This window comes from Chanos chanos, chromosome 2 (genome assembly GCF_902362185.1).
Source record: "Chanos chanos chromosome 2, fChaCha1.1, whole genome shotgun sequence".
NCBI lineage: Eukaryota > Metazoa > Chordata > Actinopteri > Gonorynchiformes > Chanidae > Chanos > Chanos chanos.
Window position 1 is genome coordinate 13,255,061 of NC_044496.1, and position 144,179 is coordinate 13,399,239.

Sequence of the window (144,179 nt, forward strand, 5' to 3'; positions counted from 1 at the left end):
TCATATGATCACTTTTAATCATCAGGCATAACAAGAGAAAACAGAAAAAGTCAGGCCTGACTGGGTATTTGATATCAACAAATGAGTCAATATACAAAGGGTTCATGAACTGTTATTTTATATCGTTTATCAAAAACAAATACAAATTCTTACTCAGTTGATATTTTTTATTCAAGAATACATAATTTAAAAGGTCATGCAAATACAATTTTATTGCTCTTTTGAGAAATGCAAGAGTGAAATTGAAATATATCTGCATGTTTTGTTTGCACACCCTTTGCTGAAGTTTTGTTTTAATTTTTGTGATATCCTATATTTCATTCATATGGTAATACATATGCTCCATATACAAAATGTGAGTTGTTTTGGTGTTTTACTGTTGGATACTGACTCAATTAAAATTGCTCTTCATATATTATTGTCATTACTCCCAGTGTTTTAACTATAAAAAATGTATAAAAAAATATATATTATCCATTGGTTTGTAACAACGACAGAAGAGCCTAGTGAAGCCATTCAATGCCAAACTATTCTCCTTAGTGCTGAAGAATTATCACTGCACCAAATTGGAACGACATTGAAAGTTTCTAAACAGGCCCACTGGAGAGGTTTCCACAAACCAAGTAACTTTCACTCAAAGCAAAACCACACAAAGTGACCTAAAGTGACACAGTCTGGTCCAGAATATCAGCTAACATACTGCTGAGACACAGCAGCATCTACGTCACAGACTCAAAGCTAGCTGAACTAAGAATGCCCTGAGAGCGTGTGCCAGTTGCTCCTAATTAGCATAGGTAAATGCTCCGCCAAATCCCACACAAGGACACAAGACTGCAGGGCCGTGTGCACGTACAGAAATCTATGGAAGCCCATGTCAGGCACACTTAAGAAAAAAACAACAACAAAAAAAAATTGCTTAACTGCGACTTTATTTCATAGAATTCCGACTTGTTACTCTCACAATTCTGACTTTATTTCTCATAATAAAGTTCCCGTAAGTTCTTTTCTAACAACCAACAAGCAGCTAGAGCCATCACTTCTGCTCCTGCTTTAATGGTTCAATGCAACGCGCGTACAATAGCGGACAGGAGCGAAGGCTGCGTAAAACTGACTGATTCTCACACTCCTGCTTTACAACCTGTCTGATTTCAGATGGGATAACCCATAAGTAGTGTATGTAAGACTACTGCTCACTTATCACAGTCTCCATCAACTGTTATATTCTCATATTTTTCCTTTTTGTTCATTGTACGAAAATATGAATAAATATGCACTACATTCTGGAGTGTTACATGAAGTGTTAATCTAGTGTTTATTTATTTTAAAAGACCATAATGCTTTGTAAAATACTGAAAATGATTATTAAACAACAGCTGTAGAACTGAAGAAAACGCAATAAACATTTTGCACAAACAAATGTGCGTAAATGTGCTCTTGGGTGTGCGTAGATTCTGTTCTTACTTAAGAACAAATCCCAAATGAGAAAACATTGGTGATTGTCAGAAAACTGCATAAGTTGGTTTTAAGAATGAATTTCTTCTTAAGAAAGGTTGGTGAATGAGGCCCAATGATCCTAAATGTGTCAAATCTGTGTCCAGCCTGTTTAAAGTCAAGGATGAGCAAGGAGTCCTGATTTGCATGGCTTTTGCTGTTCAGTCACAAGACCTTAATCCCACCGAACATTTCATAAGGGAAAAGGCAAAATATACTTTGGCATCACAGGACAGTCCCTTGAATGCTGTAAAGGTTGGGTATTCTCAAGTTTTGGGAGAAAAAGAAATAGAAAAAAAACGTAGAATCAATGCTAAAAAGTCCAAGCTGTGACTGAGGCAAACTACATATTCAGACATTTAGGTATGTATCATAGAACATTCCAAATTTTCAGAGGCTTTCAATTTAAGAAGTTTGACTCATTTGATAAGAAGTTTACTTGTCTATTTCATCTTGTTTTATGTTTTTTCCCCAGATTTTGTTGCAGTTATTTGGAGAACTATAATAGTAATTGTGATTTGTTTTTACCATGTGTATAAACTCAGTGTGACATGCTGGGATATGACAACTAAAAGAAGCAATATTCTGTCACATATCAAACCTTTTATATATTTATCAAATTTATTTAATTGCTGCAGATGATGGAGATGTGAGAGAGAGAGTGAAACCTTAAACAGAATGACTTCTCTGATGAAGGCTACCATGTCACTAATGACACTGGTAAGACAACCTGGAACTAATTTTGTACCACATCTGCTTTGTTGACTGAAGCAACTGACATGGACCTTCAATCTCAAGCTAACAAAACTTGTATGAAAAAAAAGAACTTGGTATAGCTGAAGTTGTGGTGCACAGAAACATAGAGAAACCTACACCTCCCACAGTCAAGCACGACTCACATGGACTTAGAGGATCTAGACAAGATCAAAATAACTGTAAAACGACAGAAGCAAAGCGGTAACATCTCTTTATCTAACCCATATCACAGTGTTCCAATAAATGCACTGTTTTGGTCTCTATCCATGGATCCATATTCTCTCAGCAGAGCAAAAACTCTGGACATGAACATTGAACCGAAGCCTTCAGGCAACGCGGGCCCCTGAGATGCTAGAGACAGTCAGAGCTCTGTGGTTTATGTTTCTGACAGAGGCTGGCAGCTTCCCTGTGTTCCTATAGCCTGCTTGGAGTCTGCCCAAAAATACCTACAACTGATATTGAGCTCTGCTTGTTGAAGATGAGCTGCCTGTTGAACTGTCTGATGAAAATTAAATGGTTGCAAAACCTCACATATTGTATAACCACAGCGGAATCCTGTACATTTTTTAGATATCACAAATGCACATCCATATCATTTAACATTGACTGTTACTATTAACATTCATTCTTTGTCTGTTTCATTATTTTTTTTATCTCAGTGTTGACCAATTGCTTTTCTTACATCAATGAAAATTCAAAGCCTGCAGGCCATGATGTAATTACACGCAGAGAAAATGGGAAGAAAAAGAGTAATTCAGTGTAGTTATAGGGAGCAGCTTGTCTCCTCGTCTGGAGCACGATGTTCACCTTGGCCCAGGAGGTTCACTCTGTACTGTGATTCAGTTCCTTTCATCCTTTTATTGGGTCAGATGAATATTTCACTGCATGCATGTACAGCATGAGGCTGAGTGGCATATTTATATCTCTCATTATCCTCTCATTCTGCCATTGGCTGAGCTTAAATTCTGGCACCCTGACCGTTCTCACAGGCTTAGGTAATATGCATTGCCAGGACGTACGAATGTCGTAATATCAGTTTATGCGTTAAACTTCTACAGAAAATGAGATTAGGCTGTCCAGATGACTAACAAACACAGCTTTTAAACATGCATTCCCTTTTTGTCGCTGTGAGAAGCTTAATCCATATTTACACATGGATTAGAATTGAGCAGTGACGATAATGATGACGATGTTTAACTTGGCAAAAAGATGTCTGTTAGATCTTCTTGCACCATCCCTTCCTAGTGCAGTGACAAACCCTACAGCAGATTAACATTGCTAAATCACTGGCTGTCAGAGTGGAGCCCAGAAAACAGTGTCAGATTTGTTAACATTTGGAAAAAAATTTCTGGCAAAATCCTGCTAATCCCAGACGTTTGAACGTAGATTGGATTCAATCCCCCCCCCCCCCCCCGCCAGAAGGATGCTGTTCACCTATCAAGAAATCTGACCTAAAGCCTAATAGACCAAATCTCAGACTAAACAAAGTCAAGTTCAGACAGTAGATAAACTGGTTAAACCAGCTGTCTGCTGGCTTCATTGAGTTGTCAGCTGGATTTCACGCTATTAAGACTGTCTGTTTACTTTCCCATAAAAGCATCCTAAATAAAGAGTCTCTCAGAAAATGTGCTAAATGTATCACAGAAGACAAAAAATGTAAATTAGCTTATTAATTATGTCAGTCTTAGTGCCTTTTGCCTGACAAGACAAATTTCTTGCTGGCTACTACAATAACTGAACTCCCATATGAATCACTGAGGGGGAGGTGCAGCTGCCATTTACAAATTTAGCCTCAGTATTGCTCAAAAGCCAGGATACAAGTTTTACTCACTTAAAGTGTTTGTTTTTAATGCAGCTGACTTAGCTGTTTATATAAAGCCCCCTCAGTTATGTTCTTACACTTCTGTTTATAGGTAGTTTGCACAGCTGTTGTCTAACCTGGTTGTCATTGTGGTTAGTGTGGCTGCTAGTACAAAGGGATTCAAATCTGTTCTGATTTCTATATTTTTTACATATTGCAATATTAATCATTGCTAAATATTTCTCTGCTCTGTGCACTGTAAAACTGCTTTATCAAAGTCTATTGTAATATTCCATATACAAATAAAATTGTGATGAATTGACAAGAAGGATGACGATGATTTCAGGGTGATGACCATAAAGGTAGCGATGATGCAGACATGAATTATGTATTGCATTTTTATGAAGCTAAAGTTTGAAGATATTCCAAAAACAGTATTAAATCACACGCTAGTGTCAAAAGAAATGTTTACCCTTTAGACACACAAATGCTCTCACACATTCTAACATGCACAGCAAGCATGTCTTATTGCACATGTGTGCTGTTACAAAATAATGAATCTCCTGTGCAGAGACTGCAAGGAAGTTGTGGGTCAAACCCCTGGGGCATGTACCAGTAATCATCTCCTAGATTTGTTTGCATAATTCTGTCTTTCTGACAGCCTCAGAACATATGAGCTCAGTGTCCTTGACATCCAAAGGGATCCGTCATACTCTTCTGGTCGCTGGGTGAACTGAGGCCAATCTGCTGCATCCATGGTAGGGTGGGGAATTCCATCACGGACTGGATGAGATTCTGGATGCATGTGCAGATTCCTCGGTTTATCAGAATGAGACAGGCTTAACAAAACGCTTCAAAGGACTTGCAGTATTCAAAGTTCAGGTATATAAAACACATTGATATCACAATTCCACACATCAAACAAGGGAAAACTAAGAGTATTTATACAGAACAGAAAAGGACTAGATTAACAAACTTAGGTGCAACTAATGATCAGGAACCAGGGAATCAGGGTGTGACAAAACCACTCTCGCAAATCATCTCACCCCTTTCCACTCTTCCCAATTTCAGATGATTTCACCAGCGCGACACATGGAAAACACAGGAGATTTACAATATACATTTGATTATCTTTTCTATAACGACACAAATCAGAGGGATCAAAGTCACAACTAAAACACAGTAGTAAAATGCAAAAACATTTAAGGGTGCATTACATGGCAATCATATGGACATTAAGACGTGCACTCGGTGGTCCAAGACTGTTTAAATTCAAAGAAAATGAGTGTGGCATGTAAATGTATGTGTTCAAAGGGCAAGGCTCATGTTTCATTCATGACTAAATGAGCTGTGAGTTGATGTGTTCTCTCTTGTCTCTCCTGCCCAGAGAACTCCTTTGACAATAAAATGTCTCATCCTCTGTTCTGCTCAGAATTGCAGTCCTCCAGTCAGCTATTCAAAAGTAGACACCAAGTCATTATGTGGTTGTATTAAAACACAGCTCATTCTGATTCCTTTCATTTTTCTGCTTGTTGCATAAGCTTCATATTAAAGGCAGAAATACCAATGTGAACATTGAGTTCATCATACCTTTTGAGAGAAAGCAAATTGAAATGTTGTGTGGATGTGTCTGTGTATTATTGCATTGTTTGGCTGGTCCACAGTTATATAAAAATGACAATGTTGTCAACACTTTGTCAGTTTGGCTATTTTTCAGCTACAGTCCCTTTTCATAATGAGCTCTCAGCTCTCAAAAAAATGTTCAAATTTTAATAGTGCACATCACCAGTAGCTTCCTGCTGTGTTTTTATTCAATTATTCACTTTTGAAAGCAATTCATTCTCCTTCTCAGTTGTGTGTCCTTTTATCAATATAGTGCAAGTAGGTGGGACTACAGGAACAGAGTGGTAAGAGCATAGTGTGTCAGATAAGGAGCAGTCAGAGCTTAGCTTCTGTTGTCTTACAGTGATGTCTAGACTCTCTAACTCAGTCTTGGTTGACTTAGTTTCTGCTGCAGACATACACGTCTTTTATGACACTGTTTCTACCTAAATTCTACCTGGTCGTTTCTTCAAGTTTAATCATATCAGATATGCTTTATACATATCTCGATACTCTGTCTGATACTTCCATTCAGATCTTTCCAGGGTGGAGGTTGTAAACTAATACCTATTCAGCATCAATGAGAGGAATCAGGTGTGAGGCTTTCTCAGGACTCAGTGAGTCATTGAATCCACATGAACACTGCAGAGAGAAATGATTAGACATGAGTTCATGAAGCATTGAGAACCTCATGCGAAAAACACTGCTGAAATCATCACAAACAATACATTATATGAATACGTGAATGGTGCACCCCGTGAAACTGCTGAAGAAAGTTTTCTGATCTCATGAAATGTTTGTTTTAACTGCATGTCTTCTTATATTTATGCTGCGTGACAGGAATTCACTTCTTCTTTCAGTACTGGACCAAAACCAATAAGCGAGGTGCTCGTTTTTATGTTATGTAATATCTTAAAATGGTCTTCATTTATCTACACTCAGAGAAGACCAGTGTATTCAATCAGTGAGCTACCATCACATCCCCTCCCCCTCTGCCATCCCAGTATGCTCTTCCTACAAAATAGCACGGCAGAGCTGGCTCTGGTTCCCCAGCAACAGACTTACAGAATGAACACCGACACACATTAAGGATAATAACAATAATGAGACAGGCAAGAGAGGAAACAATGGAAATATGACAATGTTTCAGGCGTAGTCTATATTTTCGTAAATGTGCATTTTCAGTCTATACTATTCTTTGCAATGGCTGTTCCTTAGTTATTGAGAGGTGTTCCTAGGGATGAACAGAATGAAAAACTGGAGGAGTGATAATCAAGGATATGTATTGCTGAATATGGGTCAGTGCTATTAAGAGCCACACAGTTTTGGCAAACAAACATTTTTTTTTATTCCCTCAGTAACTGTAAAGAAATGTATAGGTTTTCTTAATCTGCATGTGTATCCCATATTTAAAGCTTTTCTCCTCAGAGTAATATCCCAAATCATATTTTTCAGGGGTACCACACTAACGTGTGCTTACTTTAAACCTCATCTGATAAAAGCTTAGAGATGATTGAATAATAGTTTGCCCCGCTCAGTCTCTTCTTTCTGATTTATTAAGATTTTGTGTTTTTATAATATTCATTTTTCAGAGGGTGCTCCATAACAGTTATTAATCCTCAAATAAATATATAATGGTGTGCCTCACGGAATATGAGCTTTTTCATCAGAATTCAAGAGATACTTGACGGGGAATGTATTTCACCTTGCAACTAATCAAACAGGGACATTACACAAACACACTGATGAGTGATGATGCTGCTGTGGATGTTGACCCCCTCTTTTAACATACTATTCAATTCATCCTGGCCTTAACAAGCCTCTGACTAGATTTTAATGAGCCCCTAAACTCCCATTTCACTCCTGTTCGAGGGGTCCCATTTTGCTCTGAAGTGGCGGACAGGCTCCAACGCAGGAGAGACCTGTTCCAGCTGCTAACCGGGTTTTGCTGACCAATGACCAATGGCCCACAACTTGCTAATGGCTTTTGAATAATTCAATTTCTGCTCTGCCAAACACAGACATCAAGACATTTCTGTCAGGACAAGTTGGTGGGAGGTGGACAGCACTTCTCGAGAACGCACTTGTTTTGTTATATTGTTTTGTATTTTATTGCATTACTACAATCTATTTATTCATTCATGCTTTGGTGTTAAGAAGTACCAAAGATCCTAAGGAAATAGATTCTGATTTGCAGGGAGGGGCCTTGATATTGACTGGCTACTACAAATATGCCCAAGGTCACATAGCAGCTTCAGTACAACATAGCAATTTGAAAGGCGTTCAGTTTAATGTAGTTTTTGCACCAATTCTGATAAACTGTGTCACATCACTTTCTTAAAGAACAAAACCTCAAAGACAAGAGATTTAGTGGCTTTGAATGATGCGCATTCAAGGAATTGTGGTGGATGTGAGTGGCACTGAAGTTCAGGGGTTCCTGCTCCTTTAATTTCCTGTGGTTCTAGCCCCCATGATTTCCCAGAGCTCCACTCTGTCAGGGTTCGACATCAATATGAAGTCCAGCTCATTCAAGGAGAATGGCCAGAGACATCAGAGGAAGAGCCGGGTTTAGGAGATAATGTAGAGGAATCTCACAGCCTGCCAAACAAGTGCTTACCTCTGCGTTCTGTGATATTATAAGACATACTCATATATTGTCAAGCATCAGGCATAGTGGTATGCTACTGGACGGTCAAATTTTATGATGTGGGTTCTTGCCTTGATTATTACAAAATGTCATATCTGTACCTGGAGTACTTATTTTGAAGTATAAGTCAGAGGGTTAAAAGTTTTAATCTCTCAAATCTCAAAATGGGGCTCCTTGTCTTTTTACTCTACACTAATGGGTGTCCTGAGCTCTTACATGAGCTTTGCCACATGATCCCACCAAATTATCTTTATTACTTATGAGATAAAATCATATTTTTTTTTTAAAAAAAGATAAAAGCCAAATTTGCAATGTTTAATTTTAATTCTTTTTCTTTTCCCTCCATTATATTCTTACAGATAAGCTGTGATTTTTTTTTTCCTTGATAAGACCATCTGCTATCAAAACATTTTTTTCACTGCTGTTGTTTTCGATTGGTGTAAACAGCACAGCTTGTTTTTGGGATGTTTCAGTCAGTGTCTTGCACTGCACCTAAGTTGCATTCGTTGTAAATTATGCTAGTTTTATCTGGTAAGTCAAGCAGTCAAACTTGAAGAAAAGGTAAAGATAAATGTATAACCCACAACTACCATAATGGATTTAAATTCATATCCATGAGATCAGGTTTCTGCACAGTAAGCGGCAATGCTTTATAATTCTAGGCTCATTTTGTTCATGTAGAAATGACATATACCAAGGGAGTGTATAGTACACATGTTGGAGCTTGATAAACCATGAGAAACCTGTCTTAAAGTGTACCCCAAATTAAAAAAAATGTAAATGTTAGCAGTATTGTATACAGCTATTGGAAGAGATGAAACAAAGACTATTTTGTATGAAATACATGTTTAATAACATTCAAAATAATGTTTTACTTGTAAAGTCTAAAAATCAATGATTACTGAATGCCATGGTTTTTTGTTTTTTTTTTTAATGACAAAACTTCACATTGTATTTCAGAACAATAAAAGAAAATATATCAGACTGCACCAAAAACAGACTCATGCGCTGTGTCCAAAAAAAACTCGATTTGGCCAATCTCAAGAGCAATATGTGCACCATTAACACTCCATTACAATCAGGTACCTAGACTATGTCAAAAATGTTTACTTTGAACTATTCAACTAAAATTTGGGGAAAATCATAAAAGATGCTCCTGATTAGCCTTTTCTTCTTTTCTTTTCATTCTTTTATCGTTACTCATAAAATAACCATACAGTACGTGACCACTCAACATGCAGTGGAAACAGTTAGTGTCCCCATGCAAAACAGGCTTTTCTGAGACAGCCCACACTAATGTGATGATTAACCAGCCTCCTTATCTGAGATAAACTCATCTGGCTTGTCTACTCTGCATCTTAGGTCTCAACAGATCTTCTTATTTACCTCCTCCAGTCAAGTTAGGATTTGATGGTAACAGACGAGGGGCTATGGAGAAGGTGGTACTTTCAGGGAGTTGCAGGATCCTCCCTGACTCCCCCCTCCTGTGGCCTGGTACTGTAAAAAAATGAAATCAGACAAGGGATCAATAGATGACTTCTGAATCTTTCAGACAAGGGATCAATAGATGACTTCTGAATCTTTCAGCCCTGATTCCATTGTATCAATAGATAAATAAATTGTCTTTCTTAGTGCATAGTGGGTTAATTTCACAAAAATAATTTGTTGCTTTTCCATTCCAGCTCAATGTTTTTGGTTTTTTTTTTGTCCACGCTCAACAATAATTGTCCTCACACTGAACCTCTTTATTTGTTTGTTAGATGAAAACATGGTTGAGACTACTTGAAGTGCATTTCTCTGCTTGAAGAATGTGCTAGACCTTTACATATTTTTCTTAGACAAAATATTGTTTAGAACTTAGAGAGGGGCACACACAGAGTGGGGGAGAGAGAGAGAGAGAGAGAGAGAGAGAGAGAGAGAGAGAGAGAGAGAGAGAGAGAGAGAGAGAATAAGTCTGGCCCCTCAAAACTTTATCTCTACTGTATTTTCACTATGAGTTGTGCAGGAGAAATTGGGCCTATGCAGGCAGTATAAGCTTGACTCAAATGGCCTGGGATGCACTGCTAAATAATATATAAGCTTCCTTACAGTTTAAAACTATATTTTCAAAGCACAATGCCAGTGAGCAGCCCCATAGCAAACATTTCTTTCATCTGTACCCTCTCATACTTTTTTTCCCATCGTTTTCTTGTGATCATTCTCTTATGCCCTCCATGTATCAGGCCGCTATTCAAATATTTCTCTTCTTCCCCCTTTAAAACATGCTCCGACTGCTTTGATCTGGTAAGGCAACATTTTCTAAAGAGTGATATTTTTCCAGAAATACAGAAAAATATTTTACTCAGTGCCCAGTGCTCAGGTCAAATACTGTCCTTCAACTCTACATACTCTGGAACACAGATTTCCTGCGCCTCTAGCCAGTCAGTTTCATTCGATTTTTCAAATGCCTAGGGAAAAACGTATCCATCTACATGGCATGATTCATAAAACACCACTTAATGTCTTGATCTCTAGAATCATTGCAGCACCTGAACTGTCAGTTAAGCTCTTTATCATAATTTTGCCTAGTAAGTTATACTGAAAGCCATTTAGTAGGCACTTCAATAATAGTGGTGTTGATATGTCTGCTCTGCTTTGAAACCGGAAGGTTTTATGGTACTGATTTTATACTGAGGGACAGTCTCAGCAAAGACGAGAGATTGAGTTTAAAAACTCATATTTATAGTGTACCAGTGCACTACTGTGAAACAATGAAAGTAATGCAAATACTGCTTCTAAACCTATGTACTAACTTATCCTGAAATGACAAAGCCAACGAATTAAACCCATGTTGTATTCAAGCTGTTCATTCGTACTGCAGTTTGATCATCAGGTAAAGAAAGGACATTATAAGCAAGAAAGTCATTTACATTAGTTTCAATTTGTAGTAAATGTCAGCTCAAGTCCTTGAAAAGCTCATAGGGATGTAATATTCAGTGTAATAAACTTATTTAGCCATTACAAAAGGGTAATTTTTTTAAGAATGAAGTATTTAAAGAAAAAATATTCAAATATGTAAAGAAATTACAGTCATATCTTACCTCAACAAGAGGGTGCCAGTGAGCAATGGGTTTACGGGGGTAGGTCAGCATCTCATTCCAGTGCTCTCTGCCAAGGCCCTCTGAATCATTACCCACCCGACACACGCCAATCACCTCATTATGACCTACACTATGAGAAGTGCAATCGACGTACAAAATTTTAGTACAAAAGTGACACTGAAACACACATCTGACATGAACATCAGAAGGGAAAACTATGTTTCCCTGGTCATATATACTGCTATTTATCAGTTAACTTAATGCTTGATGAAGATTCATAAACAGAAAGTGGATTTGTGTGGATCAAAATCTCAGCTTTCTATGGGTATACACAAATTTATCTGCCCATGAGGATAATACTGACAAATCAATGTACTAATCATGGAGAGCTGGACATCCATTACAAAGGGAGCACTCTCACCGGTCATAATCCATCACAGCTATCAGGAGGCTAATTTGGTCTATGTTCTCTGGAGGAACATCAAACACGATGGCCTCATTGTAGACTGGGTTCAGGGTGTTCCTCTTAGTAGATGTTTTCCTTTTTTTCAATCTACGGCCATCACACATTAATGAAACCTTCACATATGGATCTGAAAAAGGAAAACAAAGCAGAAGATAAAACGGAAAATGTTTTATACAATGCTATCTTCAAAGCTGCTCTTTTGCATGTAACTTGTATGCAATCAGTTCAGTATCTTTCAGTGCAATAGAGTATGTACCTGAGGCTCCAGTGATGTCCATGGCTTTAAGATTGCGTGCCTTTATCATGGTAATAGTCAGTCGTCCAGCCGTGGGTAGGTAACATAGAGAGAACATAAGGTCTCCCAAATCCACATTATCCTGAGAAATAATTAAAAGAAGATGTGCTGACTTCTCTTTCGTTTATTATAAATGCTCATTCTCATTTAGAATTTCAGATGAAATAAAGCTTTAAAGGACCAGGCTTATTCTCTCTCTCTCTCTCTCTCTCTCTCTCTCTCTCTCTCATTCTTTCTTTGCTAAAACACACACACACACACACACACAGAAACATACATGTACTATCAATGGATAATGAGAGAGGATGACATTCTTGACAGGAAGTCTATAAAACAGTCTCTTTCTCGTGGAAAATTCCAACACTTCACACCCCTTGTCAACTCCCTTGTTGAAAGTAACTGCTAAATTAGCACTTGTTCTGAAAATAACATGCCTGCAAATGTGAGAGCCTCGTTTGTGGCACTAATTTATCTGCATTTCCCAATTAAAGCTTTGTAACAAGCCAGCTCATTGCGCCAATGTCAGCTGACAGTTGCTATATTAAACACATACTAAAAAAGGATTACACTATCCTAATTTTTATTTAATAAAAAAACGTTTCTGAGGAAGGTGAGTTCATTTAAATTAGATTAATAGGTAGAAATAATTTCCCTGCTGTGCTCACATTTGGGTGTCTAGTTATCCAGTGGCTCCCAAATAGATTACACAGTATAATCAGATCATCTTTTTGTCTTTTTATTGTCGGGAAGTAGTAAAGTTTCTCTGAGGAGGCATACAGTTAGTGGTTTGAATTTGAATGTGAACTTTATTTATACTAACTCACACATTGCATGCTATCACCAAGTTCCTCTTAGTTTCCTAGACCGTGTCCTTATACCAGGCCTCCTAAGTGCATTCGGGTATGTGTGCAGAGGTGATAGGGTGGATAAATGCAATGAGATGAGTGTCCTGCACCCTTATGTACCCTAGCGGCTCACACCATATGATCTCACACTGTATTATTTTTTCCAACCTGAAGGAGGAAAAGATCAACTTGGTCTGCATCCTAAGTCCACAGAAGAATGTGCCCCATTCGATTTAGCTGCCAAAGGCTCTCTGCTCCCTCTGTGCTACTTCTTTTTTCTCTCCCTTATGATGCCCCCCCCCCCCCCCCCCAACAATGACAGATCATTTCTTTTGTGAAGAAGAAAGATAACTCATATAAAACATTATTACATATTATTATGCAAGTTTGAGCAGGAGAGCTTCCGATTGCAAATCTCTGAACAAAAGCACTCTCTCCCAATCTCAGATTTTTTTTTTCTTTGCCTACAAGGAGTTTTACATTGTTAAAACAATGAAAATCAATGATTTCTGCTTAAGAGAGTTGAGCCTCAGAATATATTTGCCAAGGCTCTGAGGGCTCACCTACAGTGGATAAAAATAGACCTGCCATCTGTCAGCTCTGGACACTTTGCAGACTTCAATCTTTCTGATACATTATGCTCTGATATATTTTAATATGGTCAAAACAGCTATAGAATTTTGAAATACTGAAAGAGATGACTTCAATTTTCTGTCCTACATGAAGGGGAGCTCACAATGCCAACTGAGAACAGAACAAAGTCCAGGTTAGTCTTTAAAAAGAGCTGACATTATTTCACCATTATTTAGCTTCTGCCTCTTTCAGAAAGAGAATAAAGTTCTGAAAGCTTTTTGTATGCCTTCTGAAAGCAAATCACAAATGACAGCTCTTTTGAGATGCTACATACGTCCCGACTCTTTGCTCTTTGGAAGTAGCCAAGTTGCATACAAATAACTATGCTGAGTGTTTGTTCAGTGACATAGCAAACTCTTTAACAGCAACCTGTGGACCCATTCTCCCAAGCATTAAAAAGATTAAAGAGATAACATCAACACAGCATGCAGAAACAAAGCTGTGTTGTGTTTGTGGTGTTAACCTGCTTTACAGATTATATAGTGTGCTTACATTGTTTAAAAAGCCAATACACTTGTGCTGTGATAGAAGAGATAATATAAATTAGGTTTGGTAGGATATACCATGTACATTGTCGATTCTCCCTGCACGTGATATTTCAGTTCAGTGAGCACCTTATTACTTTGTAATACCTCATTATATGGTAAACATTTCAAATTTAAAACCAATGATATATATAATATATATTAGTTTTTATATATATTTGTGTGTGTGTGTGTGTGTGTGTGTGTGTGTGTGTGTGTATGTATGTATGTATACATTTGAATCATGCTGCACACTTGCTACAGTAAAGCATCTATTGATGATAATGATGTAAGTCATCCTCATGTGGCAGACATGGAGGTGGATGAAGGTCTGAGTTCATTAATGATGTGATTTGATGATGTGATGGATGGCACATTTTTTTCTTCAATTAGCTAAAGGTCAGCTCCAAATCATCAACACTAATGAGATATATGATTCTCATACCCGAGAGCATTATTGTGATGAGTCATATTTTTTCTGTTACATACTTTACTAACTAATTTTTGCTTTGAGTAAATACAGCTTAAAAAGGAACGGGGGAAGCAGTAACTCCAATTCATCCTTTAGTTCAGTGAGAAAAAATAACTTTACTGTATCTTAGTTATACATTGCGAAGTGTTGAGCCTGAGGCTGTTTGACAGCAGGAGGTCTTTTGAGAGTCATTTCACAGCTCTGAACCACATGAGTTCTCTGTTTGTAAATTGTTGTGACAGGTCAGCTAAGATGTATCTCATGAGAGTAATGAGCATCGCTGGACTGAGACAATTGGGGATTGAAAGAGAAAGTCATTCAAATGAATGAAATCTATGCCCACTGTCCTCAGAATAACTGAAATAGACCTTACACTCTGGACAGCCAAGACAAATAAATAAAGTAATAAAAATACTACTACTAATAATAATAATCATCAGTTAATAATTAATTCTTCTTCTTCTTCTTCTTCTTCTTCTTCTTCTTCTTCTTCTTCTTGTGTGCCTCCTTCGCCTAGTGCTTGACATTGGTGAGGCCATTTATGGATAAAAGGAGAGTCCAAGTAGTAAGAACATAAATAGTTATGTACTAGAAGACACGCATGTCTCTCTAAGAAAGATTTTGACCTTGATGCTTTACTTCCAATGCATACAACAATGAAAAAGCTACGGTTCATAAACAACTGAAGGAAAATGAGGAGGTCAGAGAAGTGGTTAAAATGATGTAGAGTAGACAGCTTCCAGAGCACTTCTTTCAGAGCATTGCAATCACAGGTCAGATCTGAGCAACGAGCACTGAATTTGTGTGAATTCCACCTCCTAGAACCACTGACTAACTAGCTACTGAAATGGACTGAATCATGCTTATGATAGCTACACTTGCTTGATCCAGCAGTCTAACCGATCACCGTTCAAAGGGAGGGGGAAAAAAAATCACAAAATGTTATCAAAATGTAAAGTAGCTAAAGCTGTATCTAAGGCTGTGTGTATGACACTTTTGTTTTAAAACACGCACTGTGTTTCAGAATAAGAGCGTGTTTCCTGCCACCCTACAATGCTGGAAGGAGCCTGGTCTCAGATTGAGGTTTTGTTGTATACTTCAGTTACATCACCAAGGTTGAGGTGTGGAAATTAGGAATTTCCTCCGTTTAATTAATTGATGCAACATTAAAGCATCTGCCTCTCTAATTCTCTAGAATTAAAGTACCTGTTTGTGATTAGATTCCCTAAAATATAGCTTAAAAAATTAATAAGTAAAAAAGCAACTGTCCATAATTTTTCACTTCATTCAGCTGTATCCTGCTTTCAACGGCACACATTTCTTCTGAAAGAGTGAGAAGATAAAAAAAAAAAAAGAAATTACAGATGTCTCCTGTGGCCTCATGAGCAAAACAGCAAAGAAACGCCATTCAACAAATTAAAGTCCACAAACCACAGTGTGCTCTGCACACACTAATAAACTGTTTCCCAGTTTCTCTTTCACATGGAACTTCCCAGTGGAATTACAGGAGGTGAGTACCTGAAATGCTGAGGAGTGCTTATTATTTCAAATCATTCCTTTTTTTATTCTTTTTCTTTTGAATGGTTCTCCAATTAAACTGGCTCGGCTATTCACCACTAAAAGCTTTAGGGAGAGCAGCCCACTTATTGGTTTTGGTTAATGCACATTTCCTTCTCTTTTAAATCAAGAGATTGAGGACAAGGATCCTCCATTCAAAAATACTAAACCAACAGGGAGGAGGTGTGAGCTGGGAGAAGGAATTATCCACACTCTCCTACCCTAGCTCTCAGTGTGATCTACCTGACAGGATAGTACCTATCAGCAATGACACATCACCCTCATAGCAAGAAGAATAAGGAAAAACAGCTCAGTATACAGAGCAGAGAGAGAGGGTGTGTGTTTGTGATATCTCTCTTTGTGTGTGCACATATGTGCGTGTTTGTGTCGGGGGGGGGGGGGGGGGGGGGGGGGTAATAGTGAGAATAATAGGGAGAGCGAGAAAGCCACAGATATATAGGAGTATAAAAAACAGGAAATGACAGTGAGAAAGAGAGAAGCAATGAGGTACTGTACATAGCTTGGTTTGCAATGGAGGAACACAGAAGGAAGGAAAGAGATCTGAGTTTGTATGAGAAGCCACTGGACTCACCTACTGTAATTGCCATTGTGACATTTATGTTATTAAATAACTGTAGTTCATGCTAAGCCCTATCATAGTTGCACAATTTTTCACATAAGCACGAGACAAAAAACTACGTCATTATGCTCAACACATTACAGAATGTGAGTACCATCTTCAAAATTACAGTTTCTTGACTTGTTCTCTATTAGATATTTCAAGTTCACTTAGCAAAGACTAAAAAAAAAATTAGCACTGAGACATCATCTAGTCCATTAAGGGACCACTGATCAACAATTTGCTTGAAGCAAAAAAATAATCATTAAATCAAAATATATCAATTGATGCTTTGTATTGTATCTTGGTTTAGTGCGTTGATATTTCGATGGCAAATACTAGTCTGGGCATCAATAATGTTTTGGAAGTTGTAGGACATGCAGTGCTACATGAATGTTTACTCACCGAGGATACGTATTGAATGTCTCTGCAGAGTTTGGCCTCCTTGGGAAAATCCACCAAATCCAGAAAATTGTCCACAACTACCTGTCCAATGATGTCATGGCGGGAGAAGCGGTCAAAGTCATAGATGCTGAAGTGAAGTTTCCGTGTGGGCAACTCTGCATATGCCACGGGAAAGAGGAAGACCTCATCAAACACAGGATTCAGAGTCTTTCGATGTACTTTAGTCTGGTGCTTTGTCTTGCGATCAGGGAGAAGGTAAATCTTGACATAAGGGTCAGAGGTGCCTGAGAAGTCTTTGGCAGGCAAGTCTTCGGCACGGTGAATCTTGACGATGAGCTGCTCTAGATCACAATCGTACTTGAGCACGAAGTGGAGTCGGCCACAGTTGCCTCCTCTACCCCCTCGGCTCTCTTCTCCATCCAGAGAGCGCTGCTTGTACAGCTCTGGTTTCAGCCGTCCCAAACTCATGCCAGTCAAAGAATCCTGTCTCTGAAACTGCGCCACGTTGAAGTCAGGGTTAGACAGGTTCATCTGGCGGCGCATGGAGTTTTGTCTATAAATTTAAAATAAAAAAGACATTAACAAAGCGACTCATTATTTGTGAGAAGAAGAGAATGGAGGAATAAATAGATAGAGGAGGCATGGATGGATGGATGGATGGATGGATGAATGGATAGACTAATAGAGGAATCATACTGAATTCTCTAGAGCAGGATTACCCATTTCCCAGAGGCTCCCAGCACCTCACATTTTAGATCTCTTTTTGCCTCTGATTCAACTCATCAAATAATTATCAAGCCCTTGATTAACTGAATCAGATGTATTAGAGCAGGACAAGCTAAAGTAGTGCTGTGGGCCTCAAGGAGGAGGACTGGGAAACACAGTTATAGAAGACTCTTAATGTAACACTACACTGGGTCAGTATGTTGTATCTTTCTTGGAAATGGGATCAGTCCTGTTTCTTTGATTTAGCAGCTAAGTGAGTAGAAAATCTAAATCTACAATTAAAGAAGCAGTGATGGTGCTGTATATGACATAAGCAACTTATATTAAATCACACTCAGTTTATAGAGATAAAGTATAAAGTCAAGTCCAAAAGTATAGTAAAAGTACTCACCCTATTTCTGTATGTGAGGATGCTGACCAGACGGAAGAAGAAGATGGATCAGTGATCTGCCTCTGCATCCGTGCACTGCCATGGACACAGTTTTCCCCGCTTTTTGATTCAGCCTCAAGTGGGATATCAGGCGAGGTGTGACTGATCTTCATGGATGCCTCTGGAATGGCTACAGGGGGTGGAGAAGAAGGCGGTGGTGGCGATGCTGGTGTAGGGGTCACTACTTTTTCCTTCACCACTGATCCACGAATGGTGTTCCGGCGCTCGAGTGTGGCATCCACTTCCGTGTAGATGGGCTGTGGTTGCAGAGGAGGGGGAGCAGGGAGATTGGACTGCCCATCTTTGACACCGGGAGAAAGCCCACGCTCGCGCCATGGTATCCAGCAAAGCTTCCAGGAGACAAAGAGAGAGACACCAAACAGGGCCAGGCCACAGGCAGTGACAACAAGTGACAGCAGGCTCACAGACACACCTTTGGAAAAGGAAGAGAGAGAGAAATAGACATACATATTTGAAAACTCAGAAAAAATATTGTTTTTCAGGTACCTTCAGCCAAAGAGAGCTGACAAATACAGTGTGATGATATGATATTAAGTCAAATCTATCTATCTATCTATCTATCTATCTATCTATCTATCTATCTATCTATCTATCTATCTATCTATTTAGTGATCTATACAGAGCTATGGTGAATATACATACATTTTCTAATTGTAATGTATAACAATTCCCATTGAACAACCAGGACAGCTTGAGTGAAATGATTCTTATTTATATGACTGTGTATTTTTGTTTTTTGTTTGTTTGTTTGTTTGCTTTTTTGTTTTGTTTTGGTTTTTGTTTTTTTGGCTTATTTGTTTGTTTTGTTGTTATTGTTGTTGATGTGTTTTCGTTTGTTTTTTTTTGCTTTTTTTTGAGATTCTTAAAAGCCATTAAACTCCCATGGGATTACGTTATCCCTATTTTCAAAAGTTGGATATGCACTTACTATGAAAGAACACTGAATTAAAAGACGAAAGAGAACTGACATTCCCTTCCATGCTAGCATATGAATTCTCTGGGGTTTTTTGTCCCTTAAGCAACATGCTAAATTTTAAAGCATGCTTATGAATAATCCAGTCTATTTGCACATGCATTTAGTCCCACTGTCACAGGAGCAAGATTTGGGGAGATGCGTGAAGTCACGATGTGCTGTGCGAATCATCATTCCTCTCACCTTATTTTGTGATGGAAATGGTGGCAATTTCTTCTAAGTTCCTTTTTATCATGACATTGTAAGATGGCTAAAGATATAAAACTGAAGAGTGCAGGTTTTCTGTTTCTAGTCCTGAAATTTTCACTTTCAATGCTTGCTTAGGCAAAATATTCTGATTCTGAAGTTTTAATGTACTCTGTCCTATTTATTGGCCCTATGATTGATTGATTGACTGAATATATTGTTTGTTTTTATGTTGAACTTCAAATAAACATATACATCACTGAAATACTCCAGTAGCAACACCTCCATAGAAACTGTGTCAACCAAAAATGATGAATTTACGGCACAGTTCCTGATAGGAATAAAATTGATTGAATTGAACTAGTACAATTTACTTTGCTATAACAGCTCATAAAGAGGGTGAGGTATGTTAACGAAATATGGTTGAAATTGCGTTAATTTCTCTGAAGTCATGCTGTCAATTCACCACCTGTGAATATGTATAGAGTCAGACAGTCAGTAAACACATTGCTCCACTTGATCGGACATAATGTAGAAAGACATACACCAGTCTATATAAGGCCCAACAGAAGTATAGATCTGGAAAAGGGTATAAAAAATTGCCAGTCCATTGAATATTCCCAGGAGCACAGCGGCCTCCATCATTGTCAAATAGAAGACGTTTAGAATCAACAAGACTCTTCCTAGAGATGACCCCCCAGCCAAATTCTTTGGGCAAGAAAGGACTTGGTCAGGGAGGTGACCAGGAACTCAGTGAACACTCCAATAGAATTTCAGATTTCCTGTGTAGAGATGAGAGAACCTGCTGGAAAGAAAACCATCTCTGCAGCACTCAACCAATCAGGTCTCTGTGGTAGAGTGGCTATATGGAAGCCTCTCCTGAGTGAAAAGGAGAAAGCCTGGCTGGAGTTTGCCAAATGGCATTTAAAGGTTCCAAAGAGTCAGAAATCTACAGCTCAGATGACTTGATGATGATGACTGCCTCAGCAAGCAAAAAGTGGCCATTTTCAGAGCAGTTGCCATTATTAGACACCTTCATAATTCAGATTACAATCTTCATCACAGAACAGGGGCTTTATTTACCAGGCCAATATGTGTGTATGTGTGCATGCATGTGTGTGAAGGGCGTGCCTGTGTGTGCGTGTGTGTGTGTGTGTGTGTGTGTGTTTGTGTGTTTGTGCACGCGTGTGCATGTGTGTATGTGTCTGTATGTGTCTGTGCGTGCTTGTGTGTATACATCTGTATGTGTCTGTCGGTCAGTTTGTTGGTCAGTTGGCCTGACTGTTAAAACAAATCCATTCATCGGTCATTCCAGAAACTCCATTCCAAATACATCCTCTGATTATGTACTTACTCATGTATCTTCCCTTTTTTCTACTTTATTTAATAGAAATCCATAAAAATCGAAAATAGAATCCATAAAAACACTCTGATCCCTGCACCGAAGTATGTCCCAAGACTCCTTTCACTCATTTCAGTCAGTTACACTTCAAAGTGAGTGCAGTATGTATATGCATCACAGATGAAAAATGTTATAGCAGGAAGGATTTTATAGGAGAAAGTCTCATTTAAGATTATTTTGTACCATGCTTTTTTCATGAGATTGCATGAGCACAGACAACAAGACAGAATCATACAGAGAGCAAAAGTTATTTTTTTTATTCTCAATAAATATGTTGTTCTGTTGTGTAGTTTAGTGGAAGTAGAAAAAAAAATCACAACCGATGCAAAATAAAGAAGCTGTAGCTATTTCTGGCTTTTTCAAATCTTCTAGATAATCTTTCTTATAAGTGAGGTGCCATTCTCGATACCTAAGAAATGACTTAAATGGTCCAGTCATTCAAAAGAAACGAGCAGGCAGAGCAAAGGGTTTTTCATGGGTTTTCTTGTTGATGATTTAATTGCACTTTCAGGACCTACAGCAGTTGCGCCTGACACTCCCACTGAGCAGGAGACACTCGTGTCAAAAGTCTCATTATGTGACTCCCCTTTACTTATTCAAATACATACTAGTCCAGCTGTGAGAAACAAACAACCATCAGCCATTAACGTTTCATATATCTGGAGCTCGGCTGGAAGGCATGATTCCAGCAATCTTTAGCGTGCAGGGGGTCTCCTACTGATCATAAAAGAAGAACATCAGAAGTTCTGGAAGCATCAGACAAGGCATATCAGCTGCTAAGATAAAAATGGCATTATTCCAATCTCTTCACTGCTTCTCTTCATTTGTGTTTGGTGTTAATGAGAGGATGAGGGATTCGAGAAACTATAGAAGGTTTTTTTGTTTGTTTGTTTGTTTTTTGCTTTGTCCTTTGACCAGGTCAAAAATTCAGTTGGAGAATGTGTATGGCATATAGAACTCTTTTTTGGGAAGTTGTGAGGGTTACATGTGAGTACACCTGAACTGTATCTATTAATAAGTATGACTGTATTTGTGTATTACTACAGCATGGAGACCTTGTTTTATACAATTTTCTCTTTTTCATTCAAATCTCAGACATCAGCTAGGTCATTCAAAACTAGAGGATGTATATGAACAATTATCCCTTTCATTCAGAGGTTTCAGATTTTACAGTGAATGAAGTACAGGCAAGCACACTGTATAACCAGCCAGTGACCTGAATTTAAAGTGAGTGTTTTAATTTTCCCCAAGGTGGTCATTACAGACTGCTCAGCACAACATATGTTGATGTGTGTGTGTGTGTGTGAGGGAGGGAGAGAGAGAGAAACAGAGAGAGAGAGAGACAGAGAGAGAAACCAATATAGGAGTAAGCAATCTAGGAGACAGAATAACCAGCTTAGGAGAAAACCACAACATAGGCACAGTTACAGCAACAATCTGAATATACTGCTCATACCTTCAAAATTTGTACCTTTAACTGCTTGTACCTTCAAAATTTCCACAGGTTCTGTCAGTGTCTGCACATCTCTGAGATTTCAGTACACTCTTCTCTGCTCCACTGAGCCATAGGCATTACTGTGTTGCGAATTAATGATCCTTTTAAACCCAGCTAGATCCTTTTATTCCTCCACCACTCATTTTGACTCAAAAAGAGAGCATTTGCTTCAGCTACACCCTTTTACCAAAGCCATGCTATTGGACTCCAAGTCTTAACAAAAGTCACCATAAGTTAATTCAATTTACTGATGCTACAAAATATTATGGACTGTCAATACAGAGGGCATGGCACTTCAGCTGTTAATGATGTATATACTAACTGAGATGTCACAAAGGTTGGGAGTGAAGTGGACACAGACCACAGTGGGGAATTTCAGAAATTTTAACATCCCTTGACACCTTTATATTTATCTATTAAAATACTTTATGACTGGGCCAATGGATGATTCAAGAAACACTGACCCAGGTTCTCTTTCTCTCAAGACAAGATATATCAGTGATTCACAGTCACCATTCTCTTGCATTCCACATTCCAGAATGATTTAAACGTCCCTGTTGCATACAAATACCCATGTGGGTGCTCAGTTCTCTCAGTTATTCTAACTGCCAAACCTCCCAAACAGAGCGCAAAGCAGTGTCACAGAAGCAACAGCCTCCTGATTAGCTGGGATCGGCTTCTATGTTAAGTGGAGCAATTTTGTCCACATTGCTCTGGTTACAAAGAGCGAAATATATCGGTTAACTTAATTTCTCCACAATCTTCCCCAGCCATGATTTGGGGATTTCACAGTATGTAAGCAGTGTTCCATGTGTCCTGTGTGTGCAGTCATCCATTCCGGAGTCTCTCTTAAGTAAGTTTCAGCTAAAATGAAGCTTTCCGAGGTTTAATGAAGAAGCCCGCAATATAATGATGCAAAACCCGATAGTAAGTGTGTCACACAGTCCTTCGGGAGGTGAGCGAGAGACCCTCTATGCGTGTGTGAGAAGTTGAGGCGCGTGATCAACCTCACAACCACACTATGTAACATATAGCTACTTCGTTACCGTGCCGATCTACTGATAAGTCGGTGAGACCTGCTTCTTTCTTAACGTGCTCTGTTAATGTCCCAGTTGACAAAAATTTGAAATACAGATTCGTCGAGTGTGCGTTAAGCTAGCTGTTGAAATCCTCTGGCTCATCGATACAGGTTCGTCGTGAGGACCATCGCCTTACGTGTTGTGAGCCGTGCCCAATAACACCTCATTATCGTTTCACAATTTTATGGCAACTCACAATTTTTTAGAGCCACAACATGTCTTTGCACTGCGGTAACAAACCGAGTCCAACCCAAGGCACTGAAAATAGCTCTACACAAAGTAGCAAATTTACAGCTTAGTTCGTTAATTGATGTTTGGGGGTGAGGAAAGGTACTGCATACGGTACGTCTGGGTTCAAAATGCCAATAATAAGCCAATAATAATGAGAACTCTGCAGAAAATTACTCATATATTTATGTTTTAAGTATGGGTACCTAGTACAGTGCTCAAATACAGTCGCTTATGTGTAAAAGCAACAAGTCTGTCATCTCCGAGTACAAGGGGGAAATATTTTTAACAATGTTCCGTTTAGGCGTATTGAACTTTGGTCTGGAAATCTTTTTTTTCCAGTCAAATTGTTATGAACATGTAATCTCTAACACACAGGTGGGGTAGATTACACATAATAAAGTAATACGTTTGCGAAGACATAAGCGTTGCTTACCTGAATCCGAATACCTCGGCCTGGCAAGATCTCGAAAATAGTAAATGAAATCCAAGCAATTCTCGTTCTGCACTTCACCTTTAGAGCACAGATCCGATAGGAGTTCTAGTGCCTTTTGACAAATCTCGTCCTCTCTGTCGCCAGGCATTTCCCACCAGCATCCTTCTGAATGGTGGAGCTCCTCGGTAGCACCACACTACTCCCCCTGTCGCAGTAAAAACCCTGCTCGACCGTTCCTCCGAGCGATGCGAGACGCACAGGGCAAGCTTTAGGCAGTGTTGATGATAAAATCAATCAACATTATGAACTGTTATTTCAGTTATGATCAGAACAGCCTTAAGACAAACCTTCTATGTACTTATATTTTTTGATATTGTATTTTATCGTTGTTTAACAAAGAACCTGACATGATGTGCCACCGGTTGAATCCTCAAACACGCACAACTCCGTGTCTGTGCGCTGTCCACATACAGTAGGGTCCCGAAATGAACGTGCTCGTTCTGAGCCCCAGTGGACGGTCGTAGCTTCGCCTACTTATCCCTCATTACAGGAACATAGATGCTTCCTGTATTTCTCGGTCGAAATGCGCTCTTCCCAACCATGCAATTTACGACAACCGCCTTTCTATCTCACTAAATGTAATTAATTCACTTATTTTAATTTGAACAGATGGAGATAATTCCCCATGTAAACATATTAGTAAACAATCTATCTGACAAATATTCCTTTCAGCGACGAGTAAAAGAACAGACGATATAATATGTATGAACACTTCAAATGATGGAGACCAATTCATGTTTGATCGATATTCAATGAGCCACAGTCTCTCATTTACTAGTGTCAGCTGGTGTTTGCTGCTACAGTTGAGAATTACAATAGATTGTATGAGCTGTTGTCTCATGGTTCCCTCTTTTGAGATAGCCTGGGTGATACATTTTTATAAGTGACAAGGTAGCTGACGTGAGGCAGCTGTTGCTGATAATCGAATGAGAATTCTTTCAGTCTTGCTGTAAGATCAGCAAGATGCTATATGCTGTCTGTTATTCACTGGTTTCTGTGTCTCTGAATCTCATGTGAGGAGGAGCATTAGTGCATTGATAAATTTGGGTGAAACAAAGTAACATTTTAAAGAGTATGTGTGAATATATGAGAAGTGGCAGGGCAGGGTTGCATATTTTTTGGTAAAGCAACTGGCTTACACTAGCACCTACTTTTTTATCAGCTGTTGGGCCAAAGCAACACCACACATCTTTAAACTAGTCAGTTTGATATGTCATTAATTACTGCATTTGGAGAGTGAAAGCTCTTTTTCCTCTCCCTCTCCCTCTCCCTCTTTTCCCACTTGTTCTTAGGCTTGGCCCACTGTGACAATGAAAAGGATGGTTGGCGTGAATAGAAGTAGACAGTCCACGGCCATCTACGATAATGAAGATACATGTACCCTTACTACAGTGCTCCACTGAGGTGCACACCTGCTTCTCACAATTGGTGAATTTAAGCTAATCCTGCTGCCAATGTCAGCTTTATGGAGCAAACAATAAGCTAAAGCGAACAAACAAACAAAAACTATATAAAGAACCTGAAATCAGCTGGTCAGGTGGGCATAAATGAGCCACCACTAAAGATTTTTTTTTTTTCTCCGTGTTTAGGTAACGTTCGTAAATGACGGATCGGCTGCATTGGCCTGCCTCAAGCCCTTTGCTCCTCAGAGTGCATTTCATAAATCACTCAATACACTCTGACCTCAGTTAGCATTTCAGAGGTGTGTACAAAACACCTTCCAGCTTAGAAAGCTATTGTATTAACCACTGTGGATCCAGAGACATCTCATACCTCATAGACCTCCATTAAAAAAAGGTTTTGCCTGCAGTCATGTTTGAATAATGTATGAGACAACTTCATCTATGCTAGATGGCCTGACCATATCACCACTGCACAAAATTATTCTTATCACAACTCACCTAAGTGTGCAATTTAAATATTAAGCAACAAATGATTCTATATATTTGATTGACCATGTGTGGCTCTCATTTACATGTCTGAAAAGGGAGTGAGCCATTCCAAACTACGATAGGTTATGAGTACTAGATTCTCTTATCAAATTCTCCAGGGCATGGTGTTAAAAATGTGTAACGTTATGCATTATAAATATGTGCAATTACAGACTAAAACTGTTTTGTTCACTGATGTCCAGATGAAATGTGTAGGCGTGACCATAATGCCATTATTTCAGAATAATGTTGTTGCCATAAAATGAGAAGTACTTTTATCTAAAATTATTTTGTAAAACAATATGATATAAAACAATTCTGTGGAGCATAACTTTATAATTCTGTAACACATATCCAGTGAAAATATCTTCCTTAGCAGTGGACAACCTTCTCCTCTAAATGCTGACACACACCAGCCACTGATTCCTGTCTCTGGTCAGAGGATCCTGCAAAGCCAAACTGCATCCAGGTTGCTGTGAGGATGTCAGGCAGAACACAGTCACTGTAAGGGCTCTATAATCACTGTACCCACAAGGAGTAGAAAAAGAAAGAAGAAGAGCCTCACATGTCAAAGAAAATTCATAGGTATATATCTTAACTAAAACTCTACATTTAATCCCTATGCACTGACACTGCAGATGTAGGGTGCGTTGTTTAACAAACACCTTACAGCTCTGGGATTTGATATGGTGTAGGTAATGGTTAGCAGTATAATGTATGGATCCTGTGTTTAGAAATGGATGTACATATCATTCTTAATCATATATGCCTAGGCTCAGGAGGAGGTACAGGTGTTTGATCGAATTCATAGGATCGCCAGTTTCACAAACAGGCTTTAATGTGTGTACATCTGTGTTCAACTTCAGTGTCCCAAAACATCTTAAATAATGTATGAGGCAGGATTCAGTGAGTACTCATTGTCAATATGAATTGACACAGGTATTATGCTGGCAACCACCAAACACAGGGAAGTGAAACATGGGCAAATCAGAGATGCACGTTTCTTCCTGTGTATGCCTGTGATCATAAATATGTATGTGGGATATTATATATTATGCGTACACATAGATGTTTGTGTATGTTGTCAGTGTTTCTTTGAATATTACAGACGCATCACACATTGCTTATAAGACTTCCTTCATAGCTTCAAGTCATCTTACTTGGTGTCCATGGCAACTGACAGCCAGAAGCGCCTTTTGGAGCAACTAATTTTTCCATACCCTTACATAAACAACGACTAGCTTGCAGCAGAGAGGCAATGGGCTGAGACCATAGTGTTGGTCTTTTCTCCCATGCTGGGGTTTTAAGGCACAGATTCACAGCAGTATTCCTTAGCATGGTCTAGTTGATTTGTCCAACACTGGCATTGACCCCCATCTCTTAATCAAGCACCCTGCATGTTCTCAAAGATGAAGCTGAGGTGAGGCTGCCAAAAGCCCCTCTCCTCTAAAGGGCATCCTTATGTATTACAGCCTAACACCTAATTTTCATCAGTGTGGAAGGATGGCTACCCCAGAGGGAAGTGAAGTGATCCAAGGACTGGTACTGATTTCCAGCAGACATTCATGCACTCTCTCTCTCTCTCTCTCTCTCTCTCTCTCTCTCTGTCCTTCTCCACCACAATGAGGCTGCTTCCAAGCTTAATGAGGCAGCATACACAAAAAGAATAATAAAAAAATAATAGTCCTGAATGCTGAAAGATCTGCTGCATTGCCATTTGTTTGATTAGCTGGTTTCTGCACTGATAAATGATTTCTGCACTAAGAGGGATTTTTATTTTGTACCAAAGTGCATTGAAGTGGGAAGGAGTATTTTAATGTTTAATGTGAAACCAATAGTAATGACATAAAATGTCAAAAAAAAAAAAATCTCTGAAGTTTGCTTATAACATTTAAACAAGATTCGGTTTATTGTAAGTTTAAGTTCTTTAGTGGATTTCTGTTTTTGTTCTCTAGCTCTGACTCCACATTTCCATAATGAGAGATGAAGAGCACAGCTGATTACCAGAGAGGAGGTACTCATCAGTCTTTGCCTTCAATGTTTTAATTATCAGTGAGGTCAATTCAAAACATGCATCTGAAACCTAGAAACCACTGATGCAACTCATAAATAAAATGACTACAACTGGCTACAGTTTCACGAAACTGAAAGGGACTCTTATTTAACATTAAGTTCAGGTCCAGTGTACCAAAGAAAGCATTAGGAACACCATGTACAGTGTAGATAATAAAGCACAAAAATCTGTATTAATTATGGGGGAAAGGTTTGTATTCACAGTCGTTTGATTTAAGATGTTATGAACATTAGAATGTGGATATGACCGGTCAGAAATCATTCATGAATATAATGTGAAATGTTCTGAGCACATAAAAGCATTTGAGATTCATTATGGTGCTGGAATGCTTGAGCTGTGGAAATGCTTTGTCTGAACGGCTGCTTATGAGTTTTTAAAATGTCGTGTTGTTATTGACCGAAATTGGCTACTTTGTTGTATGAAAAGGAACACTATTTCAGACATTAAGATGTTTATGTTAAAGAGACCAATCTACCCTGAGGAGTGCTTAGAAATTTGTTAAATAAATATAAATACATACATACTTAAGAAAGAAAGAAAGAAAGAAAGAAAGAAAGAAAGAAAGAAAGAAAGAAATTCAGGATCCATAGATGTTACAATGAATATAGTGGTGTTGGTCAGTAAAAAGCTGTATTTGTGTCCTCCTCTCTTTTTTGGGGGCTTTTCTCCCTGTATTTTGCCACGGGCATTTGGTGAAAGAACAGAGGAGCCTACCTTATCTTCAGTGGATCATGGCCAAGCTCAGAGCAGGCTTGCGGGGTAAGATCTTTATTGGCAGACTGCTGGACGGGCTCAGTGCTTCAGCTGTCACAGATCAAGACAGTCCTTATGGGTATATTCCAAGCTCTAAATACTGAAAACAGCTGGTGCATTCATCATCTTTTGTGTCGTAGGTAGGCTAGTGTAGTCTACCCGAGAGTCTAAACACAGGCAAGGTGATTATGAAAGCTCCTGAGAAGAATCATTAATAAATGACTTCATAAACTAATTCATGTTGACATAAATATGATATCTGTATTTTTGTGTAGGGATTTATGAAGGATTTTTCTGTAGCATTTTCAAGGCCTCAAATCAATGACCAGAAACACATTCTGGTCAACAATAAGGCACTGATGTCCTGTAAGAGGGAATGCAAAAACCCCTTTGAGAAAGAAAGCTATGAAGGCTTTTTCCATAAACATTTTCCCATTTCCTATACATGTTCTCCTGAGGGAGTGTCCTTGGAGATCACTTCTGTTTCATACCTATGAATTGCACAGGAGGTTAATGTCTGTGCCTCTGGCTGCCTTTCAACAATGCAGTCTAAATAACCTTTTTTATTTTAGTCATATTCTCATTCTTCAACACAAATTAAGTGTTTATAGGCCAGTCAATAGCAAAGGAAAAGACCGTTGCTATTTTCTTTCATCGTTGAAGATGGTTTCTTTTTCCATCATCAGAACATTGAAGTTTATCACCATAAGAATTGTAAGAGTAGGAGCCTTGTTCAGGAGCCTTGTCACAATTTCTGGACAGTGGGGGTCATAAAACTACTGATAAGTAGGATAAAGCATGCATGGAAGAGTTATTTTACTCCACAAAACAGTATATGCAGAATATATCAAACAATATGAAAGGTTTCCAGACAAAAGCTGTTTTTCTTTATTTTAAGGTAAAAGGTCTTTATTTCTTTGTTTTAATCTGAGTAGACAAGCTACTTCAGTTTGTAACAGGCCGATCACATCAGGTAAAAGAGGGCTGCCCATAAGGTGATGACGGAAATGCCTTTGGGTCTTTACAGAGTCATCTTAGTATTTACGATGATAAATATATAATCTCCTAAATTCGGTTTCTCAGTTTCTTCAGTTAATGTTTCCATAAACTTTTAGAAAAGCACTCTGAGGGAATTCTGAGGGACTGCATGCATTAATTTTTACAGAACTTTATTATTCTGTTTTGGAGAAATTTTTAGATATCATGTGCATAGTTAAAACTGCTCTCTTCTGTCAGTCCAGTGGAGAATCTGTACTCTTTAGATACGATTTTCACTGACTGAAACTGGGTGAAGGCTTCCAGGAAACTCCAGTAACCTCCCCCATTATATTTTTTTGAGTTTTGAATAAAAAAGATAGTTTCTGCAATCCTCTTACTCAAGCTGCTGAAAATAAGCACAGTGTGCTTAAGTAGGACATTTAAGCCATTCAGTTGAAATCGTTTGTTATCTGATTTGAAAGCACAGAGCAGGAAAACAGCCCAGGGACTTGCCATAGCACTACTGTAAATCTGCTAATTAAAATAAAAGGAAGCATAACTTCAGCCTTTAAGGTGATATGGTTCAACCTGATAGTTCCATGCTTTTTGAATGGTACAGTGTATTGTGGTTTCCTTGGGCAAAGTAATTGCAGGAAAAAAGTGTGAATGGGTGCAAAAATAATTATGACACTTTTTTCCCTGTACAAACAGAGGTAAATTAGTTCCATTACACATAATCAGTGATGTATGTCTCCGTCACTCTCGAACCTTTCTCTTATATGCACTCTGACATGTACACAAGCCTACATGCAAACCTTCAGGTGCACTACTCTCTGTATTTACTGCTTCTTTCTGTTGGATTGCTATTCTTTTGTAACATTGTGATTATTCAAAAACAGTGTACATCCCAGAATTATGACTATGGCAAAAATAAAAAAGAATGAAAGCTTTGTGGTCAAACTGATTAAACATCTGATTAAACAGCAATCTACATCCTACTATTCCCAAACAGTTAGAATAGATTTGGACACTAGCTTTTTATGTACATATCTTTTTAAGGCCATTTTAACATCACATTAATGGGCATACGGCTTTGTACGTTAGCATGTGCAATTTCAAGGCAAATGAGATGAAAGACTATGGAGGATTTAATGATAAAACTGTCAATCTTCCATTCTCAAAGATCTAGTAACCCAACCACTGTTTATATCATACTAAATGTGTACAAAGAACTGTACTGAGTTTTCCTTCAAAGCACTCAAGATGTAAGAAATAAGAAATATGTAGCGTTCAAAAATTCAAAATCTCATCAGTTGTGTCTGATGCTGTGCTTGACTTGTACAAATTCATCTCTGTACTGTAGCCCACCAATACTGCCTAAAGCTCTCAGTAGAAGATTGACAGAATGAGAGCTGTTACCCCGGTAGGCAAGGTGTTGCCTCTTGAGTGTAGCGGGCAACAGCACCCGCTAACGTGGCTCAGTAGTCTTCTGGGAGTCCATTCACAGTCTGTCAGCGTGTGATATATCCTTTATTTCACTGTTGCCTTGACTCCTTGTTTCATAGCAACAAAACATGCTGGTATGCCTTTGGCTTTACAGCCCTTTGCTTATGCTCTAAAGACCAAGTGTTAAATGCTTCTGACCGAATATTTTGAGAAGGTCCGGGAAACATTTCTTAGTGCAATTATGTTCAACATGATTTTGTCATGACAAAATATAAAATGTAACATGACAGTGTTAGGGTAGTAGAAAATGTATCTCATTCAGTTTCATGTGAGTAGTGAAGACTTTAGAGTAATTCAGTCTAACACCATGCCACCATAGTGATATAAATAGTTTTTAAAAAACATATATTTAACACTGGACTTTAAAACAATGGCACAATCACCACTGGCCATTACATAACAGTCACTATTGAAGTAGACCATTTTTACAATGATCATGTCCCCACGTGGGTTAGTTCATTTTAAAATTAGGACTGAAAAACAAATGCATTAACAAATGCTGTTTGGGCAACATTGTGAAGCTGTTTTTTTCAGGATCTGTAAACACAGCAGACATCTCTTCAGCGAAGAGTGGCTTGGATTGTAGGGCAGATGGGGAGTAGAGCATTTCAAATTATTTGACGTGAAAAAGGGACTGGCAGTGTTGACTACAATGTACAAAATGGTTTTGTGCGTGCTTTTTTCTGGCTCACTCAATTTTTGCATGAGAAAAGACATTGAGTCTTTGTGAGGTAGGGACAAAGAACGAACTGGTAATCTCAACAAAGCCTTCAGTGAGATGAGGAGTGCTCTGTGACTTAAATGTGGATTATGACAGCACACTAGCCAATTGAGCTTAAATCCTTAAGACCATATTTAAGATATCAGACAGCTGCAGGGGAGTGATTTTTATGCTAGCAATTTAACTGATATTCTTTGATAATGGGAATTCCAGTAAAAACTGGTTGGTTCTAAACATTTACTGTGAGCAAAGGAATGATTTTTCATAGCGTGATCAGTTTAAAAATGAATATTGAAAGGCTGCTCTTTTAAGCCACCAACCCACCCAGGTCAGTACCAATGAGAACCAAAATGTGTAAAAACATCTGGGTTTTTTTGCTTGATGCAGGAAAGGAGCATGATGTGAACACAATATTGACACAGCATACATAAATTTACTTCTCAGAATCATGTAGTGTATATAGTGTATAGTGATCACGCAATCATGTGTACACACACTCAATCAGGTCAGACACAGCATCATAAATACACAGTTAAGTATCTGCTGTGTAGCTCTTAGATATTTGTTTGATTTAGATTAATTAGATTGGCCAGGCTTTGTTTGTAAAAGCTGTAATTTTATATAAAGTTGGGAATTTTGTGATTTAACGGGCGAGCAATTTTGAAAGCAAAGGCGTAGACAAGAAAGGTGTAGCAATACTGACCTCTTAGATTGTAAAGGAATGCCTTATTTGCTCAGCTGGAAGCTTATCAATATTAGCCAGACTTAGAACATAAAAGTAACTTATATGGATACACCAGATGACCAAAAAAAAAAAAAAAAAAAAACCAGCACGGGGGTTGCTGAGGTGGACCCATACAGCTGTCTTTCTGCATGAATCTAAATAAACTTAAATAAAGGAATATGCTTTCTGTTACGATTGTCTTACAATCAGCTTGTCAGTCAGCAGACAACACATAATGCATCTCATGTCAGACAGACATTAAAGTCCACTATAGTTTTTAACACGATGAGCGTATCCTGTTGAATTCTAACCATCTTTTTGTATGAAAACATCTTGAGTGATTGAAATGCGTAGGGTGTCTCTAACCATTTACATGATATAAGGCCATTAAAAGTTGAGAGAATGCATTGGTTATATACAAGAGAAACTATTTAAACTATTTAAACTAATTTACAACAGCAACTATGCTAGATGCACTGAGTACCTTGGGATGTTGACTTGTATGTCTGGGAATACAAAGTTAAACCTCTTGTAAGAAACATGTTTAACTCCATATGTAAGACACTAGTTTCACCATCACCAGAGATACTATGCTTGTTTTATCCCAAACAGTTTGGATCAGCTTGCACACGGCATGCAAGCCTCACTTCAAATGAAAAAAATATTAGCTTATTATTAATGAGTCACACACAAGTAACAAAAACTGTGATTTCAAAATATATATTTTTTTAAATTGGTGACATGTTACACAGACTGATGCTTTTTGTGCCATAAAAGCTTTCGGTTTACAAAGGAGGCAGTTTATAAGGAGAGTGCAACAATTCAATGGACTCTTATTTTTAAGGGGCTGAAATGTTATCCTTAAAAGGTCATTACTACATTTATCATTTTGTTCTACGTGATCATCTGTCCGAGCTCACTGGTTTAATTCAGCTGTATAATTTAACAAACAAGCAAACAAGTAAATAAATAATCAATTAATCAATCCCATTGGCCACAACCATTCCAGATGTTGTGATGTTTTAGTGTATTCATATGCTCAGTCACATATGCAGTCACACACACCACAGAATATATTACTCTAAATAAGGATTGTTATGATTGATTATGACCTGTTTGGTACACTCAGACATTTGAAAAGCAAATACCAAGTCGATGAAAGATGATTATGGTGACCTGACAATCAAGAAAAGTATTGAATAAACTATTATTTTGTTACTAGTGTTTAAACTGAGATGGTGGAATTGATACTGACATCGAACATTTTTACACAATCCCCTAATCTTAGCTGTCAGTTTTGTTTTTTAAAAAAAGAATAGTTTTGCGTTAACATAATTAACTTTTTGATTCAGTATTGCAGGGGAATAAAAGCAGTTTTATTTTCATTGTATAACCGACACTGTTGCATCTTTTTTCAAGCCTAATTCTTCTATAAGGCACAGTGTAAGCACCTATTTATTGTTTATAAATGAACAAAATACAAGTTTTTGGTATGTGATGGTCCAGAGGACACCAGAGATTCGTTACTAAAGAATGTACTCCTCTTTGCACCGTGTTGCTTTTGGTAAGGGCAGGAAGCTAAGGACAGATTACAACAAAGTGCTTGTCTGTGTCTACAATTCACTGAATAATTCATGAAGGGCTCATCACTTATTTAAAAAAAAAAAAAAAGAAGAAGAAAGCTTGCTATTCTTGATATATCTGTTGCAGGAATGTAGCATAATACCTCGTCATGTGGTGAACAGTGAGGAGGAATCACTGTCCCTTCTCTATGCTTGGGTAACACAGGCTAATGGCCGCTGCTGTGTCAGTTTAGCCCCTATCACTGTTCATTTGGTGATATGTGATCAGTAAGTCAGCTTTGAGGATGAGCTTAGAGGTAACTGAATTATGTCTCTCCCTTCTTTCAGCCTGACTCAACTTCAGTACGCCAGTCTCAGTGCGTTACACTGAGAAACACTTTAAGTGGCCACATGGGAGTAGACCATAGAGGTCATCTGTTATTTCTGTGTGTGTATGTGTGTGTGTGTGTGTCTGTGTGTGTTGGTGAAGGAAAGCAAGAAAGAGGAAAAGAGAGTGAATGCATACAATATAGATTCCTCAAACCTGCTTGCATGACAATAGCAATTATTCATGTGCAAAACTTCATAAAATAAAGAAGTTGTAAGTATGGTCAGCATCTGGCATCTGATACGTTTAGCTATAGAACACATCATGCACTATTTGCAGTATGATACTTGTCAGCTGAATCATGCCCACTGGGTGTTCAACAATGTTTGGCTGCCTTTCTTGAGATGCCTGTAGACCTTCTGACAGAGAGAAACTGGGACTTGGACACCAAAAAATAACCTATAGGTAAGAATGCAGGACTTTGAAATCTGTGCCTTTCAACATTATCCTGAAATATAACATACATTGTACCAGTTACCATGGCAACAGAATCACTCAGCTATGCTTCTCATGATTATCATCAATTTTCAAACAGAATTCTCCTTTTGTGGTGCAGACATAATTCCGTGCCACATGAATTTAAAATATGTCTGAAATAACAGAATTTAACAGAATGTTTCAAATCCAACACCAACTAAGTTTTAAACAACGGTTACCAATTCTCCTGTCCAAAGTTGAACATAAAGGTTAGTTCACTCCTTAAAGACTGTTTAGTACCAGTGCAAATATTCAAAGATCTCTAAGCAATGAATAACCAAGGGGATGAGCAAAAGAGCTATGTCTTAGATAGACAAACAGACACAAAGAAAGCTCTCACAAACACTTTCTAGAGAGATATTAGAAGCCATGTACAATTGTGCAAATTGCTAAAAGAACTGAAGAGCTTTTTGGGGTGTAATGGAATAATGTGTGATGTAGGAAAACAAAATTAGACGTTATATTGTTCCCCGTAGAGATAAGATCAAGAAAAACACTCAACTATTTGCAAAGAAAGAAAATAAAGAAAACAATGCTTAAATGTTTAAACAAGGAAAGGTGAGGAAAAACTGCTCTAACCACTACGTTAAATTACAGAGATCCAAATGACAACGGAATAGCAACTAACTCAAACAAATGGTCTGGAACAAAGGGGGAGTACAACTGAAAAATAGGAGGAGATTTGGACATCATTGGTGACCTGCCAGCTGAAGGGAGTGATTGTTCAGGGTGAAAACAATCACCAGTGTTTCTGTACCAAGGATATACTCCTTATCAGTGACTGAAGAAGGTAACAGACGTTGAAGCATCACTAGGTGTATTTACTCACAGAAAAATATCATTTCTATTTTCCACACTTTTCAAAACATAACAGAATACATTTATTGCTAACTGCCCAGAGAATAACAGCATTTTGTTTTGATATGTGCATGTGAGCTAAGGACATGACCCATAGCAAAATTCATGTAATTATCTTTCATATAGCTTTGTGTTCATTTACAGCAGTGTAAGTTGATGTGAGTGTGTGTGTGTGTGTGTGTGTGTGTGTGTGTTCACATTTTTGATGTAACAGCAATGCTTTTACTGTTTGTGGTGAAATCCTGACAATGAGGAAAAATGGTTTAATGGCAATACATATTCATTAAAATGAAACAACAGCATCTGAAGTAAGTGAAATCTGACCAACCTTATACCATATTAATCTACAATATGAAGGAAATTAGAGTATGTAGTTGACCAAGCAGCCAATGGACAGCCATGGTAACTTAAAATACTTCATTGTAACAGTGGATCCAGGCTGGGAGGCAGCACTGTGTTGAGGAGTAGAAAAAGTCACTTAGCTTTGTTAGCTTTGCTAACTGTCTTTGAACAAGAGCAGATATGGAAGGGGTTGCACTGGGTTAGAAGAAGGGTTTTTTTTTCTTTTTCTTTTTTTTTCCCTTAGCGCTGTAAGTGCCTGATCCGCGTGCTTGCCAAAAGTCAACTAACCCTATTCCTATCCTTAACCCTAACCATAAGCGTGCACATTAGCAGAACAGATCGGGTAGCCGGGACAGATTGGTCACTTACAAGCTCCACTGCCGTTAGGTTAAACCACTGAGGGAGAGGGAGAGACTGTACTACAGTTAGTATTTACCTGTATGTATACAGTAGGGATGCACCAATCATTCCTCATGTGTTCAACAGCTGTTTGCTGTGAACATTATGAACATGTTTAATGAGGAAGTGATGTGCAGGTGGTATTTCGCGGGGAAGGGGTCTGAATTATTGATATTAGCGTCACTCAGAGAGTCTCCCAGGGCACACTGGTGCAACTCAGACTCAAAACTAGGTCCACAGTACAACGTACGTCACGCAACTATGGCCTCCTCCAAAGGCCTGATTACAGTTTGCTGTGGGTTACGGTGTAGCTGCATGGTGTACTTTCATCTATTATTTAAAGACATATCCCTGTGTTGTGTAGACATCAAGAAGTAACAATAAAAGTTACACCAACAGTCTTTGGACAATTGCAGTAATGTAATAAGCATATTATGATCATTTCTGACCACCCCTTCTTATTATTTAATTTATCATATAGCAAGGCTAGCGTCCGTGCAGTTTTTAAGAACCGGGCTTATTCTCTCTCCCTCTCTCTCTCCCTCTCTCCCCTACATCTGTTTTCTTTTCTTCTCCTGTGATCAGAGTGTTCATATTTACTGTGTCCTATCACTTCATTGCATTTGAGATTGTCTTGATAAAAATTCCATCTAACACCACTATCAGATGAGACTAATTTAGCTGAACCTTTCATCAACTGTTTTAACTGTGAAACTTACTCATTTACCAGGATGAGGCTTGAAAGAGCAATACAGTCCCAAGAATTTATAGTATACAGAGAAAATGTAATATCTAGAGTTCTCTCCTTGGGGATTTTAGGGTATTTAGCCTAGTTCCTACAGGCATAATAGTATTTGCATCGTCTTGGCACACCATATTTCTCTTATGCTGCATGAATATGAGACAGAAAGTATCTCCCCAAGTAATGTGCAGTGAAATTCCCCTGCTGCACGTTTGCTCCAAATTCATAGAATCAAGCGGTACCCAGTAAACTAGACAAGCAAGTACACTGATTGTGTAGGGACAGAGTGATATGTAAAATGTTGGCTAATCATTCATGAAAATGGAAAAACATATTGACCTTCTTATCTGCTGGTGCAGTTATTTAATTAAAAAAAGGAACAGCGTAGATAATGTGTATGACTGTTTGGATTTTGGATTTTTGTCAGACTTCATACTTCACTTTGTCAGGATATGAAGTGTTTTTGGTGTTGGAATGTCAAGGTTTGAAAGTTTGATTGTGACTGTATCCTTATAGAATCTACCTGAGTGCACTGTCATGACAGCTTTTGTGGACAATTTGTGAGGAAGTGCTCCTTGAATGAAACAGAAGGAACACCACTTAATCTTATAGGTGAAATAAAAAAATTACATTTGGAGGTAAAATGAAACAAAGTAAACATAACTGTAAAAATGTTCATTTCTCTGCAATTAATCCTGCACATATAAGTAATAGAATGAGGCAATATCTCTCAGGTCCTTTTTCTCTAACCCAGACGCCAAAGTTGGTGATAAGTGGATAGAGTGGTGTTAATGTCTAGAGAAGTTTAGTTTGAATGTACACAGACTTCTGTATAAATCATCAGCATGTTGAGATTCAGTCTGGGAATGGCCTACCCAGTTCATTGTTTTTATTAGAAATTTCAAGTCATAGGGAACAGCCTTGCTGTTAAACAACAAAACCTGGCACTGGGAAGTGAAGCTGGACATTCTGCTGTTATGTCAATTACTGCTTGTTCACCGGCTATATTCTGCCTTACTACAATGTTATGTACACATCTACTTTAAACTCAGTCCTACTCTGTTCAGCTGTTAGTTATTGAACTACAGTTAATTTTGTTTGTCTGTGTGATTTTTTTTCTTACATCTTAATTGATATAAATGATAGATTGCACTAAGTGTTTCCTGTTTAACTTAAAAGAACATTACATTTGCTCATTTAAGTTGAGTGATACCAACATTCGTAATGATAACATTACTAATGATCATAGATGTAATAAACATGTTTATTAATCAGCAACATTAATTATAAACCAATACCCCTAAATAATACATCATTCACATCAAAAGGAGACACAATGATATTACTAAACATTTGACAAGAGAAGAAAATCAGATAACAGAGACACTACCCCGTTAAACACCATGTGAGGAATGTGAACTCTAAATGCTATGTGACATTTTTAATAGACAATGTGCAGGTGCACAATGGGTATTATAAATGCTTAATTTCAGATTTGGACATAATTATCTCTCTGCAAGATTTAGGGCAAATTTTACTCTGGAGGTGCTTAAGATGAAGTTCATTGACTCTCAACAAATGCCTCTAATGGGGTTTTGGAAAAGTTTATTGGAGACTTTGGTGACATCATCTGCTACTAACAACACTGAATCAAAAGTGTCAAATGGTAAAGCGCGAACAAAGCACTGCAGTTCACTTCACTGACCTCAGAAAATGAACAGGGCAGAAATGTTAAGTATAGCCAATAGCCTGGTGATTATTACTTAATATACATGAAATGGCACTTTTTGTCATATACTGAAGACATTACGTTAATGTGCACAGCGGAGAGAGCAGATGTATTACTCTTCATACCTCAGTTGAGACCATGGGGACTTGTTAATGTGTTAACCACTCTTTTTTAAATCCTGTTAAATGAACTGGCATCACCCGCAGGACGTGATTTGCCTGAGGGCTCCTCTCCGTTTGACCAACATGCGACCATCTCAGAGCCATAATGCAAAGCAAGGATTGATTCCTCCTCTGCTCCTGTGTGAGATCTCAACTCCATGTTTGGAAAACACTCAGAAACACCAACACAGTTTGAGGAAAGTGGTTGCCACGGAAACACACACCATGGGTGCGAGCCACGGGAAAAAAGCATTTCATCATTTGAACAACAGTGCTTCCTAAAAATCTGAAACACAACGGGGATACTCATTCTTAGTTTTATTTAATTGAAATCCCACAGATTTTTAGAGTTGTATGTTTCTTACTGCAGATTTATAATGAAGACTTCACATTGCACTCTCTCCCCACATTTCTACCTCCACTCAGCAGCAGTATAATTGTGTTTAACTGAACTCTTCAATATATTTTTCAGTGTTGATTTCCTCTGCAAAATCAGTCGATTAAACATCAGATCCATGATGGAGCTGCCAAGATATGTAGATTTGTGGGTGTTTTTTTTATTATGCCTAGTATGCGTAATGCTAGGTGTGAGATTTCTGCAATGCTAAATGCAGTTTCATGGACATATATTCCCAGTCCAAACATAGTGGAGATGGGTGATGTTGTCATGGAGACGTGATGCTGCATGAATTACTGAACATCCTGTGACTCCTGGGGGCTTAATTGGTTTATTGGGAGAGTCTCTCATGCCTGTCTCTCATCATTCCTGCTCAGATGAGCTCGGACTGATTATCTAATGATGAATCCTGTCTTCATTCAAGCCAGCATTTTACAATATAATAACCAAACCGTGGCACCTATTTGTTTTTCTTTTTCTTTTTGGTAGCATCCCACCCTTTTTGTACTTGTGATTTATTCTTCATTTATTTTTCATTTATTATTTTTACCAAAAACTGTAGAGCACATCAAAGATGTTAGTATAAACTATACACAGGCTAAGCAAAATAAAGACTGGCGTCATGCTAACATATTAAAAAATTAAGACCTATATAATAATTTATTAATCTTGCAGCAAATGAGTAGAAATCATGACTGGCTTCTTAAATGACTGTCTGACATTTTCTTTTTTCTTTCTCTTTTTTTTTATTATATTTTTGTTAGGATAAGATTAATTACTTCTATATTACGAGGGAAGACATCACACAGAGAGCTTAGCTCAGCCTGCAGCTCTCATCATCACAGTCCTCTCAAATAGGCAGACACAGACAAAAAGGAATGGAAGCAACTGAAAGGATCCAGGCCTTCTTTCACTGGATAACTTAATTTAATCCTTGGTTAGGCTTTAGCTTTTCAGCTAATTGAATCCCATATTCAATAGCACTGAGTTCTTTAACATGGGATGTAATCTAGAAAAAAGAAAAAAAAACCCATCCTATTCTTTGATAAGTTAGGAATGCAGTGAGAATCATTTCTGAAATTTCACAGCCTCACTGCGCAAATCTTTATGCTTGAGAGATAGGCCCTTGCAGCCTTAGCCCTATGGAAAAATGTGATAAAAAATAGACACTATATAAATCAATTGATTTGCACAGAACAAAATCAGATAACACCTCAAAGAAAGCACAGAGGAATTCTGAGTGAGACCCAAGCTGCCAGTCTAAGCAGAAGGAGAGGGGTTATGACACTCACCAACAACATCTCAAGAACACCCACTGCCCCTTGCTATCAGTACTTTAAGTAAGGACAGTGCTTAGGGACAGATGTGCTACCATGTTAAAGGTTGCATTTACTGCAGGAGTACATGAGAAACAGAATGGGGAATCTGCTGTGTTCTGCACCATGATGAGTTATACATGCTGTGACTCGGTGGGTAATGTGGTAAGAAATGTTTTGTTATTCTGTAGTTAGACAATGGTGGTGGATTCTTTTAGTCAGTGTCACATTATATCTGTTAAATTGGAATGCAAAAAATGTGTAGTTTTGTACTGTAACCAAGAAAACACCAAATGGCAAACATTTAATTTGCTTTTATGTAATAGACTGAGTCAACCTTGACTGAACAGGAGTGGACAAATTTAATTAATGATTCATTAACAAAATCAAAAGCTACCAGCCACAATCTTTATCAGAATACTTCAAGAACTTCAAAGAACCAAAGCTCTTCAGGATATGTTTCACACATTCTTAAAATTTTACCAGTAGAATTAAAGTTTTTTGTTGGACAAAGACTAAATTCAGTGGCACCATACCACCATCTCGGTGAAATAAAGCTGGTCTTAATTAGTCTTTCAAAATCCATTACAATGGTTATTCTCCTGGTCTCTTTCAGCTTATTGTTTATGTAGAGCAGTGCAATAAAACATAACTTTTCTAAATTCTTAACTGTTCCACCTTCTCGTGCCAATGGTACAGGGAAATTCTGGTTAACGGTATACTGTGAATATTAGACTTAATACTAATATCACTTAGCTGTAACCATAACCTTATTTCATAACCCGAACCCAGTGAAATTACAGTTATACTGAAAAACTCTATTTACAGCTCAGCGCTCTGAACACTGAACCTAAAAATTATTCAAAATAACTCTTCATTAGCTATAACATATATTAAATAATAGCATTAAAGTAGCAAGTACAATAATACTCTTTGAATTAAATACTTCTATAGCTAAGTTCCTGGATCACCACATTCAGTAACTTGGAAATAATTTATCACATGCTCAAAGAGTGGGAATACAAAAGTACATGTTTATTACAATGATCAAATTCAACGGTATAGAATGAATCTAATGTTGAATAAATTGCGATTCAGTTGGAATTAAGGCAATCCACTATACACACACATACAACAGCATCTAAACTACTCACAAGAAGACAAACAACTAATGGTAGGAATTGACAATATCCTTATTACCTAAAGTATGTATGAATGAACAACTACACAAGAATGAGGCATTACTCACAAAGAGGCATGCTTAACCAAAAGAACTATCTGAGTGATGTTCTTGTGGAGTCACTTACACCCAAAAGGGTAGAGAGGGAAGGAGAGAAAAAGGGGAAGAAGAAGAGCAGGCCCAGCCACATTCAGGTATGAGAGACCGGAGTAGCTGAGGTTAGCAGTAGGAGACCGTGAGTAAGACTTCGCCTCGGTGCCGGGAAAGTCTTTCAGCATTGCGAAGCTTCCGAAGCGGTGAGGCTGGGCTGATTCTTCACAGAGATTAGCAGGTCAGAAGGGACAGACTACATTATGGTTGGGACAACTGGAGCTCAACTGGAGCTGAAGCTGAACCGCAGCTTAGCTGAACCGAAAGCTGAACTGAAGGATAGCAAGAGGTCTGGCATTTTATCTGATTTGCAGATGGGGGATGCTGCTATCCCTTTGGGGGTGTCTCTGTCTGAAGGGAGAAGACACTCCTTGGAATTTGGGATAGAGAGGGTCAAGGAAGGGTGACAAGTGATAAAAAGGTCAGGTAAGGGTGAATAGAGATAGAAAGGGTCAGAAAGAGAGAGAGAGAGAGAGAGAGAGAGAGAAAGAACAGGGGGACATGGGGAGAGTCTGTGTAATGTTTAACCTCAGAATCATTCTGTGCAATGTTTAACCTCAGAATCATTGAAACATTTATTAGCCCACACATTACAAAGTAAAAAGTCCCTCCTCCAGTTACCACCTGACAACCTCAAGGCCAATACAGTTCAGTGCTGTGATACAGATGTAATTTTAAAATGTTTCGCCAGGAGCACATTGAAATACTCACTGAAGCAGGCTGCATGTGCAAGCCAAACTTTAATCAGGCTGCTGAGTGCAGGACCAGTAATCAATAATGATAAACAGACAATGATCTATACAGGTAGGAGAGGTAGGCTAATATGAACAGGGAAGTTAATTGGAGCAAGGACACTAATGGCAACAATATTAATCAGGAGAAAAATGGCTCAGTACCAAGAGAAGGAGAGACTGAATCTTACAATGGGAAAACTAGGAGCATATATACACAGGACTAAATGTGGACATGAACAAGAAACAAGTGTCAATGAAGATCAGACAGTGAGATGATTGAGTTATTGACTAATGAGCTGACAGAATGGGGAGGTAGACACAGAGGTGTGGCACACAGTACCAGTTAAAATGAAGAACTTCACACTATGGTAAACACAGCAGAACTTATTGGAGAACATAGATGCTGTAAAAGCTTAAGTCAGTATAAATGAGTGCTATGCAGGCAATGTGACCTAATTTATGTCCTATATAAAATATATAGGAACTTTAATATAGTCATTGCTGCTAACAGTATCTCTGACAGTGTCCAACAATGTTGGCCTGAAATATCCTTAGTAACCCTGGGGAAAAAAAAAAAAAAAAAACCTCTCAGCATAAAAATTTGTGTACTAGTACTGATATTGATTGTTCCGCCTTGGCTTATTAGTTTATGAAATCTGAGATTTCCTCTGACTTCTGGTACAGTTTTGTGACTTGATTAGGACTAAAGCCAGCTCAAGCAGCTTCTCATGCTGATAATGAGAAATCTGCCCTTCTACCCTTCGCATTAAGAGAGGAGGCGTGCACAGATCTGAACAGCTTTGCAATGACAGATTGAAAGTGGAACAGATTTCTTCCATGTCATCACTATGCCCAGGTCTTCCTCACATACATCCAACTATGTAAGCAAAACTCACCAAAATATGTGTGTTGTAGCTTTTTCAGTGCCTACTCACTGGGCATAATTCTTCATCAGATATCATCGTTGTTCAGCAAAGACAAATCTGCTTCTAACATATCCATAACTTGACATTTCATGTTGGTATGGTTATTGATTATGAGCTGGGGCTGTGTAGTTTCAAACACAAATCTGAAACTATTGCAAATTCTCAAATAATCACCTGTATCAAAATGGTTGCTGTTTACAGATATGGTTTCATTAATTGAAAACAAGCATTCTTGATAAGGCATAGTGTGAAAGTGTCTTTGTGTGGTTGTCAGGGAGTGTGTGTGTGTGTGTGGGGGGGTTAAGCATACACTGAATCAAATTATTAATCAAAAGAAGATTACTTGTCATCCCTGAGGGTTTAGCACTTTATCTCCCAGACATGTATCAAAGACAGAACCTCATTATAAGATACCCCAATCACTTTTAACTCTGTCCTTTGAACTTCATACATTACATTTTTAATTGGTATTTCCAGAATAAAATGCTTTATAATTACATCATTCTTACACTGTACTTGTAGTCCAATACTTCGTTACTGTGTGAAGGAATCTTTAGGATTCTGACGTAAACTTAATTCTGCCTTTGCAATGTCTATGTTGACTGGTGAATGGTTGTATGTGAGTAACAGTTAAAGTTATCAAAAATCTAAAATCTATGCATCTTTCAGTGCAGTGTAGCAGGACACACAATGCATAGTGCAAACAAATTAAAAGATTAAACGGTTTAATTTTTGTTTGTTCAATAATTTATTAGTATGTGTGAGTGTATATATATACACACACACACACACACACACTGTGTTTACTGTTTATATATATATATATATATATATATATATATATATATATATATATATATATATATATATATATATATAGTTATAGTTATAGTTATATAGTTATATAGACTGTGCACTTAAGAATCACCCTTTAATGTTTAAAATGTAAAATCTGAAAGACTAAATCATTGAATGAATGGCACACAGGGAAATGGAAATATCTGTGCATTTAGAAAAGGTTCGAGTATGTTACCACAGGGTGCAGTGTTCCAACAGCCAACCCTGAGGAGACACAGGTTTCTGATGAAAGGGAACGATGATGAGACCAGAGGTGAATTTGTCTCAGGCACAGCATGCGTGCAATCCTTTACACTACCAGCAGGAGCAAGCCTGCCCGGCGCTGCCTCAGAACACACAGAAATCATCTCTTTCTAGAATCAACAAATCCAGTTTGTTGCACAATTCACTGGTACGCACTCTAACTCTCAGGTGTTTCCGGGTGGAATTCCATGGGTGTTTTAACGTGCATTTCGACAGATTCACCATTACAATCCGCAGAGAATCTCCCACAAAGGTGGTAAAAGGGAGCTTTTGGTAGTTACCATGGTGACAGAAATGTATAACATCCTAGGATTGAACAATTCCCTTACATCATGGCCCAGCCCCCACCACAAAGTGAAGTGAATCTGAGAACATGTTCAATCATATTGTAACTCCAGTCACATAGCAGCACACTACACTGAAATACGACTGTACTCTTGCAAATTGGGTGCTCCTGCTTGAAAAATGTGTGTATTCTTAACAGTATGCTCTATTGAAAGAAGCACTCACTGCTGCTTTTCTCTACCTCTGCATTCCTTAGGATCCTGAGTTTATGATACAGACAGGAGAGTGAGTAACAGAATGAATGCAGTTTCACCCAAGGCATTTATTAAGGGATTTCACCTGAGGCATCCATGACTCAGGTGAAACCACCATTGCACTAACAGTGCAGACAGCATTATTTAGGCCATAGAATAAAATAGCACTCATATCCAATACCTCATCCATCCTGTCTTTTTGAGCTTTATTTGATAATAAAATATCCCCCAGTACATACACCACCACACAACAATTTGTAATTGTTTCATTAGTCTGTAGGATTTGCAGGATATTTTTTTGGGGGTGGGGGGTGGGGGTGGGGTGGGGTGTTAAGACAAGACTACAGCTCATACGGTGTACAATAAGGCAGTTGCTATGGCAACTGCATATGAGGATGCCGAATCACGCATGTAACACCTCAAATTAATGGTAGAGACAGAGTTTGTGTCGGCAACTGAGCTTCTGTATTTTTTTTTTTTTTTGACTCGTTAAAAAAATATATGTTTAGATATATTCAGAGGCATATCGACAGTTTATGGTCTCTGTCGCCTCACCGCGGCTGAAACAGAGGTAGCTCCCAAATGCACTGTTTTGACTGTACTCTTCAGAACGGATGCGACAGTAACTAACTACACAATACCTCCATCTAGTGGCAAAGCATGAAACGCAACTGTTTCTATATAAAATACGGTTTTGAACATACATTTTATAAAAGATTTTTTCATTATCACAATTGATGCATATCATATCAATCATAAAATTTGTATTTGCTTGATGATTAACATCACAAAATAAATTAGACAAATTCTCACATTTACTTTTATTGTAAAGGTGAAATATCCCAAAAATATTAATTATTAAGTTGGAGAGAGAGACGAAAGACAACTATAAAACATCTACACAAGACTTTGGTAAGAATTCTGGGTGACATTCTTATCAAAAATCCACATGAAAAAAGAGGGAAAAGAAAAGCATTAAAAATCTAAACAATGCACAAAATCATAGAGATTCCATTGAAACATCCTACGTTACAGCTGGGTAAAAAGACACAACAAGAGTTGTTCGTCCCAGAAACAGTATTGTTTTGAGGCATAGAAATTGCTGGAATGGCTGGTTACCTGTGCTTTTAGTTAAGGAATATGATACACTACTAAAGAAATTATCACAGGATATAACAAATCTATTACTTATCTGATTGGTGACAGCAAATCTATTAAATTATTTCTTAATATTATATTAAACAACAACATGTTTACAATAATCTTGCAAAAGCACTCTATATGCAACAGAGCTAGTTTGTACACATGGAAAAATGCATCTTAACTGGGATGCCTTATGGGATGCCATAACTAACTGATATTTGAAATGACCAACCACAATGTTTTCCCAAAATGGCTATAGGTTTGGGACAGGACTGTAGTGATTTAATGATTCCTGGATTTAGTAAAAAATATAGCTGATCTGAGCGGATATTTTCTCAGTTGATGGTGAGAGATGATGACTGAAACACCATTTTCTAACAATGAGCAATTTTGAGCAGTGTCAAAAGTTGCCATCAAGAATATTATTCAGTCCACAGCTGCATAACATGCCATATATCTGAGATTCAAGATATTCTTGTTTTGGGTTTTCAAATACTGAGGAGAAAATGTATTTTCCTATTAATATATTGAATAGTCTAAGTATATGTGCGTAAATTCTATCTCTCTAATTCGATTCATTATACAGATGACTGCCTTCTAATCTATGGGCATTCTAGCAGGAAAATCCATCTTATTCTCAAATTCATCAAAACTATTAATATTTTAAACAATGTAAAAGATCTATAAAAAAATGCTTTCAAAAGCTCCCCTCTTCTTACCTTATCAGTACCCCATATTACTTCTTTTATTGTGTGTGTGTGTGTGTGTGTGTGTGTGTGTGTGCGCATGTGCGTGTGATTAAAGTACATCCATGTTAAAAAAAAAAAAAAAAAAAATTATGCACCATGTCAGCCCTACAGAGAGTGCACTATATATCACTAAGTGACAGTAAGCCACACTTATATTCTCCCCCCTGTCCTGTTCACTGCCTACTGACTCCTTCCAACAGTCCCTGGCAGGGATGCACATTACAGGCCCGGATCTCCTTTCTGTCTTTGCAGCTCGTCAGCTGTGAACTCTTGAACCTTTTCTTAGCTGTCATTAGCCTCTCCTGGATCCCTCCGCCGCATGACTTGGTGCAGTCTGTCCACGCAGACCATGGTTTCATCTTACATCCTGTAGAAATAAAGTGATGAAAGATTAAACTCTGAAAGTATTAATGAAACTGCAGTTGTGCGGGTCAACATGACGATGAGTGCAGTAATGATATCTACCTGCGTGCTCATCCACAGTTTCCTCTCTCCCCTGCTTGTTCTTTCTCTTCTTGCGGGCCTCTTTGCGTCTCTTTCTCTCGTCACTGTTGGCGCTACCCTGGTTGCACTTCCTGATCTTACACTTCTTCCTTTGGATGGTCTCTGGGCATGGGTCACCACCAAACTGCGGTTCCAGCTTCACCATCCGCATCCGGATCATGTGACCCTTCCCGCAGGATTTGTTACACTCAGACCACTCGGACCACTCCGAAAGCATGCAGTGTGTTGCTTTTGAGAGAGAGAGAGAGAGACAGAGAGGGGGAGAGAGAGACTTTAACAGTAGGATACAATGCACACCGGTGCTATAAAGATGAAACAGAGATAAAGGGGAGGTGAATGACTCAAACAGCAACAGAAGAGGTGGAAAACGAGAGGGATCGATACATACGGAAACAGACAGAAACAAATTATTTAATAAAATGCCAGGAATTCTGCCTCAGTCAATATAATGAATTCATTTTTCAAGAGGGAACTCATCCATCAACAGTACAACAATTGACATCGTTGACCTTGACATTTAGATAGATTCTGCATTCAGTATAATACTTTGCCAATGAGCTAACAATGAACATGTCAACATAGGGATGAGCACACTAAAACTCCAAGTAGAATCATATTCCAGCCCTAACATTAGTGAAATGAGGAATAATGGTCTTTCCAAACAAGTCCGACACAGTGAAAATGATGACTAAATGACGACTAATTCATTTCTCTCTTCTTTTCTGTTTCATTCTGCTTTGCTTCCCTGGACAACCACCACTTGATAGATATTTTCCTTTCAATGTATTGTGTATTCTGTCTTTTTTTATCATCACCATATAACAGATATATACTGTACATCCATAAATAGATTTTTTTTGTGTGTGTGAGTGTGTGTGGGTGGGGATTTGTGTGTCTGAGTGGTTGTGTAGCTATGTTATGTATCTGTGAGTTTGTATACCCTTATGGTACTCACGGCATTCCGGCAGCATGCATTTCTCCACTTGCTCCAGTTCCTCTGAGCACTCTCCCAGTTCTACAGGTGATTTGAGCATGCGCTGACGAGTGCGTGTGCCTTTGCCACATGTCACACTACAGTCACTCCAGTCTGACCAGGGAGTCAGCAGACATGGGATGGTGTCTGTCCAAACAAGCAATTCAATCAATAAAACACTTTCTAAAGGGCAAATCCAACTGCCGTGACTGTCCTCAAACTTAAACATTAGTTAAACATTATACATCAGTGTTGCTCCTCTTGTAACTAAATGTACTTCATTCATTCATTTTCTAAGACGCTTATCCTAATTAGGGTTGCGGGGGGTGCCGGAGCCTATCCCAGTGCTCACTGGGTGAAAGGCCAGGAAACACCTTGAAAAGGTCACCAGTCCATCGCAGGGCAGACACATAGACAAACACATTCACACCTAGGGGCAATTTAGTATCTCCAATTTGTTTGACTCACATGTCTTTGGACTGTGGGAGGAAACCGAAGCTCCCAGAAGAAACCTACACAGACAACATGCAAAATCGACAAAGAAAGGACCCTGGCTGCCCGGCCGGGAATCGAACTCAGGACCTTCTTGCTGTGAGCACTGTGCCACCGTGCCGCCAAACTAAACGTACTTGATACATTTAAATTCATTTAGCTCTTAACTGAAAGGCATAAACATTGTATGTGTGTGTGTGTGTGAGTGTGTGTGTGTGTGAGAGAGAGAGTGTGTATTTGTGTCTAGAACGTACGACATTCTGGCATCATGCACTTCTCCACTTCCACAACCTCTGCTCCACAGATGGAGCCATCTGAGGGAGGCATTTTGACCATGCGTTCCCGCCTCTTCATTCCCAACCCACAGGTGGCACTGCAGACATCCCACTCACCCCATTCCGTCACCAAGCAACTACTGGGTGCTGCCAGAACCACAGAATACAACGCACAGTCAGAGCATAAAGCAACATTCATACTTAATACAACTCATGATGTAACCTCTTAATAGTTCTCAGTGGGTTGTGAAACATTACTCTCATAATCAGTCACGGTACCAAAGTCTGACTGAATTTACAAACAACAAGAAACCAAGACTGTCATTGGCCGTTTTAATGGGATTCTGAACTGACAAGTTGAGGGAGTGAAATAGAGTAGGGGCAAATATGAGGATGGGCACCAAATATGCTAGCCAAGCTCGGCTGACCTGTTTAAGCAGAGTAGCAATATTTTGGCCGTACAGAAGACAGTTTGGCGGTGAATTTCAGTTTCATGTGACTATGAAGTTTCTGCATGTAACTCCTTGGGGTGGGAAGGTGTACTCACAGCAGTCTTCATTAACGGTGCACTCCTCTGTCTCCTCAGTAGGCAGAGTGCAGGTGTAGCCATCCTCTGGAAACTGTTTCACGTACCTCTCCCTGGATCGCACACCTGCCCCACACGATACGCTGCATGGTGACCAAGTAATCCACTCAGACATCATGCATGTAGAGGCATCTGGACGGGTTGAGGAACAAAGAGATCTGAGCTTTATCTTGTCTCTCTCACTCCCTCTCTCTCTACCCTATCTCTAACTGTAGACAACCTCTGCCTAGATCAAGCAAATGGAACCACAAAGAATTTCTGTGACCAAATTCTAAGTTTATGAGAAAATAATGCTACAAGACTGAACAATGCCAAACCAAGACATCACAAGAATTAGTGACCTAATCACTGAATGTTACGCTGTAATTTATTTTTTTTTAACTACACGTAGACCTAAGCATCAATTAAATGTTTAACTGTCTATTTTTTTCATCAGAATAACTGAAGATCTGTCTCACAATACAAGGACAGCATCCCACTGATGCTCCTCAAAGGTTTATTCTGACATAAGTCTGACTATCTGCTGACATGAGTCTACCTTAGGTGACCATGCTGTAACTATTCTTCAGCCCCATCTGGTCCAAACGGCTGTCATTGCTTAGTTATGCTCAATAAAGCAGCACTAATAGAATCATTAATAAAAAGCCTTGAGTAAACATAACATCCCAAAGGCCTCCTGTATCACTCCAACCTCAATTATTAATCGATAATGGATGTTAACGGCCCATTAAATACTGAAAGAAGCAAAGCCCCAATAGTGCATTATGTCTGGGGCTTCGGGCCCGTTCATCAAAAGTGTACTGAGAGAGGGACTATGGGGAGAAAGAGAATCCGAGTCCCAGTCATACTAACTTTGGCCCTTAATGGAACGATCCTGGGAGAGAAACAGTATAATTATCTAAAGAGGAGTTGATAGGAGTTGATGTTTTACTCTGAGGAAAAACACTCAGGGAAACACTGATGAAATAATTTCATAATGTTGCACACATATAATCATTTTTCATATGTTGCAATCTGTCAGCTAACATTTCATACTTATTGGTTTTTCTTCTGGGGTTTTTTTGCAACACTGCTTGAATTGCAAAAATGTATTCCATTTGCATTTACTACAGAACAGCTGAATAACAGATCTAAGTGTAATTTAATGTGAAGGATCTTCACAAGTCATTCTATTAAAAGAGGCATTTTGAGGATACTAACATCCTGAAGGGACTTGGCACTGAATAAAAACACTGAGGTGCCATAAGGGATAGAGATGATCTGAAGTCTGATAAATGTCTTAATCTACTAACACAGCGATAACGCTCAACAGAAGAGATAACAGAGCAAGACACTCCAGAGGTCAACAGATTCAGGCAATACATTTCAAATGGGAATTCATCTGTGAAATATAAACACACAAGGCCATAAAACAGAAAACACCCCAAGGAAGACACCAAGATGCAACTTCTCTCTCTTCTCACATACACGGAGAATGGCTCATTAACAATCCTTACTATGAGTTAAAATAGAAGCTTTAGCCTTCAGTTTAAAAAAAATAAATAATAATAATGAAAAAACATTTTACGTCCTCGTTTAGGGGTTTCAAACTGCTCTCATAAACACATCTTTATACAGCACTGACTCTAATGAGCCAGAGTTTTATTGATCCTCCAGTTGCCGATGAAAACTGCACAAAACCAGGTTTGACCTTTTAATGTCTAACAGTACAGATCAATGCAAGCAAAAGAGTTGGAGACCTGCCCAAAGATGATGTTCAGATTCAGCCATCTGATAAAGCGCTGTTCTATGACTGCTTCAAGACATTTTCCAAATGTTTCTGTAGAGCAGGGACTCAGGGTGTTCAATCAATACTGCTCTCGGTGTACATAAGTGCTGGAAATGACCAATAACTTTCAAGGCACACAATGATCAATATAACACCATGAAACTACAGGTATGCTTTTAGAGCTACTTACCTCGAGTTATACTGTTCAGGATATAGGTATTTGAAGGGCAATAATGAATCAGCGCATCCCTTGTGATGACTACCTGTCCCTTTGTCCTAAATCCATCTAAGCCTTAATTCCTGTTGAAATATCTCCAATAAACTCACAGTCTCTGCACTTAGACACAGAGTGTCCTGAGATGCATCTCATTTCTCTTTGATTTTTCAGTTTCCCTGTTGCCTTAAAGAGGATAACCACTCAAACTCTACATTTTTACCCCCAACCTAAGGAGGATTGGTTCCAGCTTATGAGTCATGTCTTTGGCAAAGGGAGTTTTCATTGCCACTGTCTGGGGCCTAGTGTTCTGCAACGCTGCTTTATGGCAATCTATTATTTAAAGCACTTCAGCACACTTCAACAAACAAAAATTGTCTAGAGCATATACAGGTCACATGTGCTATGTGCTATATAAAGGTCAGAGTGCTCTGTATGGTGCTACTTGACTGCATGCTGGATCCTCACCCTCGTCGCTACAGCCTGGGCCCATGCAGGGCTCAAAGTCCTGAGTGTGTGGGCAGGGCACACTGAGATCCAGCTGGGCTTTTAGCATCCGCTGCCTCATACGCTTGCCCTTTTCACAAGTCGAGGAGCTGCACGCTGACCACGGGGACCAGTTGGAGTATATACAAGTTTCCGGTGTATCATCTGATATAGAGGCAGATATAGAAAAGTAAGGCTTAGATATAGATCACTGGTAAACAAATGAAGGGAAGGATGGAAGAGGGGGAGGGAAGGGGAACATATAAACACAGTAACTGTTTATAGGGCGTTTTTTTTTTTTTTTTTTTCGTTTGTCTTCCCTCCACCTTTTCACAAAAGATGTCCCTTTCTATGTTGCTGTGGCTGTCCTACAGACAGCTGGAAAGTGAAATCAGTAAAAGTCATGCTAGAGGACACCGGGGCCCAGATAATGGAATCCCCTCTACCAGGCTCCGTGTCTGATCAAGGTCTCTGTGATAGAAAAGATAAAGAGATGCAGACCTTCCTCTTTTTCCTCTTGGGCAATATCTGCTACGATGTCATCCACGTTATCAGGAACGATGTTGCACTGCTCACCCTGACGACACACAAAGTATCAACAACAACATTTGCTTTTCATATTATACACAGAACGATAAGATCCTCCGCTTGCCACTCGATTGCAATCAGAACATATTCTGCAAATGCGCCACTGTGCCGCTGTCTAAGTCCCAGTATCTCTGAGCTCCAGTGTATTATTAAAATGGATTCCTTCTGCAACACCCCAGTGGGTCAGACTTATATTGCACAGTGTATTAATGGTGTATATCCAGCTGAGCATTGATTTAGACTCAAGAGTAAGAAGCATCAATAAGTAATAAGTATTGGTTTTCAGTGGATAGAGTGCCAATGACAAGGCACAGAACAGAGGTTATGCCTGAGTATCTAGCTGCTGTGTAAATGCTATCCAGTGACATTTAAAACACTGGGCCAATAATCCCACACAAGACACACAAAACATCTCAATCTACGGTAGACTATCGACCATACAAGTATCAAAAGGACTGTGCTAAAATCACAGAGGAACCAAAGGGGAAAAGTTTATAAGCATTAACATTTTGTTTCTCTCTGCTCTAAGGGAAACTCTTTTTCTGATCCATTTTTGTTCTTGTACAGTAGCAGAGCCATCAAAACTGTAATAATGCTTGTTCTAATCCTCTTCATGTTTGTCCAAAGAGTTCACTGAAAAGTATAGGTTTGATATTAAAACAAAGAATGTTACAGATATTTGTGAACAAACCTTGCGGGCAATCCTCTCTACTATAACCCTTGCCACGGGGGTGATGGCCCCACCCTCAGGGTCATAGAAAGGGCTCTGAGGATGGTCCAAACTGGTGAGTGGCCGAATCTTCTCCTGGGGTATCGTGGGCTTGTTGGGGGACTGAACAGAGAAAATTCATATAGAACACACACTTATAAATACACAAAAATTTGAACATTTAAATCAACTGAAATAACGCGTCGTGTTTGCCCCGAGCTTCACAATTCAACACTGTACACTTCAAAACACATTTGCAGATATGTAATTAGTTGATTTATCCATCTGTTTTATCGAATTAAATTTCACCTATCAGGAGTTTTAATTATATTGTGCCACGGTGACACTTCCGCCACAGGGCATCATTACAGGCAAAGAGTGTTCAAAGGGGAAGAGAGAGAGTTCCTTTCAGTCCACAGTAAAAGGGTCACCAAAGAAGGCTAATACAACAAACACAGCCAGGGGGCAAGAGAAATTTCACAGCCATCAACTCCCCGCTGAGTGGCCAGACAACACAATCCAGAATGATAATATGTGAACAGTGTACGGCAAACCCTGTAGCTTGAAAGTAGCCCCCTCCCCTCCCACACACACACACACAAACACACACACAGATCAGTATGCAGGAAAACTATAGTTATGGTTCATCTATTTCTTCATTTCACACTTAACTGTTCCATCCCATGTGTGGCGATGTTGTAGGCCACAGTAACAAGTATTAAGTGAAACAGAAGGATCTAGTGAATTTACTTCTAGACAAAACCAATCATACCAGTAGATGGCAGAGTCAAACAGTGAGACAGCAACACATATCACCGCATTATGTGGATAACACCACTCACCCCTAGTGCCAAGAAAAGGCAAAAGGTTATAAAGTCTCGTACTTAAAACATGCATATCTCCCAGTGATTCTCAAAAGGCGTGCCTGCTGAACTTTGCAGTGGGGGCATGATTCTGCTGGAATAATATGCAAACCAGGCACAACAGGGGAGAGAAACCAGTGCCAAACCCAGCCTACAGAATAAGAGCCAAGCAGTTCAACAAGTTCATGTCTGAGGTCTAAAAATGAGTCAAAGATTCCTAAGTCCCATGTTCAAAAAGATCACAGCTCACTAATTTGATTCATCGCTTATGTGTGATGGGGGGGGCGATCGGGGTGAGAATTGCAAGGTTCTGACCTCATAAGTGACCCCACTGTCAGTGCCAGCATCCCAGGGGATCATGTCTTGGACCAGTTTCTGAACCCAGCCACACTCCTTGGTGCAGAGGTCCTCGGCAGAGAGCCCAACGTTCCAGTCTGGGCTGGGTCCCAGCATGGTCAGGAAGGACATGAGATGACGTGTGCGGTCTACTGAGAACTCTGCCGAGGGAGCTGCCCGTCTAAGAGAGGACAAAGACACAGGAGATCAAACACGAAGAGAGAGAAGGTTTAGGAGAGACATAGAGAGAGACAGTAGATAAATAACTAGTGTAATACCAGTTTTATTCTTCTTGTCATATAATTTTCTGTCCATTCAGGTCCAAAATCAGTTATGTATTACCCATTCAGTGGATAATTCCTCTTACGGAGTAACTGTACGCTCTAGGATCCTGCTCTCATTTTCATCCGTGACTTATTTGTTTATTTACTAATTCATTTATTTATTTATTTTTTGACGGATAAAGTTAGCATGTCAGCTGAGCAGCAATTATGTGAATAATCAAGGATATAACTGCTGTGAAATTGAGGACACTGAATAAATATTACAGAAAAAAATAACAAATGACAACTGGTTCTCCCAATTAAAGCTTCAGAAAACTGAAACCACTTTTACCTAACTTCTTCAGTGCAACAGTCAGTTTCAAAAGGTGTTTCAATTTTGGATTAAAAGTGAACAGGGATATAACTAATTTACATTTCTACAGTTGTAACTAAAAACAAACAACACATTTAAAAAATGCAGATCCAAACTCTATTAACACCTAGGAGAAAAAAGACCTTGACACAAAACAACAAACACGATTTTTATGGAAACTCTCTTTCTCTCTCTCTCTGTCTCTCTTTCAAACACACACACACACACACACACACACACACACACACACACATGCACGCGCGCACACACACACACACACACACACACGCACACGCACACACACACACACATGCACGCACATGCACGCGCACACATACACACACCGCACACACACATGCACACACACACACACACACACACACACACACACACACGCATGAACATCAATGTCAAAACCAGTAAAAATAGTGTTTTCTGTTAGTACCACACTGTGTCTATTTTTTTTTCCTTAGGGGTTTGATAACACTTCCCTCACTACCCCTCACCCCCTTTCCCTGGCAATTACAGAATGCCTTTGTGTTGGCCCAATATGGCCGTCAGAGATAAACCCAACACCTCTGAGATTGCTCTAAACTGAGGGTGTGAGGAGGCAACCTAACAGAGGGGGAGCATCAGTCAGCCTCACGTTGTCAGCAGGATTATGGGCTGAACATGTCTTTACACACTCTTATTAGAGTGTGTGTGGGCGTGCAAAGAGAACTACAGATGCTGGTAATTTATTGTGTCCTCTGGGGATGAGGGATGAACCTGGAATGGTCTCCTGCCTGTCTTAAATATCTGTCACTCAACCACAAACATAGCCTCCCTCCCATGTACACACACACACACACACAAATATTTATAAATCCCTGAAAACTACAATCATTAAAATCTCTCAATTTTTCAGTAACTCTCAATTAGGACACATTTACAATGAAACACATGCATTCATATACTCACAGACACATAAATACATTCAGAAATCATTTCATATAATGAGGTGGACAATACTTAGAAGGACCTATAGACCCAACCACTATTTCATTCATCTGTCTCAGTGACAGACACATCAGTCCAAATATAGCAAAGACACATCTTAATTTTCTTCTTTAAGTAAACTTAAGCCAGTGACTCCACCCATTGCAATGTGCAGAGAACGAAACACATTAAACTGTAGACAAACCATGCAGTTAATTTGAGGCTATGCTTGCACTGACAACCCATTATTTCACTGTCTGTCTGTCAGCACACTGCTAATCAACTCAAGCCTTTCTGGAGTTCTGGAAAGTTCCACTGCTAGCTTGTCTCTCTTATGACTATGTGATATACTGAGCGAGGGTATAAGAGAGTGAGAGAGAAAGATATATTGCCACCCCCCCCCCCCCCCCCCCCCCCCCCACCCTGAAGACAGCCTTCAGCTCTTCTGAGAATGGTCCCATAGTGTGAGAAAGATGTGTAGGGATAGAAAGGAAAGTGGGTGTATAAGAACAGCAAACCATTTGGAATGAAAGTTTCAAAAGAATTATCCAACTGAGTTGTAAAAGCTTGCCTTGGAGGCTGTTCAATCCAAGGACAGTGACAAGCAATAGCCAAGGGATATTTCTCCCACTGAACTGAAACGAGTTTATTTTGATGAATTTGAAGGACTACATCACTGCATCACCAGTTTGAAAGACTACATCGCTGCATCACTAATGCTATGTACATGTGTTGCACAGTCCAAATATCTCTAAAGTGATCACTTAAAGTGACACTTGCAAGGCATCTGCCTTCTCACTATGAATGAAACCTTTGGTGTCGTCACACTTGGGCCAATGTGTTCAATTCCACCACTATTTCAGTAGTGAAGACAGTGTCCATTCCCTTCAGCTGGGATTGAGGTTAACTTGGCAAACCTATGAAGCACTCCTGCTAATGACTGTATGTAAATGAGTCTGTGTTGACCTTGCTGCTTACAGCAAAACCTCATATGGCCTAAGTGTGTGTTTTACACAATTTTTTAATGGGTTTTCAAACTCACTTCCTAGCTCTAAGTCCCGGGAGAGGCACTCCCCTATGCTTGCTCGATAATGGATGTAATATCCGCGACATTCCACTAAGCTCTCTCTCTCTCTCTCTCTCCTCTGACACCACCCAACTTCTACCCCATTCCCAGTTCTCTCTGTCCTCTTCTGTGTATATCATGGTTTTCCTATCTTTTCCCCTCCCACTTTCTGTTTCTCTCAAATTAGTCCAGTACAAGTCAATCAGATGTAAAAGAGACAAGAGAATAAAGATCAATATTTCAGTGAATGCTTCATAATCATTGCCTTCAACACTAGTGTGAGTTTTTTTTCTTTTCTTTTCTTTTCCTTTCTGTTCTTGTCTTTTCTTTAGTGTGTGAGTGTGTGTGTGTGTGGAGGGGGGTCTAACTTAATTGACAGATTGCCATTTTAAATAGGTCAGTGTTATGTTATGTCTTGATACATGGCTTCCGTGGGGCAGCCATTAACCTTGATGGAGAAAAACACCCGTGGGTAACACATCCTTCACCAGCCTTACCCTCAAAACAAGCACCCCCCCCCCCCACACACACACACACAAATAGCACAACCGGAAAGAGAACTTCAACAAACATTATTGCGTACCAAATAGAAAATGCAGTTAGTAGGCTAACTAGACGCCTTACAGGCATGTTTTGACTGTTTTTAGCTCACCCTCCTTCCTCTGAAAGCTATCCACTATGGGTCTCTCTTTCTCTCTCTCTCTCTCTCTCTCTCTCTCTCTCCCTCTCTCCACAACCTCCCCCTTCTGTGTGTGTGTGTGTGGGTGTGCGTGTGTGTGTGTGATATGTTTGTTTCGTATCTTTGTGTCTTTGTGCAATTTCTTCCTCACACTTCTAATTTAAAATACATTTTGTGTTTACATTGTAAATGTAGGGATGAATTAATCCAAGCCTACCCTATAGCTTCTATAAACATGACAGCACACTCATTACCTGCCACAAATTTGAGAGATCAGGCTAACAGGCATAGACCCTCCTTATGAGTGACTCATTGAAAACACTTAATTTTCTCTGGGATTCACAATGCATTATTTTTTCAAACAAAGTATACAACACTCAAAAGAAATGTAGACACGCAGATGAAAATGCAGAGATGTCTGCGCACAAGTCCTGCAGCAAGACTTTTTTTTTAGTATAACTTTTATAGGACTTTCAGAAAAGAGCTTCTATGTGACTTTTGGAAAAGTATTTCGCTAGAGCCACCAAACACTGGTTCTGAGGGGAAAAAAAAGAACTCCTCCAGTAACTATTGCATGAGTGTTCATTGTGACTGCAGACTCAGGTCAGAGTGCTGGTGAAACTCAGGTTCACTAAAGGGGCATGAAAATACTTACACGTTTAGTGGCTGCCAGGCTGGCCATTGAGCCTTCATCTTAATGACAGTGAGAACCTCATCACCCTGAAAGGAAAACACAGAATGAAAGCGAAAATATCTCAAAAACCAGCCTTTTACAAATTCTCTCTCTCTCTCTCTCTCTCTCTCTCTCTCCCTCTCTCTCTCTCTCTCTTTCTTTCTCTCAAGGCAGAGTATGATAAATGAGAACTGCTTGCACCTCCCTGCTGATGGAGCAATGGCATCAAAGCCTCATAAAATCTGTATAAATATTGCATTAATGGCTCACGGCAGGCAGGCCAGTTGTGACATATTGTGTGCAAAAGGGCGGACATTCTCATGTGTGCTATATCCCTCTCTTTCTCAGCTCTCTCTCTCTCTCTCTCTCTCTCTCTCTCACACACACACACACACACACACACCACACCTAACCACATATGCTGTCAGAAAGACAGACTTCAGGGAAACATCCTTTCAGCAGTGACAAAATAGCAGAGGGTATATATTCTCCTGAGCATTCGTCTGTATAATACAATAACATCTCTCTCTGGTATAAACCAATAATTTGTACAGAGATTTCTTCATCATGCACACAGTTACATATGTTATTAATTATCATCAATAATCATTTTTGCAGAAGCGTCACAAAAATTTACAGTGTAATATTTAATACATGGAGCCAAGATTGTTTCTAAAATCCCAGAAGATTTGTGGATGTTGTGGCTTGCTTGATTCAGTGTAAAAGTACCGCTGAAAGCATTACTAAAAGAATGAAAATCATCAGAAAATATGCACCAGGAGACCTCAGCTAGAGTACCTCATTTGCCTCTTCACAAAATCATTATGCCCGCTATTTATAACGTCACATTTATGCCATAATGAATCTTCTGCAATGCTGGTTGATGTTAGCTTGGGCATAAACTCTGATGAATAGAATATCATGCCTGCATTGTTTTCCATAGTAAAGTGAAAGTGATCTACTGTACAGAGCAGAATTGGTTGGTTGCATGATGAAGGAGTCTCAAGGCAGACCTAACCACAAAGCTCCTCCAGCCTTAAGCATTAAAAAAAAAGAAAAAAAAAAAGAACTGTGTTAGGATACTGCTCAACCCACAGGCCACCGGTTTATTATAGTCTACTGTACAAGATATGTTATGGTATGCAATGGCTCAAATACATGTTGCAGATTATAGACTTTATGAATCTTTAATTAGCCTCCATTCAAGTCCTGCAGGCTGACCTAATAGATGGAAACACATATGGGAGGCTGTATTCTCCTCAGTCATTTTGAATATAAGCCTGATTTTAGATAACAAGAGAGAATCAGAGATCATAGAGACAAAAAATTGACTTTCCATTTAGGGACCAATGTGGCTAAGGCTATGTTTCCTGTATGAGCAACAAGGCTTGCCTTGGCACCATTAAGTCTTGTAATTGTCATAACCCTAGTGCACTATCAAAAGATGATTACAGAGGGAACAATAACGCAATACCCATGCTCTCTAGTCTATTGTCCCTTAAAATAGATTGCCCAGGCTGGTTTAATCCACAGATTTGATGCAGGATACACAGAGTCAGAATTAAACAGCAGTGATTAAAACGCTGGGATATCACCATGTTTCCCTTGACCACTCTATCACATAAAGAGAAGAATACAGTCAGGTTCTTGGCAGCCAATGTGTTTTTCACAGCTTAGCTTTTAAATACCGCCGACCTCCCCACTTAACACTGCCAAAATGTGCCAAAATGTTTTGAGCCAAGACAATGGCTGAATGTAATGGCATGTGTTGTCTTCTACTAACTAGTATTGGAGTGTGAATATGATTCCAATGATTTTTATTCAAAGTACTGGTAATAATTCAACAATGCAACTCTAGTACAAGTTAAACTTAACACAGTCTTCTTTGTGTGTTGCTGCATGAATATGCAGGTGTGTGTGTGTATGTGTACTACTTCTCTGGGGGTACTCTGCTACAGCATCTCCCCACACTGAGGGATATTACTCTTTTCCTGCCTGAAGGGCAAGTCTCTGATCGGTCTAAAAGGCAACCTGCCACCAGGGGCTTTGGGCAAAATCAAACCAGTTTTCTACCTCTGCAGCTGCGAATGCCTCTGTACTGGTTGTGAGAGGTCACGGCTGGTGAGCTCAGGAGGAGAGAGCCAAGACTTTCTGTGTTATTCTGAAATGCCATCTGTCATTGTGAGAGTATCAAGGATCACATAATAGCTGCCTCCATCAAATCCTACTCCCACACTTTCACATCCAAATCTCTTTCCCCTTAAAATCTCATTATTCTCATCACACAAAAAATCTGTCTACTACTCTGCATGTGGGCCAGAATGATGTCATTCAAACGCACAACACTCAAAGTACGTAAAACATGCAGTCTGAACTCTAAGAACAAGGATGAGAGAAACAGAATGCTTTTATCAATGTCTTCTAGCAACATGCCATAATACAAGACCAGCCCCCCTCAGATTATCACACTACTGTTTCTTTCATATCAGTAACCATTAAATACATTAATAACAGCAGAGTCAGGAAGAGCGGAAGAAAACAGCACAATGGTTAGTAGTGACTTAAGATTTCATAAATACTGCAAGAATGAATATAAGTAAATGTTTTGGTGATCAAAAGCCCATCCAAGCTCAGATAGCTGTTCACAAAAGTATGCCCAGGATCCTTAAGGCTGGGGCTCAGAGACTCATGCACTGCCGTGCTCTCTGATAACGAACTTACAAAGCATCAATAGCCTACACTCCAGTCACTTTAAAATCCATTTGATTTAATTGATGATCTAATGATTCATCTTCCACTGCAAGCACCCCACTGCTATTTTCAATCTGGTTGTTGAGGAGAAAATGTATTAAGAACCATTTTTCTGAACCTTTCAATAGAAGGCACCATAATGCAGTTCCCACGATACTGCAGATAAAATGGGTGTGCGTTTAGTGAAAATGATCTTTCATAACAACTTGAAATGGTAATACATCTTCATGCCATAAACCATTCAGAATCTTGATAGTACTTCTTCAAGGTATTATAGAAAAAGAGATATTTTTTGACAACCTAGACTGTGGCAGTATTGCTCTGCTCTCCACTACACTTGTCCAAATGTATTGTGCTGTTCCGCATAATGAAGTACATGAATGTACCATTGGCTAATGCACATTAGCAAAATCAAATTATGCCACAGAAAGTTCAGAAAACTCTATGAGAATAGGTAAAATCAGACTTTTTTCTTGAAGCTACAGGACATGTAGTCATGCACCCCCATCCTACAGCACAAGTTTTGATAAAGTATAGGAATATAGTTGTTTTTGGTTTGTTTGATGGTTTTGTTGTTGTTGTTGTTTTGTTTTGTTTTGTTTATTTTATCTCCTTAGTTTCAAGTACCTTATCAACAATATGTGTCAATGTGTCTTTGTAAGTGTGTGAGTGTATTTGTGTGTGTGTGTCTTTAACACAGGTAATGATGAACCCTATTTGCAGAATGAGAAACAGTTTAAGCTGAGTGTGCATGTATGTGTTTTACTGAGCTTTATTTAACTGACTGACAGCGCATGTCTGCAATGCTACCTGAAAAAGGAATCATTTGTAAAGCCATCAGACTATAGAGGACATTTGAGTTAAAGATACCCAGAATGACAGAAAAAAAGTTATATTCATACAGATTTTTTTGGTATATTTTTGCACACTGCTTATCACCTTATTCACAGCTTCTCTGAAAAATAAGGCAAAACGCAGCTGATACAGATGTAATCAGAAGAATATACTTTTTAAAATGTCTTCTGTTTCATTCTGGGTATTTTCTGTGCACTCTTTCATTCTCTCAGTGAATGAAAGTGTAAAATTGAATCTCTATAATTCGGTCCCTGTCCCCTAAGTCATTACAGAGATACTGATAACTTTGCAATTCTTTTCTTGTATAGAATATATGTGCATTGATTAAGAGTGTTTGGGATTTTTCATTTTCTTGCATTATGGGTAATGGATACTTAATTCATGTAACAATTGTTGAAAATTAAATAAGAATGCCATGTTAACTGAGTCAGACCTGATCTGTATTTAGGTAAAAATAAATAAATAAATAAATAAATACATTTTAAAAAAAACCCACATAGCTGACTGCGTTCTCTGTCTTCTGTTTTGTACTTCAGTCATCAACTGTCTGCACATGCTGAGTACAGCACATGTTCCTTTACAACAGATTACACAAACACAAACATGTAGCTGTTCTTTTTATGAAAACTGAATATGATGAGACTGGAAAAAGGGTATATAAAAATGTTGTATATGTATATATGCCCATATACATATTTAAAAGACCTTTCCTAAACCAAAGTGCATTGGACAAGTGGAACAATGTATGTGTGTTTTTTAACTAGGAGTGCAGGGGATCATGTATCTCTGTGGAAACAGCTATAACAGCCAGTCCATTTAAGTATACTACACTCTGCCTCTAACTGATGGCTCCTAATGAAGAGGAAATAAAAGAGAAGAAAATTCTTCCCAACTGCTGGACACTTTCAGTATGGCCTGAAGGTAACTATCCATTTGGGATCTGAGTGGGTTTGGCACATTTAAACATGGAACTCAGTGAAGGTCAAAGTGATCTAAATACTGCTGTATTTGATGCATTTTGACACAAGACCTTCTTGATGTTATGAAAAATTCTCCACACTGTACCTCCTCTACTCCTCTGCTCTGCACTGTTTGGTTTGACGAGAGTAAAGCGTGAACCCTGACATCGAGCATTTGAACCATTCCAGCTTATTTTATTACATAGCATCGCTCCAGCGGCAATATTTTATACTGCATTCTAGTCTAGTCATTCTAGAAAGAGGAAAGTACATTAAATTCTCCTCCCTTGGCAGGAGGTACTTGAGAAATTACAACTCAAGGCATTCAAACTGTGTAACATGAACACCAGTGTTCTAAACAAAGGGAGGCAGAGAGAGAGAGAGAGAGAGAGAGAGAGAGAGAGAGAGAGAGAGAGAGAGAGAGAGAGAGGACATACATTAGATGATTACACAAGATGGAAAGAAAAAACAGGGGACACAGAGAGGACAACAAGGAGAGGCTATGAGAAGAAGGCCTAATGAAAGCCGGAAAGGGAAAGACTCTTGCCTGGGAAAAAGTGTTCACTGCAGTCTAGTCATCTAAATGGACAAACTATGATTACTGCCATTTCACACTGAAACGTTGCACTGAAATGGCACTTAACACCAGTAGTAACCCAGCCTCCAAATGCCTTTCCCTCCCCAGGGAGATGCAGCATTTTATCTCTGTGAAGTTCTGAGTACTAAGTGCTTTAATGCAGCAAAAGCTTCTTGGCAGGGAGAGTAAAGAATAAGTGATGTGACAAGAGAGCATTAATCAGAGGAAAAAGGACATCAATTGTACATGGTAAAAGGGGCACAGATGGGAGAAATGAATGAACGAACTAAACATTTCAGAACTCTTCACCAGACTTTTTTTTGCAAATGCTGGAAGTTTGAACATGTCACAAACAACACTAAAATTATGCATACCTAATTGGTATGGGAAAGCAATGTCTGTAAAAACATTTTGAGGCTGTTGTCAGTGAGTTTTTATTTTTTTATGTTAAAGCATACTGGTTATGATGTATAAAATTATAGGGTTAGTGCCTTAGCCTTCACAGCGCTATTGAGTTTTATGTAAATCAAGGACCAGTGGTTTACAATAAACAACCTATTAACAGAAAACATCATTGGTAAAGTTGTTCTCTGAGGTTAAAAAAACAAACAAACAAACAAACAAACAAAACACCATAAAATGGTCAGAATGACAGAATGGGGAGAAAGTTCAAGCTAGATGAAAATCATACAATGTTACACAGGAAACAAGAATAAGGATGAGTGAGAATACCAGCACTGTGATAAAAAAACGTTAAAAAGAGAAAAAAAATAAACAAATATGCAAAGATCTGGGGAGATCAAAACTGTCACATTAATTGCCAAATTGTTACTATAATGTTAAACTGTTACCAGGTAATAGTGAAATCCAAGATACTGATATTTTAAATGGCCACAGCAGAATTTAACAGATGAATGAATTCATCTGTTCAATTTGGCTATGACCAATTAAAATATCAAAGATTAATGAAGTACACTTTCTGATTTATATTACAATCAATCAGTGAATTCAGAAAAACAAAAGTGAACAAAACAAGTTTATCCTAAATTGCATTCCCACTGTTACGGAGTGCCATTTCGATGCTCACGTGTAATGCAGATTAAAAAAAAAAATGCATTACATAAAAATCAAGCTCACTTTGATACATCTTGGACCCAAGGTACCTTGACAAACAACAAAAATATCTTCATTATATAACTTGGGACACCAGAAATATCCCAGAGCATCCTGATTGTACTGGGACAAATTAACAGCAAAGGAATTACATAAGTCTTAAAATATATTACTGCAGTCACACGGATGTTACGCATGACCTGTCACAGCCAGCTATTTGTTTTCCTGAATACAGATCTCTAAACATGATAGGGAGAATATGCTAGTTCTATAGTAGTCAACAATGGTATGTCCATAATAGAGATCACAGAGAGTAACAAAACTCATTTGTGAGTCCCTGTTTCATTTGTTTCATCCTGACCACCATCCACTCCCCCAACTGAGTAATGACTTTGAAAAGGACACAAGAGGCATGCATGTCTTTACCAATTCAATTTTCTCACTCTTCCTTATCCATCTGTCCTCTGCAGGGCAAAACGTTTAAGGGAAAAATAAAAGTGGATTTAAATTACTTCTGTGGGAAGTGTGCTCAAAGTCTTATCCATGGTTATCCTCAGCATCTTGACTATGGAAATAATCCCATGTCTTTGACATAGCAGTTTCTGCAGACAAATCCTTGCCTATTCTCAGTCTCTTAACCATTGTTGATTCCAAATGTCTTTACCAGTTACCAATCCATTCACATGCAAAACCCTGGTGTATTTTTAGCATATCTCTTTCTAGTGTTACTGTGATATATTTCGGACCACCAAAAGACACAGTCAGTCAAGGCATTGTCACACTATTCCCTGAGGCTGGAATGTCTCTCTCTCTCTCTCTCTCTCTCTCTCTCTCTGTCTCTGTCACTGTCTCTCTGATGGTCAGGTGCCTACAGACTTGTAGGTATTGTTGTGTAAAAGTCTCCAAGTATGTTGCGGTGCTCAACAACACTGTAAAACCTGTGTGTGAAAAGACACAGAGATTGGCTCACTCACCTTCACTGAGGTGATTCTTTGGTGACAGGGATACTTAGAAGAAATAATAGGTATCTGAACAAAAAGTATGGTCTTTCAACATCTAAAGCGAGGATGTCCTAGCTGTGACTATCAGCAATATCTCAAGCGTGGCTACGTCCAGTAGCTTAATTATTCTCAACCGTAACTATTTACAATGTCAGAACCTTAGTTATCTCGAATGTCTTCACGACAGTCTTCACAATCCTATCCCTAGTAATTTAAAAAGTGCAAACCACAACAATTTTCAATGACTGCATATCTTAATTATGTATGCTGTCTTAACCAAAACACCATTAAAACTTAACCTGTCTGCAACTTCTATATACATGGTATATAATGACAAGTCTCATAATTAATTGTCACTCTCATTCATATGCCACTGCTGTCATTATCCTAATCATCTTACTGGTTTCATATTTAACATTCAGGTCAGGCGCTGGTACAATATATGCAGGCCATTTTAGCTTAAAAAAAAAAAAACTGTACAAGGTGAGAAATGTCAAATTCATAACATAAAATCAGCCTACAGCCCCTCTTTGGTTGGAATCGAAATCACTTGATTGGTAAAGAGCAGAGGGTCCATGATTGCAGCCTTCAAAATGGAGTCCCTTTTCCTACAGGTAAAACTGATCTGATCAGAGAACCCTCTCACTCCCTATATACAATCAGCTGCCCATTTCACTCATTGAAAAAAATGGGCAGCTCTCTAAGATCCTGTCTTTGTCTGAGCTTCCCTTGTTGGGATTGGTTATTTCAATTAGAAAATCTGCCCTTCACACTTTCATGGTGCCCCTGAGAGGAATATCAGCAGTATTAGTAGGCATTCATTTTAATAGAATTTTGAATATCTCAGCAAAGCAAGTCTTCCCATCAATTTTCATAAAGCAGGAGAAGATTGAGAGTTTACATAGAAATTCATGCCTCATTCATAACCTCAAAAGGCAGTTTGACCATTTGATTATACTTTAATTTACTAGAAGCCACGCAGACAGATGTTTCTAAGGGTCACTTTGAAAGGTAGGTATCACAAAATGGATTCATAGTGGAAACAAATAAGCAACTCATGCAAAGAAAGGAAATGGTAAAAGAATACAGTGACACCCATCTCATGTATAACTGTAGAAAAGCTATATATAAAGATATTTTAAAGCTTAGACTGTATAGTTTTGTAAGCATATCTGTGACTGAACCACTGTCACTGCAGATATCTTTTCATTAGTATACAACCACACTGCAAACAACAAAAAGCCATATATTAACTAAGCAGTCAATTTAAACAGTTTCCCTCAACTTTGTCATTAAGGCTAATGGCCAGTATAGCAGGGATTTATTGACTAGATCACACATTTCATCACAGATCATTACCTTCTTGTGTTATCTGTAGACACAATATACATTACTCAATTACATATTGGAGTCAGAGCTTGCTTCCACTTGTATGCTTTATAAAGGGTTTTTTGTACCTTTTTCTCCCAAAAATGCAATTTCCAGTACTCTCATATTTTTTCAGCATGGCACAGTCCCAACACCAATGTGGAAGGTTGAGGACTGGTGCATATGTCCTCTGACACAAAGTCTACCACAACTTTTTTTCATCTGTCAGAGTACAAATGTCTCAATGGGAACAGTGTGAGTGAAACCCCACATTATTCCCTTGCATTCGCCTGTAACTGTACAGATGCCCCACCAACATGAAAAGATGCTGAATGAGCCTCCCCTGGTGTGTGAGAAAGTAGATAGAATACGCTAGTTTAAACATTACCAAGACGTCAGCCTTTATCTCAGAGGAGATAAAATAAGAAATGAACGCTATTGAAATTGTCTTTAACAAGAACCGGGGGGGGGGGGGGGGGGGGGGTTAAGTTGGGGGTGCAGTTTGACTCCACAAACACTTACTGACCTGTCCTTGATGCATTTACTTGTATTCTAAGTCCATCCTGTATGAAAAAAAAAAACCTTTCTAGATCACTCACAATCACTTGAAAATGTAAGAAGTCTACCCTGTCTGTCAGCAAAATATTCCTGTTTCATCTCCATAAACATAAGGTATTGTTGATCAGAGATTAAGAGGTGATAGGGTAATGAGAAGTGCAGGAACGTTGCATGCATATTTTGTAAATGATCTCTTCAGAAATTTCTAAAGCACAGGATGGCTTATGTTCCAAAGCTGTTGAATCAGCAGAAAAGTTAGGCCTCACCCCAAAAGCCCCGTGGGCATTTTGGTTTGCAGAAATGGGAAGAGTTCAATGCTTGGGCACGGTATTCAGGGGCACATAAATTTTCTGTCCCAATGCAGATGCTGTTGAGGTAAGTGAACTAATGTGATGAAAAATGCATTAGCCATCCACTGCACATTGGGATGGATGTTCACATTACTGTACTTTTATGTTTCAAAGTAAATTATGACAACAGGCCCATTAAGTACCAAGGGCTTTTGAACTGAACAGCGTCTATGACACTCAGTAAATCTTATAACCTAAAGCTTCATGAATTTTTAAAGAAACGTAGATTACATTTACATTTATTCATTTAGCTCATGCTGTTCGCAAGAATCACTAACTAACAGATATATACATTTTCTGTCTCAAGAACTGCAAACCTCTAAATCAACCTTGGGGACTATAAATAAATCTTACATACATGTCCACCAAAAATTTGCATCACTTCAGAGTGAATCGTTACACCATGATGTGCTTACCACATCTGAAACATGTACATTATCCAAATCAAAGTGAACTGAACTCCACAGGGAAAAAGGAGATGAGCACAACAAAATCCCTCATTCAAAACGAACTTTCGAGACTATGTCAGATCAACAGTACTGCACACACTCATAACCTTAATTAGAGCTGATGACAGAGAGCTTTGCAACTGAACCTCCACCTGCAAAATAACAGGACATATTCATATAAAGCTATCCACCAATTAATTTTAAAGGTTGACTGGCATTTCTTCCTGCTAACGTATTTAACAGGAAACAATAGCAAATCCATAATCCCATAGTTTTTTTTGTTTATTTGTTTTCTGTTATTCAAATGACAGCTATGGGAAAGGGAAAGTCGTGCGAGGAGCTCATTAAGATGAAAGCTAAAACAGGTGCCATTCTAGCCACATCTCAATAAGAGTCAAAATTAGTTAATAATCAAAGAGCCCGCCTACCCAGTCCATTACTACTCAACAATTCACAGCATGAATAAGTATTAAGCGACAAGTTTACATTTTTCATTTTTTGAACATTTATTTAACATGAGCAAAACAGGCTGTTGTAAAAAAAATGGAATATCTATTAATAAATATTATAAACAGCTAAAAAGTGAAGCAATAAAATTAACAAACCAAACAGGGAGAGGTAAATCACCTTTTTCAGATGCCATTGGGATGTAAAACAATGCACATCTTATTTACATAATATAAAGCACTTGTGAAAAGTTCTCATTAAGTCGTTGCCAAGTGAAATAACAGAAGCACTGGATGCATCTAATTTGTCTGATGTTATTTCTGTACTGTGTCTGGTTCATCATTAATCAATGCCAGCAGACACAAGAGAGAGATTGACCAAGCCATCAGGAACGGTGTTACCCATGGGAATGAAATGTGTACATGATTAAAATATGCCTTTCAATAAGGCACCAGCTGTTTCAAGTTAATTATCCCAATGTAGAATAGCGCTTATGTTAAATGTATATCTATATATACATATGCCAAGTGTTATTTTCTCTTAAATTTTGTCTTTGTTACAAAGCAATGCTTCTGAAGTAGCAAACATTTTACTGGTGGTGATAGTAATAGAATGCAAATGCATGTTGTAATGATTGTTCATGGATAAGATAATTGAAACAAGCTAAGTAAACAAGGCTTTTCAGATCATAGAGGAAAATCGTACATTAAAAAATGAATACAATTCAAAAATAAACATAAGTGCGAGTATCATTAGTTTGAGCATGACAAAACCACACACAGCAAACATTCTACCGCTCACTATATTGTTATGATTTCAGTTGCTTTACTATTATATGCAAAAGTTTCTATGCCGAGAATATCCTGAGAAATTATATCCTCTTCTAGAGATCACAAAGCCTTAATCTCTCTTTATGTAACCTTCATTGACAAATGTGGACCATCTGGTAGCTCTCCAAATGAATTGTCTGTGCCTTTCCCCCCCCTTTTATATCTGTGTGTGTGCGTGTGTGTGTGTGTGCATGTGTGTGTGTGTGTGTGCACATCTTTGTGAGAAAGAGACTAAATGTCATTTTTTCATCTGCGTTTTTTTCAGCCTCATCCACATTTTGGCATGCATTCACTAACAGAGGATCTCTTCTGAACAGAATATCTCTTCTGAATATTTAAGTCCATACTAAGCTTAATTAGTTATTATACAGCTACTTAATGTATATTTTAGTGTGTTCTTGACCCACTAAATAGTGACAGAAGAGACTGAGAACCCGGTATCTCGGTTCAGACTCATAGCTCAGGGATCTTTCATTGTTAAAGAATTGGCCTGTCATAGAAAAGCTGAGGAGATCAGCCATGAAATTGATTGAACTGGGAAAATGTAGACTGGTTTAAATAACACCTCACCAGTTGTAGTTGTGGCTTTAGGATCAAAGCTGTTAGCTCTGTGATGAGCATGAGACAGGATTTGGGGAGAGATGAATTTTATGCTTTTTTCAGTGTTAATTACATTTTGTTATTTGAAAAAAAAAAATGTCTTGAGTCTAAACTGAGATACCTTTCTAGTCTCTCTCTCTGTTATGAATTCTTCAGCATTTTGTTTTGGGTTTCTCCTTTTTTCCTGTATTGACAGTAAGTAATGGTGGACAGTTTTAGACATTAATTCCATTAATCAGCAAGTCCTTTTTGTGGAACATTGAATTTGTCTGACTAATATTTAATTAGCACGAAAGAGCCAAGAGGGGAGAAGAGAGATGCCTTGACAAACACAAAAAAGACTCAACAAGGCTTTGTGTACAGCTCCACCAGAGTGGGATGGGTTTGTCTGATGGGAGGGTGTTTAATTGGCACTCTACTGCCAGTTATCTTGTGTGATACTCAGAGATGTGCATAGCCAGGCATGTCTCTTCTCCTCTCAATATTAATCTGTTTCAGTTTTGCTGTGCTTAATTAGTCAAACATATCGGAATACATGCAGTGCAGCATAAAATCTTAGTGCCTCTGTGAGTCTGAGTGTAATAAGTACTGTTGGAGCACAAAGCGTTTTATGGATGGATGGCATTGGACAATAATGTACATATAGCTGCGAACTGAGCTTTTTACTGTAAATGAGGTCTAGTTGAATCTAAAATAAGCCTCTGGGCATACCATATTTTATGTTGCCATAGAAATATATTCCACCTGTGAAAAATTCACATTCACAAGCAATGACACATTCATCTGACCCAGACAACCCAATGCCATGGAGAAGTCCCAGATGTCACCAGCTGAGTGTTTTAATTGCTTTGACCTTTTGATATATCTTCGACATTAATAATATGACTCATACTTGATTAACTCTGTCAACCTTTGCCACCAGTGTTATATGAGGCAAGTCTCTACACAGGTTCAGGGGTCAATTAGAATGCATTGAGGGAGAGAGGACAAAATTGAAGCAAACTGTAAAAAGGCGAGAGGGGAGAGGGAGAAAAAAAAAAAATCAGTCTGAGGAGCACGTCTTCGTTTACACTAAAGGAAAGGTGAATGGAGTGTGAAGTCAACCTTGCATTGTGTCATGTCAGGAGAACCCAACAGCAAAGCTAAGCCAGAGATAAGCCAAACTTGGCACTTGTTTACTGCTCAAAGATGTATTATGGACGTAATTAGGAATATTGCTACAGTCCTGGTCCATCAACCAACATGCCTTTTTGAAAAGAGGAATTTAGAGTTTCAGATAAACCATCTCCTTGAGTTGAAAGACAAAGTTACAACTTCTTTATGCTTCCTTTCCTCTAATCCTCTGCTTATTCTGAGACGCACATTTACTCATCACCTTTGGCAAAGTGCTTTGTAAATTCACAAGGACTTGCATGTACTTAACATGATACTACATGTCTGCCCCTTCTCTCTCACTCTATAATACTGAACACTGATGGATCAAAATCTTTGTGTATTACTTACAACCCTGCCTTTCATGAAACTAGTAGAGAGATCTACAAGGGCTACATCCATCATGGTGTCAGCTGAATGATCAGTGTGAAAGTTATTTTTCCTGACTGGTTCTGTTCCCAGCTGTGAAGTTCAGGAGAAATCTCTTTTCTATGATATTATCTGTTACAAGATGTCACACAGCGTTTGAGCTCTGTTACCTGCTTCTGGCCTGTATATGGAAACTATCAAAAGAAATTCTTGTACATTATCAACATGTACTCAATTGTATTCCACTTTCACGATAAACAGAGTATTGTTGTTTCTGAATAAAAACAGACATACCAGACTAAAGACAAAAATTGTACATTTCACACTTATGTTTTCACATGTCCTCCTGAGATGTTAACCAAATCGCTTCTGCTGTGAAGGGTGAAAGATAATTGTATTTTACTTTTTTAAATTTTCACTAACATCAGTAAAATGAAAAGGACCATTTTGTCACAAGCTCAGCAAAAACTAACAGAAACAAGAAAATGATTCTTCTTATAAATATCTTCCACTCCAACAAACCTAAACCTCTTTTGATTAAAGCACATGCTATTTTTGCATCTTTTTAATGACTTGTTTGGACAATGTCCCAATTAAAGTTCTATCAAAATCCAAAAATCTTTTAATCTTCTTGTTTTTCTCTGAAATGCTTGTGCAGGCAGTTAAATGCAAACTGGTGGAGCTCCACTGATAATTCATGCCTCTATCTTATTATTCATGAAATCCACAAAGTTTCCGTAGTAATTTGTCCTTTGTCCTGTGTTCTATGGCCTGTGATTCATGCAAAGCTAAACAGCAAGTGCAACATTGCATCTTGCAGTCCACCTCTGCATGCTGAGGAGTTTTTACTGAGTACTACTGAGCATCCTGAAGCATTTAGATTGAGTACTGTGTTTTCTACAAGATAGGTATTTATTATTATTATTATTATTATTATTATTCCATTAAGGGACATAAACCCTAAGATATCTAATCAAACATTTAATCTATTATCCCTGTCTTACTAACAATTCTTTATCTGTAGTCCAGTGCTCATGCTTTGAAAACAGAATGAAATTTGGGTTGTTAATGGTGAATTTTTCAAGAGAGAGGAAGGCAGACAGAAGTTTGGCTGATGACTGAGAATTTGGTGACAAAGCGTCCAGTTTACTGTTTTTTTTTTTCTTCTTTTTTTTTCTTTTTTTTTGTCACATCATTAAAAAGAAACCACAGGCATTTCAAGGTTACATTCAGTCATTCTGCCTCTCTGGGCGAGCATTTCAGTTTCAGAGGAGACATCAGCTTTGCACAGTCACATACGGTATGAGGTTGGCACCACAGAGAGGGGGAGAACGGCAGGGTTCAGGAGCATTCTGGGGATACACTAAATCTGTCACTGCTATACTTCTGAATGAGATGAGGCCAACATTAGTGGGCACATAGCAGCAATAGCAGCTTTATGTAAGCACAGACAGGTTGGCCTGACTCTAACAGGCAGCCTGCTGCAGCTGGTGAAAGTGAAAAGCTGCCTTTTGGGACTCCATGCATACTCTCTGAAGAGGCTGGGTGTATTACAGTGGAAGATATGGGGATAAAAGGATAAGTGCAGCATGACAGACAGATAAGCAGATGGCCATTTCATCTGAGAGATTGAGAACTCCCAACTGTGGGCACAATAAAGAAAAACACGGATCCAGTGACTTCAACAAATTCTAGCTGCTGTTTGATAAATGCTGCCTAAAAGACATCTTATTAGTGCACTAAAAATAATTAAATGTGACTACCTGAAAATAAAATTTGGCCTTTGCCGTCAGAAACCAATAAACAGTCTAACCTTAAGGCTTACCACAGGGTTTCAATTGAGGTCAAAACATTAGTAATCCCATGATTGTGAGGCTAGTATGAAATATGACTCCTGCTGAACAAGCTTTAGCTGGATGGAGTCTTCCTTGAAGGTGCTCTTTGTAAGCGTCATATGTTCATTTAGAACAGCAGATGGGTAGAACATGAGGGTACTCTGTGTTTGACTGGAGGACCTGGCAGAAACTGAAACTTCTGTTTTATATTTTACTGTCAGCAGGCATCTTGCAGAGTATTATACTATAAGATTGTTGGATGTACTGTACTGTGGTGTGCTTCGGAGGAATCATTCAGATGTTAAAGAATGGATTGTGTGAGTGGAAATTGTTTGCTTAAAGGGATGACGATATGATAAACAATTATTAAGGTAGAGTCATCTTAATGAGTACTCAAAATCAGTTGTCATGTAATGTGGCTAATTGTTTGTTTTTTATTTCTTTCTTTCCTTTTTTTTTTTTTTTTTTGGTACAACAATGTTTAGATGAAATTAACAAGAGATTCTGACATGCTAGGAATGCTTATAGAATAACTGCTTTCATCCATTCACCACTGTTTGTCATAGTCTGTCAGGCCTGTCTGTGAGCTGCTAGTTCAAGCTTACTAACCTGTGACATTCCATGACTAGTCATACTAAAATATTGTAAACTTTCCTCTATTAATTTCAAAAGAAGATTCTACTTGCAAAAATATGGCTCAATGTTTGAAGTTCCTGTTAGACTCCAATCAAACCTTTAAATTAAACATTCTTAAGTCTTCTCTTGCACTTTTGTAGCCCCAGCCCACCTAGAAACAGCACTGTTTCAAGCTGTATCTGTCTGTCACTCTCTTACTTCCTTCAACTTTTCTTGCACTTGGATCTGGTCTGATATTAAATTTAGCTGTAGCACTTATTGCCACAGACAGTTCCTTAATGGCTACATCCATGGTTTGTATTCTGCCTCTCTTAGAAGTCACTCTAGATAAAAGCATCTGCTGAATGAATAAATGTAATGTAAATGAAGTAATATCATTAACAAATATCTAAAATATCTGCGAAGTAAAAAAAATAATAATTGGCAGAAATAATACAATTTCCTCTCGCAGAGCAGATGAATTCATAAATTAAGATTCATACTGTCCAGGTGGTGGAAAATGTAATGAAGCACCATGTGCAGTGTTTGATTTAGCATATCTAATTCTTCATTTGAGGAAGGTGTTTAACTAGTATAATTACCAAGTTGGATTGGTGGGCAGGCAGAAAGAGTGTTAATATGTTGAAATATCACCTCCATGGTCATGTAACTGCCATAATGATGGTGATGAGTGTGGGGCTTGTCTTAATGCTCTCTGTCTTTTCTGCTCAGTGGGTCTTCAGAGCGTTGCCTCATTTACCATGTCATCTCAGACACCATTTCAAATCCAAAACAATTACCCTGTCTTCTAATAACTGTCAAAACAGAGCAGGGCTGAGTGGACTAACAAGCATTCACTGGCAAATTGCATCATGTCTCTTGGCTATGTACAGCAAAAATGATGGGCCATGTTTAATTCAAAATGTCGTCAGATTCTTTCTTCAGCGACACTAACGGTATGGTTAGAGTAGGAAATGGCTTTTGAGGTAGCCAATGAAATACACACTTGTGTGTTTTGTACTTTTATACTGTGCAGTCTTCTTAGAACTTAAGACTCATAAAATCAGCATCAGTGCATTACTGAAGTATCTGGAGGTATCGCTCGACTGGGATACTCGAAAGGATAAGGGAGCCCAATTATTCTGGTCTGCCCAGGAGAAAATTTCATTATGTATTTGGTGGATGTTGTTGAGATCCTGTGGTATCATCAAATAAATTGGCCACTGTCTTGCAAAATATTTCCCAGTTTGACAGCAACTGCGATGAGTGAAGACAGGTGCCAGTCCAAATCATGAGAACTGATGTGCTTGTGGGACTTGGGGGACATCATGGAAGTAGGACTATGGGCTATGACCACTTTAGAGCATGTCCACAAATGTGAAAGGACAAGTCTATGCAGTTAATAGCCATTATAAACAAGGTGCCAAGGAAGAGGTTTGTCACTCCTCAGGTAGAGATTGTGCCTCACCAAGCAACAACAGCTGGAGCCTTAGTCTTTTTTTGCAGCACAGCAGATTCCCAGCTGCACACCCCAGAGTTAATCATCATGCTAAAAAGATCATTAGCACTAATTACCATGCAAATACCTCTGTTATTTATTCACCCCCATTAATATTAGCAGCAAAGCTTCTTTGAGGAGAGCACGCACTGTTATTATGTGGATTAGCCATTTAGAATGCTCTCATTCATTTGTTGAAATGACATGGATTTATGGAAAGGCAAGGCTGAACTTGAGGGCTTGATCATATTCTGTACAATGTGATGATGAGCAATTGCTAAATATGAGTGGAGGCAGGACCATAGGTGTAATCTGCCTAGGTGCCATCATGTAATCATCAGCAGTGAAAAAATATCACACAGTTGCAATGTATTTACAGCGATAATAGGCTCCACAACTATCATTCAGTCCACAATACTAGATTCATGGTCCAGGGAACCTTTCCTGTTTGACAAGATTATATCCATTATTCCAGTTAAAGAGGACGTTCTTACTCCAAAATTTGAAAAAAAGGAAAAGGGGATAATAGTTCAAATTGCCAGAAATGAGCTCAGAGCAGCATTTAATTCACAAAGTACATCCACGGAGCACAGCCAAACTGCTAAATTCCCTTAGATTCCATAATTAAATCAAATAAAGTTCAACTTAGCTCACAGGCCTTCATTATTTTCCTGAGTGAAACTGACATAACACACACACACACACACACACTTCTCTGTGTATGCTGACAACAATTTCTCTCTCTCTCTCTCTAAAAAACACAAACTAATGAGAGACATCTAATAATGAGTCAAAATTCAGCTGAGGCATGGTTAGATGATGGCTGCTTAAACCATACACGGCTATCAGACATTAATTAATGTATACGGTGGTATTTGTAATTCATTCCTTCCTAGTGGGGGAGCAATACCTCAAAGTAGTGTACAGAGAAAGCAGCTCATAAATCTCTCTTGAAAAAAGGGGCATGTTTTCCTCAAATTGGTCAGGACGTGACAAAGGAAAATGTACCCATTTCTAAAGCGATAAGTTATGGAGGAATGCTTCAGCTTTCTCTAGGGGGGAATTTTCTATTGATTTGCTGACCGCAGTTTTCCTGGGTGGCTGAAAAAAAGCCTCGGTATGAAGCCACACAGAGAGCACAGTGTCTCACAGGGCCCAGTGCACTCATTCATCAGGGCAGAACAGGTGACAATACAGCAAAAGAGTTTAAAGAGAGGTGGGAAGGGTATTAGCTCCTAGTTGTAGTAGTTGGCACCAATGACCCAATTTCAACAATCTATCTATATCTCTCTATTTTTTCTTGTCTCTCCCCTTTGTTCTTTAAGCAGGTCAGTGTTTCTAATGGTCTTGTGATTCAGGGTGTGAGCGGTGGTGATCTGCGTTTTAATGGAGTAACTTCTTTCATCCCACAGACAGTGTAGACATCTGTCAACTCCCATTCCACACCTCATCACAGGTTTGCTTAAGAATATACATCCTTGTTCGGGAATCTTTGAAAATTGGAAATGTAACATGCATAGCAATTTTTCTGTGTTAAATTAAATCTCAATTAGTGGAACATTATAGCACTTAAAGTTTATTTAACAGTGTTGAAATTGCTGTGTGTCCCAGAGAATGTGAATACCACATTTTGTGCATCAAACTGTCTTGTTAATGGTACAAACACACATATTATAACTGAAATGTATAACAACTTCCACTCAACATAAGATGAAGACACTCAGAGCAGAAGCTGTAGAATATCTTCCTGAATACTCTTCTGGCAGTAATTCTTACCATATGTACCAAAACTACACTTATAAAGATAAACAGATTTCTGGATATGAGTGTCCATATGGCTATAAATTGCTATTTCTATGAAGCCTGACTTCTAAATACCCAGAGGCATAATTATGCTGATCATATAACTATGGTATGTGTTGAGCATACGGTTTGTTAAAAACATGTACTTAGAGCAGCCAAGTTGCATTCATTTTTAAGAGAATGTTGTTTTTTTTTCAGATCTGTAAATGTTTTAATGAATGAGAAGCAGTCAGTTCATTAGGTCTCCATTTAAGATCTTTTTTTTTGTTGTTGTTGTTGTTTGTTTGTTTCCTTGAAGAATATTTCCAGTAATTTAAGGTTTCTGGAGATAAAACTATCTCAGGCAGTATAGTTTTACCAAATTACTTATGTTTGTGGGGCAGCTCTCACATTCTCAAAAGACCTTCCTTGTAATCTCCTCTGAGTGGCTCATGGTCCCAGAGAGTAATGGTTTCATGGTTTGTAACATTGGCCCCTCACTGACTCCTGGCCTTATTACTCTCCTTAGGGGTTCCGTCCCATCTCTCTCAATCATGAGCTCCCTCTGCCTAATGTCCTCTTCTCTGCTCCAATTAGGTCAGCTTTCCCAGGTGTCAGCAGTCACTGTACACAACACTGCTCTGACAATGTCTTCTGCTCTGTTCAGCTCGCTCACTGTGCTGCTGTCTAAACTTAGCAACAGCTCACCCACCAAAACAGTTTTCCTTCACAGAATATCACGAGCAGTATCACGAGCATAGTCCTCACTCATCGATACCCAGGGATAAGAAATGGGATAGAGTAGTGTTGGAAGGATATGTCTCACACTATCAACACGTTCATTCAATCAGAGTTCACCACAATTGCTTTTAATCAAATCTCATGCACCCAGCTGAAGTGTACGTTGTTCATATCTGTTAAATGGATCAGATTACCCTGTGGAAATACATAATAATCAACTTCCAAAAAGGTAGAGCGAACCCAAGACACTGAGAGAAAATACTAATACCTAAGACCTCCACCTGTGCAGACATTTCCTTCAATTGCTTGTATTTCTACCTACACAATGTGCTCACAATGTTATGTCTGGGATGTAAACAATAATACAGTTGAGTGATATTCTCCAGAGTCGATGGAATTTGTAGGAGCAGATGTCTAGGAGGGCTTGATGGCTTTGTAAAAACACCATTGTTAATGCTTAATTGACAGGCATTGTTTCTATGGCTTTGTCTTTCAGCAGACGGCCCCATGTTGCATTTGGCTCTTACAACATTTTGGCTGATTGGAAAAACTGCAATTATCATCATAAAATTACCTGAGCTTCCATTAACCTCATAATTAACTGTCTTGTGAGCCACAGTCATAAATGCTTGCAAGCCTAAGAGAGGGTAGTAAATTTTCAGTTGATTAAAGAATGAGAAAAAGGAAGTATGCCTGCTAGTATAGCCTTCCTCGCCATTTCCATTTACTGGCTTACATAACCATTCAACAAAGATAATGGAAATGAGTGGAAACAATCATGGGAAAACCTAACAAATTAGACCGTGGAGATAAACAAAGCACCACTGGCCATTTGGAAAATCTTATTAGTATAAGAGAGCAAAGCACTAATTAACAAGTGTTTGTTGGTCACCCTTATTTGAGTTCATCATTCACAAAACTAGAACACTACCCCAAAATACAGGAGCTATCTTGTATGTCGGTTAGGCACAGTCATGTCTGTTCCATCATCATCAAGCTTCTATTTTACTATTATCTGCAGAACATGTCCATGAGCAGAGGAGGTGTTTCTACCTCACAGCTCCATAAATACCTTTCCCTGTGCACCAGAAACACCACAGAAATGGAGAACAAAAGGAGAGAGATAATTGTGCACTCGAGGCCTACGATGAGTCTGAGAGCACACCATGTACTTAGTGGTGTACAATGAGCCAGATGGGAATTTCTTCATACAAGAAGTGGAAAAATATGGACAAAGCTCCTTTAAGGGTCCTGTAATGTAATGGTTTACACAGGTAATGGAAAACTCAGTTTGCAGTAATGTTGTCTGAGAGAGACATGTCATTTCAGAGAAATTACAGGAAAAAATACAAGAAATTGCATGCAGTATTCTAACAAGAATGAAGTTTAGAAATAAATGAGCACTGGATGTTGTGCTCATCTGAATATACCTTTAAGACTATTTAATGGCTGCAAAATTCAATCAATTTGACTGTTCTCACTCAGATTGCATATAGGTTGCATGGTTTGGATTTTGTACAACTGTGGCCCAAATCATAACCCAAAAAAAAAAAAATCCATGTGTTTTTTGCTGACTCAATGCGTTTTTTGCTGTTCACACCACCTTATGCACATCCGATTTGTGACATATAAGGGAAAATTTCATAATTGGGTCACTCCTAGCTGCAGTGTGAAAGTAGACTTGGATTCCTCCTCCTGTACCCTCCCTCCACTTCCACATATAAATCACTGAACTAGGGTGTAGTCCTTCTAAGCCCTTAGAAATAGTCTAACCCTGACTTAGCTCACCATAAAAGGGGCTTCAACAGCGACGTTACCTCTGGGATTTGAAAAAAAAAGCAGACACATGGTGAGCACTCTCTAAACTCTGTGTCACACTCTTTAATTAAAGTGATGTCTTCTTCTCACTGTAGTGCCTGTCGTCTCTACCTGCTGTGTGCACCTGTGTTAAACAGCCAATGCAATAACGTCTCAAATAATGACGGTCAAGCGTATTAAACACAATACACCAGCAAATTCACCCATTTGTATGAAGTTTGCCACTATTTGTTCTTGCGCCTTCTTCATCTTATTTTGTTATTCCTGCCCACAACAGTAAACCCTCCCTAATGGAACCCAAAACTGTGTAATACACAGTTCAATATACAATATAACTGTATAATATTATTAATTCGCAACTCTAGCAGGTAAACATTTTAAGACAGAAAATGTCTGTGCAACATCTTTGTAAACCAGCTTCTCACTTATTGCTCAAATTCAACGAAAACACCAGCAAACCCATATTTTTCAATTTTAACCCATGATAATTGACACTCCCCGAGGAATGCTCACAACTGCATATTAACTTGATTATTAATACCAAAATCCACAACTCTGCGTGACATCTTGTAAATCAGCTTATCTCACTTGTACTCACAGGGTTCACAAATACCAGAAAACCAGCAAAGCTTTAGAGGCCATTAAACTGCCCTTTAAATACAAGGAAGAGACGCAGTAACTGAATACAGTGCAAAATGAAAGAAAACATGTTTACAAGGTTTATCATGTATATTAAGCAGATGACCCTGCCATTCTTGTTGACATGCTAGATTGAGTTTGGGCCATGAACGTAATTCTGGCGTAATTATCAAGTAAAAGATACACCACTCATGCAGTATGGGAGTGAAAGATCTTTCATTACAGCAGAACATAATCAAGACTGGGAGAGGGCTGGGAATGTTTTGGGGGTGTTTTTTTTACGCTTATCTGAAAAAGCGACAAGCTCCTTTGTGTGTACATGCATGCGTGCCTGCATGTGTGTGCGCATGCATTAGAAGTTGGGCATGCATTTAAGTGGTATGTTTGGGTGACAAACAAGTGGATCCAAGCTATCAAGCTGTCAGTCAGTGAATCTGTATTAAATCTTTGCAATGAATGTGTCTGAAAGAAAATCATTGGTGTGTCATCTTTTGGTGATAAACAAAGCTGGTTCAAAGCTATAATTTATATTTTCTGGATTGAAGCAGTCGCTTTTTGAATCTGTATATAAGTTATGCACTGATTTCCTCTTTGTTTGACCTCGGCCCCTACAACACTTTCTGAAGGTGGAAGTAGATTCCAAGGAGAACACTACAACTACATGAGCAAATAAATCAGATGCAGATTGCTTTGAATAAAGACCTTCAGATAGGACAGCTCTTCAGCACAGGAGAATGATGCCAGGTATGGACCACTACAGTAAACAAATTTATGATTTATGAGGGAAAGCTCATGAATTAACCATAATCTGGCTACACAATTCAGCTTCATAGTGTTTACAGGGCCACCATGGTTATGAAGATCTTAAAGAGGAGAAGAAGAGCACACATGCACACAAAATAATTACTATGCTCTTTCTCATGAGTGAACTGTCACCAATCACGTAGAGCTACACGGTCTGCTCCAAGAGCTGTATTCAAAAAGCATTCAATGTATGCAGATTCTACATGGACTGCCTGCTGTCTCTCATGTGATTTAAACAAAGTTCTTGTTCACTGTGTGCATGAATCTATGTGTGTGTGTGCGTGTATGTGTGTGTGTGTGTGTATGTTAGGGGTGGGCGGTATTTCAGTATTAAAGTTGTCAAAGGTACTACATCAAGCCACCACATGAAATTTGGTAACACCGTCAATATTGGGATATTTCCCAGAATTTCGGCTGTCAGAAAATTGATTGGTGTAGATAACGATTGCATCAGAACATCTGTAAAGCGAAGTGATACATAATAGTAAAACATCCCAGTGCTGTTATACTCAATATCAGCACTCATAGAATGCCCAATCAAATTACTCGGTCGGAATTAATGGTAAGCCTAGTTTAAAACCTAATAGTACATTTCAACAGCTGCGAATTGAGGTCAAATGTGTGCGAAATTCACGCTGATGTTGCGAAATCAGTGCGAATTTGCAGAAGCATGTGAAACTGAGATGGCGAATTCTCAACTTTATGCAAATGAGAACCACACAAGAACTAATCAATTCAGGGTGTGATGTGTTTGGTGCATGACATTCTCTAGAGAGGCAGGAGTAACAAAAAAAGTCTGGCCAAGATGGCAGAGGCTAAATGCTACATTTCGCATGAAAACATGTATATGACTGAAAGATGTATGGGCAACCATTTGCATCTCCATCAATACAGGTTGTTGTTCACATGTTACATGAACTTACTTAGGGCCAGAGCAGAGCTTGCTGAGGAGTAGTGGTGGACAATTCGATTCATTTTAGTGAATCAATTCTTTCCAACAGTCCGAGAACGGAAACCGGGGTTTTTTCGGGTTTTCTAGTGTTTATTCTTGCACTTCCAGTATATTTCCTCCTCCTTAGCGCACTTGCTGAAGCTTTACGTTGAATGCAAAAGGCTGTGTACAAATCTAATGTTGATAAAATAATTACAAAAACTTTGCATAATGTCAATAAAGCTATTTATTTCTTCTTTGCTAATGTTCCCTTTATATTTAAATTTCAAAATGGTCGATTAAATCAATGTATCGATAATTGTGCATAGCCTAAAACATGTCAGTTTAACATCATACAATTACATGTGTCAGGGTTCCTGCGTGACCTGCTCTCTATTGTGCCCCTGCTGGTCAGGTCTGGTGACAGCTGTCATTTGTTTTTGGTTTTGTCATGTGCTTTTGTTTATTTTGGTCTTCCATGTGCCCTGGCCCCGCCCCTCACTTATTGTGCTCACCTGTGTCTCGTTGAAGTAGTATTAGTCTGTCTATTTAAACCCTGCCTGTTCTACCCTTTGTTTGTCAGTTCGTACCGCCTTCCACAGTGTGTCGTCCTAGCCTTTTGTTATCCTGATTGTCTTCTGTTCTTGACCTCTGCCTGTTTTTTTGACTTTTTGCCTGTTGGATTTTGCCTCTTCTGCCTGCCTGCCTGCCTTGCCCTGTACCTGCTTTTGAACACTTGCCTGTCTCTGGATTTTGCCTTTGCCTGCCGTTTTGGATTGTTTGCCCCCCTCTGACTGCTCTGTGGTACGACCTCTGCTTGTTTTTTGGATTCCGCTTTCTGCCTAGTGTATTGAAAGACTTCTGCCTGGCACAATAAACATTTTATTTATTCATCAGTGAGTCTGCAACTGAGTCCCCTGTTTTCCCTGACAACACGAACTGACCATAATGGACTCAGCAGACTCCAGCCAGCTTCGAGAGGCTCTCTCTCGACAGGGTGCAATGTTGGGAAGACATGAGGGCCATTTTGCCAACGTTAACCAGACAATGGAGGCCTTCTCTGCCACCCTGACCAGTATCACTTCCCAGTTACAACAGATCCAGCTGGCACTGAAACCTAGCCATTCACCACCAGTAACGTCATCCGCCCCCCAGCAAACCCCTCCAGCTCAGCTGGCCCGAGAGCCCCGTCTGCCACCACCTGAGTCATACAACGGCGAACCAGGAACCTGCAGGTCCTTCCTCTCTCAGTGCTCTCTGGTTTTCGAGCTCCAGCCCACCACCTTCCCCACTGATCGAGCCCGTATTGCATATGTCATCACTTTGCTGTCTGGTCGAGCAAGAGAGTGGGGAACGGCAGTGTGGGAGACTCGGGCTCCATTCTGTGACAGCTACCAGGCATTTTGTGATGAGATGAGGAGGGTCTTTGATCGTTCCCAGCATGGGAGAGAGGCCGCCAGAGAATTGCTGAGAATCCGGCAGGGAGTCCGCTCAGTTTCAGATTATGCTATCCAGTTCCGCACTCTTGCCACCACGACCGACTGGAATACAGAGGCCCAATATGATGCCTTTCTGAACGGTTTGTCCGAGGCCATTAAGGACGAGCTAGCCACCTGTGAGCTACCAACTGGCTTTCAGCATCTGATAGATTTGGCCATACGAATCGACAACCGCATGAAGCAACGTCGTCAGGAGTGGATTACTGAAGGAGCACGGGGTCCCTCCAGGTTTCATATGTTCACTCGCCAGCCTGAATCAGGGTCGTCTGCGCCAAGTCATCCGTCACCATCGACTGTCACCCCAGAACCCATGCAGGTCAACCATGCCCGTCTGTCCGTCTCAGAGAGACAAAGGAGGATCAGCACCAATTCCTGCTTGTACTGTGGCCGGCCCGGCCACTTTGTGTCCACCTGTCCAGTAAAAGCTAAACGCTCACCTTTGAACACAGGACTACAGGTGAGCAATACTCCGCTTTCCCGGCCCTCTACCACACGTACTCTTTTACCAGCTTACCTTGTCACTGACGGCCATAGACACATTATTTCAGTACTCATCGACTCTGGGGCAGAGGGGAACTTTATGAATGCAGGTCTGGCCGCCCAACTTGGCATCCCTTCCACTCCGCTGCAGTTCCCTGTGGAGGCCAACGCACTAACGGGAGTAAGGCTTGCTCGGATCACTCACACAACAGCTCCGGTGAGGCTTCTCATCTCTGGCAATCACTGGGAGAACATTGTTTTTCATTTGATTGATTCACCCCAGGCATCTGTTGTTTTAGGCCATCCCTGGCTAGCTCAGCACAATCCCCACATTGACTGGTCCCACAATAAGGTTTTAGAATGGAGCTCCTTCTGTTCGAATCACTGCCTCCGTGCTGCTCAGGCTCCTTCAACCCCGGTTCCCTCGTCTCCAGAGGAGCACCCTGACCTGTCCTCAGTTCCCCCTGAATATCGGGATCTCAGCATGGTATTTAGCAAAGCACGAGCCACTTCTCTGCCGCCTCACCGTCCATATGATTGCATCATAGAGCTCCTTCCAGGGACTTCACCACCCAGAGGCCGCTTGTACTCCCTGTCGCCACCAGAGACGGAAGCCATGAACAGGTACATACAGGACTCCCTAGCAGCTGGCATAATTCGCCCTTCTTCTTCCCCAGCTGGGGCGGGGTTCTTCTTTGTCGGCAAGAAGGATGGGTCTCTCCGTCCCTGCATTGATTACAGAGGCCTCAATGATATCACTGTGAAGAACCGCTACCCGCTACCCCTGATGTCATCCGCTCTTGAGCTGCTGCAAGGTGCCACAGTCTTCTCCAAGCTTGATCTCCGTAACGCCTACCATTTAGTCCGCATAAGGGAGGGAGATGAGTGGAAGACTGCCTTCAATACACCATCAGGCCACTATGAGTATTTGGTTATGCCATTTGGTCTCACTAATGCCCCTGCCGTCTTCCAATCCTTTGTTAATGACATCCTTAGAGATATGCTAAATCTGTTTGTCTTTGTCTACCTGGATGACATCTTAATATTTTCCAGATCACTCCCTGAACACATCCAACATGTCCGACGGGTGCTCCAGCGTCTCTTGGAGAATCAGTTATTTGTGAAGGCGGAGAAGTGCGAATTCCACAAGAGCACCATCTCGTTCCTGGGCTATGTGATCACGGCAGGAGGGATTCAAATGGATCAGCAAAAGATAAAGGCGGTAGAGAATTGGCCCCAGCCCACTTCCCGTCGCGACTTGCAACGGTTCTTAGGGTTTGCCAATTTTTATCGCCGCTTCATTCGCAATTTCAGTACCCTGGCAGCCCCCCTCACCTCCCTGACTTCATCCAAACTGAGATTTTGTTGGAGCCCAACTGCCGAGAGGGCATTCTCTGAGTTGAAGAGGCGGTTCACCTCGGCTCCCATCCTCATCCAGCCTGATCCTGCCCGCCAATTTATTGTTGAGACTGACGCATCTGACGTGGGAGTGGGTGCCGTTTTGTCTCAGTTTTCTGCTGTGGATGGTAAGCTACACCCCTGTGCCTTCTACTCCCACAGATTAACCCCCACGGAAAGTAATTATGACATCGGAGACCGGGAGTTACTGGCTGTCAAACTTGCTCTGGAGGAATGGAGGCACTGGCTCGAGGGGGCAAGTTCTCCTTTCTTGGTTTGGACTGATCATAAGAACCTTGAATATATCAGGTCTGCAAGACGTCTCAATTCCCGTCAGGCCCGCTGGTCTCTCTTTTTTGCTCGGTTTAACTTTACCCTGTCTTATCGCCCTGGTTCCAAGAACAGCAAACCAGATGCCCTCTCTCGTCAGTTTCAGGCATCTGAGGACACCCCGGAGGTCACTACAATTCTCCCCAAGCGATGTCTGGTCGCAGCTGCTCGATGGGATATCGAGTCGGTGGTCCGATCTGCACAGCAGGGTGAGTCTGGACCCAGCTCTTGTCCTCCTAACCTTTCGTATGTTCCTCAATCTGTCCGCTCCCAGGTTCTCCAGTGGGGACACTCATCAAGACTTTCCTGTCATCCTGGGATCCGACGTACGGCTGCCTTCATCAGTCGGATGTTCTGGTGGCCTTCCATGAGGGACGATGTTCATAGCTTTGTCTCAGCCTGCCCAGTCTGCGCCCAAAACAAGTCCTCCAACCGACCCCCTTCAGGCCTACTACAGCCTCTGACAGTTCCCAAGAGACCCTGGTCCCACATAGCACTGGACTTTGTGACTGGATTGCCTCAATCTAATGGTAACACCACCATATTAACTATCGTGGACCGTTTTTCTAAATCTGTGCATCTGGTCCCTCTTCCCAAGCTACCCTCTGCTAAGGAGACTGCCCTCCTCCTCATTCATCATGTTTTCAGGCTTCATGGTTTACCCACGGAAGTAGTGTCGGACAGAGGACCACAGTTCACCTCTCACTTCTGGAAGGCTTTTTGTAAGTTGCTTGGAGCAAAGGTCCATCTCTCCTCTGGTTTTCACCCACAGACTAATGGCCAGACTGAACGGGCCAACCAACAACTGGAAGTGATGCTCCGCTGCCTGTCCTCCCAAGAACCCTCTTCCTGGAGCCAACAACTTCCCTGGGTTGAATATGCTATTAACTCCCTACCCTCTTCCTCCTCTGGTCTGTCCCCTTTTCAGTGTTGCCTGGGCTATCAGCCCCCTCTGTTCCCTGCCCAGGAGGAGGAGGTCGGAGTCCCTTCAGCACAAGCATTCATCCGGAGATGTCTACGGACCTGGAGGCGCGCTCGGAGGGCCCTGCTTCGTTCCACAGCCAGGATAAAACTACATGCTGATCGTCATCGCAGCACGGCTCCACGCTATCGGCAAGGTCAGCGCGTGTGGCTTTCCGCCCGCGACATTCCCCTGAGGGTGGATTCCCGCAAGTTGGCCCCTCGTTTCATTGGTCCCTTCCCCATCGCCAAGGTGATCAGTCCTGTCGCTGTGAGGCTGAGACTGCCCTCCACTCTCCGTCGTATCCACCCCACATTTCATGTCTCACAAGTTAAGCCCTTCATCCGCAGCCCCCTCTGCCCTGTCCCCAAGCCCCCTCCTCCCCCCCGCCTCATTGATGGCTCAGAGGCCTTCACGGTGCGCCGTTTATTGGATGTGCGGCGCCGGGGTCGCGGACTTCAATACCTCGTGGACTGGGAGGGCTATGGTCCCGAAGAGAGGTGTTGGGTCCCAGCTCGGGACATCCTTGACCCCACACTCATCCAGGAGTTCCACCGTCTCCATCCCACACCACCAGTTGGGACGCCAGGAGGCGCCCGTAGGAGGGGGGGTACTGTCAGGGTTCCTGCGTGACCTGCTCTCTATTGTGCCCCTGCTGGTCAGGTCTGGTGACAGCTGTCATTTGTTTTTGGTTTTGTCATGTGCTTTTGTTTATTTTGGTCTTCCATGTGCCCTGGCCCCGCCCCTCACTTATTGTGCTCACCTGTGTCTCGTTGAAGTAGTATTAGTCTGTCTATTTAAACCCTGCCTGTTCTACCCTTTGTTTGTCAGTTCGTACCGCCTTCCACAGTGTGTCGTCCTAGCCTTTTGTTATCCTGATTGTCTTCTGTTCTTGACCTCTGCCTGTTTTTTTGACTTTTTGCCTGTTGGATTTTGCCTCTTCTGCCTGCCTGCCTGCCTTGCCCTGTACCTGCTTTTGAACACTTGCCTGTCTCTGGATTTTGCCTTTGCCTGCCGTTTTGGATTGTTTGCCCCCCTCTGACTGCTCTGTGGTACGACCTCTGCTTGTTTTTTGGATTCCGCTTTCTGCCTAGTGTATTGAAAGACTTCTGCCTGGCACAATAAACATTTTATTTATTCATCAGTGAGTCTGCAACTGAGTCCCCTGTTTTCCCTGACAACATGCACATCCTTAAAATTCTTTTTATTTCTTTCTTTTGAAACATTATCGTTTAATTGTTGAAAAAAACACTTCTAATATATTTTTAATCAGGCAACATAAACCAAAATGTTGCACTTATTAATTGCACAAAAGTTTCTATTTTGTCATTAAAAAAGCGAGCATTCATGTCTTTCAGCCTTTTACTTCCTTGTTTCTGAAGATCTGCTAGCTTGGCTTCATGGGATACTGGAATGGTCTATCCACTGAATCGACAGAACGACTGAGAAGGACCGAGATTTAAGTCTTCAGGTGTCCTGGAGTAGACTTGTCTACTGCATGGAACCATCGAACTCGAGTTTTTAACCTTGGATTTTCGAACTCAAGCTGTCCAAGTTCGAACTCGTGCTTTTGAACTTAGGGCTTTGAGTCGAGACGCAACAGCTGCTTAAATAAATGAAGATCCTTTTGTTTATAATATAAAGATTAAAAATATTTACTTCACTGGGGTAAATGTAAACACTTGTCAATTTAGTATATTATCAGTCATTGTTATTAGCCTGTTGCTGCACGCACTGTGTAGTGATACCAAAGGTTTCCAACCGATTGCATGCAGTTGACTGGGAGCAGCTGAACTGGAAAAAAAGAATGGATAAAAAACAAACAAACAAAAAAAAAATGATTCACTTGTGCTGGTGAACCAGTACGAATGACTCACAAAAAAAGAGTTGTTTAAAAAGAACGAATCATTCACAAACTGCACACCACTACTGAGGAGAAATAAGTGGAACTGGGGAGACAAGTGAGGGGACCGAGGATGAATCTTTAGTGCCGAAGAGAGGTGGGACATCGATGGTATGGAACTAGCTTAGTTTTAAAGCGTCCGACACTGACCACTAAACTTTATTTTGCAAGTTGTGCAGTCATGTTGTGTCAGCTAAAAGTGGCAACACAAGCAACCTATTTAGTCACCTGAAATCAAACCATGTTCGCGAGTATGAGGTGGCAACCCAGTGTGCCACTAGCTCAGGTGTTAGCAGTGGAGCATGTCCTAAAATATCCAGACAGCTGTCACTCCGGGCCTCATTCACCTCTGTTACCCCCTGTGACAAAGGCTCAAAAAAATGGAAAGTCATAACGTGAGCAGTCACAAACCACCTAGTGAGGGATATGTTGCCCAATCATTCAGTCAGGAAAGATGGTTTCCAAAAGCTAGTACACACTTTGACCCCAAATATCAACTGCCTAGTCAGAAATACTTCAGCCAAACTTACCTGCCACAGTTGTATATTGAATGTTGTGACAAAGTCAGGAAGGAAATCAGTAAAGTTGCTTTCTTCACAACCACTGCCGATTTATGGTCAAGCCGGACCACCAAGCTATACATCGGTCTAACCATTCATTACACTGATGATGAGTGGAAGTTGTGAAACAAGTGCCTACAAACTTCATTCTTCCCAGACGATCACACCGGTGAATTAATCATGCATGGACTGAAGGAGTGAGGCCTGGAGGAAACACGCCTTGTTTGTATGACTGCTGACAGTGGCTCAAACATGGTGCGCACACTGGAGCTGAAAAATTGGACCAGACTGGCATGCTTTGGGCACAGACTGCATATTGCTATTGGTAAGTTACTGTTTCCCCAACCCATCGTCTAAAGCATGTCAGAAGCATAACATCCGTTTTTTTTACATTAATGCTTTCGTCAATAAATAAATAAATAAACAAACAAATCAATAGATAAGTTAGATTGTAAGCTACATTGAATTGTGTTGTGAAAACAGTATGTCTTATGATGCTTATTTTCTACCTAGGCTGATATTTTGTTTTTCTTATCACTTCACAGTGTCCAAAATGATTCTTGAGTCACATGGGCTACAGGTGTGTTCAAGAAGATAGTGAGTGCATTCTCCTACAGCTGGAAGAAGCAGAGTGCCCTGACCTGCACACAGAGGGAGTTGAGCCTGCCCCTCCACAAGCTGGTTACAGAATCTCCAACAAGGTGGGGGTCTCGTGTCAAAATGATGGAGAGAGTAATGGAGCAGGTAAAGGCAATCACACATTTTCTTTTCATGGATAAGAAGATGCGGCATCTTCTACCCTGCTGGCAGGACAGTCAGGTGTTAGAATCAGTAACTGAGGCACTAAAGCCCCTCCAAGACTTTACTGATGCCCTGTCAGGGGAAGAATATGTCAGCGTGTATGCGAAGCTAGTCCTCCATTTACTGAATTCTAAGATTTTGAAGCCAGAGTACTGCAAAGCAGGATGAGGAAGGACATCAAGAGGAGGATCCTGGATTATTCAAATGAGAAATACAGTGATCCTGCAACTGAAGAGCTCCTAACCTTTGTAACATTTCTGGACCCTAGGTTCAAGGCCACCTACATGTCCAGTGAGAAGTTGGAGGAAGTGAAGAACAAAGGTGAAGCCCTGGGAGAGAGTACAGCTACTGCTGTCTCTCCCTCAGAGGGCCAAGGACAATGGGAGACAGAGGCTGATACTGCTCCTCCACAATCAAGGAGGCCAGGAGCAACGGTAAGTAGATTCTTCAAGCAGTACAACAATGCAGCACCTCAGTCTGGTATTGCAGTGGAGCTAGACAGCTACCTGCTGACAATGGCAGCTGACAGCGAATCTGACCAATTGGAATGGTGGCGTATGAACTCCTCCCACTTCCCCGACATGAGTTGCCTGGCAAAAAATTACCTGGCCATCCCCACCAATATTGCAATGTTGTGACATGCACCAGCGCACAACTCAAGCCAGAAAATGTTAACAGGCTGGTGTTCCTGGCTAAGAACTTTGAGGGCTGATTGTTATTTTGATGATTTTTCATTGAAGTCTTAGTTTCCTGTTTTTTGTTATTTCAGTCCTACACAGGAATAGACTGTATATTGTTTTAGTAACTGGGGGCCCCATAAGTGCTGACCGATAAATCATATTTTTATCGTCATCACGACATGCGCGATAAACACATCCCAAAAGACTGCCTGAAAAGGGATGAATAAGAAAAATCATTTTGTTTACACGCGCCATAAAATCACACTCAGCATGTGAACATTTGACCAATCAGACGGAGCCCTGGATACATGGGCCATGCATTCATACCATTTGGCCAATCAGATGAAGTCCCAGCTAGCTGTCAGGTACCCTCAGACTGGTGTCAAATCAGTGGGAACTGAGAGGTTAGCTAGCACGATGGCTGAGGAAGGAGATCAGAGCAAGGAAAATGTGGTTGACAAAGACCTTGTGGTGAACAGCACTTCTGTTATTTGTAATTATTTTGGATTCAGGAGAGATGACGTGTTACAAACACAAGTACTGTGTAAAACATGCCAACATACCAGTTTGTTCAATAAAAGCATGTTTGAAATTACGACAGAGTATTAGGGCCACATTGAGGGACAAAAATTCTGAGATTTCGAGAATAAGGTAATATTGCAAGAATAAAGTCGTAATTGAGGGGGGGGGGGGGGTCATAATGTTATGAGATAAAGGCATAATTTAATGAGAATAAAGCCATGATATTTCAAGACAAAAGTCATAATTTTATTTTAAAAAATCGTAATATTATGAGAATAAAATCGTCAAATTTTGAGAAAAAACCCCCAGAATTCTTAGTAAAATATATTACTAGCAACCAACAAAACAGGCGGAGGACAGTCAATGGCAGCTTGAGCCTGCCTCTGGCAACTGTTATTTGTCTCTTGCATGGTTGCACAATCACAGTGTCTTACACAATCTTTTCCTGTTACTTATGATAATATAGTCCTGATGTGCCAAAAGATTAAGAATTCTGTTATTTGTGAAACCTACATTAAAGTATAACTTCACAAGATGCTCCAGGTTCCTCATTTCAACACAGGCAACTGGCTGCTCTTCTGATATTTCCCCTCTAAAATAACACATAGCCTTAAATTACAGCTTTACTCTTGTAATATTATGACTTTTTTCTTGTAAAATTACGACGTTATTCTCGCAACATTATGATCTTATTCTCGATATATATTATTTATTTATTTCATTTCTTTATCCGGTGGGCATAGGCTATTCAATGTTTGGGGTCTATGTTAGCAGTCTACCTATTAAAGCAGAAAGACATAGGAACTGTACAGCTGATATTTAAATATTTGTTTATTTATTGCCAGTCATGTTGTAATCACAATACTGTACGATGTTATCGCACATTGCAGAATTTCCTCATGTCATGCAGGTCTAGGCCTCATCATGATTACTATTTAATTGTAACTGTTCATTTGGAGAAACTCCAAATGAAAAGTCCGTTACATGTTCGTAATGTTAATTAAAAAATAATCGTCATGCCTTTATCTTTCTTCATCTTATTACTCTTTGAAATATTTCTTCTTTAAATAAATACTTTTTAAATATATAATTTTGGTGATTTTGCTACTGTGCAGATAAAATAGTATTAAGTGTATGAACTTTAAATAATAAATACTGTGATATAATACCGATACTGTCCATACAGTTGAAAATACTGTGATAAAAATTTTAGCCCATATTGCCCACCCCTAGTGTGTGTGTGTGTGTGTGTGTGTGTGTGTGTGTGCGCGCGCTCACAGGTTTGTTACAGAGCCAGTCTTGGTTACCAGTCACTGCATGCTATCAAGCAGCAGTCATGATAAACAGAAGATCAAAGCATTTTCGCAGTTTAGAGATTTGCTTGAGAGAACTCTTCACTTAGCACAGGTTTGTTAATGAATGCTTTCGGTATGCTTGAAAGATTAGAGGAGACATACGCTCTAAGAGATTTCAACGCACACGTCACGCTTAAAATGTCTCTCATTATGATGGTGCTGGGGAGGCAGGGAGGGTTGAAGTGACTGTTTGTTGAGGAGCAGATTGGGCATTTTACCTCGACTTGGGGCTAAAAAAATACACATTAAATCCAAGGACAGACAAATCCAATATTTGAATGAAGGTGTCCTGCATGTATAAACTGACCGAAGCAAAAACAAATACCAATGGTAAAGCTGAATACATATAGTGTATCAAGTCCTGTCAGAAAAAAATTAACATTCATAATGGTCTAATAGAGGCTGATGTGAGTTATGGGGTAGGGTTGGCATGGTGTGAAGGGGTGTCTGTTGTGGTGTTGCTGTGCAAGCAGATGTTGGTGATCAGGCACTGGGCGTGGTATGACAGGAGGTTGAGTGGTGCTGCTTTTGTTTGGCTAGAGAACTCAGTCAGAGTGCCCCTCCCTCTGGCACGAAGGAGCAGTAAGACAGAAATGAATGAAACATGAACATATGGTACCATGCAGCATGGACTCCTTTCACACTCACTGCCACCTCAGCAACTCAGAGTTCTGCAACACTTCAGTGCTGGCCCAATGTCAATAGTTCCACATGGTCAGATGCTAAATTTTCATATTTGTGCCATCTTTCTGCATCTGGTACACTTTGCCATTCTGGAGTGGATAAAGAGGATAACAAAGTATTCACTGGTGGCTACAGAAAGATGGAGTAGGTTTTATCAAGTGAAATCTGTTTCATTTGGGATTTCAGTCCCTCTTTTGCAATACAGCAATTTCTTATGATCGTTGACAGTCTATTTTCCCATCTAAGGTTCTCTCTTTTCACAAATTAACCCTCTCACTGACATCTTTAGCTGTAAAGAAAAGTCAGTAACATCAGCATTTTCAGTCTAATGCACTAATTAAACTGTGAACTTTTCATAGATGTGCTTCTTTGTTTGCTGCCTTCTTTGTGTATGCAGTAAAATGAGGTTTTAAAGTGTAATGAAAATAATACAGTATTGGGCCCTAGTCAGTTTTTAACCTGCTAACATTTTAATATATAACACTAAGAAACGTAATGTGAAGTAAAGGCCCTTTTTAAAAATAACAGTCCTATTCAACCACTGGGGTTGATCAGAAAATAATGATGCCACTTAACAGCTGCTGAACTGAATGTAATTGAGGGACTGCAATTTCTGCAGACAAAAGCATAGCACTTTTCAAAGCATTCAATTTTTGATTTTGCCCACTTTGACCCACTCACGACACAGACAGACACACACACACACACACACATACACACACACACACACATTTTTTCAGTACATTGTCAGTGCTTTGTGGTGCAGAATTGCAGATATTTTAACAATGGGGCTATACACCAAAGTATTTGGGCTTTTTTGAGAACTGCCATCTCTGTTTTTGTATAAAAGAACATTTCTGAGCAGATTTTAAAGCCAATTTGACAGGCGACCAAAAATCCCAGTTGATTGAACAATTAAGCAATCACCTCAGGGAGGGTGCTGGGCAGCATTTTTTCAAACAATGTTGCAGCCCAACACAGTCAGCAGAAACAAAAGGCTCAAGGTAGAAAAGAGTAGCTGCAGTAATGGGCACAGCAATGGACAGCACAAAATGGAAGGAGGATGAGAGGAGAGGAGCAGAGAAGAGGGGAATTTAGTGGCAGCCACCCAAAGCCCTGATAGCTTAAGACCATATGTGAAAAGGTATTAGAGAATATGCTTTCTGTCACCTTGCAGCTCAACACTCTTGTCTTGGAATGGCTCTCTCTGAAACTCTCTGGCTAAGGTTGGGTTCACTAACAGGGAAGCTGTTCAGTTGGACTGTAACTACTCTATGCTATTAACTCTTATTTTTTTCTCATGAAGATCTACAATGTGACATTATGCTTTGATAAGATGAAATTAAGGATTCTGTTATAAGGTAATTGAAAATGCAGTTTAATGAGACTGTTACCACACAGTTCTGGACATCATATCTATCTGAATACCTTAAAAAACTTGAAGGTTGTGAGCTAATACAGGGGCAGCCTTCAAACATACAGATGATGGATGAGCCACTAAAAAAGGAGAGATGTTTGGGCATCCATCTTATAGTAATCCCCTTCTGACACTGTTAGGAGTCATGGAAATATAATGGTCTCTATTGGAATTGTGTTTTGAATAAGTGACCCAGAAATTCACTGTATCACAGGGGAGTGTGTGTACAGAGCATTTGTTTGAATATACATGTAAAGACAAAGAAATGATAAGTTATCTACATTTGCAATAAAACAATTTCTAAATATGATTATTTCTTCATTGGAGGACTAAGTCTTGCAGCAAACTAATTTACTAATGAATAGCATGCATTAATGTCAGTATTAGTCATGATACGCACAGTACTACTACATCTGAATCACACCATAATGAGGATCCCATTGGAGAGGAGAGTAAATAATCAACAAACATTTTGTCTTAATCACATTTTGAGCAACAAATAACTTGTTTAGAACAGTTTAAAAAACACATACGCATCACAGTCGATAGTTCACCCTTAAGCTCAGAAAAGTGGAGGGATTTATGCTTTGAACTAGGACACTGAAAGAAAGGTTTTTAAAAATGCTTTGGCTTTTGTGATATTCCATGGATCTTCCTTCCATATAACATCTAGATGAAAAAATCACTTATGCAAGCTCTTTAATTAAACAGTGATTGATCAAACATGTAATCATGAGCGCAGCCACAATGTTTTACTTCTGTCTCATAGTTGCAGTGGAGGTAATGTCAGTTTAACATCTGGAGAAGCTATGTACTATTTAGCTCATTGCTATAGATGGCTGGAACTACAAGCGTCACTGCTCCCTGACCCCACTTAAGAGACCACTTTTTGAGTTATCACATCTCACACCCTACTAAGACATTACCCCATTTCTCTGTACTCAGCATGTGCTCACTAATAAAATCAGCTAACTCTATGCCTCTCTTTTCCTCCCGGTGACTGCAAAAATAGAACAGTTGCTATTTTTTTTTTTTTCTAAAATCTGAGGAAACATCTAGAGATCTAGTTGTTGATACAAACAGACACCTCAGGAAGCTATGCAGTAGTTGTGTAAATCTAAATTTAACTGAAACCAGTGGGCATACTTTGATTTTCTCAAAACACCGGAGAACAGTCCATCGGAGAGGTTGCATTAAATGTAATGATGTGAAAAGGAAGCATGGCTTTGGGAAATAACCCATTCATTATGCTCTACCCAGTGTAGAAGTTTTGATCTGGGAGGAATCAGACGTCTGGCTATTACTGGTATGTCATCCATTTCAGGAAGAGAGGAGGAGGTGGGGAGAGAGTCAATTCCATAGCTGTATGGAGATGAACAGATTCATCTCAGAGAAGAGGGAACGAGAATGAGGGAGACTATATCTGTGTGCGTTTGTGTGTGCATGTGGGGGAGAGCGAGGGGGGGGGGAGAGGGAGGGAGAGAGAGAGAGAGAGAGAGAGAGAGAGAGAGAGATAAACAGATGGATACAAATAAATGAGAACACTTCCAGCAGCACAGATGAAAAACACTGTATAATGGGTCCCTTGGACATTAAGCACAGCCCCTACCACTGACACACACACACACACACACACACACACACACACACACACACATGGAAGGAAAGAGAGTGAGAGACACACGCAGACAGATATTAAGGCATATACATAAATCACATATAGGGCCATAAGTGAAGTTTGCGTGGGATTTTACTTGACATATCCAGTATGTGAATCCGTTTTCTTTATACCTCCCTTTTTCTCAGAATCTAAATCAACAGAAATAATCTACTCCTATTCTCTTTTTCTTTTAGTTTAACATCAAAGGCCAATCAATATTGTAGTGTTACTAATGAGGCTCTGTCAGAGGCACCTTCACAGCATCAATTAAAAGTTTTTGAGTCAGTTCTTTAGATTCAGAGCTGCAGTGTAGAGGATTTAGAGCACTAACTCTGATCCTACACTCAGTGTTTTGAAGACAGACAAAAGGATGATTTGTGTGCTCATCAAAAGAGCCTATAAATACCTTCAGCAGAATGCTGACTGAACATTGTTTCATGTCAAATCTGTCACAATGTCAAAAATAAAGACTCTGCTTCTTGTCAGTTTCAAAACAAGCTGTCTAACAGACCAACAATCACTTTGCCCACCTACACAAGTCAAAATCTCCTGACTCTAAGCAGTTTTTGCTTTGTACAGGATATTCCTCCGTAAAACACAAAGAACCTGGAAGAGTTTAGAGCCTGGGCAAAATACACACACACACACACAAATATAAATAAACAAATGAATAAATACACACACACACACACACACACACATACACACACACACACATATATATATATATATATATATACACACACACACACACACACACACACACACACACACACACTACACAGAACCATGCATAAAAGTCAATGCTCCAAATCTAGAATGCTCTGATCTAAGCCTCCATCCCCCCAAAGACACTCTAAGGCCCAGATGATCAAACTGCATCACCTTATAGTGGCCTCTTATAAACCTACTTGACTAAATACTAGATACTAACCTTTTTTCAAAACCCAGCAGAGCTAACAGCTATAGGGCTTTCAGTAGAACTATTGATCTGTGGTAAAACCTTCAGATGTGCTGCTCTAAAGGTCCTGCACAGAAGGCCCGAGCCAATGAGGAGGGAGGGAGAGAGAGGGAATGTTTCTGATGGAACATTCAGTCCCTGTGTCAGAGTGACATCTCGTCTACGTGCCACTGAGCAACAAGCCTGAGGAGTAAAAACCAGAAACACAGAGCTCTGACCCCAAGATGCTCCGAGCAACATGACCCACTCATGCTGCCAAGCAAGAATTATGCCTCCTGCTTTAAATCCGCGGGGAAAAAAATGAAATCTGTTGTTCTGTACTGATGTGGCATAAGCCATGGGCTTTATTGACACTGTTCTAGTCATCGCTATCAGCAGTTAAGCAACATCTTTTCTTTTCTTTTCTTTTCTGTTTAAGTCTGTCCCCCATACTGTTTGAGGAAATGAAGAATTTCACAACCCATCAGAGAAGCTCACCAATAGCCAGCATGAAGAAACCTCAACACAGAGGGACACAGCCATTACAGCATTCGAGACACCAGGCTTCTCATTAGTAGCACACTGAGACAAGGTAATAGCTGACTGCATACACAAATTACTGACATAGACCAAGGCTGGGACCCAAAGGCTTTGATTGTTTCAGTTACTAACATCTCCATGAGGAGGCATTTCAATGGCTTGAAAATGAAGGGGGGCGTAGTAACACTTTAATGGGTGTCCTGGGAAGGAGGAAGAATTATATTGTGATGCTGTTTTATGGCAATGCACACACAAACACACGCACACAAAAAAACAAACGCACGCGCACACACACACACACAAATAAATTTATATAAATAAATAATATTAAAAATTAAAAAAGAATTAAATTAACAAACCTAGTGAACTGTACACAGATTTGCAATGTGTCCTAGTTGTGCCACCAAATTCAACCACATACTGTACTCCAGGAGATTAAAGTCCATAACAATTGTCCATTTTCAATGCTCCTAAGCATGTCCTCAGCTGTACCAACAAACACTTCAGATTATAAAAAAAGCAACAAAAGAAAATGAGGCCTTGACCAGTACTCAAATATACAGCACAACTGTTCTCGCTTATATGATTCAGCTGAGGAATTATACGTGAGAATGCAAGCAATCAAATTCTAACTGCAAAGAAGACACCTGGGACTCTTTGCAATAGATGTAGCTGAGAGAATCAAAAAGGGTTTCTTTTTGTTTGTTTTTGTTTTGTTTTTTTTTTCCAAAAGTGTGTAGCAAGATACGTGAGATGAATATGGTGAGCAGAGCCAGTTCAGTTTACTTTCCTATAGGGAGCCAATAATGCATTCAGACAGGAAAAAAAAAAGTTTACATCAGTGATTGCCATTTACCACTCAAGGAACAGGAGAGCAAGTCAATTTCAGTTTCTAAACATCACAATGAAAAGATATCTTGTTGTATTCCTAACCTCCTTCAAAAAAGATTGAAAAATAAATTAAATATGCATTATAGTGAAACAGATGAAGGCATACATTGATAAGACTGCTTTCTGTAGGGATGACAAAAGCCATAAAGCCATCATCTATGCATAGGTACACAGAATGACCTGTCTTTCTGCTGCTTCCCTGGTGCTGCAAATGAAACTACACAAACACTGAGATCATTCCTCTTCTGGCTGCCGTCTCGGCCCTTAGAAAATTCCAGTTTTACATTCATCTATGTTAAAACTCCTTCACCACCACCCCGCACCCCAGTCTCCCTAAGCTCATCGTTATCACTCTGAGGAGCAATCTTTTTTAGTGTGTCAGCAATTTACCAACAGCGTCTTCCCGTTTCCATGTCCAAATATATCTTGATTACTTCACCTTCAGCTGGATCCCCAAAAGGTCAAATACTATGAAGAACAGATACTTACTGCAGATCAACACTGAGCCCTACACATCCTATGTAATACAGTTATATAGCATCTTGAAAAGGAGCATCCTGTTAATTAATTAAGACCCCTGAACTGATTATATGGCTCGTACACAGAGATACCTAATTAGGGGCGATGATAGTATACCAGCTAATAATAGTGTAAGAGGCAACTTAAAGAAGACTTTAATACTTTAATAAAATAGATAAAATTGAGGGCATGTGGCACAGTTCCTTCCTAAACTTTCATTGGACAATCAGAGAGAGCTTGTGCATCATACCATGTTCCTCCTCTCCCCCGTCACACTGTGCTCTCACACATAGAGCAACAATTCCTATTAAAGTTAGTGAATGATGGTCTGCTATCTTTCAGTAGAGGATACAATTGCACATGTTGATCTTTTGTAGAAGTGCCGGGGGTGCTGCCACTCTCATGCTGTTGTCAATTTCTGAAGAAAGCTCTCTATGTGATGTAATCAGGAGCAGATATAACTCACTTCAGTATTTACACATTTAAGGCTGGTCTGCCGAAAAGTCATTAATCTTGCACTGAAATCTACTTCTATGTTCTATTCAGCAGATCATGCTGTTTAGTCCTGGAAGGTTCTTAGACCTACTTAAAACCAGAGCTATAAAACTGTGAATGATTCCTAATTATTTAAACCACTGTTTGTTAATAATCTTTTTTGATATGAAGTAACATCGTTAAATATGTGGATACTCAATTATGGGTTTTCAGGTTTTGGGACCACCCCCACCTTACTACGCCCTACGAATAATACATAACAGCTGATTATTAGTCAACATGATACATTAACACTGTTTCAGTGTGGTTACTTGTAATCAATTGGTATTAAGTAAAGAATCATTGTTGTTGTTGTTGTTGTATTTCAAAATGCTCATGATGATCATTTGAATGCACTTTGTAATTTCTTAAGAGCTTCCATCTTTATTTATTTAATTTATGGAATGTATAAACTCTAGTCCATGAGATTGCATCTTCTGGCTTCATTTTTTCCTCATAGCCCCCCCCCTTTGTCATCAGTGAAGGGAGTTTGTAATGCACATCATGTGAGTTCTGAAGCTGTAGAATATTCAAGAGCTCATCTAGGCAGTTGTGTGCACCATGTCCCATGAACTAACTTACTTTCTTCCAGCCTCCTAGCCCTGAGGCCTGCAGACATCACTCAATATCCAGCCACCCCCAGAGAAGAATTATCCATCTTCTCCACTGAAAACAGCCCCCCTCTTGCTTCTCTGTGAGGCTCCAAGAGGCAGTGAACATGCATGAAAACCCCCTATGGTGACTGCATGGCTTAGAGAATAACAATGTCAGTGAGATATATTGATAATCCCTGCAGAGTTGCCAAGCTAACAGAGTATCGTTCAATGAAACAGTTGCAAGGGATGCAGCCAGATGAGGAAACAGGAAAGATGTAACTGACTTTACAGGGTCATTGGATTTAAAAGAGATACAAGAGGAGGCAATCTCCACCTTATATCGATGTGTAAGTTATGTCAGTAAGAGGAAACAAATAATAAAGCTTAAAGTCTTGTGTTTTGATTATTCAGCTTGTAACTGCTATCAATATTGCTGTATCAGTTTGATTAAACTATTTGAAAGTGGAATGCCATCTCAGTCTGCCAGTTTGTTCTGGAGAGGTAAACAACATGGTACAAAAAAAGTACATGAGCAAAGAGACCAAGGCTGAACATTTGCTTCTGAACTAAGTTTTTATCTGTGCCTACGAATTTATGGTTGGAAAAACTCCCCTGTACCTGTCAACTATTGACCTGCTTAGTTCATCTCTTAGTCCATGGTCCTGATTGGTTGCTCTTCCATAAGCTTGTAATTATGCTGTTACATTACCAAGGTAAGGTAATGACCACTATATGCCATTTCAGCGCTATTTTATTATTCCGCCTCTGTGGAGACAGCTTCTAATTCTTATTATTATTCTTATCAGATTTTTTCAAGGAGAAGAGGGATGATGCCCTCCCACTTTCCGCTGAGGTGAATTATTATTAAACCACTAAGTGTTTAGAGCAGCAGATTCTAACTAATATGTTTGTTTAAATAAGTAGGACTCCTATTCAGCATGGAATGCAAACCATGTACAACACGAATTCCTCGTACAACAGAAACCTGAAATAATTCCATGAGCAAGCAGCAAACTCCTAATATCCACCTGAACATTGTTCTCCCATTACTTCATAGAAAACAACTGAGAATGCTGTTATGCTGTGCCAGTAATACCTCAGAAAAGCAGATGTATCATTTTTTTCATGTTTCCTGCTCAGTCACTGCAAATACTCCATATTTAAAGTATAAAGATGAGGTTTGAGTTTAAAATTAATTCACAAGATTTCCAATAGTAAAACTTCTTATGTGACTAACGGGTTAATGTTTGTGTATGTTATTTAACATTCATTAATTCAATGTATAAGAGAAATAGCTAGATAAACAAAAATGCAGAACATCATTTAAATACAGCAGTCTTACCTTCTGTCGAATCTCCTCCTCCATCTTGACGGGTGAGCCAAGCTCTGCCACCTGTTTGACTCCTTCGCTGGCATAGCCACCATACTCCCACAGCACATAGTTCTTAGAATGGGAGGCTCCAATTATCGCTGACCAGTGATTGGCTCTCCCTGTTGGTGAGCAATTTCTTTAGTGCACGACCACAAGAACCAAAAAAGTGATTATTTTAAAATGAGGTAAAAGGCAAACCATATAAACATTCTGCAACAATTTACTGGTTAAAACCGTGAGAGAAATTAACTGGAGAAAATGGAATCGCTAAATTCCTATAAACAACAAATAGATCATCATTTATTTTATAATAAACTTCTGTGTTGACTACCAGTCATCCTCATTAAATGTTTGTAGTCATTGGCCATAAAGCATAAGTCTGACACTGTTTCTGCTTCATCACTGATCTCTGGTTTATCATAACCACTATTTGGGAGAAAGCCAAGAGAGCTCATGGACAGAATAGTGTTGCATTTATCATTTAAGATTTATAACAATCCTCTGGCTATTTCTTAAGTTTTTGTACCAGAGCTTGTTTTTGACTTTTATATTTCAGTTATTCCTCTACTCTTCTCAGGTTTTCTGAGATTGGCTGTCTAACCAATAAAAAATAATACATAAGTGTCCCTACGTTACTTTGACCTTAAGACATGTCTGTGATAAAGCCTTTCTGCTGGAGACCGTTAGAGCAGCAGGTCAGACCCTCTCAGGGCAACAGGGGAGCAATACATCAACCTCTGACATAAAGTCCAGGAACTCAAACTGCCCAGCTCAAAACAATCAATGAGAAACCTGGTCCCCAATTACACATGTCTCTACTAATAATTAGCCTAGTGACAAACATGATGAATGTCCTATCAAAAATGTGGTCAAAAATAGTTTTCAGTGAGGATGCTGAGCACAACCCTGAAGAGTCAGAGTATGGCACATGAGCAAACATTCCAACCACGTTTCACGTTACAACTCATCAGCAATGCTTCTCTGTATCAAGCATTCATCTAATGACAGGGGAGAAAAAACAGCAAACCAAACCATGATGTTCTATCAGACCAGTCACTTTAAAAAGCGTCATATAATTTCCTTCTGCAATTTACACCATTCCAGTTGCGTGACGGAATGGATCCACACATCCTCTAAGGAACTGCTTAGTCTACACTCTGTAATGTTAATCCCTCAGAAATCACCAAACCTGTATCGAATCTGGGTGATGTGCAGTGATGTTCCAATGCTTATTTTCACATTTCCTTCTGAAAATTGCATCTCTCTTCTCACAATATTTATGGACATTTTTCACATTGTGCCAAAAGGCCTCGTCTTCAAAGGCCTCTCCAAAGGCCACAAAGCCTTACATTAACACTGTCCCACACAGAGCTCCACATCTATAAACAAATGTTTGATTATGAACATAGGGCAGAATGGGCAAAGGAGTGGCAGTTTTTATACTGCATTCGCATTACACTTTATTCCTATCTGCACGATTTGTCCTTAGTTTGGCTCCACAGTGGAATGTATATCGAGGTTTTATGTTGTAGTGCAGGCCTGCTTTACTCCCTAAGAATAACAACAGATTCTGAGGATAATAAACAATTTGTTTTCATAGGGTTGATATTTCTCTGTCTAAAGCAGATTATAATGCAACTAAAAAAAAGGAAGCTCATACTGCCAACAGCTTGGCTAGATTGTAAATCTCTGACACATTCAGCCACTAGTTTCAACATCAACCCATCTCCACTTCGCTTCTCTGTCTATTGAGACCTTTGATCCCTCTGGGCATTGGGTTCTCTACAGATTATACAGTAGAACAGTGCCATACAAAAGTGAAGAACGCGGTGACTTGAGGTAATGTAAATGTATGAAAGTAAAAATAAATAAATAAATAACTTTAAAAAAAAAGCTATGTAAGAAAGAAAGGTAAACAAGGCTGAGTTTTAAAGAGCTCTTTCAGTGTCTTTGGGGGAATAAGATCATGTGGTAAAACCTGTCAAATAACTGGTCATGCTGAGATTCATCCAGCTACACAGTGAAGCAACCTCCAGATAGTCCATTACTTCAAGGATCATCATCACGTATTCTTGCAATAACGTTTAACTTCATAATTTGCAACTAATTAATAATCTGTCATTTCTTAGAACAAAAATTGGCTGTTTCATTGTATTGATTGTCATACCTTTATCACAGGCAAAAACATGAACTATTCTTTCTCTCTGTTCTTTTTTCACTTAAGCCCATAAATTAGAGTCCCTCACTTTTTCTGCATTTATTTTTCTCTGAAGTCTATTCTCATCAGTATATTGATTGGGGCAGCAAGAACACAACCTCAAGCGGAGAGTGGTGGTAATCCCCTGTCTTAATTTACTCCCAATGAGGCAGTCTCAAGGTCATCCAGGCAGCCCACAAAAGACTGTGTGGGTGTGTATGTGTGTGTGTCTGTGTGTAGTTGTGAGTATGACATTTGCTTTAGTCTGTTTAGAGTGACTGTTTTTGGGAACCAGGGATACAATTTGCAGGAGTCATTCACTACAGATAATTGTGAACATTCTGTGAATTATCTGCTTTCACAGTTGCTAAACTGACTCATCAAAGTGTTCTTCAAAGTACTATTTGAAATCAGTAAAGGGTAGGAAAATTAAAACATAGTGGTGAGAACACCTGGTGAGAACACTTACTTGGGTAGTCTTTGGGATGCAGTTTCTCAGACCAGTTGCCATAGAAGGTGACCCTGTACTTGGCTGTACCACAGGCACAGCAGTCCAGGAGTGGTTTGTCAGTGGCTTCTCCAAACAGCGGCTCTGAATCAGAGGAAAGAGCAGGGACACAGGAACACAGGGCTGCTTATTTACAAGAAGCAATGCTATACACACACCCAAACACACAAACACACACACATACACCCCCAAACACATACACACACACACACACACACACACACACACACACACACACACGCACGCAGGGACTTTGATCAGCCTCTCGGCATGCACCATCCAATGTTACGCATGGCAGGGGGTCCACATTCATTTAAGATCATTCCCCTGCAAGTACAGCTGTGACAATGAGGCATATGATGCAAGCAGGCCTGAATCAGGGCAGGGGAGCTCCCAGATAGGTGTAGGAGGAGAAGAGTAAGAAGAAAGAGAGAACACTGTCTAGATCACATCACACTGAGCACTAGCACTTGGGTGTTAGATGGTAGAGAGAGTTCTTGAAAAGCCGCTGAGTGATATCATCTCTTTCCTGGTAATGAGAGGCTTACCTTTCTCACACATCCGCTTTGTGAGGGAGCCCTCATCCTGGAAGGAGATGATCTTCCTCTGAACGATGCTCGCCCTACCAAGTGAAAATAATCAAGGGAAGAGAAAAATGAGTAAAGAGGAGAGAGTTTAAAATTAGCAAAGAGGGAAGAAGGGATGAAAGAACAGAAGAGAAGAGAAGAGAAGAGAAGAGAAGAGAAGAGAAGAGAAGAGAAGAGAAGAGAAGAGAAGAGAAGAGAAGAGAAGAGAAGAGAAATCATTGTAAGAAACCAAAGCTCTGAAGAGAGAGCAATCTAGAGCCCTATTCATCTAACTGTAATCCTTCAGTGAAAGAAATATTTTTGACTGCGAGCCAGTGCCATTTAAAGGAGAGTTTCATTACAGGATCTGAAAAGAAGCAGATGTGGGTCTCATACTTGTCTACTGTTCACTAATACTAAGAACATGAACCCAACCAAACAATCTCAATCACAAGATATTGACAACCCTTTCTCAGTAAAGAAAATACATCTCTAATTATCTTTTTTCTTCAAAGCTCCTGTGATGAACTGACACTGGCAGCAGAGTTGTTGCTGTTGCTGAACGATATAGCAACAAGAGAGAGCAGGAAGCAGTATTTTGATGCCAAGACACTAAAACTTAGAAGGTATAAAGATCAAACTATGTTCAGTTCAACTCTTTATGAAGAAAACTTAGATAATTTTTAAGCCTTTTTATGTATTACAGAGTAAAATAGGCAGAAATAACGGGCCTTCTCTACAGCACAGAGCACCCTGTGCTGCCTGCAGAATACAGACACTGCAGCCTGGGTGGCAGGAGGAGGCAGGCAGAGAGAGAAAGAACAGGCAGTCCAAGATAAGCCTGATTGACAGGGTAACAGCACAGCCAAGCCCACCAAAGAGATCCACAGGAAAAGAGTGTGTATAGATAAAGATGTCTGAAAACTGACATTAAAGTGGATGCAGCACTTTAAGTAATTTTATCATGGCCTGGAAAAAATCTGAGTAAACAAAAACCCTTCAAGTTCAGCCGCTGAACATCAGCACTCCACAAAATTCATGTTGGTGGCAGTCATGAATGACTGTAGCTAGTGTTGGACCCAGGCCAGATGATTAACCTCTAACTGGAATATTTATGACTTGCTGGTTCTGGTCCAACAACTGGACTGGCTTCCTACTAAGAACTGGCAAACAGAAAGAAAGAGTACGAGAATTACACAAAAAAAGACAGAGTGAGTGAAAGAGTGAGCGTAAAAGAGTTCGCCTTTGCTGACGAACACAGAACACAAATTAGAGAGTGAAAGAGAGAGAGAGAGAGAGAGAGAGAGAGAGAGAGAGAGAGAGAGAAAAGTAGAGAGAAGAGGTCCTCCCTTCTTTGGACAAATTGACATAAAATGGAAATCACTGCAGCTAATTCTTTCCAAAAGAAAACACATCCTAAAAACTATACACAAAAATGACACCATGTTTCTGGTTGTAAATAAAAAAAACATTAATCTCTGGCTACTGAATTCAGGGGTGTCTTGCATCTTAGAGTGAGAGAGAGAGAGAGAGAGAGCAAGAGAGCAACAGAGAAGAACAGAGACAGAAACAAGAGACCCTCCAGGACTGTTGTTTTGAGAGCTCTCCTTATTTCTGCTGGGAGCTAGAGATGTGATTGAAATTTTCTTAATTGAACAGGATTCTGCCTTGAAGCCCAAGCAGCCTTGATGACTCCACTGTCACCAGCTCCCGGTTTGATGATCTGAGGACAGAGCCAAGTGACAGTTGTTTTATTTATTCTTTTATGCCTGTATTTGTTTATTTTACAGCCTTTGTTTCGGGCGAAAATATTGATAGGGGTCTGACAGCTATATAGCTACGTGCACATAACAAAGCTTTTTCTCTCCTAGCCACATTTTAAAAAGTTGAAACAGAGCCAGAGTTCAATATGCCTCTTGCTCAGACAGCATTCTCCTCTACTTCAAAAGGTCTGAGGATGATAGGGTAGGTTATATCTAAAGTTTTGAAGTAACGCAAACCATAGAGAGTGTGTGTATGGGACAGAGAAAGAGGAGTACTCTCTCTCTCTCTCTCTCTCATTGTCTCTCTCTCTCTTCCTCCCACCCCTCTCCCCCAGTAAGTGGGGAAAGGTGGTTTTGTATGGTAGGTGTAAAGAACTATCGCACAAATCCCCACACACCAGCACACTTATTTAAAGGCACTGCCAGTGCCACTCTAATTGTTCATGCTTTAATTCAATCTCACCTCAATTTCACATATCTAGGAGAAGGAGGAACCAGGAGAAAGCCTGCTCACTTTCTGGGGCTGGCTAGGCAATCAGCTGCAGTAATGGTTATTTAACTTCCAATTTAAATTCTATCAATGAGATGTTATTAAGGGCAGACTCACTTTCTTGCATTTACACTGTTGATGCTATTCACCTAATTGTGCGTGTGTGCGTGTGTGTGTGTGTGTGTGTGTGTGTGTGTGTGTGTGTGTGCGTTTAAAGAGAAGAAAATAATTTTCAGGTACTGGATTCTTGGGCACATGAATCCCATGCCATTCATGATCATATACAAAGCTAATATCACACTAGATGAAGGTGTGATGCTACAGACTACATGTATTAAAAAGGACATGTGACTATGACATGCTATTCATTTTTAAAACATTTCAGTTGGTGGAAATAATCCTGCCAATACTGTGACCGTGGCAAATGTTTGTTTATGTCCAATACATTGAGCAGTCAAAGGATTCGTTGCTTTATGTGAAGCTCAATTCTCTTTCTTCAATTCTCCTCTCTTTCTTTATAAGCAAAAAGATAAAGTGTCTTTTTTAGACCATTAACAATAGATTAAAAACCAGGGAAACAGAGGGATATTGTAAAAAAAACAGTATCCCTCTTGAAGGCAACCCTCAGTTCATCCCATTGGAGGTTACTCTTTGTGTCCCTATCTGACCTCCTGATCCTGGCCTTTTGGAGGGAAATTCACCACCACAACTCACTCTTTCCAAACATCTGAATTCTCAGACAACATTATCAGCTCCACAGTTACTGCTAACCATGCTGGGGGAAAAAGCAGCTCAAGTCTGTTCCACCATCTTATTCAAAGGGAAAAACTAATATCCATGAGCAGACATGCGTGCATGTGCGCACACACACACACACACACACACACACACACACACACACACACACACACACACACAGAGCTTCTATCTTAACGAATAAAAAATTCTAAGATAGGATATTTGACGGACAAGCACTCATCATCAGCAGTGTGGAATTAAAACCAAACATCCCAGTACCAGTGATGAAATTTTGATCTCTGTCCCAGATTAGACAAATAATATCAGGCGATGGATAACTTTGCCTGTGTGTGTGTATGAGTGAGAGAGAGAGAGAGAGAGAGACAGAGAGAGGGAGAGGGGGAGGGGGAGAGAGAGAGAGAGAGAGAGAGAGAGAGAGAGAGAGAGAGAGAGAGAGAGAGACAGACAGACAGACGGACGGACGGACGGACAGACAGACAGACAGACAGAGGGGGGCGGTGTTTATGTACTTCTGTTCTGTGGGTGTGTGCATGTACTTCTGTTTTTAGCTGACTGGCAGGCTGGCTAGTGACCATTTAAGCAGTGTGGTTTTAGAAGCACCTGCCTCATTTTTCTGGCAAACTTCTAATTGGGGTCAGCTTTATGAGCTACTTGCAGAAACAGCAAGACTACAGAGCAATACATTTCACTGGCTTTCCCAAATCTAATCTAATCAGCCATCTTCTGATGTTCCTTTTTTATTCTTTGGTTTTGTTTCAAAGATTGTTGTGAGCAGCGCATAAATGCCCACTGTTTTTATTACATTTGCATGTAAACTAAAGCTGGAAGAGTCTCCTCAGACTACAAAAGAAACAATTAGCAGTTTACACTCTAAGCCTCCGGATGGTTCTTTCTCAGTACAGCTATCACTATTCTCTGCAGCTCTCTTCCTATCCTAAATCACTGAATCACTATCTCTGTTATACAGTATCCTTCATTTCTCATGCTGTCAATCTCTCTCTCTCTCTCTCTCTCTCTCTCTCTCTCTCTCTCTCTCTCTCTCTCTCTCTCTCTCTCTCTTTCTCTTTCTCTCTGCCCCCCCCCCCCTCTCTCTCTCTCTCTCTCTCTCTCCCTTTGTCTCTTCTTAGGGTTCTTGGGGTTCTGTGTCTGTAAAGTTGGGGTGAGAGACAGAAGTTACAGAGACATAGTCAAAGTGAGAGGGAAGCTCATCAGTCATACTGACAGGCCCATAATAACGTACATTAATAAGAAATGCATGCCGCTTTTACGACAGCACGTCACGACGGCTCCGAATGACAGCCACGCTCGGGTCTTTAATAATGCAGTGATCAGAATGTCATGTAGGGCAAAACCTTTCTGTTTTCCTTTCTCTCTCTCTCTCTATCTATCTATCGATCTATCTCAGATTTATTTCCCTCTACTGAATAAGTTTCACTGTGATTCTGTGATATGATGCTCAGACAAGTCCGTAAATGCCGTTTCTTCTTTATGTCAATGATATATAACAATATGTAGTGAAACATACCCTAAGGCACATAACAACATCAATTACTGGCTGTGACTGTGTGCACGGAGCATAGCTCTTTAATGATCAAATCAGTATAAAACATGAATGCGATCTGAAGTGAAGCATGGTTGGTCAAGGGCTAACATTAATAATTAAATACATATTGCAAGTTCATTTTATTCACTCCTCTCATTTGCAGCTAGGTGATTAATTAGGCCACAATGTCGATTTTCTCTCATCATCAATTAGACCTTATGTGAATTCCCACACACTCTTTAGATGAAATCAATGACTATACAACTCAAGCCCAGCGTAGAGCAACCTAGAACAAGTTGAACTAGTCTCATTGTGGCAAGTCATTCTAGTGTATCCAGGACACAGTCACTCATAATATCTCTGTTAAACTTGCACTAAAATAGATATTATTGCACAGGATACACGACAGGTTACTTAAGGGTTTGCATCAAAAACATTTGTAACAAACTGGGATGTGTATGGGGAGTGAAACTGTAAATCTACAATAATTTCAGACTATATATTCCAAAACCAATTTAAAAAAAAAAAGAAAATCTTTTTCTAATTAATTCAATAGTTCCTGATATAGAAGTCTTAGTTATTATAGCCAAGGGGCTGTTTAAGTTCCTACATCATATTTTGCAATGCCATATTTTAGACTGCAAAAATCTACTTTACCATAACTGTTTAACTACTGGCATTGTAGAACTGTTGTAGGACTAACTGTTGTAGGACTAACAAACACTTACAACATTTACAAATCATAAATAGTACTATAGCTCCTTGCCACACACAAGGAGGGGGGGGGGGGGGGGGGGGGGGGGGCGTCATAGGCTAGTCTTGGTACTGAAAGTTTAGGATAGCTTTTGTTCTTACTTCAGTAAAATACAGCCACTGCCTGTGGGGGGCGCTGTCCAAAACACCTGTATTCTGGTTCTTCTGCGAGGAGTACTCTCTGTCACTGCAGGTGGACAGTTTGTCATAAACTGAGTGTCCTCCTCATCAATGATCTGCAAAAAAGAAAAAGTGCACATGCATCAATAAATGTGTACACACACACACACACACACAGAGAGAGGGCGAGAGAGAGAGAGGGAGATACACACACACACACACACACACACAATCTCACAGTAAGAGAGACAATATAGTAGGTGTGACACTGAAAATAGAAAATAGACTGCACTAATGGGGGTATTGAAAAGCAAAGATTTGCAAAGAAAGTATTCCTTGCAAACTAATTACTGTTTTCACTGGTGACCTTTCTAGTTGAAAGTCAATGGACAGATTATTTTGATTCATTTCCTGAATCTACTAAATCTGCTTTGTTTCTAATGTGAGGAAGAGGGCATTATGTAAAGATAATTGTGTCTTCCATTGCACAATTCATGCAAGGGTCTAAATTATACTTAAATTACCCTCAATTACTATCAGCTAATTTCACAGTGATTATAGAATTTTGTCATTTGTTAAATTACATTTCAATTCAGTTGCATTAAATTGCAGTAATGATGTTCATATCGACATTGGGGACAGTTAACCCTGAAGACCCACACATGATAATTCTAACATACTCAGTCTCTACCTATAATGCGCTGCATGTAACACTCTCATCTTTGTATTCACGTTTGCCAAGATGACAGTTTCACATCTTATTCATAAACATCCACAATCATTACCATTCACATCACAGTTAGTGTATTTCCGCATGCGTGTGCGTGTGTGTGTGCATGTGTGTGCGCACATGCAGGGGAACGGACGGTAAATATATCTGGAGTTTGTCCTCCACAGAGTGCTGTCATACAGAATAGTTCAAAGACATAGCCCATTATATTCCTCACAATATCCATCACTCAGGAAACCAACAGTGTTCAATAATTAGCAATGAAGTTATAATCATGTAATCAAGAGAATGCCCTTTATAAGCACTAAACGGCACAATTACATTCATTATCACACTACAATGTTCCTAGCCAAACGATTTACTGTGATGAATTTTCATCTGCAAGATCTTCTGGAAAGATAAAACTCAGGCACAACTTTCATTTTAAAGGCAATATCAAATACTTAGGTCATAAAAATCACATCAAAAGCAGGTAAGTTACACAATGAGACCAAGTAAAGTTTCAATTGTCCACTAATACTCCATATTTTGTCTTCAATTTTGCCAGACACAAACTCTAACTTTCTGTTTAAATAAGTAATGATCGAGTCTACAGAAAGATCTGTTTCTTTTGACAGGATCACAGAATTAAACGTGCAAAGCTTCGTCCCTAGACAATCCTAACACTGCGAAACTGTCAGCGTAGGATTCTGGCTGTCTTGTAATCTTCTGAGCTAGTTTATATTGGACCAGCATCTGCGTCTATGTCCCTGATTTGTAGCCAATCCACTGCACTAACACTCCAGACCAGACTAGAGTAATAAAAGAACCCCCATGTTCCCAGAGAGTAAACGCCAGCTATGTGAATGGAGGCTGTGCATGTGTTCATCTCTAGGACACCCCATAAGAATGCTCTAAAAGCCAGCTGTGAAAAGCAGCTAACCTGCTCTGGCCAACCTTTGACCCCTATACATAGCTGACTGAGTGAGTGTGAGCCAGCTGCTCCAGCTGAAACAATAACAAGCAACGTCAAACAAACCCTGACACAGCAGACAAACTGAGAGAGAGGAACATTTCAGGAGGAAAGGCATTTTCAAGTAAAGCCGATTCTCAAAAAAAAAAAAAAAATTGGAATCCCTTTGGTAGGCCTGTATCCCTTCTAGTAACTGCTCTCAGGTTACAATTGTCACAGTCAATAATACAATCAATGATGACTTTTTTTTTTTTTTTTTTTTCAAATCAGTCAGTCGGTCAAAGAAAGGTACTGAGTTACCACTCCTAGTGCCAGCTAACCTCCCATGAGAACAAAACAAAAAGTGCTTTTAGAGCAGTCAGAAGCCAGGCAGAAATAGCTGAGACTGTGCACGCTTCCAGATTTCAAATAAGCTGTACTTCAAATAACCCTGGTCACTGGAGGTTTCTCTGTTTTTGTGGATTCCAGAGGAAAGCAGAAAGCAAGAGCCCTTTTGGGCAAACTCAACCTTGGGGGAAGAAGGGGGGAGTGTTAGAGAACAGCTCCATGTGACTGTCACTCCAGGCACTGACACTCCACTAAACAGCACAGCCCTGTGAGACTGATGCTGGGTGGGCGCTTTGATATGAATGCCACTCCTGGCAGCAGAGTGTGTAGCCCTGGGTCTCCTGCGCTGGTCTGCTCTCAGAAGGACCCAGAAAGAGTCAAGCAGCCAGAGAGAGAGGAGAAGGTACATCAGGTCCCTGCACTCCTGGGGTAGGCAGCCACACTGGGGCCAGACTGAAGCCGCACAGAAAGAGGAAGGAAAGAGTGCATTGAAGAGAAAAGAAAATAATTATTTGGTTGGGCATGACGCAAGGTTTTGGTACTCCAGCCATCCTATTCTTTCTATCTCGGGTATGCAGATGGAGAGGCTCTGAGTTATCATTAAGTAGAGCATTATTTGTTTGTAAATGAGCCACTTTGACTTCCTTTATGGCGGTTCAAGGGAAGAGTCTTCTGTTTAGCTCCAGTAACTTCATAAGGACACCTGCAATTCTCCACTCTTGTGGTGTGTGTGTGTGTGTGTGTGTGTGTGTGTGTGTGTGTGTGTGTGTGTGTGTGGCAGACAGAAAGATAGAAAGGGAGAGAGAGAGAGAGAGAGAGAGAGAGAGAGAGAGTTCAATAGTCCATATACGTGTTTCATTTCTTCCTGCACCAATGACTGTATAACCACCATTATCGAGCAAGAGCAGGCACACCCACTGGGGTGAAGTCAGAGAAGGTAAAATGCAACTTCATGCAATTCACTTTGCCATACAAAACAGCTACGCCATTCACCAAATACTAGGTTCAACAAAATAATTACTAAGTAATTCATAGAAGAACGTGACTTTTTTTATCGACCACTATTGAGGAGCCTTCTGCAAATTGTACATTTTTCCAAATAATCCACCCCTGGTGCCCTCATCATTTCTGGATTAAACTCAGTCAGGCAGTGTATCGCTGACACACTGGGTCTGACAGAATGATTCGTCTCTTCCTTTCCCCCCTGACATTTCCAAGAGCGTAGCACACCACAGCAAGCAAGACTTTCAGAAAAAGAGACTCAAGACTAGCACTAAATAACAACGGCATGAAATCGATTTCAAAAGCAAATAAAGCAGAAAACAGAACTCTGTGCTGCCAACTCCAAAAATAACAAGAACAGAAATACAAATGAAAATTAGCAGAAGTATATACATACATACATATAAAGTCTCCTGTTCTCAAAGGTCATTTTTCAGTTTTATTTTGAAAGCAACTGTAATAAGACAAAATAATTTTGGCAGCTGAAAAAAATGGTGATCATTACAATGCGGTGCACGGGACAAACTAAGCAGACATGAAAATCTAATATGGATATAGCAAGTCTCCAAACTAAAAATGAGCCTCCACAGAGTTCAAAATTCAAGCTTCATTACCCAGTACAGACAGCAAGATCTGAGCACATATGAGTGCCGGCCTTAAAGACTCTCTTAGCTGCAATGAGGTAAAAGCAGCAGTGAGTAAGACTGTTAGACTTGATAAGTCAGCATCACATACCTCATAGTCATTAGGGCAGTTACATACAGGTGAGCACCCATGGGAAGAGAAAGATGGCAGAACTGATGAGAGAGCACAGAGCTGGCAGCTTGCAAAGGTGAGGGAGATCCCCTAGATACCTGACCTTTTTCTCTCCCTCAGCAACTCTTGTACCCTAGAGGCAAGCCCCTTACAGAGCAATGCTGTTCCTCTGAGTAATTACATCTAAAACAGCAATGCTGATATCTGCCTCAGTGCCTTGCACAATACCTTTGGGGTCACAAGGCTTGTTTCAAAAGTTAGTGTATCCTTATTTTCCTGAATTTAGAACAAGGAGGAAACTTACTTTGGCTTTCAGTATTCAGATCTATTTAAGCAGCGATTTATGGTTCAGAAATCTGAGAAAGCACCATCACTGTTAGCATAAACTAGCCACGAGGTTAAACTGGTTAGTCTTCCAATGTTTTCACAGTTTTTAAGTAAGATTCAAACATTGCCACGTGTAGCATAACAGTGAACTCTTAAGACAGATGGTAAGTTCAATCCATTCTCGTTAGTGCTTTGAACTATGTATCTTAAATATAGTATCTGGAAGACTGTTTACAGACCACTTCCCAGCTAAAAAACAGAAAACAATGTATTTTCAGTCAAATCTCTGGACATTTATGCCTGGCTGCTTTTTAAAGTCTAACCCCCTCACCCTTTTTGTAGAGCTTGGCCTGAACTCTTGATGTCCTCATTGCACTGGATACCAAAATACTCTGATCCCTCAGTCCCCACTGGAACATGCGTATGCTGGGCACTCAGTTTGCATTTACACCTCTCGGTAAGCCAGTTTATCTTTCCACAGAATGAGATTCTCTGAGCATGGCTGTAAAGTGGAGAGAGACAGAGAGAGCACCCCGCTTCATGTCCCTGCCAGCCAGCACACCACTTAGCGTGTTCAGGGGCCTGTGAAATGGATCCACCATGGACATAACGCATCAGAGCTCATAAATGGAGGAATTCCAGGAGGCGAGGTGAGAGTAATCAAAACACCCCTAAGACCATGTGTGAGACAGGAAATCACTTTCAGAAGTAAAGGCTCTGGGAAGTGTATTTCTACCAGAAGCTGAGATTTATTGTTTATGAGGAGATTTAAGGGCTTTTTCCTCTATTCTCTCATATTGCGTGAGAGCTCATGCAGTGAGGTGGCCCCAGAAGAGGCAACATATGGTGTTGATGTAAGAGCTCTGCCAGGTGTGGCCCAGCGCAATGTTTGCTGTCGTTCTTAGAGGCAGCACAGTATATCCCAGCACCCAGCCGCTGAATGACTCCATTACATTATCACAGACAGCAGAGGCTTCGCAAAGGTGCCCTGCCCTTCAACCAAATGCCTTGTATGTCATGCTCATCCCAGTTGATATGTGTTTCCACCCTGACATGAACATGACACTTATCGTCATTCAGACACCACACTTAATTAACAGCAAGAAGCATGGCTGTCGTTGAAACTTTCTCTAAGCAAAGATATATTTTTATGTAATTAAAATAAAACAAAACAAAACAAAAAAACCCTCACATCACCAAATATCAATGCTCTACCCTGAACTGACATTTTTAATGTGGGAATTTTTTTTCATGCAGTCTCACCTGAAAATTGCCAGCATAATCTTCCTCTTTGTCTCCATTCTGCCCTTCTTTCAATGCAATGAGGGTGAAGCCTCTGAAGTAAGCAGGGTTTGTTGTGTAGAGAGTAACTAAGCACACAAATAAGAAAGCAGGTTACATAAATTAAGCAACAACTAATGTCATGTCATCACATGTCACAGCTCATCATGTTCACCAGTCCACTTAGTAAATTTACCAACGTGTGTTAGACAGCTTGTGGTTCAGCTCCACTATATGAGGGGGTTACAGCCAAAATATGTCCCTTTTAATTATTTTTTGTGTCTTTTGCTTTGTGTATCAGCATCTGGTATGGATATAATACAGTTCCATACCCAATAACTGAATGGCAGGGAGTGTTTACAAACAACTTAAACCTTTAATTCATAATTATTTTTCCTTATGAGAAAAATGGTTGTATTGCAAATATAATCATTAAAAATTTCCTTGTATATGATCAGTAAAAAAGCCGTATGACTGATGACAACATGATATTATGCGACTATAATGTAGTTTGTCTTTGGAAAGTGGAACGAGAAAGTAAACCTAATATTATCCAGCAGTTGAAAGCAGTTTAGGCTTGGCTACGGCACGATTACCTGACATTGGTTAAAAGTTAAGCCTTGATTAATGGAAAATTACAGACTCCATGACGAACACCACTTTAAAGTATTCTCCAAAAGCAGTTCCAAATTATCAGCTATTCAAGGACTGTAGTTTACGTTTTAACGAGAATCGTCGCATTATCGCAAGCTATAACAAAGATCCCTAAATTATAACAAGTGGAATAAATAGTAAAAACAGCAACGCGGCTTATACCTCTGTACGTACTCCCGGCTTGATAATTCTCCGGGTCTCCCTCGACACGGAGCCGAAACTCATTGTAGCTATCTCTTTTCACTCCCTGAGGCTGTGAACGTAAAATCCAACTACAATATCCATCCGATTTGGCTGCTCTTTCCGCAGGTTCTTCCGACAAAGTGAACGCGTTACACAGGGAACTGGTGATGAGACATAGCAACAGAAGAGCACACACATTTATTCCTGTTCTTGACATTGTGTAACTGACTAGTGTTTCTTTGGAAGCGACCGAAAAAACAAGAAATTCAACTATGTCAAGGGTGAGACAAAAATGTTAAATGCGACCACTCCAAAACTCCAGAGGAAACCAAACTTGTCAATAGCGCACTCTCGCAAACCAAAAATGGCACGATCTCTGCCTCCACTACGGAGGTAATGCCATCCTCAAATGAACGGGTGCGGAATCCAAAGCGCCTTCAATCCCGGAGGGTTGCACAGTGATTTGCTGGAGCGAGAGTGATGGTCGGAAACTCCGGTGTTTACTTAGGCTGTCTGTGCGCAATTCGCAGGGATAGGAAATAGCAGAGTAGAGGGTAGCACTGGTGTCTCCAGGACATCGACACATGGACTGCGAGCTGAATAGATTAAGCCAACATACTTAAAATAAAGCCTTCACATTCCTATCAGTGCTTTCATCGAGTATGAAGCGAGGTGTCATTCTTGGTGCTGTCTCCTATTTGAAAGTCTGCCCGCTGATGTTTGCTCAGATGTGAATCCCACTAGCCAAACACAGAAACAGATGCTTGTCCCAATTAATAATGCATGCTAAACGTTTGGCTCACCACCTTCAGTCTCCTCTGCTCTCCCTCCGCCTCCTTTTCAGTCGTTTAAGTGTGTAAAAAATACAATAAATTAACTGCTACTTTTGTCGGAGTCTGGTACTTAAGAACTGAAAATTATGTTCTCTATTTATAGGTTACCATGCGTACAACAACCGTTACGTTCAAGTAAGGACACGTGAACGCGCGATATTTTAGGGGCAATGTTACTTTTGACTCTCTGTTTCATATTCACAAGAGACCACTGCAAACACTTTGCAGGATAGTAACTGTTTAAAATATTAATTGAAATTGGAGTGATTGGTAAACTGCAAGGTCATCGGTCTCCCCAGTGTTGTTATTGATGAAAGCAGAATATTTTTTTAACTACTTTAAAAAAATATACTTCAAATATTGCTGTTTTAATTAGACTTCACCACTGTATTTCCTGACAAATTCCAGTTCCAGAATTCCGAGAAAGCTATAGAAATTGGTTAAACTGAATGTGAGATATGAGTGATAATGAATTAAGCTATTGACGTTAGATTGCCTAGCATTTTAACAGACTGGGAGGTGGCTGACGCTGAAATTTTACTGATATCGCAGGAAGCATTGTTTTAATGGGGCGAAGGCAATCGACTTGTGTCAGCAAATCGTTCACATGTTTTATGATTGTAGACACTAGGCTATATTGACTCTGTTTTACCCTATACCTTGTAGACACGTTCTGTAAAGTTTCTGCTCGACCTTATTCATTCGTTCATTCATTCACTTATTTTCATGTGTGTTGGTGAGATAAATATTTACACGACATGTGATCGTGTAAATCATGATGAAGGAAAATTCCTTTAATCGTATGCATAGCTACTGATTTCAAACGTTTCAGTCTAACTGTTTTCCCATGAGTCAACAGACGTTTCAGTCATTTATTTAAAATTTAAAAATGCTTAAATGTGCATTACTTGGGAGTGATAGATGTTGGGAGTACACAGAACAGAGAGAATGAGATTCTAAGCTATTGCTCTGTCGAAGACGACGTCGCAGAATACGAGAACAAATCGATGTATGTTAAAGAGCTGAAATGGTCTAAAAGTTAAACGATGTTTTATTGCTACTTTTCACCTCTTGAGAAATTCCAGTCCGCGGGTAAACATGTCCATGTCTAAAACCCCTCTAGGCTTACTTCTCGGGTGCGCAGAAAAAGCAAAGTGAGATGAGCTAAAGATGCGCCTACACGCTTCAAAATCGTGTAAAACGATAACTAAACGGACGCCTGTAAAAGTGATGACGGCGCCGGGCAACAAGCAAAAGAGAATTGTGGCTGCGCCACACCAGCAGGTGTCACAGTAGTGTTCTTATGAGCGCCAGCTTTGTCTTAAGGTTTTGAACTTCCCACCATGGGGCATTGCCAGGGCACTGCGTTACCTATAGCCATTAAAAATTATGTGCACACGACTGAGTGCAGTTTATGATTTTACTATTAGAGTATGAATATGTTTCAGTCTGCATATTTTATCCACAGGTCAATCACTACAATAATATTTCTATCTGTTGGCCTAAATCTATTTGCAATTATTATTTCATCAGTTTATGGCAGCAAACTGTTAGGTAGCGTATATGAAATCTAAAACACTATGCCACCTTTTTAAAACTTTTTTTTATTGTAGAAAGATAAAGAATCAGTACACGAAAGTGTCCTGTGCAGGAAGCAAACGTGTATCTCAGTAGTTGTGCTGACAGGTCCATGCAGATGTATAAAGTGGGGGTGTCCCGATCCGATCTCAAATGTCGGTATCGGGCGATCAGGGCATTTTTTAACTGATCGGTATTGGCTTTATTTGAGCACGACCCTAAGCCCGATCCTTTGGTTTACGTCAGCTGTCACACAGGTGTAGTAAACAGAGAGCATAATTTGTGGCAGGATGCTGCTAAAATGTCCGAGGTGTGGAAATATTTTGAATTGGGAAACGAAAGCAGTCCAGCAGCCACTTGAAATGTTTGTAATGCCAGCATTTCGCGAGGCGGTAGGAACTGCGTTCAATATAGGCTACTACTGCATTGATACGGCACCTAAAAAATAAACACTCAACGGAATACAGTGACCTCACTCAGGTAACTCAGGCAAAGGCTGCTCCGAGGCAAAACACATTGGAGGATATACATTTAAAAGGAGAAAGACATTTCCTCGAGACAGCAACAATGCCAAAAAGATTACCGAGAGGATAACTGAATCAATCACTCTGGAAGACGAGTAATTGAACGCACCTCTGGTTTTCGTCGTCGCCTTTGGAGCCACGGTACCCCTACACTCTCGACGCTACATTTCAGACACTGCCCTACCGCTTTACAGCAAGGTTTACTTTGATATGTTGTAAAATAAAAAAAAAAAGATAAATAAAAACAGCGAAGGAACAGCTTGGATGCAGGCGTTTTTTTCTTAATGCATTGATATACAGTTGTCAAGCATGTGCATTGAACTGATATTAATACCTTCAGTGTACTTGAAATGTGCACTGTGCAACTGTATTATCTAGGAAAATACAAGTATCGGATCGGGACTCGGTGTCGGCAGATACTCAGTATGAAATTTCTCGGATCGGGAGCGGGGGCAAAAAAACTTTATCGGGACATCCCTAGTATAAAGTGTAGTTATGATGCTGTCTTGAGGCTTTGCAAGCTTAGAATGTTACAATTCTCCCATGAGATTTTTTTTGTATGACCTTAGTAGTTGCTCTTTTAAAAAAGTAAAAGTTTATAGAGTTAAAACTCATCCACATAATATGTCTCTTTTTAACTCTGCAAGCAGCTGTCTGAATCCAACTTTATGTCTGGGCCTTCATGTGCATTTCCCTGTGCATTATATATCCTATGAGGAATTATGGATCAAGAGGCAGAATCAAATTAGCTTCATTTGATCAGTGCAGAGAGATGACTAGTTGCAGAGCGAAGACCCCTGCTGTGAAGCCATTAGCCTGCATTCGCATAATGGTTCATGGATAGAAAGAGAATCCCTAACCATCTTAATATCTCTCATATTAAAAACACAATCATTTGTCTCAACCAAATAGAAGTAAAAGAACGCAAAACTTTATAGTTTAGGGGAATTCTTACATAAATACAGGTGACACAAATGGCTGAGATCACAGACAACCTTTCCAAAGCATGGGTTGGTTGACAAGGCAAAGAATACCATTGTGACCTTTCTCCACTACTAATACCTATGAAGGCTTACTTATGCACTCTTTCATAGCTTGGATGGGTAATTGAACAAACAAATAACCTGTGCCACTCTAAAGCTGTTTAGTCTCAGTGAGTGAACTGAGTGAATTATGTCTCTATTTTCAGCTTGTGCTTTTATGCCATACTCAGACTTCAGGCCCCCATTAATACGTTTTGACGTATCTCTAAATGCCCAACTGAATATATCTGCATTCAAAGGGTGTGCAGCCCTTCAGAAGCCATTACAGTCAGTCAGAGAGGATGGCTTGCAGTGGAAATCCCCAGGTAGAGGGGGAACTCAAGCGTTACTCATTGGGTTTTTGTCCTCCATTCCAGAGGGTTGTGCCGTATCCGAATGGCTTTGAGGAAATCACACACCCTGTCAGAGGCTATTGAAACTCTCCACAGACCTCTGTGTAGGTCAGTGAAACTCTGTTGTAGGAGAGTGCAGACCGATACGCAAATTAATTTTCGTATTACATTTCAAATGAAATATAGAAATAAATGTTCGTGGATGTTGCTGAAAATACGTTTTCTTTCCTCATTAGATTTCTCTGAGTTTCCCTTTTTTATAACGTGTTAATAAGTGGCTGGCTCCTGTTGAGCAAACCAGTCGCAGCAACATAAAAACAGCATTAATTAAATTAGTGCTTATCATTAGCACACAGAACCTGTAAGTATTTAGTCACACAGTACTGATGTGACATTTGACAGAGTGGACATTCTGGCTGACAGTCATAGAAGGAAATGGATGGCATTACAGAGCTGATTGATAACTTGAGTGGTGTCAACATTGCAGGCCAACAGCTGAAGGCTTCACAAAGGGCTCAGACACATGTTGACACAGATTTAACACAGCTTAGATTAGGTCCAAAAGCCACACTCCAACCTGCAATATGGAGACCAGTGCATTCAGCCAATTGATCTTTCTTTTTATCTCTGACAACTGCCAATTTACCCAATAGATTATTTTTAAACTACTGGAGTTCCTTCCACTTTTCTTATGAACATAAAACTTAAAAAATATACAGGTTGCCTTCTTCCCAGAGGGGTTTGTAGGAGGTGGTAGGCTTCCACAGGTGATTAAGCAAACTAAAATGAATTAGATTTCACGAGGATAGAATAATCACCCCAACACCAGTCACTGGTCCTGGGTGAATGTTCTATAATTGCAAAATGATCATGATACCCTCAAAATAACAAAACTTTTTCCTTGTGTTGCTCTGAGAATGTGCCAGTGCACTGCACACTGTTTGGGGTTCTGAGCCACCAAATTTTACCCTTACATGAACATAAGACAAAGAAAGAAAGAAAGAAAGAAAGAAAGAAAGAAAGAAAGAAAGAAAGAAAGAAAAGGCTGACAAAACAGCATTAAAAATGGAGTGATGTAAGACATTTTGTTTTGGTGACACAAAATGAGCAACACACCCTTCAGTTAGACATTATATATATATATAAAATAATCTCTCTTAAGATGCATCCATCTACTTTCCACTTCCTGGCAGCTCCTCCACTTAGAAGAGGCCTGATAACAGTGCCTGAGGCTGTGCACCAGAACCTCCAATTGACCCTTCAGTATGTGTGGGTTGGCTCTATGCTGGTTAGAGTGGACCTGCTCTTGGGCACACACGAAAACTCACATATCACCATGGTTGAGAAAAAGTTTCATTGAGATATAATTAAAGATTACGGTGCTGAAAATAATACAGCTTTTTGACAATTTTCCTTCATATTTAACAGATTAAAAAGTGTCTGTCGTGTGAAAAGAATGTGTTACTGTCTTTAATGGTATTTTCTTTCTGCGACACACTAATAAACCATAAGCGGACAGTCTAACGTGCCTTGAGTTACTGATAATGTTTTGTATTTTGTTCACAATATACAAACAACAGCTTTGACCTTTTCTTAAGATTAAGCCTTCCACTTGGCTGGTGACCTTTAGCTGTGTATGAACTGTTTTGGCCAAATAAGCACTCATGTGTACATTGCTGAATATCAAGCCTTGGGGCCTATTGCTATAAACGTCATCTCTGTTTGAAAACAAAAAAAAACAATACTAAACATATTATTGGAAAAAGGCACCATCATTTAATCAAACTCAAGCCTAAGGAAGACAAGGGAAAAACATAAAATGCCTCAAATTTGGCGATATAATTTCCACTGCTTACTTGACTCGCACCACAATATTCTACAATAAGAGACTTTAGTCAGTGGAGCATGAACTGTAATAGTGAGAATTCATTTTGTCTCACCAGAAAAACTGCTCACTCAGTACACTCATTTCTGATTCTCCGATTTGCATCTTTATCATTCTGGATATTCGCCCGGGTGCCTAGATCTGTAAACTATGCATGCATTCTGCAAGGTCATTTGTTTTGAATATAAGTAATTACCAGGGCATACATAAACAGCTATATTAAGTTTAGTTGAAAATACATTGCATGGCATACACACAAAACCTTCAATATGCCCTTAAGGGTACAATATCCTACGCTAAGACATAGATCAAAGCAGAGTTCCATTTACATCTACAAAGTCACAAAAGGGAGAAAAAATAAAATAAACGACCCCAAGGCTTCATAAAACTGGTCAAAACTAAAAACTAACATAAAATTTCAGTTGTTTCATGGAGTATGTGCTTTATTACATAAAACTGTTTTTAATCAAAATAGAAATGAGCAATATTACATAACCATGTAAAGTCCTGTTTCATAATCCCAAACTTAAATGTGCCACAAAAACATGTATGAAATCCAGAAATGTAATTGTATAGTGCAAAACAGCTGAATAAACAAAGAATAATCACATGTAATCAAACCAATAAAGCTTCCTCATTCTAAAATTTTGAAACACACAGTGACATATTAGCACAGCCACAGAGGCAAGAGTGTCCATCTTTCCAGAACCCTTACTGACTCACAGTTCATTAAATTCTGCCCAGAGGGATTTGGAACTGAACCATACTGTGTTTTATGACCAGATTAAGCAAGGACTTCCAACATATTCAGGCTCATGCATTTTTTTAAACATGTAGAGCATCTCAGCCTCTGGCATACAACAGCAGGAAGAATCTAGTTGTCCTCTTCCCCAACATTTGTAAATAGAAAATTTCAAAGACAGTTTCTAGTTCACAACAAGGGAATGAGTGATGAAAAGATCTGAGTGCACTTTATTATTGTATTTCCATACTGTGGTGATAGGGATATAAAGCAGTACAGGCTGAAGTCCAAAACCCCAAATCTCAAAGCTATGCATAAATTGTATGTTTAAGAATCCCTGAGATAATAACCTGGGTGATAACTGATGCAAATAATCATCGAAGTGCATATTTATGACACCATCTTTGTATCCAATATCAAAATGCAAATGCTGACAGAAACTGCTCCAATTTTCTAGTGTACAGAGACTGAATTTCATATCAACTCAAGAATTCTGTATGCTTGTTCTATTGGCCCATGAGAGCTTGTGGAACTACACACCTAAAAACTTTAGGGTTTACTTTTACTTCATCCTGATCCTTTGTCTGTCTGTTTTGCTTTTTTTGTGTGTGTGTGCGTCTCTGTTGCAAGCCTTTTATTAATTCATCAAAAGTGCGGACAAAACACCCACAGCAATGTAGCCTCCTACCTAGGGATAAGCATGTGTTCAGATGTGCAGGACAGAGAGAGAGACAGAGAGAAATACAGTAATCCATTCGTCAGTCAGTAGTGAAAATAAGATTCTTAAGGGGTCTGCTGACAACAGAGATCATTAAAGAACTGTGCAAGTGTATTAGATTCCCCAAAGTAGTAACTGTAAAAAATCTTTTACAACCAATCTCAAACTCTTTCTGTTTCTCTGAAGGTCAGGTAAGACATAAACTACAGCATATTCAAGCAAGGGAAAACTGTCAGATAGTTAGACTGCTGCAATACCAAACTAAGTCGTGTAGGATTGTGTCACAGAACTTAGAACATAGCACTTTACACAGCTTACTCTTGCCTCATAAATGATAAGTTCCTATTCATTTGAAAAAACATATTATCCAACCTGTATATCTCTCAGTGAGGTTGCATGAAAATGAAGTAACAAAAGTAAATGAACTTATCTATATATGAACAATCATGTCGAGGCTAATAGAGCATAGAATAATATCTGCTGTTTAAAAAGGAAGATATAGGAAGGTTCAATTCCCCCCCTTTCTGTGTGGAGTTTGCATGTTCTCCCCGTGTCTGTGTGGGTTTCCTCTGGGAGCTCTGGTTTCCTCCTACAGTCCAAAGACATGCAGGTTAGGTGAACTGGAGACACTAAATTGCCCCTAGGTATGAATGTGAGTGTGTTTGTCTTTGTGTCTGCCCTGCGATGGACTGGTGACCTGTCCAGGGTGTTTCTCTACCTTTCGCCCTATGAGCGCTGGGATAGGCTCCAGCAACCCTAATCAGGATAAACGGCTTAGATAGTGACTGAGTGAGAGAAGTAAACTTCCAGGAGTCCCACTCTAACATCACTTAGGTACAATAAAACTCTGGTGCTGCACAACTCACAGCTTGTAGTCAGGGCCCAGTTTCTTATACATACATGGACACATGTGCCCAATCTTATGGATAATGTCACCACTATTCTATAGATGGTGTACAAGGAGATAGAGGAGCATTTGCTCATCTTTTCACAGTTAACAAAACAGATTTATAACAATTTTATAATATTATACGGTAGCATGTTTCTCAGCATCAAAGGATAGAAATAAGCAAGGATGCAAGTTCAAAAACAGCACCAAGCCGGTCATCCCAGTAATTGCTATGTCACCTAATTATTACTGAGTAAAAAAAAAAAAAAAAAAAAAGAGGACTACATTGTTTGAATTTCAACTCAAGACATAGCAAGGCATCTTGTTTCATAGTCAACTAATGTGAAAAGCAAGAAAGTGTGGTTTGAGAGTTCATTTGGTTCTATGACTTGAAAGAGTGCCACAGAATATCCCACAAAAATGACAGAGGGAAAGGATTCAGAATGGAGCGGAGCGGAGTGTGCTAAAAGCACAGTAATTGCACCTTTCTGTGACTGAGGGGCCTCAGAGATGTGCTTAAAGCTGATGGGACAAAAACTCTGAGAAGGCAAAGAGAAAATTCCATTTATCATTACAGAGCTGACAAATACAGTCTCACCACAACTGACCGGAGACAAAGATGGAAGGAAATAGAAGCAACCGAGGAACAGAATTAAAGTGAGAGGTCTGAGTGTCAAAGGGGTATGAGATGGAGGGAGATGAGGGAGAGTGAGTATGAGTAAGGGTAAAAGAAAAATGCTCCAGCAGTAAATTGCTGTGGTTGTGGTTTCTGTTGAGTTGCACACTAACCCAATGATGACGACGTGCTGTGTGCTTCATCAAACTCTAATACTTCTGTAATGCCTGCAGGGAGTCAAGAGAAGAGTGCTGTGCTGACCCCCACCCCTCCCTTCACTAAATCCGTGTTCTGTCCACCCCTTTTTCACTTTGCTTTCACTTTCTGATGGATGACCTATGTCTGTATCTGTTGTCCAGTGGGCTGGTCATCTGTAAATATTTTGAGGGCAGGACCACTGCTAGGCAGGCCCGGCACCACCGGGGGGGGGGGGGGGGGGGCATAAGGGGGCATCGCCCCCTCAGTGAAGATTAAGGCCTAATTTGAATTATTTATTTTATTTGATTTATTTTCATTTTAAAACACTAATACGTAATTTAGCCCACCATAATTCTCTAAAACCAAAGACACATTCTAGCCTCCATTTTCAAATCCATGCAAATTGATCCACGCATTGTGTTTGGACTCCAAGTTGGCAACTCTCCCACGGTATTTCAAGAGCGTACCTAGCTTAGTTTGTTATCTACCTTTTAACAAGCAAAACTGACATCCAAAAATGGATTTAAAAAACATGATAGAGGACCCTGGAACTAGCGTATCAACCAACACTGACCAACCAGCCACTCAGGACAACACAGGCAAACCAGAAAAAACGACTTTCGGAGAGTAGTCGCTCATGTGAGCATTCAGCCAGGGGACCTTGGGTATGAGAAGCCTGTTGTTTATGTCACTAATAGTTTTGCTGGTTTTATTATAGCCAACCTACAGGACAATATGTGCCTACTACGTTGCACTGCCTGTGTTTGGTTCTGTTCTTCGGTAGAGACTGATTCTCAATTTCCAGCTGCTTGTGTTTATTAGCAGAGGCTTCTCCAGAGCGTTGTATGGGTGACCTGGTGGTTGTTGCTTTAAGCGCTCACTTGCCTTATGTCGGTAAACATTGTTGGCTCTGTTGAAATCAAGCTCAGAGAGTCACTATCACGCGATGGTGTGTGGATGGTATGTGTCTCCTGGGGTTTGTTGATCTGTGTGTGTGTGTGCGTGTGCGTGTGTGTGTGTGCGTGTGTGTGTGTGTGTGTGTGTGTGTGTGTGTGTGGTCTAATGATGCGCTTTTTAAACGATCGTATAGCTGTGCTCAGCATGCGTAATTTTTTGGGTTAATTCATCGCCCCCTCTCTACATTTCAATTGCCCCCCCATTCGTTTTCCGTTGGCGCCGGCTCTGCTGCTAGGCTCTGCTATATGGACATACCAAGGGCCTGAAGTTCCCTAATAGATCCCTGTTATTTTAGACATTTTTTCAGGCATCAAAATTCATATTCAGCTATTTAGAATAGTCATGCCATTAGCAAGTAGTGCTCATCACAATGGTAAGATACATTCAACGTTTGTGTTTAATAGAAAACTGTGTTTAGCAAGCTGTGGGGAATGGCAGTATTGCCTCTCAGTTGTGGCACTTTTTTAAGCTATCAGGTCAAGCTGTACTGATCCTGTAAATTGGTGATAGGTTCAAAGAACAGCCAGATGTGTGGTACATATATTATTCTAGTCATCTGTATAGAATAGCAATGCTAATAGAAACCAAGCCTATTCAGAATATGATTCTAAGTCAGAGAGGAAATTAAATTACATGAAATTAAATCCATTGAAAAGTTCGTTTGTTTGTTTGTTTTACTTTTTTCTTTTCTTTTTGCATGTGTACTTCATCTATGTTTGCCCGTTCTCAGTCAATATAGATATATGTGCTGGTTTAATTAAACTTCATGTTCTGTGCTGTCGTTACACCAGACAGGCATGTCTGTTTTCTATTAAAGCCTTGGAAGCTGGGAAGTCTTTTGGTTTCTCAGTGATGTATGATTAAATTATTTGCTATGTCAACTCTGCAAATAAATGCAGAACTTCATTCCAAAGATAGCCATCACATTATAGCCATATCTCAAAGCTAAACATTCAGGGCCCATCCATTTCTTGGGTTTGTTATTTCCAGTCAGACTTTAAGGTGCCTTCACAGATATTCTCTATTCCAGCATAACCTCTGAATTTTCCCCATGGCATGGATTCTCTCCAGTCTGCACATGAAGCACACTATGCTTTTTCCTATAATGAGGATTCCTCAAAGATTCTTTAGCTGGACCAGTCTAGCTGAGTTTAGGTCAGTGGAAGGCATGACATCAAGAAAACAAAGGAGAAGTCAACCTTCCTAACCTTCAATAATCTCTGATGAGCTTTGATCCAATTATCTGGCAGCAGCTAATGTGAGAACACTGCAATATATTGTCTCACTTTTGGACTCATGCCCAGTGCCGGTTCTAGCTTGTATGGTGTCCTGGGCGAACCCCCCCTTCAGCTTATTCTTGTCCAAAGTTTATATGGATCCGTTAAAGAAGGGCAGGTGACCCCCCCCCCCCCCCCAACACAGAAATACCTGCACAAATCAACAAGACTGTACATTAGGAGTGAGCTAAGTTACCACTATAATCGTTAATTACTCTCTCCGTCTTTTTGCATAACTTGGACGGTGTTGATTAACGTAGATATTCTGAGAGCCAGAAGTCCCGCTTCCAGCACCCCAGGTGCAGACTGGTTTTATATTATTCTTAACGATTTCGCACAAGCCAGAAAAAAATAAAACAATATGTCTGTGAAACTGTGTAGTCACATTATTTGGAATGAATTGTGGTTTATTTGGCAGCATTGGTAGTGTGACTGATTTTACTAATTGCATTAGTAATGTACAAAGTTAGAGTTGCGCTATTTGATAGATTCCCCCGCTCCCCCTTGGGCTTCAAGTGAGGCGACCTGAGGTCAGTTGAACCCTGTCCCCCTCCCCATCTCGTTCTTCTGAGTGGGGAGTCCTTCCCAGGCAGTAGCCTACCTAACTCACAAACTAGAATCAGGGCACCCACTCCGGCAAGGTTAAGTGACCCAGGATATCATTGACATGACGTGCAAATGAGCGATAGAAAACCGATCGCGCAAATGTCACTATTCCGAACTTTTTTTTTTGTGCGGGCTCCCCATGCCGCCCCCGGCAAGATACCACCCTAGGTGGCTGCCCATGTCGCCCATGCCTAAATCTGCCACTGCTTATGCCCCTTAAGAGAACTAAGCTTAGAATATTACATATGATCAACTATGGTAGTAACTATAGAGACTGCTGTTTGGTGTTCCATGACAACCACTGAAGCATGAGAGAGCATCCGAGAGGTAAATTAATGAGTAAGAGGGTAGGAACACTGAGCAATGAGTTAGGATATCCAAGTCAGATTGAGCTCCCTTTGATGAGCCTTTGGTTCTTATGCTATGAAAGCAATGTGAGATTTCACTCTCTGAATCTTGTTATTGATAATAGCTCTCATAAATGAGATAATAATCAGATATCATATTCTAAGAATTGGATCAAAAGAACAACAAACAGAATCTAAGAGATGACATACAATAGATTTCAGCCATCATTCTTACATAGAACTAATTGCACTAATTATCAGAAGAACCTCATTTTCTCCAAAATTCATTAATGTATTCTATTCCTGGTTTCTAGAGTGAATTTAAATCATGCAGTCTGCTGGGGTTTGGTAGGGGCCATCCAGATGAAAAGATCCACACAATGGCTGTGTACCTGCATACATTTGAATGTGGATATTATCCCTTTAGTTACGGCTGAACTGACATAGTCATTAGTACGCTGAGTGTGTGGCAGCATGAATGAATATATGGAGGATCTGAAGCCATATCAGTCAGCTGGAAAGGTTTCACCCCAACTTCAATTTAACTGTTGTAGTGAGATCCACAAATCATCTTCCATTCGAAAATTACAGACTTACTCTAAACCAATATCGGAGCTGTTCCTAGGTTTCCACCTATCATATGTTTTTTTTTTATTTTATTTTATTGGGTGATTATGAAATATACTTCTCTTACTCTCAAAACGTGTCATGCATGATAAATGAGAGACAAGATTGCCCCCACTCTCCTGGAAGAAAGAAGGAAAAACTTTCTCGAATTACTTCAGAGGAAGGAGGATAATAATTGGTCTATCACTATTTATGAGACATAGAAGCAGACTTAAATTTGGAAAATCCTTGCTTCTCTTGACACTCCTTTGTCTCTTAAAAATAACCAATAACATGCTCAGAATTTCCACAAAGTATGATTCTGTGAAAGACGGTTACATTAGCATGCAAGCACATCTTATGTGAATCTTATCATCCTATGACATTCTAATCAAGTGTCATGCACAGCACTAGACCTACCTGACTTGGCTCTTTTAATTTAAAGTGTATCCTATGCTCACAACTGGTGACAAACATAAATACATCCTCACATTACGATGTTAGGTATCACAATGCTCTAAAGGAAAACCTAATACTTCGTAGCATTATGGGAATATGACATTTTCATTCATTGAATCATTAAAAGCAAATCAGACCCTCTTCAGATTCATCACATTACCTCTATTCCAAAGGGTTTGATTATTATTACCTCTGCAGGCTCAGATATACTAATAATGGCTGGATAGAGAAGCCAGCATGAAACACAGTGCGATCTCACTTAAAACTTGCTTTTATAATACACTGAGGCTGCCTAAATGCATCGTGAAACTTGTTATGAACAGTGATGTTCATTGACTCACCTCACAGATACTCATTTAAAGTGTCTCTTAATAAAAAAAGACAAAACTGAGAGGGGGGGGGGGCGGGAGAAAGGGAGAGAGAGAGAGAGAGAGAGAGAGAGAGAGAGAGAGAGAGATGAACTACAAAGAGGAAGAGGACAGATCACAGATTGGATAGTGGATGATGAGCAGACTTGGTTAATAGAGGGTAAATGCCCTGCTGCGTTACAGGCTCTTCAGCATTCTAGTCAGAAATGTTTCTAAATGTGTTCAAATCAACTGAAAAAATGAGCTTTGGACACATATATTCTAATATCAGTTTGGACACCAACAAATACTGTATGAAGTGGGTCTGTTCACTGGCAGCCCTAAGGAAAATTGTTTTAGGGCCTATAATTTTTCATTTTAAACACTTGCCATTGTGCTCCAGGTACTCGAAATAGAAATGTCTGTTAAGACCTTTGAGATCTCGGAATATAGAAACATTTTCTGTCCATGTCTGTAAACTGTTGTTATTTGTTATATATAATGCATGCTTTTATCTAATCTCACGTCTTTAAAGCTACAGTACTTAATTGTTCATCTTGGTCTTTCTATTTGTGATTTAATTCAAGCAAGCAGAGATGTCCAGCTATGGTAGATGGTGTTGAGGACTCATCAGGGGTGGACAGGAACGAAGTACATTTTTTGAGTATCTGTACTTTACTTGAGTATCAATTTTTCTGGAAACTTATGACTTTTACTTGAAAGACAAACATTGTAATTTTGACTCCACTACATTTCTGTGAAGGTTCTTGTTATTCACTTCCTTGAAGTATAGCTTTGAAGTCCTTGAAGTCAGTGGACGAATTTTCTTCTCTAAAATGCGATAGGCCATATTGTGTTCATCACAGGAGAAAAACTAAACTATCACACTAAACTACTCCTACATTGTCAGTCAAGTCTGTGCTGCATTGGATTTTTATGGATTTGCCCACCAAATTGTCGTATTTGGATGCATGTTATGTTTCAACTGGTTTTCAAGCTAACTGGTTCCTGTACGCTTTCATGGGCAGTGTTTACCTAACTTTTTTTTGTAGGTGGTATACAATCATGTTTGCCGCAATAGATATGAGATGCAGCTTGAAAATTGCGAGTAATATGTTTGTGAATGTGTGACGAATTTGGTGACAGAGGCAGACCATAACTGCTGCTGTTAACACATTGCGTGAACGCGTATTGGGAACCAGTTAGCTTGGAAACCAGTTGGGACATAACACCGGGTCCTGTGTGAATTCACTGCTGATGCATATTAATAGCTAGCGAAAATGCAGAGTTAACGTTACTGACTAAAGTCCTTTCAGAAATATATGTAAAAACTATCACTAAATGTTCCATGATCAGTTTCTCATTTTGGCTTTTTAAACACTGAACTTGTATACTTTCTTAATCATGATGATTATGATGATGATGAAAAAGATAATAATAAAAAACTATAATTGTTTCTGATTTACAGAACACACACACACATACACACACACACACACACACTGCCAGAGCTGTGTCAGAACACTGCCATGCTGTTTTGTGGGGGTGGGGTAGGGGTGTGAAATAAAAAAAATGAAAATGACAATGGCTGTCCTTTTGTCGATTCAATCGTGTTTATATAGGCTTTGTAGCATATTCCACAAGCTTTTTATCCTACAGGTTCTACAAGCAGGGCAGTGCATTCAGTAGGTTCTTTCAGAGTCATTAGGTTCTGTAAATGCATTGTGGTAATAATACAACAGTGTGTTGACATTAAAAAGAAAATGTACTTTTGAATACTTAAGTATTTTTAAAAGCAAGCACTCCAGTGCATTAACTCAAGTAAAAATTTGACTGAACAACTTTCACTTGTATGGGAGTAATATCTGACCAGGAGTATCTTTACTTTGCCTCAAGTAATGGAGTTGTGTACTTTGTCCACCTTTGGGACTCATCGACTATGCAGTGCAGCAAGGTCGATTTTTTTTCTTTTTCTTTTTTTTTTTTTTAATATAAATGAAACTAGCGGGACCAGTCTGACTTAGCCATTCCCAAACGTGAAATATTCTCAAGAGGTATAGCCACCCATAACTGGATGATCTATAGTACTATTCATTAAGATCCATAACAGTGTTTATCGAAAGATCTCAAATTCAATCCTAAAGTTGAGCACATATGACAGGTTGACTCTGAAGCAACTGTCAAATGCCAGTGCTGCTTGTCCTGATATTTCGTTCTGATGACTGTGCAGGATATGGATATGCAGGCTAGGGTGACTGCACTATGCACCCTGAAGTAAAGACTGCTGAAAGTTCAGGCTCAGTAATTTCCTCTTTATTATTCAACACCCATACACAGCCTACATAAAAGCATTGTACATGAGACAATTGTATGAATAAGAAAATCAGTTATCCTTGAACAGGCATATGGTCTTGCTGTAAGGTGCAATGTTGAGTGTAAGCTCTTTACATTGTGACATCTTTTTTTTTCTGAAAACATTAACAATCATGAATTCTTCCAAGTATACGTTTCAGTTTCACTCTCAGCTAAACATAACAGATGGTGGACATATACATAAGCCAAGCCTGCATGGCGGAAATATCCTAAAACCATTCCCTGTGAACTACACTAATTTCAGTTTTAAAATTAACTAGATTCAGCTGGACATGTCTACCATGTCTCCTTATCAATGTAAAAATTAAGTTGTTTGCTGTGATTCTGAAAAGGAAGCTGTGGCCCACTAGGAAATATAAAAACTGGTCGAAAGGGAAGTGGAGTTTGGACAAAAGCCCCGTCTTTTTCTATTAAAGCTGAGTACTCAAGCTGTTATTAAAGGTATCAGACAGGTGCTCCATCACGCCCTGTGCTTACTTCATTGGCTGTGGCCAGAGGGTACCCAGGGCTCCCTGACCCCCCCACCCGTTCGCATGCTCCTGAGATGATAGAGGAGATGGAGAGAGGGGAGAGAGAAAGAAACACAGAGAGCAAGAGAATATAATAATTCAGTGGGTTTGTTTCTATCTCTGGCTCCAGTGTGAGGGTCAGACCACTGGAGGATGACTTCACAATGGAAAGCAGAGAAGGCAAAAGAAGGAAAATGCAGAGTGAGAGGAGAGCTATAAACTTGTATAGAATGACCTGTTAGTAGTTAACAGGCCTCGTGTGTAAGACGCTTATAAAATCCATGAAACATTGTTTAGGAAACACTTTAAAATCCATCTTGCTTTCATTGCTGAATGAGTATCAAGGGAGATGAACTGAGAATACATTTATGCAAACTACTAGGTCTTAGGCATTGGTTTTCTAAAAGAGAAACACAGATGAGCATAAAACAAACACATGCAGAGACAATAGCTAAAGCCTTTGTATGAAACGTTCCCTGAAGCTGTTGAACAATTCATCTCCCATACTTCTGAGCTACAAAGATTTATCAAAGCACCTGTGTTACCTGCCAACAGGCTAGCACCCCCCTCCCACCCACAAAGCACTGTTCAGAGCCTAAACCCACGCATCATCCATCATGGTGGGAGGTTTGGTTATGTCTTCCTCTTTATCATGTACAGTACCATTGGACAATTACACACGCAAATTACGGTTTTGTTCTATGCATGGTTTTGTTCTAAGCTTTCTTAAAATCATGCTGTGCTGAATATTAATAGGCAGAAACCCAAATGAAAAACGATGATAATAGATACAATCAACAAAAGTCAATTTTTCACACATAAGTGACCTAGTCGTTCACATAAAACCTCCCGTGCACCTCCCCCTAGCTATTCAGTTAGCGGTGAGCATTAGACGCATTGAAGCAACCCATCATTTTAAAGGCATTCTCTTTTCAAAACAGCATTTCTCTCCCGATACTGTGTCATGCTTCAAGCATAATACCAAGGATTTCCATGTTTTCTCTACGGACATACAACACGAAATGTGCGTTCACTGGTGACACGTTAAATGCTTCAGTAAAAGACAAGTGTTGAACAGTGGATAAAATCTCTGTGTGAGTGCTTGTTTAATCAACACCTAGCACACAGAAATGGTTTAGGTCGGGCCTCACAACACTGAAACAAGATAAAGAGCACAAAGAGCCTCACTTGTCATTCTAGATAAGAGACTGCAAGGAGGAGAGAGAGAGGAGAGAAAATGTGTGTGTGCGTATGCGTGTGTGTGAGTGTGTGTGAGAGAGAGAGAGAGCGAGAGGCAGACAGACAGACAGACACAGACAGACAGACCGAGAAACAGAAAGAAAAAAAGAAAGACAGATGAAGTCATGAGCTCAGACCAAATGCAGTCACTGTCATTTGTCAAAGTGAGAACCTACAGTATGTTATTCTAAGGTATAAGTATGCAGGCAGTTCCTACAAGACCAAACCCATCTTTTAAAGATTATTCCAGAATCATAAATATGCCCTCATTGAGGAGCAGGAAACAAGATTTTAACACAATTCATGTTAATTGTCAGGTATTTTGATTTTTAAAAAGAACATGGCCCTCATGATTCCGCTTTAAACCAGTGTCCAACACTGGGATTTATTAAGTTAAAATGACTACTCTGAAGGTAAGGAAAACAAGAGACTTAGCCATGGTGAGGATGAAGTGTCCATTTTGCTCTATCAAAGTAGATTTTCTATCTTTAAGATTTATATGGTAATTTCTTTCACTCTCCTGATAGTGGCAACTGAACAGTGGTGCAGAAAGGGAAGAAAAATGACTGACAATAAACCTGGAGGCAAGTGAGTGGTGAGTGAAAGCTTAATCTGCAGTTATAGCAGGTCACAGAGCATGAGGAGCGTGGTGGTGGTGGACTGGGAATCTAAAGGCTATTGTGCACCTACATTTAATGATTTTAGGAGGAAGCACCAAGACATGCCAGTGCAAGAGAATGTACTATACCATACATAAGCCTGTACACAATACCCTCAGCCTTCAACTGGTACACCATGTCACATGAGTGGTTTAAAATTAGATGAAAATAAATGGATTAATTTTCATTCCATGTGCAAAGACCTCTCACCATCTTTTGGTAAATGAAGAGCCATCTGTCTCTAGACTGGCATCAAATGAGCTAGCACAAAGGACCATGCTTACCTAACCATTCAAATCTATTGTGCACCCTCACACATCCTCACTGAATGATCCAGTGGAGGATCATTGTGAACAATGAGTTTATCAATCAGACTCTGTTTGGGCAACACAAGAGGATGGCCACTCAACTGAAGAGCATGTCTGACTGTGAATACTAATGAGTGATTTTTAATCTCTTGATTTGAACTTCAAACAGGGGCTGTGAAAGTCAAGTGCTCAACAGCCTCAAAGAGTATTAAGGAGAAAACGTGCAGGATGGGGTGAAGGTGATTCAGGACATATACCAGTTTCACCTCCTTTTTACTCCTCACTTTCACCGCTGCCCTCTCATTCTGTCGACACTCTCTGTAATGCTTCATTTTTTTTCCCTTCCTTTCAACACTCACCCTCATCCTGAGAACATTTGTATGGGAAACATATATTTATAAGCTTTGAAATGCACGTCTAAGATTTAGGGGAACAAAAGAGTACACAGTAAGCTGCATACCCCAAATGCTTTGTTTTTGTTCAAAGTGGAGCTTAGCAGTGGACAGGAATGCCCACACTAACAGAAGATAATAGAAAATTTGCAGATGGTTGTGATATGGTTGTATCATCTTAGGTAAGAACCATGAATCAACTTCCCCTTCTCCCATTTCTGAAGAGCATCACAAAGGATTCAGCTGCCTTGAGACCTACGGTGTCTTTGAACTAGTTACAACTTTTACTGTTGGCCATTTATTGGCTATTCACAACTTCCCATCACCCACTAATGAAACACTGTCAGTGCCAATCAATGGATTGTAGGACTACATGTGCACTGAGAAGTCTTCAGTATAAATCATTTAAGTTATTCATACAGCATGCCCACCCTAATAGCTGTATCACAGCTAATTATAATCTCTCACTGTGCCCTAATTATACACATACATAGTTGTTAATCCTTTTTTTCCCTTTAAGATCATTTGTTGCATCTTAAAGAATCCACAAATACTGCATCAAGTGCAAATTTTATTGTTATGGAAGACTTATTGACATTTGCGCACAAAAAGTATGTGAGCCATCCATGTTTTCCATAGACTACCAACAAAGAGAAAATTCCTTTGTATTTTAGCAACACAAAAGACTGTTCCTACAACAACCAAATGAGAGTTGGAGATTTTTGCTTTAGAGTGGCTAAAAGATGAGGACAAGTAGATGTAAAAATATGCAGTTGATAATTATGTCCGAACTAAATTTATCTTTGATGTCTGCAACCTGTTATGCTGTTATGGGGCTGCTAAATGGATAATATTTCTGTTCATTTATTGATTGAATATAGTGTGTAATAATACTGTGATTACACACCATGTGATGATTTAAATTGTATTAAATAATTGTCTTCTTTCCAAAACTGTAGAGTTGTCATATACTATGAAATGTTATGAAATATTTTGCATCTTAATCACTAATGTTCCCAAATGATGTGGGTGTGGTCTTCCAGGACAGTAGTCTTAAATAGTCTTATCTTTAGTGTTTGGACATTTATTTTTTGTACATTCATGTATTGTTATGTAAACCTTAGATGCCAAACAAGGGCACAGTTTGTCTGATCATTTAGAACATTTGCTGTTCCTGAAGCACTGAAGCTGTAGATAGTCAGCCTTTGATTTTCACTCTTTTGAAAAACAGGCTTATGTAAGGCTTGAGTTAGACACTTCATTCTAATGGTTCTAAGAATTAATTAGGCACAGAATGTTTAGCCTTGTCATCTTTGCTCAAAAATTAAGAATGTTAAGAAGAGAATGTACACTGTCCACAGCAACAGTACATTAAAATGTAAGGTGGCTATGCTAGACTATGCTGTATTCTAATTAGAAACGAATCTGAACTGCATTTTGGGGCAAGGATTTATAGTAAGTCTAGTCGTAAAATTATGCTCTGTCCAAATCACATTTTTCAGATGTATCATGCCACATTCATCTTGAACAGTATGGGAATTCTCATTCGAGTAACAATCACCAAGACCAATGAACTCCCAAACTTCCATGTTCATAATTATATACATAGCAGAACAATCTAAGAAAATCTAACATTGTCCAGCTCTGCACATTGGGTTTTTTGGGGGTTTTTTTTCCTTGAAAACACAATATTCACTTGTGCTAAACGAGTGTTATGTGAGTAGCCACACAGTTCTGTAAATTTACATCTTGTTCTATTTTTGTGATAATGAGATTATTTCAGTAATACATAATATGTGCCCAATTGTATGTGGATGTTTTTTTCTTAGGATATGATGGTGATTGTTCGTTGTCCTTAAAAATGAAATTTAAATAACATTAACTAGTCTCGTTCTCATTCATCTACATGCCAATTTCTGTAAAGAGCAAAGTAATGACTGATCATTGCCACGCCAGGTTTAAAGGTGAAATATTGTAAGAACTGTGTGTGTGGCCATTGTCTCCCCTCTGTAATGTGCTACCTTCCTGCTGCTGTACACTCCACACCTTTGGGCATCCCTTCTATAGAAGAGACCTACCATTATTATATTGGTATCAGAGCATAACGTAACCTTACTGCAGTTTAATGGAAAGCAATTATTTTGTTTCTTCTCTATTGTAGGAAAAACCCTATTTGCTTCACACCTCCAAAATTTCTCTCTCTCTCTCTCTCTCTCTCTCTCTCTCTCTCTCCCTCTCTCTCTCTCTCACACACAGACACACACACACATACGCACTCCACCTCAATTCCCCTGAGCAAGTTTTAATTAAGATTTTACACATAGACAAGGCACTTTCAAATTCATTGTCTCTTGTACTTCAGTCTATCAGATAGAACTCCCACAAAGAGGAGAGACAAATGTCAACTGCAGAAGGTGATTTTAATTAAGCATGTCATCCAAGTCTCGTCTCTATAAGAGTCTCCTTCCTCTCACTCATTGTCTTACTGAATACAGCTAATCAGTGTTGAGAAAAGTTCCTACCCATTAGAGCCTAACATTCATCAAACACACAAACAGACGCAACTTTGACATTATGTCAGTCTCGTCTGGTACAGACAAAAACATTAAGACTGTGCTGATAACAGAGCCTTTGTCATGTTAATACCTCTAATATCCAGTATAATAATTACCCTTTCTAGGCCAAAGATACAGTAAGGAAAGATAATTCCTCTAATCCACAGGTCACAGAGCAAGGAACCAGTATGCACATATTCAGCACAATCACAATACTGTACTGAGAACTAACATTTAATCTACTCTACCCTTTTCCCCAGAATCTCTTACCTCTTTAAACTCATGTATGACAATGTATGTATTTGGATAAATCACAAACGTTCATTAATCAAATATGAATAGATATCATAATATTGCAGTGGTGAAAGGGAGGTAATTTAATGCAAGATTTCTCCAAGTAGGTATTTCAGTGGACTTTCTTATCATGTGACCAATTAAGTAATCTTGGAAGAAACAAATTAAACAATGGAAAATTCTTCCAACAAATGAAGACTGAAAAAAGAATAGTCAATCAGTTTGATTGACGCAGTTTTCCTTTATTTGGAAATGACATTTCCATGTAAAATAAACAACTTGTCTTTAATTCAAAAGTGAAAGAGGTATTGCTGTTGAAAAAGTTAGAAATATAGATATTCATGCAAAAAACATCCACAGTAAACATTCTACAGTGAGGTTAAATTAACTCCCAGAGTTGTACTGATGACATTGAAAGAAGGAATAAAAGGTAAAGATGGAGTTCAGCAATACAGATAAAGTACCTATATGTCTGTCTGTCTGTCTGTCTATCTATCTATCTATCTATCTATCTATCTATCTATCTATCTATCTATCTATCTATCTATCTATCTATCCACAGATGTGAAGAGGACCTGATCATGTACGAACATTTAGTTATTGAACCTTTGTTACTGCTCTGTGTTATGGCCATCTCTAATACCTGTCCATTTATATCGTAACTCCAGTGCTATGTTGTATTCTGCATAAACAGTGAACATATTAAGAATTATTTTGATTTGCTAATTCAGTGTGAAATGTGATGAGGTATCAAAGTGCAGTTTGATACCACATCACAAGATGCTGCATTCTGCTGCGTACTATGCCTAAAGCGACTCTTAACTCACACGAGGTCATTATATAAAAACTTACATCTGTTCTGCTCTCCCGCTCAGCGCCCTGTCTAAACTGTGTTGCTTTGTAGTTACGTCACTGATTGAATGAAATTTGAAGAAGAAAGAATTGGCTTTTTAAATGCAATTTTTAAAAGGAAAAAAGCAAAGACTTTGACAAATACACTGAAGAACTTGTTCACAGAGATCTGAAAGCATCTAGCTTTTTTCTCCAGTAGAAGGTTTATAAAATGTCTGTCTAGAGCCTTGCATCCCCTCTTTAGTTTTTAACTATCAAGGTAAAAACTACAGCTACCAATGTCAGGTACTGGTGTCGTTAACTTCAGTTGTTTGCTCTAAACAGGATACATTTTCCCTTTGTTTTTCAAATCCCCAACGTAAATTAAGAAATTAGGAGGGTAGACAGCTAATCAGTTGCCTCAAGGCAAAGTGAACGACAACTTAATATCTTGTCCACATATTTTCAAATATCATGTTTGTCATATTGATTCACAGTTATTTTGGATGTTAGGAGTTTTCTGATCGCTAATTAAAGGCAGTTTAGAGGTTTAAACCCTTATGATCTACGTGATGTGTTTTAGTATTTTCTGTCAGGGATGATAAGAATGCAGAATGAGAGACTAGTGCATGAATAAACTGCTTCCATTGCAATCAACTATACTATATGCATCAGAGAACAGCAGTTATACTGGACATTGGCCAGATATGACTCCAAAAGTTGACTTGCACATGCAAGATATTTCATGTTTGTCTCTTTTTTTTGTTTGTTCACAGATTCAAGTAGCATTTAAGATCATGTAAATTTGGGCAGAATGTCGACTAGCACATAATAAGAGTCTTCCCCTAACTTGCAGTGAGGTAGTCAGCTAACAACTATGTTATTCTGACCTAGAGGGGCATTCCTATAGCAACTGCACTAATCCTGAACAGAGAGTTAAAGGCCAAAGAACATGGAGCATAATGGTCCAACATTTGTGTGCTGCGAGTTTCTAGCGGAAACTGGTCAGCTGTATGCTTCACACAAATACACAAGAAGGTATGATTTTTTTTTTCATTCTAGGAAAATAATGGTGTGTTTTCCTGACTTTTTGGCAGCCCACACAATTAGGCCTATGCAAACAATCTGGTCTTAGCTGTGGGAATTCATACTTTGGGAGATTCATGATTTTTCTAAAGAAAAAAAAAATACTTTATACAAATGACACTTTATCAAGTAACACTTTTTAGTAGAACAAGAAATTAATTGTGTGGGAGCTCTTCAAAACAAGTTTACACAGAACATTCAATGATATGTTAAGACCAAAATCTTGCTGCAAAAAAAACCACACACACATACATTTCTGTCATTAAACACCCCCAACCATAAGAAATAATGTGCAGTTTCATACACAAAGTATGTTGACCTCTGCTGAATAACTTGGAGTGTGATAAATTGAAAATATTTGAATAACTGAGACTACTTAGACACAAAAAGACATGGGATTACCATTCAACTCACTCTGAGGTGTAATGAGTTTCCAGGAATGCACCACAAAGCTATTTATCAAAGCACATAAAAATGGTTTGGCAGAACCACTTTGTTACTGTCATCATGCCAGCAGCCACTAAGATCCTTAATAATAGTCTGTTATTTCTTGATTGAGAGTTTGAGCACAGATGAGTGGTCCCTGGGGTTGTTAAATTTCCTCCATGCTGATTCAAACTTAGATCTCCCAAATCACATGGCATACCAATAATCATGTATTCCAAAAAGATGTTTCACTAGTTTATTGATGCCTGAATGATACTGCAGCGTAATGAAATGTGAGTTGAGAATTCCTAATGACATGTTTACATAATTCCATGCTAAGAATCATGAGGCAATTTGGCTGAAACCCTTGGGATAATACTCGAGGAAGCAATGAGACTGTCGACAGTGAGATGGAGCAGGAGAAAAGGAAGGCTCCATGAATCCAAGTTGAAGTGACAGAAAGTAACTTAATAATAATAATAATAATAATAATAATAATAATAATAATAATAATACAAGTTTATTTAGAGCCCAGTATAACTATTTATAGTCTCAAAGGGCTAAGTAAGTTAGATAGGTAGGCCGGCGTAAGCCAATGTATAATTGTATATGTTAATAAGAAGACCTTAAAATCTGCCCTTGCATTAATTGGGAGCCAATGAAGGGAAGCCAGGACAGGTGTAATGTGGTCAAACCTCCTTGTTCTGGTCAGGATTCTGGCAGCAGCATTCTGGACCAGCTGAGCTCTTTTGGTAATAGAGGCAGGCAGGTCAGAGCACAGAACATTGCAGTGATCGAGGCAAGCCATGACTATATAAATATAAACTACCACCACTATATAAATAGGGGGCAGTAAGCACGCTTATATACTGTGGTTGATTGAAGGATCATCTTCTAACTACTCTTCCTGAAATTTCATTTAAAACTGATAGGAATGTCCAGTGAATATGACTTACAAATGCATAAAATGCATGGTGGGGATGCAAAATTATTACATGGTATCTCCACATATGTGATCTGATGGTTCTTAGAGTGAATTCTAGGGTTCTGTTCAAGCCTTCTCTGACAGTATACTTCTCTGCACATAGATAGATAGATAGATAGATAGATAGATAGATAGATAGATAGATAGATAGATAGATAGATAACTTGATGACACTTCTTTTATCCCTGAAGCTAATGACTCAGAAAGGGCACTTTTGAGGGCATACTGTATATAACTATGGATATTCATATTCTAGAGAAGTTCTCCATTTTTGGCATATGCACACAACGAAGACAGAAGACAGACAATCAAGACAAACGGAAGCTGACCTACTT

The 144,179-nt window shown here is 39.5% G+C and overlaps 2 protein-coding genes across 2 annotated transcripts; both read right to left on the reverse strand.

Moving 5' to 3' along the window:
• Positions 1-9,725: 9,725 nt before the first annotated feature.
• Positions 9,726-24,317, reverse strand: syt9a (synaptotagmin IXa). The gene is made up of 7 exons (XM_030765907.1): positions 24,170-24,317; positions 18,311-18,782; positions 17,194-17,746; positions 12,100-12,220; positions 11,799-11,970; positions 11,378-11,507; positions 9,726-9,794 (listed from the first exon to the last, which is right to left on the reverse strand). The coding sequence occupies exons 1-7, from the start codon at positions 24,315-24,317 to the stop codon at positions 9,726-9,728; spliced, it is 1,665 nt and encodes a 554-aa protein (XP_030621767.1).
• Positions 24,318-47,982: 23,665 nt separating this feature from the next.
• On the reverse strand, positions 47,983-118,447 carry spon1a (spondin 1a). Its single transcript, XM_030794215.1, has 16 exons — positions 118,210-118,447; positions 117,376-117,482; positions 112,001-112,134; positions 106,573-106,646; positions 105,986-106,108; positions 103,290-103,438; positions 59,618-59,682; positions 55,583-55,784; positions 54,387-54,527; positions 53,609-53,684; positions 53,090-53,272; positions 50,601-50,771; positions 50,033-50,200; positions 49,269-49,433; positions 48,275-48,541; positions 47,983-48,176 (listed from the first exon to the last, which is right to left on the reverse strand). Exons 1-16 carry the CDS (start codon positions 118,445-118,447, stop codon positions 47,983-47,985), a joined length of 2,457 nt encoding a protein of 818 aa, XP_030650075.1.
• Positions 118,448-144,179: the final 25,732 nt, after the last annotated feature.

What these genes read in the sequence shown, in the direction of transcription:
- syt9a (XM_030765907.1), bottom strand. Translation starts at nt 24,317, where the DNA reads ATGCCTGGCGACAGAGAGGACGAGATTTGTCAAAAGGCACTAGAACTC. An exon ending in TCCTCACATACAGAAATAGG is followed by an intron (nt 17,747 to 18,310) that starts GTGAGTACTTTT and finishes TTAAATTTATAG; the next exon opens with ACAAAACTCCATGCGCCGCC. An exon ending in GCTGTGATGGATTATGACCG is followed by an intron (nt 11,508 to 11,798) that starts GTGAGAGTGCTC and finishes CACTTCTCATAG; the next exon opens with TGTAGGTCATAATGAGGTGA.
- spon1a (XM_030794215.1), bottom strand. Translation starts at nt 118,447, where the DNA reads ATGTCAAGAACAGGAATAAATGTGTGTGCTCTTCTGTTGCTATGTCTC. An exon ending in ATTATGCTGGCAATTTTCAG is followed by an intron (nt 112,135 to 117,375) that starts GTGAGACTGCAT and finishes TCTTTTTTGCAG; the next exon opens with ATCATTGATGAGGAGGACAC. An exon ending in TAGAGAGGATTGCCCGCAAG is followed by an intron (nt 53,685 to 54,386) that starts GTTTGTTCACAA and finishes GTGTGTCGTCAG; the next exon opens with GGTGAGCAGTGCAACATCGT.